The sequence below is a fragment of the Lepidochelys olivacea genome, assembly GCF_965140295.1.
Source record: "Lepidochelys olivacea isolate rLepOli2 genome assembly, chromosome: 1".
Lineage (NCBI taxonomy): Eukaryota > Metazoa > Chordata > Testudines > Cheloniidae > Lepidochelys > Lepidochelys olivacea.
In genome coordinates this window covers 53,367,529-53,511,707 of record NC_140411.1, presented here as the reverse complement: position 1 = coordinate 53,511,707, position 144,179 = coordinate 53,367,529, and the positions used below count along the sequence as shown (strand labels likewise).

Genomic DNA, 144,179 nt, shown 5'->3' with positions numbered 1-144,179 from the left:
TTGGTCAATGTCAGAAGCATCTACGCTATAGCGTGACAACTGGAGCACAGTACCTACGCCGCTGTAGAACAGCCATATCCTGAGTTGCAATGCCTTTGGGATGGTGCAGTTTACACACCACTTCCTGTATAGGGCTGTGCCTAAATACGCAACCTGAGCAAAGGTTTGGAGATTGCATTTTCACTCACTTTTCTATGAGGCTTTAACCTCCTGATTCTCTGTCATAATCCTGCTCAGTCCTTGTAACACAAATATGTTCCATAAAAAATGGCTATGGGTCAGCCTTTGTGTGTGTCTCAGGCAGGGCTGGCGCTACAGTTTTTGCCACCCCAAGCAGTGAAAAAAACTGCCTCCACGGAAGGCAAAACGGAGAAGCTGCTGCCGATTTGCCACCGTGGCCGGCGGGACAGAGGGGCTGCCGCCGAATTGCCGGCACTATGGAAACTCTGCCGCCCATTTCTAACTACTGCTTGGAACGCTGGTGCCTGGAGCTGGCCCTGGTCCTAGGAGCACCCCCAATTATGACCCTGGGATTTAACACCTTTAAAGTAATGAAACTGAAAGGATATTAGAAATCCAGTTTACCTGTCTCTATTTGTGTTGTTTGTTTGTTCTACTTGCATTTCTCTCAGCTTGGACAATGAAACCTGAGGAAGTCAGTTTCACTCTCAGGCTTTTGGTGCTATTAGCAGTGGTTGACTGGCAAAAGCTGCACAGGGAAAACCAACTTTTCATTGACATTCCAAACACCAGCGTGGGACAATTTCTTCTGGTCTGAGGTTTTGTAAAATCTTGGTTTTACACAATCTACATTTGGGGTCAAATCTAAGTTGCGGGTGTCCTTCAATGTCGCCTGCTGCTTTGCCTCTGCCATGAACCACACTGGGAGCCAAAGCCTGCTGCTGGACTCGAGTAGGCACAGAGTGCGATCTGCACAGATCCAGTAGTAGGATCTGGCCCCTAAATTATAGGGGCGGCTAGTGCAAACACCAGAATGATTTCTAGTAGGTACTAGTGATTTGGGACCTAACAGAACTCCTGCTGCACAGTGATTAGAGGCATAACCATGTAGATGGATTTCATAAGAAAATGGAAAACATTTGAAAAAAGATTTAAAAAGAGAATGATGTTTTCAGAAAGCACAATACTCCAGTACAATATCAATATTGTTCGAAGGAAAACAATCCTCTCTGAGGTTATCTACACACATAAAGCCTGGCCTTCAGGAATTCATTTAAATCATAAAGTGTATTCATGTTTGTTCAGAAGCATTTGGCAATTATATACACTAAAATGATTTCATTTCAGAAAAGGAAAACCACACTGGGAAACAAAATCCTACCTACTGTATACTTATAGCCTATTAAAATTCATGGACATTAGTCTGTAATAAAGGAAATTGCTTAAGCAATTCTTTTACCAGTTTTAGCCCAGAGATACAAATTATGCAGAATTTCACAATCAGATTGAGTGCAGATGTTTTATAGAAATCACTGACACATTTCCTTAGCACTTCCATTATAGCTCTGGACATTTAAAAAAAGAAAGGGGTGTAGAAAAATTCCATAGCCTCAAGGCACTGGAACTATTGCTTTCTCGAGTGTTAATTGAGTATAGTGCATATTATAACATTTTAACTATTTGTTTAACACATTTGTGACCGGGGTCCCAGTAGGGGCCAGCTGTGGTCACTCATTTAGGGTGAACTGCAAAGAATGGGGCAGACAAACCCCCCAAAGCTGGTGGATAGTCCAATTCTTAGATTTACCAAGCCAGCATAAAACAGCTTCTTTATTACCTTACTGGTTACTCAGAAGTTCAAACAACACAGTTCCCTTAAAGTGATCCAGCCTCAGGCCTCCACCCAGGTACCTAAGTCAATATGATGATTTCTGAAGATCTAATATCATATACAAGAAAAGGTTCTACCAATCCCAAAGGATCAGACACGTTACCTCCCGGGTTAATGAATATCCCAGATCTTACCCAAATATATGCTACAGGCAATTCTTATTAACTAAACTAAACTTTATTAAAAAACAGAAGAGAGAGGGAGAGTATGGTTAAAAGATCAATATACATACAGACATAAGAACTAGGGGTCACTCAGTAAAATTAATAGACAGCAGGTTTAAAACAAACAAAAGGAAGTGCTTCTTCACACAACGCACAGTCAGCCTGTGGGACTTTTTGCCAGGGGAGGTTGTGAAGGCCAAAACTCTAACAGGGTTCAAAAAAGAACTAGATAAGTTCATGGAGGCTATTAGCCATATTAGGGCAGGGATGCAACACCACACTCTGAGTGTCCCTAGCCTATGTTTGCTAGAAGCCGAGAGTGGATGACAGGGGATGGGTCACTTGATGATTGCTGTTCTGTTCATTCCCTCTGAAGCAGCTGGCACTGGCCACTGTCAGAAGAGAGGATACTGGGCTTGATGGGCCATTGTTATGACCCAGTGTGGCCATTCTTATGTTCTAAGGTTGCAAACTCAAGCACCTGAAATTAGAAAATGTCAGAATTAAGGCTACCCCTGCAAACTTATTGAGCTCCCCCCTTGTGCCTATGAATTATGATTTGATCTTTAATTATATGATCACATATTACTCCTACAGGACCCAGGTCTCATTCACTTCACTGGATGTACTGTGCTCTGGGAATGAATCAGGGTTATGTATGAAAGAGACTCTTGTCTGTAGGGCCCCTGCCATATTTGTTGCATAGGGTGTGTAGTGAATGAGGCAGGGTATTGCAGGAAGAGAAAGGATGGTCTCATGGTTCAGGCAGTTGAATTGGATTCTATCCCTGCCTCTGTCACAGAGTTCCTGTATGATGCTGGGCAAATCACTCAAACCAAAATTTTCATAGGTGACCACATTGTGTGTTCCTCATATTCTGGCTACTCAACTTGAGATCCCTGGGGTCTGATGTGCAGAAATGCTGAATGCTCAGAGCTGCAAGTGAGGTCAGTGGGAACTCTGCTCTGAACATACGAAGTGCTATAAAATGTTAAACACTGTGGGGGTGGGGGAGGAAGGGGGAAGCTCTGGGTGTGTCACACTGAGCACCCAAAATTAGTTGACACTTTAGACAACTTTGGCTTTAATCTCTGGGCCCTAGTTCCCCAGATATAAAATGAATTTATCTCCACAACACCTTACAAGGATAAATTCATTAATCTTTGGAAAGCACAAAGATACTAAGATGAAAGGACTATAGGAAAGTCCATGAAGAAATTAATAATTCTGTACTCCCTGCAGAGCGTGGATGGTGTGCAGTAACGAAAGCCTGGGGCCACACACTGCAGGACGAGGATAAAAATAAATATTGAATACCTGCTCGTACAGGGAACATCATCCATCCTGTGCACTGAATGAGTTAGGGGCCTGTGGAAAAAAACAGTATGTGATCTTGAGGATGTAATTAAAGACTGTATCACAATGTACATGCCTAAGGGGGCATTTCCTAATTTTCGAGTGCTTGAGCTTGCAATCTCACCATTCTTTAACATAGTTATTTTGGATTACAATAGCAGCCAGAAGACCCAACTGAGACTAGAGATCCATTGTGCTAGACACTGGAGAAACACATATGGAGCCCTGCACCCATGAGTTAATCATCTAAATAGACAAGACCGACAAAGGCTGGGAGGGAACACAGTGGTGAAGTGGCTTGTCTACAGTAGGACACTGGAAGAGCTGAGACTACAACCCCGGTGTTGTGATTCCCAGTCTAAGGCCCTCTAGGGCTTCACTTTTTACTAATAGTACTGGTCAGGGGTGCTGGAACAATGTGTATAGTGGGGGTGCTGAGAGCCATTGAACCAAACTGTAAACCCTGTATGTGATGGAAACCACTTCAAGCCAGGGGGTGCTGCAGCACCTCCATAGTGCTGGAACTAAGGATGCTGGTACCTGTGAGATTCTCAGCAGCTCACTCAATATATAGAAAGAGGAAAGCTGAATTAAAAGAACAGGTTTTTACCTTTGTATCCCTGGCAGGAGCAAATCAAATGTCATAAGAGTTCATTACCTGGAAATTGTTTACATAAACCTGCATTTAAGCTTCATTTTACTTTAAATTTTTTACTACTTTCTTTTGTGCTATGTTAACAGTATTGGTCATTCAGGTTTGTGCTTTAAACTAAGTAACAAAGGTCGAATTGCTATAACAAATTCACTCTAAAAAGCATGGAGGAAAAATTCTGTTGCTGACTCTTGCTAAAACAGAGTGCTGTTGGGGGTGGGAAGCAATAAATCTTCTCCTAGAAGAGAGTGAGCACCTGTTTCAGCAGTCAAGCGCTCTATTTATTATGGAAAATCAGTAATGCACATGCGAAAGAAGCAAAAATGGATGTCTTTATGCAAAAACTCAAAAATAATCTAAAACGTGTCCATTCATATGTGGCTAAAGGATTGAGAACATCAGGCCAAAAGGCAAAAATGTATTTTAACAAAAGAATAAAAGAAAAATAATTAAAGAGCAGAAAATCAGGTCATGCATTTGTCATATGCTGTACCAAAGCATAACTTGTGTCATGTGACTTGGTCCCTATAATATTGTAAATCAACTAAGTTCATTTATGTATAATTTGGGTTATTAAAAACAAGAGAAATGTGGAGAATTTTATCATGTTAACCAACTTATGCTGTTTAAGGGTATATCCCAAAGAATGGAGACACCTGAATATATTAATACCCAGCGAAGAAACCCTTGGGTGTTGGAAGAAGAAAAGATAAACTTATAGATGATAAACTGGTCAATTACATTTCAACCTATTGTGTATGCCTAAATTTGGCCTCCAGGACCTCTCTCCTCCTTTCCCTACTTCACTGATACCTACATTTACCATGACCACTGGCTCCTCCTCAGCACTGCACATCAGCCTGTCCAGATGCCTCAAGAGATCCGCAACCTTCGCCCCCAGCAGGCATTTCACTATGTAGTTCTCCCAGTCATCACAAACTCAACTCTATATTTCTAATGATCGAATCCCCCATTACTATTACTGTCCAGGAGAGGTATCCTCAGTTCAAGAGGATACCATGACATCATCTGGAAGGATGGTTCCAATTATGGTTTGATTTAGTTGGGGATTGGTCCTGCTTTGAGCAGGGGGTTGGACTAGATGACCTCCTGAGGTCCCTTCCAACCCTGATATTCCATGATTCTATGGTATTGTTTCCCTCTGCTCCAGTTTGATGTTCTCCTTCCCTAAGAGTTTCATCCGCCTCAACTGCACAGAGGCTGTCAGACTGGGCGTGGGACTGCTCAGCTGTGTCCTGGAAAGTTTCTTCTGTGTACCTCTCTGTCTCCCTTAACTCCTGCAGTTCAGCCACTCTGGTCTCAAAAGCCTGTACTTGGTCTCTGAGGCCCAGGAGCTCTTTGCAACAAAGGCACACATATGGCACCTGCAGGTAATCATACACGCTGCATTCAGTGCAATAAATTGGAGAGCTGCCATTCTGGTGCTGAACTTCTGCCTGCATTCTTTTTACTTCTGCAGCTTTTTTTTTTTTTTTTTTTTTTTGGGGTGGTGGTGGTGGTGGAAGGGTTTATTGCCCAAGTGTAGAGCATGTTAATCAGGTATATCTAGCTCTCACATTCACTCTCTCAGTTCTCTCACAAAACTCAGTCTGTTAGCTGCTCCTGTTCACTGGCTCCTCTGGTTGCTTAGGAGCTGGCTTTTTAAACCTCTGTTCTCCCTGAGTAGCCTTGCCCCCTGGTTAAGGTACATGACTAGCCACTGGTTAATCGACATACCTGTTGTTCAAAACAATCATACTCAGTGTTGGGTTCCATATATATTTATTTTACAGTATCTTTGCTGATATTTAATCCTGGCACTGCAATATTTGATAAGTTGGCTGTTGTTCATTTAGTAGGTTAGCTGGAAGACAGCATGTACAAGGAACATCTCTATCTACTTCTGCTACTGGATTTTTCCCTCAGCAATGCAAACCTGCATGGCACCATGCACAGCCTGTTGTTTTGTTAAGGGATATCAATATGTTTGTAGGTGTGATGTTTTTGACATTGCAACTCCAATAGGAGGCCATGCCAATCTGGACCAGACAGAAAAGTTAGCCTCTCCTGCCCTGTGAAGCTTACCAAGTGGCAAGAACCAGCATTAAAGGTAGCCTATAATATGGACTGTGTCATAACTAATTATAAGAAATTTGTGTATTGAAACCTCATTTGTAATGTTAGTCCTCCAAATTTCTGTTTTACTCCTCACGTACATAACATTAAGGGTTATACTCTAATGTCTCTGGGAAGAAGGATAAAGGAGTTTGAGGCGCAAGTGGTCATAGAATCATAGAATATCAGGGTTGGAAGGGACCCCAGAAGGTCATCTAGTCCAACCCCCTGCTCGAAGCAGGACCAATTCCCAGTTAAATCATCCCAGCCAGGGCTTTGTCAAGCCTGACCTTAAAAACCTCTAAGGAAGGAGATTCTACCACCTCCCTAGGTAACGCATTCCAGTGTTTCACCACCCTCTTAGTGAAAAAGTTTTTCCTAATATCCAATCTAAACCTCCCCCACTGCAACTTGAGACCATTACTCCTCGTTCTGTCATCTGCTACCATTGAGAACAGTCTAGAGCCATCCTCTTTGGAACCCCCTTTCAGGTAGTTGAAAGCAGCTATCAAATCCCCCCTCATTCTTCTCTTCTGCAGACTAAACAATCCCAGTTCCCTCAGCCTCTCCTCATAACTCATGTGTTCCAGCCCCCTAATCATTTTTGTTGCCCTTCGCTGGACTCTCTCCAATTTATCCACATCCTTCTTGAAGTGTGGGGCCCAAAACTGGACACAGCACTCCAGATGAGGCCTCACCAATTTGTCCTCAAGGAATCAAGGAATCAATTCTGAAGCACTTAGAGGAGAGGAAAGTGATTAGGAACAGTCAGCATGGATTCACCAACGGCAAGTCATGTCTGACTAATGTAATAGCCTTCTATGACAAGATAACTAAATCTGTGGATGAGGGCAAAGCGGTGGACGTGTTGTTCCTTGACTTTCGCAAAGCTTTTGACATGGTCTCCCACAGTATTCTTGCCAGCAAGTTAAAGAAGTATGGGCTGGATGAATGGAATATAAGGTGGATAGATTGTTGGGCTCAATGGGTAGTGATCAATGGCTCCATGTCTAGTTGGCAGCTGGTATCGAGTGGAGTGCCCTAAGGGTCGGTCCTGGGGCCGGTTTTATTCAATATCTTCATAAATGATCTGGAGGATGGTGTGGATTGCACTCTCAGAAAATTTGCGGATGATACTAAACTGGGAGGAGTGGTAGATACGCTGGAGGGCAGGGATAGGATACAGAAGGACCTAGACCAATTGGAAGATTGGGCCAAAAGGAATCTGATGAGGTTCAATAAGGATAAGTGCAGGGTCCTGCACTTAGGACGGAAGAACCCAATGCACAGCTACAGACTAGGGACCGAATGGCTAGGCAGCAGTTCTGCGGAAAAGGACCTAGGGGTGACAGTGGATGAGAAGCTAGATATGAGTCAACAGTGTGCCCTTGTTGCCAAGAAGGCCAATGGCATTTTGGGATGTATATGTAGGGGCATTGCCAGCAGATAGAGGGACGTGATCGTTCCCCTCTATTCGACGTTGGTGAGGCCTCATCTGGAGTGCTGTGTCCAGTTTTGGGCCCCACACTACAAGAAGGAGGTGGAAAAATTGGAAAACGTCCAGCGGAGGGCAACAAAAATGATTAGGGGGCTGGAACACATGACTCATGAGGAGAGGCTGAGGGAACTGGGATTGTTTAGTCTATGGAAGAGAAGAATGAGGGGGGATCTGATAGCTGCTTTCAACTACCTGAAAGGGGGTTCCAAAGAGGATGGATCTAGACTGTTCTCAGTGGTAGCTGATGACAGAAAAAGGAGTAATGGTCTCAAGTTGCAGTGGGGGAGGTTTAGGTTGGATATTAGGAAAAACTTTTTCACCAGGAGGGTGGTGAAACACTGGAATGCGTTACCTAGGGAGGTGGTGGAATCTCCTTCCTTAGATATATTTAAGGTCAGGCTTGACAAAGCCCTGGCTGGGATGATTTAGTTGGGGATTGGCCCTGCTTTGAGCAGGGGGTTGGACTAGATGACCTCCTTACGTCCCTTCCAACCCTGATATTCTATGATTCTAATGCCTATTCCACTTTTTAAAAATGAATCCACTATTCAAAGTGAGCCCCAGCATCAGGATAAAGTTGAAAAATACATATTGGGTTTTAACATACATATTGAGCCATTAACCTTAACTTTAAAAACATGCCTTGATCAAAAAGACACTCATATTTTTATGTTAAAAAGAGTAATAGTTTTAATTGTGTTAATTATGTATAGCTGCTTATGCAGTTTGCTAAAGCAGTACAAGTCTCACATGAATGCTCTTACATCTACTTCATATATCAATTTGACAAAGGTGCCTGATATTATAATAATCCAGGTACCAAGCGGGGGACTGTTATCCAATACATATATGTTAGCCATAGAGCATGATAGTAATATTGTATTATATTCAAAATGTGGGCTGTTAACATTTTTGCTCACTTACGTAAAGAGATATATATCCCACAAGCTGAATGTAGCTTTTGGTATTAGCAAATATAAAACCTGTCAAAAGCAAGATACATAAATGCTTTGCCCTGGTACAAGCTTAAGAGGTGCCTTTATGCCTATTAGTATCTGGAATATGATAAGGAAAGGTACAGAACAAGAAGTTGAGAACTAGCATGAACTGGTGGGTTGGATCTTAGGCGATCTATAAAGTGCTTTAGCTTTTAAACAACCCTACTATAAATAGGGGTAATTTTGAGGGTGTATCTTTGAAGTGAACATGCTACAAGATTGGAATGCTTCCTGAAAGGAGGGGTATGTATGTCTCCTTGTCATATTGTTCCATTTTGTCTTTAGGCAATAAAATGGCTAATTGGTCTTGAACTTTTTAAATATCAAGCCACAAGGGTAACAATCAATCAGCTATACACTTTTAGCAATAGTCTATATAATTTGGCATAGCATTCATTGACTTCAATGAAACTATGCTAAGTTGCACTAACTGAGGATCTGTCTCCATATTTTTTTATAGTTAGTTTGCATATGGAGATTGATGTGTAGACACTGATAAAACTACAGTGATCCTATTTTTACTTATGGGCTTAAGTAAGAGTTAATCACCTAATATGACAGGTTTCAGAGTAACAGCTGTGTTAGTCTGTATTAGTCTGTGTTAGTCTCTAAGGTGCCACAAGTACTCCTTTTCTTTTCACCTAATATGCAATCTTACTCTCATTCTCCTTTTATCTATTCTTCTTCGAATATTTCCTGTAGCAGTTGGACATGCTGGCATTATAGAGGTCAAACTCTTTAAGTACAAACAGTCTTTTTCCAAATTATTTTTCTAGTTCCATGTTTAAAAAGGCACCATAACCAGTTCTTTACAGATAACGGATTGGGCCAGATACTAAGATATTTTAGGGCCAGCACAAAGCTATCCTAAGCCCTGGTCTACACTAGGAGTTGAGGTCAAATTTAGCAGCATTAAATCGATTTAACCTTGCACTCATCCACACGATGAAGCCCTTTTTTTCGACTTAACGGGCTCTTAAAATTGATTTCCTTACTCCACCCCTGACAAGGGGATTAGCACTGAAATCGGCCTTGCCGGGTCGAATTTGGGGTACTGTGGATGCAATTAGATGGTATTGGCCTCCGGGAGCTATCCCAGAGTGCTCTATTGTGACCGCTCTGGACAGCACTCTCAACTCAGATGCACTGGCCAGGTAGACAGGAAAAGGCCCACAAACTTTTGAATTTCAATTTCCTGTTTGGCCAGCGTGGCAAGCTGCAGGTGACCATGCCGAGCTCATCAGGAGAGGTGATCATGATGGAGTCCCAGAATCGCAAAAGAGCTCCAGCATGGACCGAACGGGAGGTACGGGATCTGATCGCTGTATGGGGAGAGGAATCCGTGCTATTAGAACTATGTTCCAGTTTTCGAAATGCCAAAACATTTGTCAATATCTCCCAGGGCATGAAAGACAGAGGCCATAACAGGGACCCAAAGAAGTGTCGCGTGAAACTTAATGAGCTGAGGCAAGCCTTTGAGAAAACCAGACAGGCCAACGGCCGCTCTGGGTCAGAGCCCAAAACATGCCGCTTCTGTGATGAGCTGCATGCTATTTTAGGGGGTTCAGCCACCACTACCCCAGCCGTGTTGTTTGACTCCTTCAATGGAGATGGAGGCAACACGGAAGCAGGTTTTGGGGACGAGGAAGATGATGATGATGGTGATTGATGATGAGGTTGTAGATAGCTCACAGCAAGCAAGCAGAGAAACCAGTTTTCCCGAGAGCCAGGAACTGTTTCTGACCCTGGACCTGGAGCCAGTGCCCCCCGAACCCACCCAAGGCTGCCTCCCAGACCTGCCAGGTGGAGAAGGGACCTCTGGTGAGTGTACCTTCTAAAATACTATACGTGGTTTAAAAGCAAGCATGTTTAATGATTAATTTGCCCTGGCATTCGCGGCTCTCCTGGATGTACTCCCAAAGCCTTTGCAAAAGGTTTCTGGGGAGGGCAGCCTTATTCCATCCACCATGGTAGGACACTTTACCACTCCAGGCCAGTAGCATGCACTCGGGAATCATTGTAGAACAAAGCATTGCAGTGTATGTTTGCTGGCGTTCAAACAACATCCATTCTTTATCTCTCTGTGTTATTGTCAAGGTTCCTCCCCCACTCTGAACTCTAGGGTACAGATGTGGGGACCTGCATGAAAACCCTCCTAAGCTTATCTTTACCAGCTTAGGTCAAAACTTCCCCAAGGTACAAAATATTTCACCCGTTATCCTTGGACTGGCCGCTACCACCACCAAACTAATACTGGTTACTGGGGAAGAGCTGTTTGGACGCGTCCTTCCCCCCCAAAAATACTTCCCAAAACCTTGCACCCCACTTCCTGGACAAGGTTTGGTAAAAAGCCTCACCAATTTGCCTAGGTGACTGCAGACTCAAACCCTTGGATCTTAAGAACAATGAACAATCCTCCCAACACTTGCACCCCCCCCTTTCCTGGGAAATGTTGGATAAAAAGCCTCACCAATTTGCATAGGTGACCACAGACCCAAACCCTTGGATCTGAGAACAATGAAAAAGCATTCAGTGTTTTACAAGAAGACTTTTAATAAAAAATAGAAGTAAATAGAAATAAAGAAATCCCCCCTGTAAAATCAGGATGGTAGATATCTTACAGGGTAATTAGATTCAAAAACATAGAGAACCCCTCTAGGCAAAACCTGAAGTTACAAAAAAGATACACAGACAGAAATAGTTATTCTATTCAGCACAATTCTTTTCTCAGCCATTTAAAGAAATCATAATCTAACACATACCTAGCTAGATTACTTACTAAAAGTTCTAAGGCTCTATTCCTGGTCTATCCCTGGCAGAAACCAGCATACAGACAGACACAGACCCCTTTGTTTCTCTCCCTCCTCCCAGCTTTTGAAAGTATCTTGTCTCCTCATTGGTCATTTTGGTCAGGTGCCAGCGAGGTTACCTTTAGCTTCTTAACCCTTTACAGGTGAGAGGAGCTTTCCCCTGGCCAGGAGGGATTTCAAAGGGGTTTACCCTTCCCTTTATATTTATGACAGTTATCCTCAGGAGAGTGATATCATTCATGGTCACCTGGTTGAAATAGGGTGCTTTTCTTAAGGGGACATGCAGAGGTGCCCATTCCTGCTGGGCTGTTTGCCTGTGGCTGAACAGAAATGTTTCCTGCTGCTAGCCATGGAGAAGGGTGAGGGGCTAGCCACGTGGTGGCGGAGGCAAAATGTGACTTTGGAACGAAAGCACATGTGCTATGTATGTAATGTTAACAGCAAGGTTTACGGTGAAAGAGTGTACCCATTGTTCTATAAAATGTGCCTTTTTAAATACCACTGTCCTTTTTTTTTTTTCTCCACCAGCTGCATGTGTTTCAAGGATCACAGGAGCTTCTCCTTCCCAGAGGCTAGCGAAGATTAGAAGGCGAAAAAAAAGCACTCGCTATGAAATGTTCTCTGAGCTCATGCTGTCCTCCCACACTGACAGAGCACAGATGAATGCATGGAGGCAGACAATGTCAGAGTGCAGGAAAGCACAAAATGACCGGGAGGAGAGGTGGCGGGCTGAAGAGAGTAAGTGGCGGGCTGAAGAGAGGGCTGAAGCTGAAAGGTGGCAGCAGTGTGATGAGAGGAGGCAGGATTCAATGCTGAGGCTGCTGGAGGATCAAACTAATATGCTCCAGCGTATGGTTGAGCTACAGGAAAGGCAGCAGGAGCACAGACCACCGCTACAGCCCCTGTGTAACCAATCGCCCTTCTCCTCGAGTTCCATAGCCTCCTCACCCAGATGCCCAAGAACGCGGTGGGAGGGCCTCCGGCCACCCAGCCACTCCACCCCAGAGGATTGCCCAAGCAACAGGAGGCTGGCATTCAATAAGTTTTAAACATTTAAAGTGTTGTGTGGCCTTGTCCTTCCCTCCTCCACCACCCCTCCTGGTGCTTCTCTCCTCCACCACCCCTTCTGGGCTACTTTGGTAGTTATCCCCCTATTTGTGTGATGAATTAATAAAGAATGTATGAATGTGAAGCAACAATGACTTTATTGCCTCTGCAAGCGGTGATTGAAGGGAGGAAGGAAGGGTGGTTAGCTTACAGGGAAGTAGAGTGAACCAAGGGGCGGGGGTTTTCATCAAGAAGAAACAAACAGAACTTTCACACCGTAGCCTGGCCAGTCATGAAACTGGTTTTCAAAGCTACTCTGATGCGTACCGCGCCCTCCTGTGCTCTTCTAACCGCCCTGGTGTCTGGCTGTGCGTAACCAGCAGCCAGGCAATTTGCCTCAACCTCCCACTCCACCATAAACGTCTCCCCCTTACTCTTACAGATATTGTGGAGCGCACAGCAAGCAGTAATAACAATGGGAATATTGGTTTTGCTGGCGTCTGAGCGAGTCAGTAAACTGCACCAGCGCGCCTTTAAACGTCCAAATGCACATTCTACCACCATTCTGCACTTGCTCAGCCTGTAGTTGAACAGCTCCTAACTACTGTCCAGGCTGCCTGTGTACGGCTTCATGAGCCATGGCATTGAGGGGTAGGCTGGGTCCCCAAGGATAACTATAGGCATTTCAACATCCCCAACGGTTATTTTCTGGTCTGGGAATAAAGTCCCTTCCTGCAGCTTTTGAAACAGACCAGAATTCCTGAAGATGCGAGCATCATGTACCTTTTCTGGCCATCCCACGTTGATGTTGGTGAAACGTCCCTTGTGATCCACCAGTGCTTGCAGCACTATCGAAAAGTACCCCTTGCGGTTTATGTACTCGCTGGCTTGGTTCTTCGGTGCCAAGATAGGGATATGGGTTCTGTCTATGGCCCCACCACAGTTAGGGAATCCCATTGCAGCAAAGCTATTCACTATGACCTGCACATTTCCCAGGGTCACTACCCTTGATATCAGCAGATCTTTGATTGCGTTGGCTACTTGCATCACAGAAGCCCCCACAGTAGATTTGCCCACTCCAAATTGATTCCTGACTGACCGGTAGCTGTCTGGCATTGCAAGCTTCCACAGGGCTATTGCCACTCGCTTCTCAACTGTGAGGGCTGCTCTCATCTTGGTATTCTTGGGCCTCAGGGCAGGGGAAAGCAAGTCACAAAGTTCCATGAAAGTGCCCTTATGCATGCGAAAGTTTCGCAGCCACTGGGAATCATCCCAGACCTGCAACACTATGCGGCCCCACCAGTCTGTGCTTGTTTCCTGAGCCCAGAATCGGCATTTCACCGCATGAACCTGCCCCATTAGCACCATGATGCCCACATTGCCAGGGCCCCTGCTTTGAGAGAAGTCTGTGTCCATGTCCTCATCACTCTCATCACCGCGCTGATGTCGCCTACTCACCCAGTATCGCTTTGCCAGGTTCTGGTGCTGCATATACTGATGGATAATGCGTGTGGTGTTTAATATGCTCCTAATTGCCAAAGTGATCTGAGCGGGCTCCATGCTTGCCGTGGTATGGCGTCTGCACAGAAAAAAGGGGCGGAACGATTGTCTGCCGTTGCCCTGACGGAGGGAGGGGCGACTGACAACATGGCTTACAGGGAATTAAAATCAACAAAGTGGGAGGCTTTGTGAGAAACAGAATTGCCCCCTCACAGATAAAACTCAAAACCTCAAGGATAGAATTCAAAACTGGGTTTAGCAAGCTGTTGATTTCACGGATGGAGGGAGAAGAAAATGAATACAAAACAAATCCGGTCTATTTCTTGTTTTGAGCCACCTCATCTATCTTTATACATCTTGCTGGCAGTAGACTGTGCAGTACGACCACTAGTCATCATCAACACCTGGGTGCTCAGCAGAAGACGGTGCAGTATGACTGCTGGCCATCATCTTCTGCTGGCTGCAGATTAAAAGACAGCGCACTGCCGATAGGACTGAATCGCCATAAGACGAAACTTAAAAGGGAAATGACCTGGCTGAGTCACTCCCATGTTTGCCCAGGCACCCCGACCTCATCGAGGTCGGTTAAAAGAGCACCCAGGACTACGTCAACGATGGCTACCAGTCATACTGCACTGTCTGCTGCCAAAAGGCAATAAACTGCTGTTGTGTAGCAATGCAGTACCGCGTCTGCCAGCACCCAGGAGACATACGGTGACGGTTAGCTGAGCGGGCTCCATGCTTGCCATGGTATGGCGTCTGCACAGGTAACTCAAGAAAAAAGGCGCAAAACGATTGTCTGCCCTTGTTTTCATGGAAGGAGGGAGGGAAGGGGGGTCTGACGATATGTACCCAGAACCACCCGTGACAATGTTTTAGCCCCATCAGGCATGGGGATTTCTACCCAGAATTCAAATGGGCGGTGGAGACCGTGGGAACTGTGGGATAGCTACCCACAGTGCAATGCTCCAGAAGTCGACGATTGCCTCGGTACTGTGGACACACTCTGCTGACTACATGCACTTAGAGCATTTGTGTGGGGACACACACAATTGACTGTATAAAAACACTTTCTACAAAACTGACTTCTATAAATGCGACCTAATTTCGTAGTGTAGACATACCCTAAGGCAACTGTAGCTGACACCATAGCAGCTCCAAAACCACCCCCACTCCTGCATGCTAGTGCAGGAGATGGAGCCAAGAACTGGAACCAAGAATCAAGGGTCATCACGAGGGCTCCCATGTGCCCTGGGAATGACTGGCTGCCAAAATGGCCCCTGAGAGCCATTGGCAACAAGAGTAGGTCAGAGCAGCTGATTAACCCAGCTCCAGAGACCGTACTGGCACTTTTGCAAACTGCACCTGATGATTGTGGGACCCTAGAATTATTTAAAGTGAAGTCGACCTGTCAGTCCTCTTTCATTCAGACAGGTCTCTTCTTCTTCATTCTGTTTGGGAAACTTCCTGAACCAATTGACCACACTGGCATAAGAGAGGTCATACTCTAAGTACTTAAAAGTCAAATATGTTTCTGAATTACCTTCCTATTTTATTGCTGAACAAGTTTGGAAAAAACAAAGCTTTTTAGACAATAGATCGTCATGTAATAAATATAAAATATTGGTCTAGTATAGGCGGGAAACTATAAAGGGTCCACCCAATTTAGGCTTAATCAATTTTTGCCTTTATAAATTTTCAGACAGAATCATTGTCCCATAGTTTCTGATCAGATGTTTCTGACAGAAAATAATAAACAGAGAAAAAGGACAGGTAGGGACCCAAGTTACTGATTTCTGGGTTACTGGGAAGCTCTTCTCCACTTCATGATGGTCTAATATTTTCCAGCTAGGGCTCTTGTTCACTTGGGATTTATACCTTTCCACATTACACATTCATTAGCTTTCTTCCAGTCAACATGGTTTCACATTACACATACTCAATTGTACATTTACCCAAACTTTCATAATTTGTTTGTCATTTTCCATTCTATTATGTTGTAAATCATTCACATTACATCAACACAACTCCACATTAAACTAACAAAACATAATATTATTTTCTACCATTCAGCAACTATCTTCATATTTTAATATTATGATTCAGTATATGCGGATCATCTAAGTTATTCATTAACATAACCTTGATTTTTTATTTGAGTAGGAAAGTTCTGGGGAACAACATGACCTTAAATGTCAGCATATTCTTAGTTGTTCCAGAATGGGTTTTCAGGGGACTTTTTTGCTCAAAGTTCAGCACCACACTTGTGAATCCTTAAAAAATGTGTCAGTAATGTTGGCTGTTGCATTTTGAGGTGCTTTATTCAGTTTAGGTCCCAAGTATTTAATTGTTCCCCAACACCTACTATATGTGATTGTCTCCCTCGAGTGCCTTGATCCCAGCAACTACACTGCTGACTACTGTGTTAAAACAAAAGGCATTTTCCTTCAACTTAAGTGGCAGAGAACCCTGGGTTTGGTTCTGCAGCTCTGGAGTTTGAATCCCGCCAGTGGCCAGGGGTCTGTGAGTGCATGTGACCATGGTTCACTACAAAAGCAATGATTTTTTTTCTGCAGAGAATAAGTGGGTTAGGTTTGCTGCTACATTCAAAAAAAGGAGGGTAGGGTGTTTTTTTTAGCACAGAGGGGTATTAACTGCTATTATTTGTATTATGGTAATACCTAGAGGACCCAGGCAAGATCAGAGCCCCTTATGTTTGGCACTGTACTGATGCATAGTAAGAAAGAGTCCCTGCCTTGAAGAGCTTGCAATCCAAGTAGACAAAAGAGATATAGAGTGGGAGGGGAAACAGAGGCGGAGAAAGGCGAAGTGACTTGCCTAAGTCACAAGGAAGCCAGTGATAGTCAGTGATGGGACCCAGGTCTTCTGAGTCCCAGTCTAGTGCCCCACCCACTGGACCACACACAGGCTAGAGATGGTCTGGATTCCCATTTCAGCATGTCTATCTATGACAGGGAGGGAAATTTCCCATGTTCCATAGAATGCAAAGAAATAAAGGTTTTCTTTATTTTCCTTTATTCTCTCATTTTCTTTTTCTTTTTTTTTTTAATTTCAGAGAGGGCAACCTGGATGGAGAGTGAACCCACATTTTGCACCTCTTTTCCTGCTCCATATCTATTCTTTCATTCCATATTCTCTTTTTCTCTCTTCTTACTTGTTTCTTGCTGCAGCCCTGCACAAAGAGCTGTGTTTGGTTTAGGAAAACAATCCAAAATGGAAGACAGTCCATTTATAAATGAGTTGCTCCCTTAGGAAGGGTTATGCTAATTAGGGGGATGTCTAGGGCCTGATAGCTAGCTAGAAAGACTAGTAAAGCAAGCAAATTCTGTCCTTGTTGACAGTTATTCAGGGTATTTCTGGACAACATAGGAGCTGGAGAGACCTAGGATGAGCAAAGCCATTTATCAGTGCATACTTACAGTCTGTCTTACTGTCCCAGTTGCTATTTTTACTCACTCTTCCTTTCTCTCTGTAAACACCTTCAGTATTACAAAATAACACAAGTGCTGCGTGTAACACTCAGAATCTGCTGGGCAGGGCTGCTGGTTACCATCTTCCACTCCACATCGAACAAAGCAATGTCATTCTAGTATGTAGATAATTGCTTTTGATGATGCCACAGTTCAAGTTACTGTGTCTGATTTTCTTCTTTGTTGCAGCAGCCTAAATCTCTACTTAATGAATACTGATGAGTTAGTCACTGGAAAGCACCTTTGGTCAAAAAGCTTGCATTAGTCTGAATTCACAGTATGTCTAGACATAATGAATCTGCCAGTCTTTAGCTTGAAGATGGAAGATTGAGTGTTCTAATGTAATGTTGACTTTGTTCAGATGGGTGCAGGGGGAGGGGTAACATTATTATACAGAGGTGTCTAGTTTCTTCTCAGTATACATATATAACTTCTGTTAGTGAGAACAAAATTTCCAGGCATGCATCAGTAGATCCAATTAACAGTGTTTTATACATCTGGAACATTCCTCCTTCATTTTTATGGTAATCAGAATAAAACTCTCCCTTCCAGAAGAAAAATCAGAAGGTCATATAAAAATGACAGTTTTCTTTATCAAGTTACCTGTTGTATTGCATTTCAGCTGTCCCTAATAGCAGTTTAAACACAATTAATTTTAGGAAAATGATTCTGTTTATGCAGCTTATTAAGACAAACAGGATTAAATGTTGCTATCATTTACAATGATGTATATCCAGAATACTTTGCTGGTCACACACCAGTATAAATGAAAACAGATGTTTAAAATTCTTACCAAAAGTCCATTTTATTGCCTCAGTTCTGCCCTTCTGAAGCACCTCAAATCTGCAGATCTCTGTACACACTCAGGGTAGAAGAACATCTAAAGTGAATAATTTGTGTCTAGCCAACTATGGAAAGGGTCATCAGAGCCACAAACCTCTCAAACATACTCAGTGTTTAACACAGATTTAGGCCCATACACTGATCTTTAATTTCTTATTTTCTCTTGCAGTGCACCTTGTTTTGTGCCCAGGCAATTAGCTGTATCCCTAGTCATTTCTTCAACAAGACAACTAGGCATAATTGGGAATGGTACCATCTGAAATTTACCTGGTGTCTGTTCTGAGACTTGTTAACTGGGGAGGATCATCTCTACAGAGATTTGCTGGAGATGTAGGGAGGGAAGCATTTTCTTGTTCCATATTCTTAAATGCAACATCATCCTGCAGTTCATAAAAGCTGAATGTGTACCAAAAAATGGAGGACAAAATGAGTTTTTAACACCCAGTGTCTTCTGTGGAATCTTATCAAAGAAACTGGGCATGAGCCAATGGGTTTCCAACAATGTCAAGGAAAACCCTGTACGTGAGACTGAGGATCATTATTTCTCTTGGACAAGTAAAGAGCCACTTTCCAAAACCTGTAGTTAGGCAGCCTCCGTATTGGTTACACATCTACAGAAGCTCACACGCACGTTGCACTGTATGCAAGGGGTGTGCACATATGGCTGTAAAGTACATTCTGTTTTAGCACCCCTATTCTTCTTTGTATCCAAATAGCAATAGACAGATTTATACATTTTGGTTAAATCTCCCAAGTTGAGTCAAATGGTTTATTTTTGGAGGTGTGCTGCTGGAGTTTACTTATGCTCCCTTGACACTTTTGTTACTTTTCTCTGAGCTCTCTCCAGTTTGTCTATATCTTTCTGGGAATGTGGTGCCCCAAACTGAATACATTAGTACAGGGGTGTTTGTATCAGGACAGTAGAAAGAGGGCCCATTAGCTCCAGGCTCCATGACTTTTCATAGATTCATATATTCTAGGGCAAGAAGAGATGACTGTGATCAGGGCCGGCCTTAGGGAAAATGGCACCCTGGGCAAACTTTTATTTTGGAGACCCCCATCGCCCCTAGCCCCCACGGGCTCCCCCCTACCCCATAACCTCTGGGTCCCACTGCCTCCCCCAGTGTTTAATTTGTATTGAAAGAGATGCCAGAGCTCAGCCCTGGCACAAATTAAGCACTCTCAGGGTGGCCTGATGCTGGTGGGTGCTGTCCGGGAGCCCAGCTCTGAAGGCAACACCACCGCCAGCAGCGGTGCAGAAGGAAGGGTGTCATGGTTGATGGTGTACTGCCACTCTTACTTCTACACGTCTGCTGTGGCTGGTGGTGCCTAGTGCTCGGCATGTGGCTCAAGGCGGCCTTCGCACTGTCACACAGGGGCTGCATCTTGCCAGAACCCACGGCCTTCCAGCAGCCCTCTGGCTACTCCTGGCTCGCCAGGGGTGCCATTTCAGAGTTTGGTGGGGAGAGGGGAAGGCAACTTTAGACATGATTACAGCGGTTACTTAGGCACCTGAAAACTGAAATATCTTGACATGTGATATTGTGTCTTAGTGGTTTTTGCAGTATTGTTGTAGTCATGTTGGTACCAGGATATCAAAGCCACAAGGTGGGTGAGATAATATCTTCAATTGGACCAACTTTGGTTGGTGAAAGAGACAAGCTTTTGAACCCCCCAGAGCTCTTCTCCAGATCTGAGGAGCTCAAAAACTTGTCTCTTTCACCAACCAAAGTTGGCCCAAACAAAGATATTACCTCACCCACCTTGTCTCTCTGTGTTTTAACAGCTTTAAAGCTTGAACTCTTTGAATCTCAACTTCTACTGTCATTAAAAAATTGTCTGGGCAGGGGGCAGAGCCTATCCCCACTAGAGTTATGTCCCAGTTTAAGGGCCTGAAACTGTAAGTCACAATCACACATTGTCCTTACACTAACAGTAGGAACCCCATCGACTTCCTGAGGATGAACGCGGTTTGCAGGATATGGGATTAGTCAGAGATGGAAGGAAAGAAAGGAGTTTATTTATTTATTTATTCTTCATGCATAAGGCCATACCAAATTCACGGTCCATTTTGATCAATTTCACGGTCATAGGATTTAAAAATAGTAAATTTCATGATTTCAGCTATTTAAATCTGAAATTTCATGGTGTCGTAATTGTAGGGGTCCTGACCCAAAAAGGAGTTGTTGTGTGTGTGTGGGGGGGGGGTCACACAGTTATTGTAGGAAGGGTTGCGGTACTGCTCCCCTTACTTCTGCGCTGCTTCTGGCGGTGGTGCTGCCTTCAGAGCTGGGCAGCTGGAGAGCGGTGGCTGCTGGCCAGGATTCCAGCTCTGAAGGCAGAGCTGCCGCCAACAGCAGTGCAGAAATAAAGGTGGCATGGAATGGTATCGCCACCCTTACTTCTGTGCTGCTGCCTGCAGAGCTGGGCCCTCAGTCAGCAGCTGCCACTCTCTGGCCACCTAGGTCTGAAGGTAGCAGTGCGGCAGTAAGGGTGGCAAAACCGTGACCCCCCTTAAAATAACCTTGCGACCCCCCCCTGCAACTCCCTCTTGGATCAGGACTCCCAATTTGAGAAACACTGGTCTCCCCCAGTGTACTTCCCCAGCCTCCCCTTGCCCCAGGGAATTTCAGTATACTGCTAAGTACAACTAGTGGACTGGAAACAAAACAGTTACAAGCAGAAAGCCTGAGAGTGGGGATAGGCAATCAGGAATTGAAAGAAAACGGAGATGGGTTTCAAGGAGGTCACAGCAAGCAGGCAGGCACCACCCACGTAATAGTTAATCTGCCATTAGAACTATAGAACCACTGTGTTGGGACCATCCCTGTGACAGGGCAGAGCGCAGTAAGTCTGGGTGCTACTCCCCATGGGTGGTGGGTATGATAGGCCAGGGAAGGCTGCCACGTCCACTGGACCCCCGGTTGTAGGGTTTGGCCAGTGAAGTTTTTGCTTTATTATGCCCCATGCAGGCTCTGGGGTGGCTGAGGAAGTGGTATGTGCTATTCAGCTTCCTGGGTTCATCAGTAATCTCCCTGGACTCCAGAGAGATTACTGAGGAACCCAGGAAGCTGAGTAGCAAATACCGCCTCCTCAGCTGCCCCGGAACCTTCATGGGGCATAGCAAAAGCATCTTTGGGCAGAGACGCTTTTCCCTGGAGTGGCTTGGGGTCTGGGGAGGAGAAGTGTGGCTGTGGCTGGCTCAGGGCACCTCCAGGCAGGTGTGTGTGTGTGGGGGGGGGGGCGGGAGAGGCTCAGGGCTTTGGCCAGCCCGGGGCTCCTCTGACCGAGGGGTGGGGTCGCTTGGGGCTTATCTGGGCACAGTGGGGAGGCTTGTGGCTCTGGCTGTGGAGGGAGGGGACAGGATGTCTCAGGGCTATGGCCGCGAGGGGCGTGGGCAGAAGGGGTGGAGCCAGGGGCTAGCATCCCCGAAGGGGTACTCCACCTGCCGCCCAGGCTACTCCGCTACCCACTGTGGCCCTCACTCCCACTCCTGTTCGGATGCGGGGGAGACACGTGGGGGGAGCTGATCTCACACCCATTTATCTCCTGTGCACCCAACTGCCTGACTGGGGGAGGCAGCCCATGGGACCAAGTGAGTGAAGCTCTGAGCCAGGGAGCAGGGAGGACCCTTACCAGCTGATGGGGGGAGGGGCAAAATTTAAGGGTTCCCCCCAATGCCCACCCTCATCAAGAAGCCTCCCCCTTACTCTCAGTTCCCCTGTGGGAAAGCAGCTGTTCCTCCACTACCCCTCCTTGCGGAGCTGAAGCAGCAGCCCTTCCCTACTGCACCCAGCTATTTGGTGCAGGTGCTGTTTGTTTGCCTCTGTGCAGGGGAGGGGGAGAGTGCTCAGCAGGCAAACCCTTGCAGAAAACTGAGGGGGGGGGTTAGTTAACCTGCATGCCCTGCCATGTGTCACCTCTCTGCAGGGAAGGGATGGGATGGGAGCAAGCTGCAGCACCCCTGGTTAGCGCGGTGCTCACCTGTGCGGAGCTAAGTGTGTGCTCCTGTCAGCGGTGCTGGGGGAAAGAGCGAGCCCTTTCCTGGACAAGTGGGGTAGACTCTTGGGGGACGTTAGTGCAGCAGGCCCATCCCCACCACAACCGAGACAGCAGGGAGGCTTGCCCTGGTCAAAGGCCAGCCCTGACTGTCCAGTGATTCTCAACCCACGGCCCAGTCAGCACACAGCTGCAACCCAAGTAGATGTACAGATAGGATATCTATTGTGTGGATGCAGCCCACATAACACCTAGAGAGCTGCTTATGTGGCCCACAGTGGTAAATAGGTTGAGAACCACTGACCTACTCTGAACACAGGCTTTAGAACTTCACCAAAATAATTCCTAAAGCATATCTTTCAGACAATCATCCAAGCTTGATTTAAATATGTGTTAATGATGGGGACTCCACCATGACCCTTGGTAAATTGTTCCAATGTTCCATGGCCCACAATAGCCTTTCCCTTCTTTGCTGCAACATTACAGTCTCATGTCTAATTTGCTGCCTACACTCACCACTAGTTCCTCTCGATCTCACTATTTCCCAGTTTTCCCCCTCCCATTGAGCATCTCTTTTTCACATTATTTTTCCCTCAGATGTATTAACCTGCATTTTTCCAGGCTGAATCTCATTTTATTTCCTTCCACGTTTCTGTTCTCACTAGGTCCCTTTGTGTTATTCCTTTGCCCTGGTGGGTATTTGCAACTTGTCCCAATATAATAACATCTGTGAGGTTCATTAACATGCTGCTTACTTCCTCTTCCAGATCATAATCAAGATGTTAAAGAAGACTGGACCAATCCCTACACTATCTCGCTGGACATCTGCCTGGTACACTCTTCCAAACGTTAGAAAAACATGTTGTAGCTCTAAGGGCAGAATTCATCACCCAGCAGTTAAGTTCAAAGTGGGACTGGCACATAAATAGTAGCTATGTTGCTCTGACAGAGTCCTCTAGCGTAACAAATATTCATTCATTCTAAAGCCATTAAATACATGGAAGTTGCCAAAGATGATATACACACTTTTTCCTTTAGTTCATCATAATCAAAAACTCCAGGGAGTTTGCTCACCTTGTGAGGCCTGAATAAAGATTTAATCCATTTCACCCTAAGCGTGGCACAAAAAGGACATTTCTGAACATAATGTTGCAGCCCTGAAGACTGCAAAAATACTTTTTTGATAGGCACTTATTCTGCACCCTTCAGCAATTATTGAGGCTAGACTCAAACCTAAGCCTAGCAAATCCTGTGCTCACGACCTTTACTGATTTCAGTGGAAGTTTGGAGTCTGAATACCTTTGAGGCTCTGACCTAAGGGTATAGTTACGCAGCTCAAGGCAGTGAGCCTCCCAGCCCAGATCGACAGACTCAGACTTGTGGGGCTCACACTACCATGCTAAAAAATGTCTGTATGGACATTGAGGGTTGGGCTGGAGCTTGTACTCTGAGGCCTACGGCGGGTGCGTGGGCTTCAGAGCCCAAGCACAACTTAAAAGTGCTGTCTACACAGTTATTTTTAGCTTGTTAGCGTGAGACCCATGAACCTGAATCTGTCGACTTGGGCACGGAGGCTTGCGGCCATGAGGTGCCACTGGCTTTGCAGATGTACCCTCAGTGACTTGTGCAAAGTCACACAGGACACTTGTGACAGAGCAGGAAACCAATGCCTAGGCAAGGGCCCTAATCACTGGACCAGCCTTCCTCTTTTCTTAGTGTCTATATGTAATTATGAATTGTAGCCCCCGATAAGACATAATGCTGCAACTGACTTCAGGCCTGTAAGATATTTAGCTTCGCCAAACAAGGCTTCAGGCTGAGGAATAGGTTGTTCACTAGTTGACCAATGAATAACCTTGTAAAAGATGTGTCAATTGCTAATGTTTCAGAAAATCAGTGTAATCAGTGTATCAGTTAACACCGCAAAATGGCTGTAGTAACATCTTGGGGAATCCTAAATTAACCACGAGTTGCTATGGTAACTATCCAACATAAACGTTTGTCAGTAAAAAAATGAACTAGTGAAGTAGCCTATGGAAAATGGGGTATCTCTAAATTACTGGGGTGTGGAAGAACAGATAAGGAAAAAGGGGTTGGAACCCTTACGCATATGGATGAGCCTGAGGGGGTTTAAGTGTAATCAGGGTCAAAGGTGTTGCCCAGCCTGCGTGTGGAGGGAAACACATGCGGAGATGCTAGGATGACAACCACTGGTGGTGATGACAATGAAGATGCTGATGAGGAAGAGAATGACTAACACTCCAGGGTTTCCCAGCAGGTGATCTGAGTGATGCCAGTCATAGGGCTAAACACTTTGCACTCCCTATCTACTGTTGTATTTCATTGCTTGTGAAATTGTTTATCTGCTTAGTGGATTTGTTAATAAAGGGACGTGTAATAAATTGCAATTGTTTCTCATGTGCTCCTTGGGTCTCTCATTCTAATGCTATTGGTAACAATATTCCTGATGCTGTTGCCCGCTGGAGACAGAACCCTTATTGACCATTGCCATCTAAGATTAATCAATCCATCAATAAGGCTACCGAGTGAAAACTTGTGCACACAATATTGAAGGTTGAGACCTTTTTTAAGTGCCTGAATAAGACCCAAGGTTGGGATGGGAGTATTTTAGTCATTGTGTCCTGATGGCATTTCTTAGCATGTTCCATTTGAAGAATCTCCACCCAAAATGTAGGTTTCTGTATTCTAGCAGCCTTTTCAGTCTTTATTGTTCAGTTCTGGGCCTGGTTGTCCACAAACGTTCTCTTTGACCTATGAATAAAGAGAAAAAAACCATGGATGCAAGAAAACCGATTGGTCCTTTAAGAGCTCTATGTGGTTCAAAAGTTTGTCTCTCTCACCAACAGAAGTTGGTCAATAAAAGATATTACCCCACCCCTGTTGTCTCTCTAAATATTCTAGGATCGATAGAGCTACAATACTGCCTATTGGCCCTTTGGGTATCAGCATTAATCACGATCAGTAAAAATATATAGCAGTGAAAATGCTTTCTCTTTTGTAAAGGCATTGCATCGCTGTACAGGGCAACTGACTCCTTAAAACTGTGTTACTTCTCTTTCTTGTCTGAAATCATGATCATTGATGCTGATGCTGTGGAGCATGTTCAGTACTGAATGTGCTTGCCTAACCTTGAAAATGTACAGTAGCTTAATGCTACATCAGCATTAAAAGAACTGCCTATAGCAGGATGTCTTCTTTCTGCAACCGTGACAAAATCCACAGTGTCAGCTCTGACCCTTAGCTACATTTTGGCCATTTTGCACTGCTCCATTAGCGCAAAGAGACCTTAAAAGCTGACATACCTGGCTACAGAAGGAACACCGCATGTAGAGTGATCCTAGAGCAAGAGTAATTGCTCCCATGCTCCCCCTCTCCGTTGCTGGTGTAGGGTGTATGATCCATAGGTCTGCACTCCCACACGCCCCAGCTGCAATAATGGCTTGCTGGGGCCACTGGTGGCTGATGCAAGTTAGAGCAGCTGGAAGGTGACTCTCTTTGGTGTGTAGGGCAAGTTACAGCAGCTTGGGGGTGGCTCTAATTTACAAAGAAGACGTTGGCCCAATTTACAGACAGCCCAGGATTGTGGGAGAACCAAAATAGCATTGAAGTCCCCTTTACACCCCCAAGTTGTGTCATGCAGTCCTCAGTCATAGTCAAGGATTGGGGCCATTGTCTCTGGGAGCATGAACAGCACCATAAACTAGAAAAGACCATTCAGTTTAGAAAACAGTTGAGGTACTCTTATACAGAGATGCCTTTCCTGCTAATCTTGCTGAAGAAAAAAAATCTGAAAGAAAACGCTTAGACCAAAGTATGAAATTCTACAGGGAACTCAGCTTCACCATGAGTAGAGAGGATAGGCAGCCTATGAGGCAAAAGAAGAGACCAGGGTTATCGCTTCACTGCCACTGAGTGCAAGGTAAGGGGATGAGAATAATGCCAGAATTTAGGAATGTTTGTTATGAGAAGAGTATAAGAGTTCAAGGTCATGGAGATACAGAGCATTTCAGGTGAGCCAAAAGCAATATATGATTTTAGAAAGGGGGAAATTGATAAGGTGCGATAAACTACACAGGTAGAGGATTTAAAAATCAGAAGACAATGCATTGTTTTAAAAAGAAGGCAGGGAGAACTGCAGGGTTGGAATAAATTGCAACTGCAAGGCCACTGCAGCCAGCAGTCTAAAATACCTAGTTATTCTTTGGAGATAAAGTGTATTGCAAGCTTCAGCAGGAACTTGGGGCTCAGATACACTTAAATGGGGAGTGTTTGCTGAACAACAAAAAGTGTCTTTTTCTGCTCCAGCAAATCCTCATGTTCTTTCCCTCACTGGTGCTTTATTGGTGTCTTGCTAAACTTTTCTGAGAATAGCTTACGTTTATAGGGTGCCTTTTGGTCTGAAGGTTCCCAGAACACTTCATATAATTCTGTAGTTACATATAGCACTGCTGAAATATAGCTAGAAAGGCAGCCACCAGGCAGACAACCAATACACAGTACCACCAGTGGAGAGAGATGCACCAAGGCAAAACCTTCCCGCAAAGTAGGAACATTGTGTCTGTATGTATTGAAAACAGCCGTGTTAGTCTGTATCGCAAAAAGAAAAGGAGTACTTGTGGCACCTTAAAGACTAACCAATTTATTTGAGCATAAGCTTTCATGAGCTACAGCTCACTTCATCGGATGCATACTGTGGAAAATACAGAAGATGTTTTTATACACACAAACCATGAAAAAATGGGTGTTTATCACTACAAAAGGTTTTCTCTCCCTCCACCCCACTCTCCTGATGGTAATAGTTTATCTAAAGTGATCACTCTCCTTATAATGTATATGATAATCAAGGTGGGCCATTTCCAGCACAAATCCAGGTTTTCTCCTTTTGTGCTTTTTTCTTAGTGAAAACACTAACCCAGAGGCTGAAGTGTGTATGCAGGGGGAGGAATATACTGTGAACTATCCTGGCACCTCTTAAATAATTAGTGAGCTAAGTTACCAACCAGTAATGTGTAGTTTTGCAGTACCAGCTAGTTGGTCAGCTCTGGAGACATATTTTTACAGATTATTTCAAAGACACTGAGCTCAAGACTAAGTTTCTGTATTGGGTTCAGTTAAGATGATCAAAATGGTCTTTTCTGGGCTTATCATCTATATTTGAATATGGGATTGTGCAACACAGTCAGCTGAAACTTCAGGCATGACAAACATAGAGAAATTTGGAGAGGGTCCAAAAAATTTTCCTCTCAGAAATTTTTGAATTTTCACCCAAAATTCAAAAACTGAAAGATTTTGGCAAAATATTTTTGGTATTAGCTGAAATCTTTTTACCAAAAAAACCCAACCCTACATGGAAAGCAGTTACTTTTTGCAAAACAACTATGTTTATTTGAAAAAACAGTCTCAGTAGAAAATTTTCAACTGGCCCTAGTCTGAACCTTTACTTAAACACAGAGTTAAATTCAATAGGAAATTCACCTGGGTAAAGATTCAAGTCCTGATCCTGCAAACCCTTACTCATACAAGTAGTCTCACACACCTCACATGCTGTTCCATTCCATCTCCCTCTTCCTCATCTGTTTGTTATGGCCATTTAGGATTAGATTCTGCAATGAAGCCAGGCCAAACACCTCCCAAGTTCCACCTCACGAGGTGGCTCTGCAGAAGGCCTGCCTCAGTTTCTCCTCTTCAAGGGGCTTCTTAAACTCCACACCTGCTTTCATGAGTCCAATGACATCAGCCCTCCTTAGAGTCTGGTTTATTAACTTCAAGTTCAAAAATCAACCCAAAAGACTTCCCCCAGCCCTACACTGAGCACAGCCCCAAACTCCCCTAGTGTCCCAGGATCCTTCTTGTTTTAGTAGGTTAATCCTAGCCCTTCCCTGCAAGAGCCTGTCTTTCTCTCTACAGCTTCCTAAGCATTCCCCAACCCTGCAGCCTCCTGTTGCTCTTTGTAGGAAAATCAGCTCCTCCATGCCCAAGAGGTTCTACTAATTAACCCCAGGCATCAACCCAGGTGTGGGGGAGGCTAATTGGATGGGGCTAGGCAGCTCCAGGCCTCCAGCTCTTAAAGGGGAAGGCCACCCCATCACAAAGCCGCACAGGTAGACCCCTGAGTTCGCATACAGCCCCATGTAAGTCAATAAGAGGGCGCAGGGGTCCATAGTCACCAATCCATTTAAGAATCTTGCTCTTAGATTGTAAACTCTTTGGGGCATATCAAGTTTGCTTAGGGCACCATATAACTAATGAGTAAAAAATAAGTCAAACTCGAAAGACCTTAGGCCAATGGGAGTTTTGCTCGAGTAAGATCTTCATCTTGATCCATTAATGATAACCAGCAATTATTTGTTCCTTGATCTCATGACTTTATTTTGGTGGTCCTTTGGGGGTACTGGGAACTATTTTTATAACAGTGTAGCTGTGGGATTTCATTGTTTTTCAGAATTTCTCATGAGTCGCCTGGAGTTCCTTCACAGACAGATTTAGGGAGCATGCTGGTCTCTAGGACATGCTGGTCACATGCAAAACCAGATGTTGCTCTGAGCTCCTCCATCACTTGTATTTCTGTAAGGTTTTATAACCAGTGTAACTTTATATGCATTCTGGGGCTGCACCGATAATAATTAACAGCTCCCAGGAGCTCTTGGACCGTGAATGGCCCTTCCCACGATGCTTCCATTTTATGGGCCAGGAGCGCCTTTAAGACCATGACCTGGTCCCCTACTTTGAAGGAATGCTCTCTGGCATGTTTATCATACCAGGCTTTTTGCTCTTTTTGAGCATCTTTCAGGTTTTCTTTAGCAAGGGCTAAAGAGGTTTGGAGGGTATTTTGTAGGTTGGTTACAAAGTCCAGAATGTTAGGTCCTGGAGAAGGTATAAACCCCTCCCATTGCTGCTTCACCAACTGTAATGGTCCCTTAACCTCACGGCCATATACAAGTTCAAATGGGGACAACCCTAAACTGGGATGGGGTACAGCTCTGTAGACAAAGAGCAACTGCTGCAACACTAGGTCCCAATCATTGGTGTGCTTATTTATGAATTTATGTATCATGGCCCCCAAAGTTACATTAAACTTCTCCACCAACCTATTTGTTTGATGATGGTAAGGGGTGGCAACCAAGTGGTTTACCCCATGAGCTTCCCAAAGCCTTTCCATAGTTCCTGCCAGGAAATTAGTTCCTGCATCTGTAAGGATGTTGGAGGGCCAACCTACCCTGGCAAAAATGTCCATTAGTGCCTGACACACACTTTTTTAGCCCTAGTGTTGCTTAGAGCTACTGCTTCTGGCCATCGGGTGGCAAAATCCATGAAAGTCAGTGTGTACTGCTTTCCTCTGGGTGTCTTTTTCGGAAAAGGACCCAGAATATCCACAGCTACTTGCTGAAATGAACCTTCTGGCCATCGGGTGGCAAAATCCATGAAAGTCAGTGTGTACTGCTTTCCTCTGGGTGTCTTTTTCGGAAAAGGACCCAGAATATCCACAGCTACTTGCTGAAATGAACCTCAATGATGGGAAGTGGCTGAAGAGGGGCTTTGAGTGTCCTGGATTAAGTTTAGAAGTGTGTGCAACAAGAGTGATGTAGTCGTGGGAGTCTGCTATAGACCACCGGACCAGGGGGATGAGGTAGATGAGGCTTTCTTCCGGCAGCTCACGGAAGCTACTAGATCGCATGCCCTGATTCTCATGGGTGACTTTAATTTTCCTGATATCTGCTGGGAGAGCAATACAGCAGTGCATAGACAATCCAGGAAGGTTTTGGAAAGCGTAGGGGACAATTTCCTGGCGCAAGTGCTAGAGGAGCCAACTAGGGGGGGCGCTTTTCTTGACCTGCTGCTCACAAACCGGGTAGAATTAGTGGGGGAAGCAAAAGTGGATGGGAATCTGGGAGGCAGTGACCATGAGTTGGTTGAGTTCAGGATCCTGACGCAGGGAAGAAAGGTAAGCAGCAGGATACGGACCCTGGACTTCAGGAAAGCAGACTTCGACTCCCTCAGGGAACGGATGGCCAGGATCCCCTGGGGGACTAACTTGAAGGGGAAAGGAGTCCAGGAGAGCTGGCTGTATTTCAAGGAATCCCTGTTGAGGTTACAGGGACAAACCATCCCAATGAGTCGAAAGAATAGTAAATATGGCAGGCGACTAGCTTGGCTTAATGGTGAAATCCTAGCGGATCTTAAACATAAAAAAGAAGCTTACAAGAAGTGGAAGGTTGGACATATGACCAGGGAAGAGTATAAAAATATTGCTCGGGCATGTAGGAATGATATCAGGAGGGCCAAATCGCACCTGGAGCTGCAGCTAGCCAGAGATGTCAAGAGTAACAAGAAGGGTTTCTTCAGGTATGTTGGCAACAAGAAGAAAGCCAAGGAATGTGTGGGCCCCTTACTGAATGAGGGAGGCAACCTAGTGACAGAGGATGTGGAAAAAGCTAATGTACTCAATGCTTTTTTTGCCTCTGTTTTCACTAACAAGGTCAGCTCCCAGACTGCTGCGCTGGGCATCACAAAATGGGGAAGAGATGGCCAGCCCTCTGTGGAGATAGAGGTGGTTAGGGACTATTTAGAAAAGCTGGACGTGCACAAGTCCATGGGGCCGGACGAGTTGCATCCGAGAGTGCTGAAGGAATTGGCGGCTGTGATTGCAGAGCCATTGGCCATTATCTTTGAAAACTCGTGGCGAACCGGGGAAGTCCCGGATGACTGGAAAAAGGCTAATGTAGTGCCAATCTTTAAAAAAGGGAAGAAGGAGGATCCTGGGAACTACAGGCCAGTCAGCCTCACCTCAGTCCCTGGAAAAATCATGGAGCAGGTCCTCAAAGAATCAATCCTGAAGCACTTGCATGAGAGGAAAGTGATCAGGAACAGCCAGCATGGATTCACCAAGGGAAGGTCATGCCTGACTAATCTAATCACCTTTTATGATGAGATTACTGGTTCTGTGGATGAAGGGAAAGCGGTGGATGTATTGTTTCTTGACTTTAGCAAAGCTTTTGACACGGTCTCCCACAGTATTCTTGTCAGCAAGTTAAGGAAGTATGGGCTGGATGAATGCACTATAAGGTGGGTAGAAAGCTGGCTAGATTGTCGGGCTCAACGGGTAGTGATCAATGGCTCCATGTCTAGTTGGCAGCCAGTATCAAGTGGAGTGCCCCAAGGGTCGGTCCTGGGGCTGGTTTTGTTCAATATCTTCATAAATGATCTGGAGGATGGTGTGGATTGCACTCTCAGCAAATTTGCGGATGATACTAAACTGGGAGGAGTGGTAGATACGCTGGAGGGGAGGGATAGGATACAGAAGGACCTAGACAAATTGGAGGTTTGGGCCAAAAGAAATCTGATGAGGTTCAATAAGGATAAGTGCAGGGTCCTGCCCTTAGGACGGAAGAACCCAATGCACAGCTACAGACTAGGGACCGAATGGCTAGGCAGCAGTTCTGCGGAAAAGGACCTAGGGGTGACAGTGGACGAGAAGCTGGATATGAGTCAGCAGTGTGCCCTTGTTGCCAAGAAGGCCAATGGCATTTTGGGATGTATAAGTAGGGGCATAGCGAGCAGATCGAGGGACGTGATCGTTCCCCTCTATTCGACATTGGTGAGGCCTCATCTGGAGTACTGTGTCCAGTTTTGGGCCCCACACTTCAAGAAGGATGTGGATAAATTGGAGAGAGTCCAGCGAAGGGCAACAAAAATGATTAGGGGACTGGAACACATGAGTTATGAGGAGAGGCTGAGGGAGCTGGGATTGTTTAGCCTGCAGAAGAGAAGAATGAGGGGGGATTTGATAGCTGCTTTCAACTACCTGAAAGGGGGTTCCAAAGAGGATGGCTCTAGACTGTTCTCAATGGTAGCAGATGACAGAACGAGGAGTAATGGTCTCAAGTTGCAGTGGGGGAGGTTTAGATTGGATATTAGGAAAAACTTTTTCACTAAGAGGGTGGTGAAACACTGGAATGCGTTACCTAGGGAGGTGGTGGAATCTCCTTCCTTAGAGGTTTTTAAGGTCAGGCTTGACAAAGCCTGGCTGGGATGATTTAACTGGGAATTGGTCCTGCTTCGAGCAGGGGTTTGGACTAGATGACCTTCTGGGGTCCCTTCCAACCCTGATATTCTATGATTCGATGATTCTATGATTTGACCTGGTCTTGGGGTTTTCCCACTCTTTGGCATACCTCCCAAGACTGGACATAGGTAGAAACATCCTTGCCCATTCCCTCCCAGTGGAATGACTTTCCCAAATGGTCTTTGGTTCTGTTCACCCCAGCATGGCCAATGGGATGATCGTGGGCTAAGCTTAAGAGCTTTATCCGGTACTTAGTTGGAACTACCAACTGTCTCTGAGGATGCCAGTCTTCCTGGTGTGCACCAGAAAGAGTTTCCTTGTATAAAAGTCCTCTTTCTACAGCAAACCTGGATCGATTAGAAGAGCTGAGAGGCGGTGGGTTGCTCCATGCCACCGTCCAAGCTATTTGGAGGCTTTCATCTGCTTCCTGTTCAGTCTGGAACTGTTCCCTTGATGCTGGAGACATCAGTTCCTCATTGGATTGTGGACCTGGGCTTGGTCCCTCTGGAAGTGATGCAGGTGATGGGGCTGTTTCCGTTGACTGTGACCCGCTCTCCGCTGGTGCACTATGTTGGGGTTCAGGCTCTGGCTGAGCCTCTTGTGTAGGGTTATCTACTGCTGCTGGTGCAGGTTTGGTGGGGCCCTCTGGTGTTGGGGTTGCAAGTACTGGATTCAGTGCTGGCAATGGTTCTGGTACTGGTTGTTCCCTCGGTTCTGATTCTGAGACTCCTTTTCTTTTTGTGAATACAGACTAACACGGCTGCTACTCTGAAACTACTGCTGTTGCAGATGTTGGCATAGGGTCCGGTTCCATCACCTCTGCTGAGCCTTTGCCTTCTCCTTCTCCAGTGCATGCTTCCTCTCTTTTTCCTTCTCCTCCTTTTCTTTTTCTTTTGCTTCCATTTCTCTCCTATGGGCAGCCTCCCTTTCTTTTTCTTTGGCTGCTTGTGCATCCATCTCCATCTGTCTGAGTTCTACCCGTCTTTCATGTTCCTTTTGTTTTTCCTCAGCCTCAGATCTGGCTAATTCCAGCTTCTGTTGAACAGTGCAGTCTGTCATCCTAACCACTCTGTTTTTAACCAACTTTATACCCGAGAGTTAGAAAGAAAACAAACAAACAAAAAACCTGGCTTGTAAAATTTTGCTGTGCTGTAACCTGATACCTTTTTCTCTGATAGCTAAAGAAAAATCCTTTTGTTATGCCTGCTGCTTTGTCCCCCAGGCAGAGAGACAGAATCTACAGCTGCAATCACCTTTTACAAAACCCTTTAAAATCTTGCTGTGCTTCTGGTTCAAAATGATCTCTGGTTCAAAATGATCCCACCACTCTGCCACCATGTCAAGGTTCCTTCCCCACTCTGAACTCTAGGGTACAGATGTGGGGACCTGCATGAAAGACCCCCTAAGCTTATTCTTAGCTTAGATTAAAAACTTCCCCAAAGTACAAACCTTGCCTTGTCCTTGAACCGTATGCTGCCACCACCAAACGTTTTAAACAAAGAACAGGGAAAGAGGCCACTTGGAGATGTCTTCCCCCAAAATATCCCCCCAAGCCCTACACCCCCTTTCCTGGGGAAGGCTTGATAAGAATCCTCACCAACTGGTACAGGTGAACACAGACCCAAACTCTTGGATCTTAAGAACAATGAAAAATCAATCAGTTTCTTAAAAGAAGAATTTTAATTAAAGAAAAGGTAAAAAAATCACCTCTGTAAAATCAGGATGGTAAATACCTTACAGGGTAATCAGATTTAAAACTTAGAGAATTCCTCTAGGCAAAACCTTAAGTTACAAAAAGACACAGCTTATTTTACCAGCCATTAAACAAAAGAAAATCTAACGCATGTTCTAGCTAGATTATTTACTAACTTTACAGGAGTTGTAAGGCTGCATTCCTGATCTGTTCCCCCCCCACCCCCCCAGATTTGAAAGTATCTTTTCCCCTCATTGGTCATTTTGGTCAGGTGCCAGCGAGGTTATCTTAGCTTCTTAACCCTTTACAGGTGAAAGGGTTTTGCCTCTGGCCAGGAGGGATTTTATAGCACTGTATACAGAAAGGTGGTTACCCTTCCTTTTATATTTATGACACTTGTTATGAGCCAGATTCAGCCTGGGAAAAAAGACTGGGGGAAAAGTCTGTGGAAAAAGGCTCTCAGGAGCCCTGGGCAACCTTGGGTAACAACAAGGAGGACTTTGTTGATGAGGAAGAGGAAGAGGAGAATGAGAAGCAGGCAAGCAGAGGATCCATTCTCCCTGACAGCCAAGAACTTTTTTTAACTCTGGAGCCCATCCCCTCACAGGACCAATTGTCGGCAGAGTATGATGCCAGGGAAGGCACCTCTGGTAAATGCACATTTTCAGTCAGACCATAGGGGTTACATGCTATTATTTTTAATGTTGAATCTGCATTTAAGAATTGGGATAGAAGTTATTGGTGGCCACTCCAGCTACGCAGAGGGTGCTCTCCGAAAAGGACTGCTTATGTGCCCAAGGATGGCCTGGGAATCCTCCATGGAGGTACTCTGCAATCCTGTGCAGAAGATTTCTGGGAAGGGCTGCCTTATTTCGTCCACCATGGTAGACACTTTCTCGCACCACTCCAGTATTAACTCTTCTGGCATCATTGCGGCACACAGTACTGCAGCATAAGGACCAGGTCTGTACCCAGACATTTGCAGCATCTGCTCCTTTTCCACCTCTGTTACCGTCAGGAGTGTGATATTGCATATAGTCACCTAGGGGAAACGGGGGAAGTTTTAAATGCTAGCCCTTAAACCGCAAGCAATTCGATAAATAATCCGTCCCCTATCTGGTGAATTCTGGTCACACAATGACACTTTCCCAAGCATGCCCTAGTTGTCATTGGAAGAGATCACCGTGTATTTCAGCCAGCATTTAAACGGGGGGGGGGGGGTGATGCTTCCTGTTTGTCTCCCTTCCACCGCAGCCCAGTGCTGCTTTTGTAACAATCAAACTATTTGTGGGGATTTATGCTTGTGCCTGTCATCAAGCACTATCCAGGTTGCTACAAGAAAGGGGGTTGTGCTGAGGTTGCAACCATTGATCCCAAGGATGTCTTAACAAAAGCTGCAGCACTAGACCTCTCACCCATGCCTTGTGGCCTTACTCACCATGGGCGTAGCAGCAAACCAACTCTTGCAGTAGCCTGTGGTTGTGATTACATTGTGGCTTGCAGGGAAGTGAACTGAGGGGTGTTTCTTTTATAAAAAGATTTAACCTTGCACCATAAATAATGTATGCACTGTCAATGCTACCCTTGTGCTTTGTATTCTTTGCAGCTGAAACCTTGTCCGTAGGCGCATCCTCCACACCAGGACAGAGACTTTCCCAGATTCAAAGGCAGAAAAAGAAGACTTGGGAGGACATATTCAATGAGTTAATGTGCATCTTCAAGAGTGACAAGATGGAGCTCAGCCCATGGAGGATTGCACTGTCGGAGAGCCTGCACAATGACCGTGAGGACAGGAAAGCATGCAGGGAACACAAGCGTGACACACAGGACAAGATAGTGTGGATTATGAAGGGGCAATCAGACATGTTGAGGCATCTGGTTGAGGTTCAAGAAAGGCAGCTGGATGCTGGAGTCCTGCTGCAGCCTATGCTTAACCTGCTGCTATCGTTGCCAAGTTCCACATCCTTCTCCTGCAGACGTCCTATGAGGTGTGTGTGTGTGTGAGTTCGGTATCCCTTGCACTCAACACCAGGGTTGGGTACAAGGACCAGAAGGTGCCCATTCCCTCACCTTTGATTGTTGTTGCATTGTAATTGTAAGCAAGCTGTCCTTGTTTCCCCTGCCCCCTCAGTGTTATCTTACTTTTGTCCCAGGTTATCTTACTTTTCTTTGCTGCCTCTCAGTGTTTGGGAGCATAATAAAAATTAATGGATTGAGAGAAAAGGCTCTTTATCCATTCAGCACACTGTGGTTAGTGGGGGTGTAGTTTACAAGGGAGTACATGCAATGAAGGGGACAGCTAGGTAAGGAACAACACACATAAGTGTCACAATACTGTCAGTCATTGATGAAACTAGTTTTCAAAGCCTCACAGAGATGCAGTGCGCCTTGATGTGCTCTTCTTACTGCCCTGGTGTCTGGCTGCTCAAAATTGGCTGCCGGGCGATCTGCCTCCGTCCCCCACCCTGCCAGAAACTTTTCTCCCTTTGTTTCACAGATATTATGGAGCACACAGCAGGCAGGAACGACAATGGGAATATTGCTTTCACTGTGGTCTAATCTAGTAACCAAACTACACTAGTGGGCTTTTAAATGCCCAAAGGCACATTCCACCACCATTCTGCACTTGCTCAGCCTGTGGTTGAACTGCTCCTGCCAAGGCTGCCTGTGTATGGCTTCATGAGCCATGGGAGCAAAGGGTAGGCTGGGTCTCCCAGGATCACAACTGGCATTTCAACATCACCAATGGTTATTTTGCAGTCTGGAAAGAAAGTTCCTGCTTGCAGCTTTCTGAACAGACTGGAGTTCATAAAGATGTGCGCGTCATGCACCTTTCCCGACCATACCACACTGATGATGGAACAGCCCCTTTGATCCACCGGCACTTGCAACATCATTTCAGTTTATGTACTCTTTGGCAAGGTGGTCGGGTGCCAAGATAGGGATATGCATTCCATCTATTGCCCCACCACAGTTAGGGAACCCCATAGCAGCAAAACCATCCACTATGTCCTGCACATTGCCCAGAGTCACTACCCTTCTTAGCGGAAGTCTGTGGATTGCCCTGGCAACTTGGATCACAACAGATCCCACAATAGATTTACCCACTCCAAATTGATACCCCACTGACCAGTAGCAGTCTGGCGTTGCAAGCTTCCACAGAGCTATCACCACTCACTTCTCAACTGTCAGAGCAGCTCTCATTTTAGTATTGCTGTGCTTCAGGACTGGGGAATACTTTTTGCACAGTTCCATGAAAGTGGCCTTGTGCATTCAAAATTTCTGCAGCCACTGCTCATCATCCCACAGCTGCATAACTATGCGGTCCCACCAGTCAGTGCTTGTTTCCCAGGCCCAGAAGCAGTGCTCCACCATGTAAAGATCATGCACAACTGTCGCCAGAATCTGCAAATTGCTCCACTCCATTGCTTCTAGCAGGGCTGCTTGCATGGCATCACATTGTTCTGTGCAGCGGCTCCTGCTTCAGCTGAGCAAATACGGCAGGATAAGGCGTGAGGTGTTTGTAATGCTCACAACAACAGTGTACAGCTGAGTGGGGTCCATGCTTGCTGTGCTATGGCATCTGCGCAGGTAACCCAGGGTTAGGAAAAAAGGCACAAAAAGGCTGGTTTGTTTGCTGTTGATTTCAAGGATGGAGGTAGGGAGGGAGGTAAGTGCATCATGGGAGGCTAATGCCACGTTCCCATAACCACCCACGCAAATGTTTTGATCCCATGAGGCATTGCAAGCCCAACCCAACATTCCACTCGGTTCCATGGACTGTGGGATAGCTACCCACAGTGCAGTGCTCCATGAGTCGTTGTAAGCCCTGCTAGTGAGGATGCGCTCCACCGACACAATGTGCATAGTGGGGACATGCAGAATCGACTGTCTTAAATCGGAGGCTCAATGTCGACTTAAATAAAATCAACCTAATTTTGTAGCGTAGAGATAATATTACCCATTTTCATGCTGCGGCTCCTACCTCCTTTTTTTATATGAGTATTAACCTCATTTTCTGCAAAGGAGACACAGGTGACTGAATTCAGGCCTTGGCAGGTAAATGAAGATTGAGCTGGTTTTTAGCTATCTTGTTTTAAAGTTAATTTATTTGTATTTATAAGTCTACACACAAACACATTGGGTTACAGATTTTGGGATCTTAAACAGCTTTTATAAAGGAAATGTTACTTCTTGTTCAACTTTAAATAAATAACTTAGTATTTCCCCATGTCCTTTCACCGGTTTCTAGTGAAAATTGAGTGAAGCTGTTTCAGGAAAACTCTGTCTGTATGAATAGAGTAATTGAGAGACTAAATATCTTTATAAAAACAGGGTGGATCAGCAATCCCAGTGACTTAAGTTCTTTATTTTGCAACAAAATGCTTTGGCTCTTATAAGAATCTAATCAACACCAAAACTTATTGTATAATACGTTAATTTTTAAAAGTTGAAAACACCATCTCCAATTTAATCTGCCTTTGTCTGGCACTGAATAATGATATTTCTAATTACTACATTTACATTTGATGGTAAAAAACCTGCATTTTCATAGAGCATACAATTAATGTTGGATGTTGGGATATGTGTCCTGCCAGTAGCAAACTGATAACCTGGAGGATAAAAATGTTTTAAAATGTGTAAAAAAAGTTTGTGGAGTGTTCCATGTACAGCTGCGGCCTCACAGGCTGTAATATACCAACAACTTCTTAACTTTAACATGCTGGCCAAATAATACATGACTTGCTACTCCAAAGAGCCAGTTATCTCTAGAGAGATGCTGGGTGACGGGTGTGAAGGGTGCTGGTGCAGGAGGCACACAGACCTCTGCAGGATCAGGCACACCATTTGTAAGGGGATCGGTAACACCAGTCAGTTACAGCTACTGGTGCAGCTCTTCTAGTTAAGACCAGCGATGACACATCTCTCTTCTTCTCATGGTCCTTTAACTGAGTTGGATCTTGCTCAAGGGCAAAGCCTCCATTCACAGTAGGTGGAATGATTTTCACGATTGAGCCCAATGAACTATTCCCCTTGGAGCACGTTCTGTAATGATGCTATAATGTAATAACTGGAACAATTTGGAGTAATTTGAAGGCTGCAATAACAAACCAATCTTTGCATTCCATATTGTATCACTGTCAATTTAATGGGACTAAACCCACGTCAGGTTTGCTGGAGACCTCACAGAATTGTGCTTTGCAATAATAATAATTGCTTTATGACAGTAACTGAATACAGGACTCTGTTTTAATCAAGGGAGCTACTGTATTACATTTGGACACAATAGACAGTTACTCAGAGTATATCATACCAATTATGTAAGTGTGTATGGGTCTGTTCTCTATGCTGGGATCAATCCTGAAAACCCTTATTCCCCTGGGGCTAAGTTATGCCATTTCAGCAAGGCCCAAACTATGGGGTGTGTGGAGCACTGGGAGGCATCCAGGCTTACCATATGTGACCCTGAACTCCCTAGAGCAGGGAGAAGGCATGCCCATTACTACACCTCTTAATGGGGTGCAGCTTATTCTCCCACCATGCATACTGGGTCCATTATGTAGTGTGGAGGATGGGCTGGGCCATGGCCTCACCTCTCCGCAGCTCTTCTTATCCTCACTGGGGCACTGTGCATCCCTGGTGGAGTAAGGAGAGAGCAGGCTCTGTGAAGGGACTACGACGTTGCCTGGCCCTTACACAGGCCACTGCCAAGAAGGATTTGCCTTGCTCCTCCACCCCACTGTGCATCCATGTAAGGAGAAGGCAGAATCTGGCCCTTCACAAGAAGCCTGGGAAACAAGCAGGGAGAACTGGAAGTCCTGGCACAGTCAAGGAATTATGATGTGATTGGAATAACAGAGACCTGCTGGGATAACTCACATGACTGGAGTACTGTCATGGATGGATATAAACTGTTCAGGAAGAACAGGCAGGGCAGAAAAGGTGGGGGAGTTGCACTGTATGTAAGGGAGCAGTATGACTGCTCAGAGCTCAAGTATGAAACTGCAGAAAAACCTGAGTGTCTCTGGATTAAGTTTAGAAGTGCGAGCAACAAGGGTGATGTCGTGGTGGGAGTCTGCTATAGACCACCAGACTAGGGGGATGAGGTGGACGAGGCTTTCTTCCGGCAACTCACGGAAGTTACTAGATCGCAGGCCCTGGTTCTCATGGGAGACTTCAATCACCCTGATATCTGCTGGGAGAGCACTACAGCGGTGCACAGACAATCCAGGAAGTTTTTGGAAAGGGTAGAGGACAATTTCCTGGTGCAAGTGCTGGAGGAACCAACTCGGGGCAGAGCTCTTCTTGACCTGCTGCTCACAAACCGGGAAGAATTAGTAGGGGAAGCTAAAGTGGATGGGAATCTGGGAGGCAGTGACCATGAGATGGTCGAGTTCAGGATCCTGACACAGGGAAGAAAGGAGAGCAGCAGAATACAGACCCTGGACTTCAGAAAAGCAGACTTTCACTCCCTCAGGGAACTGATGGACAGGATCCCCTGGGAGAATAACATGAGGGGGAAAGGAGTCCAGGAGAGCTGGCTGTATTTTAAAGAATCTTTATCGAGGTTACAGGGACAAACCATCCCGATGTGTAGAAAGAATAGTAAATATGGCAGGTGACAAGCTTGGCTTAACAGTGAAATCCTTGCTGATCTTGAACACAAAAAAGACGCTTACAAGAAGTGGAAGATTGGACAAATGACCAGGGAAGAGTATAAAATATTGCTCGGGGATGCAGGAGTGAAATCAGGAAGGCCAAATCACACCTGGAGTTGCAGCTAGCAAGAGATGTTAAGAGTAACAAGAAGGGTTTCTTCAGGGATGTTAGCAACAAGAAGAAAGTCAAGGAACGTGTGGGCCCCTTGCTGAATGAGGGAGGCAACCTAGTGACAGAGGATGTGGAAAAAGCTAATGTACTTAATGCTTTTTTTGCCTCTGTCTTCACGAACAAGGTCAGCTCCCAGACTGCTGCACTGGGCAGCACAGCATGGGGAGGAGGTGACCAGCCCTCTGTGGAGAAAGAAGTGGTTGGGGACTATTTAGAAAAGCTGGACGAGCACAAGTCCATGGTGCTGGATGCGCTGCATCCGAGAGTGCTAAAGGAGTTGGTGGATGTGATTGCAGAGCCATTGGCCATTATCTTTGAAAACTCATGGTGATCCGGGGAAGTCCCAGAAGACTGGAAAAAGGCTAACGTAGTGCCCATCTTTAAAAAAGGGAAGAAGGAGGATCCGGGGAACTACAGGCCATTCAGCCTCACCTCAGTCCCTGGAAAAATCATGGAGCAGGTCCTCAAGGAATCAATTCTGAAGCACTTACATGAGAGGAAAGTGATCAGGAACAGTCAGCATGGATTCACCAAGGGCAAGTCATGTCTGACTAATCTAATTGCCTTCTATGACGAGATAACTGGCTCTGTGGATGAGGGGAAAGCGGTGGACGTGTTGTTCCTTGACTTTAGCAAAGCTTTTGACATGGTCTCCCACAGTATTCTTGACAGCAAGTTAAAGAAATATGGGCTGGATGAATGGACTATAAGGTGGATAGAAAGTTGGCTAGATTGTTGGGCTCAATGGGTAGTGATCAATGGCTCCATGTCTAGTTGGCAGCCGGTATCAAGTGGAGTGCCCCAAGGGTTGGTCCTTGGGCCGGTTTTGTTCAATATCTTCATAAATGATCTGGAGGATGGTGTGGATTGCACCCTCAGCAAGTTTGCAGATGACACTAAACTGGGAGGAGAGGTAGATACGCTGGAGGATAGGGATAGGATACAGAGGGCCCTAGACAAATTAGAGGATTGGGTCAAAAGAAATCTGATGAGGTTCAACAAGGACAAGTGCAGAGTCCTGCACTTAGGACGGAAGAATTCCATGCACCGCTACAGACTAGGGACCGAATGGCTAGGCAGCAGTTCTGCAGAAAAGGACCTAGGGGTTACAGTGGACGAGAAGCTGGATATGAGTCAACAGTGTGCCCTTGTTGCCAAGAAGGCCAATGGCATTTTGGGATGTATAGGTAGGGGCATTGCCTGCAGATTGAGGGACGTGATCGTTCCCCTCTATTCGACGTTGGTGAGGCCTCATCTGGAGTACTGTGTCCAGTTTTGGGCTCCACACTACAAGAAGGATGTGGAAAAATTGGAAAGAGTCCAGCAGAGGGCAACAAAAATGATTAGGGGACTGGAACACATGAGTTATGAGGAGAGGCTGAGGGAACTGGGATTGTTTAGTCTGCGGAAGAGAAGAATGAGGGGGGATTTGATTGCTGCTTTCAACTACCTGAAAGGGGGTTCCAAAGAGGATGGATCTAGACTGTTCTCAGTGGTAGCTGTTGACAAAACAAGGAGTAATGGTCTCAAGTTGCAGTGGGGAGGTTTAGGTTGGATATTAGGAAAAACTTTTTCACTAGGAGGGTGGTGAAACACTGAAATGCGTTACCTAGGGAGGTGGTGGAATCTCCTTCCTTAGATATATTTAAGGTCAGGCTTGACAAAGCCCTGGCTGGGATGATTTAGTTGGGGATTGGTCCTGCTTTGAGCAGGTGGTTGGACTAGATGACCTCCTGATGTCCCTTCCAACTCTGATATTCTATGATTCTGACTGATGTAAGTAGCTCCACTGAAGTAAGAACTCCTCATGCCTATAAGGGCTCTTAATAAAGGCAATCAGCTGCCAGCAACAGTAATGGGAGTTATGTGTCTCTCAAGGAGAGCAGAGGCTGCTCAGATTGTGTTTGGCTTCATTAACAATAAGCTAGAATAGCACGGACGTATGGAAAGGAGGTGTGTAGAGGCAGAAACCCATTCCCCCTAAGAAGCAGGTAGCTCTGTCAACTGCATGCAAGTAAGTCCTAAAAATATCTTTACAACATACAGTACAGCTTGAGTTTACAACTGTGCATATTTATTCTAGTTGCTTTTGCTAAATAAAATTAAGCAAATATGTTAAAGTGTATGTGAAAATTGACTTCTAGAGGCTTTATACAGAAAGATTCAATGGATTGATATACATAGACAAAATTAATGTTTGTTAACAAAAGAATTATTTTAGTTTTGTTTTAATAACATAATTGAAATACTGAAACGACATCACAATTAAAAACAAAACAAACAAAAAACCCCACCCAATAACTTTAAAATTGGCCAAGGTGCCAATTTGTCTATCAAATTAGTGTGGTGGCATTTTTGTGAAAGTGATCTTGTCCAGAAGGCCCTATCCAGTGAAAAGTCAATGACACACTAACAAAGGGAAATCCAGGTAAGAGGGATACAACTGCAAAGAATTAGAACATCCACCTAGAACCATATTCAAATTTGGCAGGAAGACTGTGTGTATGCATGGATGTGTATACGTATGTCAGAAAGGCAGCATTAATATTACATACATGAAGCTACGACCAGATGCCATTTTCCATGCTCCAAGATGAAAAGCATCATTAATAAAAGGGGAAATGGAAACTAAAAAGAGAAAGAAAACTCAAAGAGAAGTCTAAAAGTCACCTCTTTCATGATTAATAGTCCTCAATGGCAAATGTTACATGCACTATTTCCCTCAAAAGCTAGACAAAGTTGTTCCATTTTCCAATGTATTTCCTTCATTTCTTTTCATGAAGAAAGGTTTGAGAAAGCAGATCGCTGGGAAGAAATACTACAAACTTCTAAATTAGTGAAAGAACTTCCAGCATCACTAGTGTATTCTGGGTACGAGGCACTGGAAGAGATGATGTTTTTCAGCCTCTGAAGTGCAATGATTAATAACAAAAGAAGAAATGCTAAGAGGCTGAGAAATATAGAAACATAGACATAGACATTTGATAAGCGTCCAGCTGAGGAATCCACTGAAGTTGACAGGGATGTGGGATATAGCTCCAGAAAAGTCCCATTTTCCATGTTTCCTACTAATCCAGATGAAGGGTCAAGTTCTGACATTTTGTGTGTGTTTTTAAGGGAATAGATGTTGTAGTCAAAGGCAGTTTTAGAAGTATAAAAAATGCTGTATTCTAGATGCTTTCATTTTTCCATCAAAACATAGGCAAATTGAGTCACCCTGTGATCAGAGTTATTCTTCACTTCTCAAATCCACAGGTAATATAAGATGCTGTATCCTTCAGTCCTGAAAGAAAAGAAAAATAGAATTAATTTACCACTAGACCAGTGCTTTAATTATTCACCCGAGAGAATATAACTTTAAAAACAGTAAATTATTTCCCCATAAAGTTGACCTCAAGGACTTAAAAAATAAAAGAAAAAAAGAAATCAGTATCTGTTGCTTTATGGGCTGATTTCCCCCAAAAGCAGGGATAGAAGGAAAATTCTGCACATACATTTCCCACAGCTTTTACTACCAATTAGCCAGATCCAAAACTTCTGATCCAAACAGCTCTGAACTTGGTGTGGGAGGAAGTCTTGGACTGCAAACCCAGATCCAGATCCAAATTTATCGCTATGTCGACATGGAGCCAAATGAACCCCAGAATCCAAGCACCTTTGACTTTTGTAGAGGAAGGAGATGTTTCATAATGAAGATCCAGATCTGAATTGAGTGCCTCAGGCCCTTTCTATTGATGTCATCTACAGTCATGTTTGCCAGTTCATGCGCCATGTGATGCCTCAACATGAACTAAACTGGTGATATCCCAGCTACTCCCAAACCCTGTTGGAGCATAGTGCTGGCCAAATAAATGCTCTTTCATAATCTATGGTGAAGGTTTGTGCTACAGTATGAATTCCTTGCTACGGGGAATCTTTACAAAATGCAGGATTTCAGGACTTGGCCATCAACTTTCTGTTTCCACACCAAACAAAATAAAAAAATCCTTGTAAAGAGTTAAGCTTGTAATCCTAGAGCCAAGTTTTTAAGCAAGGTGACAGATGGTAAATCCACTACCACTATTAAACCTATGTTGCTGTGCTGTCTTGTCTGAGGTAACCAGAACCAGGGAATTTGCTATGGCTTATTTATTTTACATTTATAAAATGTGCGGATCTAATTTCACAAAGTGCATATACAAAGATTAAAATGCAAGAATCAAGTCATTACCAGGCTGATCTGCTATTGAGAAGGTGGCTTCAATAAAATACACTTCTCAGCCACTGCACCTTTTCCTTCTGACACCCGAGCTCAGCTCGGCCTCGGTATAAGGGCTCATCTAGACTAACACTTAGTTCACTGCACTCTGGGGTGCAAATCTACCCTGCACTAACGTGCCATGCAATGCCACGCAGTAAGGTGTCTGTGTGAACCCTGCTGCTGCACACTACAAGCTCCCTAGTGTGCTTTAACTTACTCCTGTTTCAAAGCGTGGTCAATCAAAGCACACCACAAAACTTTCTGTGGGTGGCAGGCTGGCAGAAGGGTCCGCATGGACACTTACTGTGGGGCAGACTAGTGCAGGGTAGATTTATACCCCAGCCTGCCATGAACTAATGTTTGTATAGACAAGACCTAGGAGAGTGGATTCCATAGCTGAGGAGGGCCCTTCCACTGAAAATACCTTGCCTCCAGAACCCTCATGTTTAAATCTGGAGGCTCAGGTGCCTCAGATGATCCCAACAGTCAGGGTACAACTGAGGCAAGAAGTGGTCTCTATACTAGTGGCTTTTGCACCCAGTGTAGCTAAGCCCCAGTGTAGATATGCTGCACCAGAGTTAGAATGGGCTTAGTGAGTGGAAAATGGGTGTAAAATGCTAATATTCTGTTTCGGTAGGTCTGTACGCCACTGTCCATAAACTTTGTACTCATGTCAATAGCTACTCAAGCTATAAGGCATTGGAGAATCACACCAACTACCTACCTATCTACAATCACATCCATCCTTTGAATGCACCTGTTGAATCCTCTTATATTGTTGGGGAAAGGTAGTGATCTTTTCTTCTCCTACAAGAAGAGAACATCTGCAGAGAATCCAAGGCCTCAGCATAAAGCTGAAGGAAGACAGGGGTCCCACCTGTGATGAGCCTGCTTTGGACCTTAAACTTTAGTTTCAACTCAGTTTAAGTATTTTTAACCTTCATTCCCAGGCTTTGAGGAACATTTTTATCTACTCTTTTTAATGCTTTGGAGAGAAGAGAAGGATTTTCCCTTGTCAAGATTTTGCTTCTAAACCTACTTTTATTAGGTTTGTATCTGCACCTTTCTACTATATCGGTGAGCATTCTATACTCTCCAGCTGGGGAAAGTAAGCAAAGCTGATTTTATAGGTGCCTTAAGGCTCTGATGTATCAATCCTGCACAGGTGCAAAAGAGAGGAGGAAGAACACAAGTGGCCCTTTCATTGTTGTGTCCCTGAGAAAGGGAAGACAAATTTGTAGTCTCTGTGCTCCAGGGATGGAAAAGACTGTGAAAGATTAGTGTCATTAACAGCTCTAGACTACCCAGAGGGACCAGGGAGGAGCCTGGGCCAAGGAGCCCAGGTTGCATGCTGTCCAAAAGTAACACAACAGTCATTTTCCCCTGACCTCCTGGGGGCGCTGTACCCTATTTAACCCTAAGTCTCTTTGCACGGGTCCAGTTCAGAATCATGAGTTCATGAGTGAAACAGGAAGTTAAACTTTTGATGCAAGGAACTCTTCAGCCTTCATCTGACATCATCTTAAAGGGCAAAGGGATTGCCCAATAGTAAAACAGAACAAAACAAAACCACACAAATAAAACAAAACTTCTTATTCCCCTTAAATAAACAGAACTACCTATTCCTATAATAAGTGGTTTTTCTGGCCGTCTTGAGAGGCCTCGCATTTTCAGATGCAACCAGTTTTAACTAAACATTGATATCGTTATTAAGACCCAGTTCTGCCATTTTTATTCCCATTGAGTAGCATTTTACTTCACAGATAATCCCTTGTGACTTCACTAAAGCTTCCTGCAGCATAAGTTCTATGCCATGTAAATAGCGGTGGCAGAATCAGGCCCTTAAAATAATAATGTTATCACTTTGTGGGTTTTTTTTTGGATGTCACACTAAAGCTAAAGTACCTTGGTATGTTTCCATGAAAGTGTTCCAACACTCTTGCCCATAATGCTCTACCTTATAACTGTAACCCCTTGGGGTTTAGAGAGCATGGTCCCTTTAAATCTTTTCCTAAGGGGGGAGGGGAAGCAGTGAGAGAAAGGAGGGAAACTCCAGGTGGGGCTCTGGAGACAGAGAGAGAGAGGGAGAAGGGTGGCGGGGTTCCCAGAAGAGATGGAACCAAATAAAATTGAGGAGAGCCTGGATGCAGCTGAAATACTGGGGAGAGTGAAGGTCCACACTCGTATTTACAACCGCAAAGTGAAGGGCATGGTAGCACTATGTACTCACTCCAAGGAAGCAGATCTTGATAAAGTGCCCAAAGAGGTGCAAGTGGGAGGTATCCCCTGGACAATTTGGGGGCAGAGCAGTCCCCTACTAGTGTGCCTATGTCACTTGAGGTGGATTCTTTAGCGCAGAAATTGCAAGCTCTGATGGTGGATGAGGAAGCGGACAAGAGAGGAATTAATTTTGGCATTAGGAGGGGCTCCAACACGCGCAGCACCCAGCCTGGTGGGATGGGCCAAAGAGCTGGGAAACACTCTCAAAGATGCATTGAAGCTGGCCTATGAAAGTGCTCCATACAAGCGGTTACGTTCTTTCTCGGAGGTGTCACCTGTACCCTCAGGGGAGGATGATTACAAGACCTGGAGGGATTTTATGGTGCCACTTGTCCAAGAGTGGGAATGCTCTGATGCTGAGAAGCGGAAACATGTGCTTGAGAGTCTGAGGGGACCTGCCATGCAAATTGTCCGAGCCCTGAAAGACTCACAACCAGCTAACACAGTGCAAGACTATTTAGAAGCTCTTGAGAGTGTCTACGGTGCTACTGATCGCAGTGAAGACCTGTATTATTGTTACCGCCATACCTATCAGGAGCCCCATGAACGATTGTTGGATTTCATCAGGAGACTAGAGCATTTGCTACAGCAGGTAGTGCGGAAGGAGGGCATCCCCATCAAGCACATTGATTCCGCTAGGTTGGACCAGATCCTTCAGGGCACCTGACAAGATGGATTGATGCTGTGGCGACTGCAGCTGAGGGAGTGGGCCCCAAACCCACCCCCGTTCCACAAGCTCATTCGAGAGATACGTGAAGAGGAGGAGCGATTGTTGCAAGTGGACGCAGTGGTGCAGCCGAAGAAGACAGGCAGTCACACCATGACCGTGCTTGGAGAGATGGAAGAGGCCCCGTCAGTGGCAGCAGCACTGAGAGATTTGACCCGAGAAGTGGCCATGATGAAGGCTCAGGGACATACTGTGCCATCCTCAAGTGGGGAGAGTAGCAGGAGGGGTGATAGCCAGCAAGAAGGTTTCTGTTACAACTGTGGGAGAGATGGGTCACTATGCCTTGGACTGCCAAAACAAGACGGATCATGCAAGGGTATCTCAGAGATTGCAGCAAACCATTAGGGAGCTTCAGGGAAACACCAATGGGGCTTGGGGAAGGAGCAACCCAAGACCCTGAAATCCCAAGGCTTCCCAGAGAAAAACACAAACAGGGGTCACCCAGATTGGCTGGTAGACCCTCAGGCTATAGTACCTGTTCGTATAGAAGGATGATTGTATGAGGCATTGCTGGACAGCAGATCGCCATACTTTATGAATCTTACTACCAAGAATACGTACAGCATTTACCCTTGCGTCCCCTGTCTAGCCTGACAGTATGGGGAATTGGCTGTGACTCCTGCTCCTATCGGGGATATATTCTGTTGAATGTCCGGTTTCCAAAGAACGTTGCAGGAGTAAACCAGGAAATAGAAACATTGGCACTGGTCTGCCCAGATCCAAAGGGAAGAGAGTATGCACCTTTAAATCTAGGGACAAATGCAAACCTGTTCCAGAGATTGGCGTGGAAATGCCGTGAGATGGCAGGGAACAAATATCTGCGGGAGCTGCCAATGCACGCTTTATGTAAAGCCGCATACCAGCGAGCGAGGGGCCCCCAATCCCAAGAGGAGACCAAGGCTAGACCTTTTGGGAGGAACAGATTCCAGTCTGGGGTTTCCCCCATTCCTGCTGAGTGGAAGGACCGCCTGTGTGAAAAGTTAGTCAAGAGGAAAGCTGTTTTCTCTATGCGCAAGTGGGATGTTGGGTGTGCACATGATGTGGAACACCATATCCAAATGCAGGATGGTCGGCCTTTTCGAGAGAGGTCAAGATGATTAGTCCCCACTGATACTGAAGATGTGAGGCAGCAGCTACAGGAACTGGCTCAAACAGGTATCACTGAGGAATCCAGGAGCCCCTACACATTGCCGATCATAGTAGTACGAAAGAAAAGTGGAATGGTGTGCATGTGTGTCGACTATCACACTCTGAACCGGCGGACGATCCCTGACCAATACACAATGCCCCAGGTGGATGATGCCTTGGATAGCCTGAATGGTAGCTGCTGGTTCTCTGTCCTTGACCTCTGCAGTGGATACTATCAAGTGCCCACGGCCCCAGAGGACCGGGAGAAGACAGCATTCATCTGCCCCTTACGGTTTTACCAATTTAATTGCATGCCCCAGGGAGTATCTCAAGTTCCAGTCATGTTTCAGTGACGCATGTTGCTGGTGGTAGCGGACATGCACCTTTTGGAGTGTCTGGAGTACTTGGATGACATTGTAGTGTTCGGGTGCACTTTAGAAGAACATGAGACTCGGCTGTGTAAAGTCCTGGATCGTTTGGAACACGCAGGCCTCAAGTTATCCTTAGACAAGTGCATCTTCTGCCCAACATCCGTGCGGTATGTGGGACACATAGTGTCTGCAGATGGTATAATTACAGACCCAGAGAAGGTGAAGGTGGTAATTCCTTGGCCGAGGCCCACGACTCTCAAGAAATTATAGTCGTTTCCAGGATTCTGTGGCTATTACCGCAGGTTCATCAAGAATTTTTTGCACATCGTACATGCACTCACAGAGCTCACCAAGGGATACCCCCCACAAATAAGAAGAAGGGGAACGCACCTCGGCATCAGTACTGTAATGTGGGTGCACCTTTTGGAAAGCAGCGGACTGCTGAGTGTGAAGAAGCTTTCCGTAAAATCATTCAACAGCTCACTCAAGCACCTGTTTTGGTGTACGCTGATCCCACTCAGCCATATGAACTTCATGTTGATGCAAGGTACACAGGTTTAGGCGCTGTCCTTTCTCAAGAGCATGAGGGCAAACTCCAACCGGTAGCGTTTGCAAGTCGAGATCTCACACCGCCTGAGAGAAACTACCCTGCTCATCAAGTGGAGTTCCTGCCATTGAAATGGTCCATCACCGAGAGGTTTCATGACTACCTCTATGGGGCCAAGTTCACTGTAAAAACCGATAATAACCCTTTGACATACATCAAAACAACAGCAAAATTATCCATAGCAGGGCACCGGTGGTTAGCGGCACTCTCTGCCTATGATTTCACTCTGCAGTATCTACCTGGGTGAACAAACATGGATGCAGATGTCTTGTCTCGGCGGCCTCATTCTAAAGATTTATAACCCAATGATCAGATGAATGTGGAGACCCCTGAATTGAGAGCTTTATGCCAATGGGTATCCATTGTGGAGGAAAAAGCCACAGCTAATGGAGAATGAGCAATTGACTGTCTGGGTGCACCACAAGAAGCCATATCCATAGTCTACTCAAGTTTTACTAGAGTACAGGACCCTCAGCTACCCAGACTAAAGGATCGAGAGGTGGAGCATGCCCAGTGAGCTGATCCACGGATGAAGGACATCCTTTATGCATTGGAAAGGGGAAAGGATCCCAAGGCTATTCGACTGAGTCTCCCAGAGGAGGCCCTTTTGCTGAAAGAATGGGACCACCTATTGGTTCGGGATGGATGACTTTATCGAGGGCAGAAGCATGCCCAGAGGCCTCACCCAAAGCAATTGTTGCTACCGCAGAAGTACTGGTGAGGCGTGTTAGAGGCCTGCCATAATTGAATGGGGCATCTGGGAGTCAAGCGATTGGAGACAAGAGTTAAGGGAAGATTCTATTGGCCCCAAATGGGGTATGGCATTGCCTACCATCTTCGCACCTGCACCAGATGTATCCAACGAAAGACTCTGCCTACGCAGGTGGCTCCTCTTGTCAGCATCACAAGTTCTGCACCCATGGAGCTTGTCTTTATGTACTTTCTAGCATTAGAGCCTAACCATCGGGGTACTGCAAATATTTTGGTGGTCACTGACCATTTTACTCATTATGCCCAGGCTTATGCCACCAAAGATCAAAAAGCTTCCACAGTTGCCAAGATCCTGTGGGAAAAGTTCTTCATTCACTATGGGTTGCACGCCAGACCACACTCAGATCAGGGACAGGATTTTGAAAGTCGGTTAATAAAAGAACTTTGTAAGTTCATGGGGATCAAGAAATCACGCACCACCCCTTATCATCCACAAGGGGATCCACTATCAGAATGATTCAACCGCACACTGCTGAACATGCTGGGAACTCTGGAGCCTCAGCAGAAAAAATACTGGAGCCAGCACATGAAGCATCTGACACATGCGTATAACTGCTCTCGACATAATGCAACTGGGTTCACACCATATATGCTAATGTTCGGTCAAGAAGCCTGGTTGCCGGTTGATCTCTGTTTTGGAGTGTCTTCAGGTGGGGCACTCCCAGAAACATACTTGGGGTATGTGACTCGCTGAAGAAATCAACCGAAGGAGGCATATCGGATAGCGACGTAAGCAGCTGGTCACCAGAATCAAAAGAATAAAACCCGATATGATCAGCAAGTGAGGCAACAGGAGATTCAGGTTGGTGACTGAGTTTTGGCCCAAAATCTCGGCCTACAGGGAAAACACAAAATTGCAGATCATTGGGAGTCACACTCATACATTGTAGAGAAGGAACTTGGGGATCTACCAGTATATCACATACATCCTGAGGGCAGTCATGGCCCCACCAAAACTCTCCACCAGAATCATTTGTTACCTGTAGGACAAGTATTGTTTCACCATAAGGATGTTTCCACAGATTTTGAGCCTCCTGGCCCCATGAGTCAGACACAGTCCCAACAATGGAAATATACCTGTCCGCTGCAAACGCCCAGCTCCTCGGAGAGTAAGGATGAAATGAGGTTTGGCAATCATCCAGTTTGGAATGCCCCGACCCTAATGGACCCTCTTGTTGCACAAAGAGATGGTGAAGGGGAAGAACCCATATTGAGCACTTCCGATGCCCCACTGTCCAAAGCTGTGGAGACCCCCCCCCCAAGAACATGATGAGGAAGATTCAGTGCAGGCAGAGAACCCTGTACTGCAAACAGCCACTTTAAACCCAGATGCCCTCGAATTCATGTCTCAAGGATCCATCATCTTGCCTCCATGTTCAGTGTGTCACCTCAGCCAATACCTGACAGCCAGCCTAGATGTTCCTCCAGGGAAGGGAAGCCCAGGTGTGTGCTGACATAGGATCATTTAGGGGAACCCAGTGACCTACAGATCTCTGGGGGTGCCATGGGGGATGAGTTGCCTCATGGGAAACCTGTTCCACCCCTCGGGGTCCTGTGGGATGGATGACGGGAATGCTCCTGACGAATGGGGGCCCTGGGTCTCCTGCTGGGGATCCATGGTGTAGTTGCCCACTTTGATGGGGATATAAAGGATTATTTCTTTTGGGTGGGGGAGAGTGTAACTCCTTGGGGTTTAGAGAGCATGGCCCCTTTAAATCTTTTCCTAAGGGGAGAGGAGGAGCAGTGAGAGAAAGGAGGGAAACTCCAGGTGGGGCTCTGAAGCCAGAGAGAGAAGGAGAAGAGTGGCAGCCCGCAGGCCCTCACAAAGTGAAGCAGCAGAGAACCTGCCTGAAGCCTGGGAAGGACATGGCAGCCAAGCGGGGACACCCCAGGACAGGAGCCAAGAGGAGCACTGTGCCAGGGAGGAATTGCCTGAGAAGGACAGGCCGGAGCTAGACCCAGTATCACTGCTGCCCAGAGCTGCATGGGGCTGTGAGTACTGGGGCTTGTGACTCTGCACTGGGAAGAAGGAGGGAGGCTGCTAGTTAGTTAAGTGGGGAGGTGGTCTCTCTGTGTGGCTTTGCAGAAAGCAGCACAAGAGGCCACCAGAGGGGTTTGTTGGGGAAAGTTCACTGCCGCCAAAGACGATCAGGAGCACCCAAGACTCAGCACTGAACTGGAACTTTGCTCAGGATTCCTGAACTCTGTGTGCAGACACATTGCTCGGTGTCTGCCCTTTCCAACTGTGCTACCACTGGGCCTGTGGGGCTTTGGTTTGGATGCAACCCTGTACTACTGCTCCCCCTACATTTCCCCTTGTTGTTTTTCTCCTCTCATTCCTCTGTAAATACATTTTTCCCTTTGTTATATCCATTGTACTTTTCCTGTGGGTGTGTGTGTTCACTCTGGGGGGTTTAGAACAGGTGCCTCTGGGGTGGAAGAGATTTTTCCTGCTGCATTGCTGCACGTGCCATCTCTTGGCCAGAGCTGCCTGCAGAGCAGACTCCATCTTGGCCACGAGGGCGCTAAAGTTACATAATTTTACCTTTAACATTTATATTTCCTGTCAATTCTCCTAACTTAATTATCTGTTTCTTCATGAGGCTGACACTTTCACTGCCTGTGAGAAAAGCAAGAAATTGTACTAATGATCCTCAAGAAGGATGAGATAAGTTTCTGCTGATGCTGTTTCTTCTCTGGCAGACTAATAAAATCCTAAGGAGATACTTATTGAGAGTGCTAAAAATCTGACTTGCAGTCTCTACAATAATTAGCATAAAGTTACCCATCATGCTTTGCACTGTAAATTACATTTAGAGACAATACTATACGCCATAAATAGCCCTATGTATCCAAGTAATAATGACTAAACTAAGCAGTAGATAGTCTTTTAGTAATACAATTCTTTTTTTGTAAACCTTAATTTGTTTTCCATACCTAGACTCCAGTGTAAGTGAATGCATTCTAAGTGTTCACATAGATAAATAAATAATTACACTATGGTATGAAATCTGCCTTGGTTTTATTGCACACACTTTTGCCATTCTTAATCAGGCCTTCAAATGGCCTAAAATGTGTCCACAAAATAATTAGAGGTGCAAAATTGCACCTGTAAATTTCAGACACAAAAAAGAAGGGCAGGTTTTGAAAATCTGACCCTTTTGGTATATATCTTTATATTGATTCATAAAATATGTTGAAACAAACAATTGTTTTAACCCCAGTATTATTTATTCCAAGGAATAATATTTAAAGTACACTGAAATCAGTTATATTAGACTCAACAGGGAGAGATTCTCCTTTACTCACGAAAGCTTATGCTCAAATAAATTTGTTAGTCTCTAAGGTGCCACAAGTACTCCTTTTCCTTTCCTTTAGTGGCACAAAGTGAAGTAATGGGATAAAATGTAATGATTTATTAGTTTGCAATTACTTAAATGTCTTATGGCTAGATTTTGTTTAAAAAGATACGCTTTGATATAAAAGATTTTGTCCTTGATTAATCATCACAGTGAACAGCAGATCAATTGTTAATTACATTTCTCTATAACAATCTAAGAAAGTAATTCATGCTTGTTTTAATTTGTTAAAACATGGGACATTTATTCAAAATTCTTTATAAAACTTTAAATCTGGTATGTCTTACTTTTGCAGTTAAGAATTATGGACCGATTCAACAAAGCATTTTAGGCCCATGCTTAGCTTTAAGCACACAAGTTGTTTCAGTTACTTCAAGGAAATTAATCATAGGCTTAAAGTTAAGCATGCACATATATACACACACACACGGATGACTTGCTGTATTGGGGGCCTTTATGCTCAATGTAGATCATTACAATATCAATTAGATTGTTGTTTTTTAAAAAACTGAATACTGTGAATCAATATCATAGACAGTATAAAATGTTATATTCCAATGGGCTAGACTCCAGTTTCCTTACTCACACAGTTTCCTCACTCACCTGAGTATCTGACCCAATGTAAGCATGAAGTGATGTGAATATGCCTACCACAAGATGAGAGGAACTCTTTGGAAACATTTTGGGGCAACCCAGAAAAAAAGGTGTTTTTTTAAAATACATATTTAAAAGGAAGGAACTTCACATAGAAATGTTAGATTCAAATGTATCTCAGGTGCCTTTTACAAATTTTCATTATCCCGTTGACATTAATGGCAAAGACCTGTTGACTTCAGTTGTCACAGGATTGGCCCTGCAGCTCTGATGTTATTCATAGAATGGTACAAAACCTGTTAGGAGAAAAGAAAATGAAATAGACAGGTAGGCCCTGTTTCTGCATCATTAGGAAGCTGGAAAGCAGCCAGATCTCCCCATCTAGGGTTCCCTCTTCTAGTATAGGTGACTAGCATTGATGGAAGGGCTGTGTGATGGGTGTATCAGGCCCTTTGAGGCCCCCTGCTGGAAGCCTCATGGTCCTACCACACCCCGCTCCAGAAAACAGCAGTAGTGGTGGGACCTCCAAGCGGCATAAGGAGGCTGAGAGGAAGTAGCCAATCAGAGCCCAGCAGGCTCATATAAAAGGAGCTGCTGACAGAGCAGATCAGTTGCTGGCTGAAGTTAGGGGGGCAAGAAACGTGCTCCTGGCTAGATGAAGGAGTTGTAATACCTGGACAGAGCAGTTCCTGGCTGGAGTCAGAAAAGCAAGGAAGGTGCTTCTGCTGATGACTCGGACTCATGCAAGATTTCAGCCCTGAAGTAAGGGTGAAGCTGAAAGTGCTGGGGCTAGTGGGAAAGAAAGAAGGGAAGTGGCTCAGGGAAAGGCAGCAGCAAGTAGTTAAAGAGAAGCAGCTGGTGGCTGCTACTTATAGGGCCCCTGTGTTGGGACCCGGAGTAGTGGGTGGGGCAGGTCCCCTCCCCCACAAGCAGAGTGGCCTGAGCCCAGAGAAGGGAGCTTAACGAAGCCCAGAGAAGAAGAGAGAAGACCCTAAAGAAGGTCAGCATTTAATTGAACCATGTTAACCCAAAAGGGGATCAAACTGAACTAGTAACTCAGCTGGAGAGGTGGGGTCTGGAAGGCTTGCTACAGAGCAAAGAGTCACCAGGGAAGGACGCAGGGGCACTGCTCCATAACAGAGCAGGTACCATGGGAAGCTAGCTCAGGAGGAGCCAAGGCTAATCAGGGTACTGTGGCCCTGTTAGACTGACTGAGAACTGAGCCTGGAGACAGGGCTACAGACTGCAATGTTACAGAGGACACTGTGAGAGCCCCTATTGGATTTGTAGCCCAGAAAGGGACTGTTTTGTTTGTATACCTACAAATGGTGTGTGACTCAGCCAGAGAGCCAAGTCACTGAAAACCTGCTCGAGAAGTTTAACTATCAACAGGGGCTACCACAAGCAGAGCAAAGCTGAGAGAGTGCAGGTGCAGACGCACCTCGCCAGCAGGGGCACTCATTCGAGAGAGTGAGTGGTCTCATCACAGGCTGCGCTTGAGATGTTATGAAGGAGTGTGGCTAAATGGTCGTGGACTGCTTTAAACTCTGCTTGGTCAAACTGGCTCCCCTACCAGCCTCAAGTTTGGAGAGCCACAAACAGAACCTCCAGGCCCAGTGAACAATTAGCACAGTATAGGATTGAAAACTTGCTCTTTTTGGTACAAGTGTGCAAATAATTGAAGGAAACAATCTTGCCTAAACATCGTGGGACAAATTCCTTCCTGAAATCATAGAAATCATAGCTATGTGGGACTGGCAGGAACCTCAGTAGGTCATCTAGTTTGGTCCCCTGCACTGAGGCAGGACTAAGTACTATCTAGACCATCCCTTTTGGTTTTTCTCTAATAGGTTCTTAGTAACCTCCAATGATGGAGATTCCACAACCTCCATAGGTAATTTATTCCAGTGCTTAACCACCCTGACAGGAAGTTTTTCCTAATGTTCAACCTAAATCTCCCTTGCTGCAATTTAAGCCCATTACTTCTTGTCTTCTCAGTGGCTGAAGAGTACAATTTATCACTCTTCCCTTTATAACAACCTTTTACGTACTTGAAGACTGTTATCATGTCCCCCCCTCAGTCTTCTCTGCTACAGAATACACCAACCCATTTTTTAAAATCTTCCCTCATAGGTTATGTTTTCAAGATGTTTAATCATTTTTGTTGCTCTCCTCTGGACTTTCTCCAGTTTGTCCACATCTGAGTGTCCTGAGTGTCTCTGGATTAAGTTTAGAAGCGTGTGCAACAAGAGTGATGTAGTGGTGGGAGTCTGCTAAAGACCACCGGACAAGGGGGATGAGGTAGATGAGGCTTTCTTCGGGCAACTCACGGAAGCTACTAGATCACATGCCCTGATTCTCATGGGCGACTTTAATCACCCTGATATCTGCTGGGAGAGCAATACAGCGGTGCATAGACAATCCAGGAAGTTTTTGGAAAGCGTAGGGGACAATTTCCTGGCGCAAGTGCTAGAGGAGCCAACTAGGGGGGGCGCTTTTCTTGACCTGCTGCTCACAAACCGGGTAGAATTAGTGGGGGAAGCAAAAATGGATGGGAATCTGGGAGGCAGTGACCATGAGTTGGTTGAGTTCAGGATCCTGACGCAGGGAAGAAAGGTAAGCAGCAGAATACGGACCCTGGACTTCAGGAAAGCAGACTTCGACTCCCTCAGGGAACGGATGGCCAGGATCCTCTGGGGGACTAACTTGAAGGGGAAAGGAGTCCAGGAGAGCTGGCTGTATTTCAAGGAATCCCTGTTGAGGTTACAGGGACAAACCATCCCGATGAGTCGAAAGAATAGTAAATATGGCAGGCGACCAGCTTGGCTTAATAGTGAAATCCTAGCAGATCTTAAATATAAAAAAGAAGCTTACAAGAAGTGTAAGGTTGGACATATGACCAGAGAAGAGTATAAAAATATTGCTCGGGCATGTAGGAATGAAATCAGGAGGGCCAAATCTCATCTGGAGCTGCAGCTAGCGAGAGATGTCAAGAGTAACAAGAAGAGTTTCTTCAGGTATGTTGGCAACAAGAAGAAAGCCAAGGAAAGTGTGGGCCCCTTACTGAATAAGGGAGGCAACCTAGTGACAGAGGATGTGGAAAAAGCTAATGTACTCAATGCTTTTTTTGCCTCTGTCTTCACTAACAAGGTCAGCTCCCAGACTGCTGCGCTGGGCATCACAAAATGGGGAAGAGATGGCCAGCCCTCTGTGGAGATAGAGGTGGTTAGGGACTATTTAGAAAAGCTGGATGTGCACAAGTCCATGGGACTGGACGAGTTGCATCCGAGAGTGCTGAAGGAATTGGCGGCTGTGATTGCAGAGCCATTGGCCATTATCTTTGAAAACTCGTGGCGAACCGGGGAAGTCCCGGATGACTGGAAAAAGGCTAATGTAGTGCCAATCTTTAAAAAAGGGAAGAAGGAGGATCCTGGGAACTACAGGCCAGTCAGCCTCACCTCAGTCCCTGGAAAAATCATGGAGCAGGTCCTCAAAGAATAAATCCTGAAGCACTTGCATGAGAGGAAGGTGATCAGGAACAGCCAGCATGGATTCACCAAGGGAAGGTCATGCCTGACTAATCTAATTGCCTTTTATGATGAGATTACTGGTTCTGTGGATGAAGGGAAAGCAGTGGATGTATTGTTTCTTGACTTTAGCAAAGCTTTTGACACGGTCTCCCACAGTATTCTTGTCAGCAAGTTAAGGAAGTATGGGCTGGATGAATGCACTATAAGGTGGGTAGAAAGCTGGCTAGATTGTCGGGCTCAACGGGTAGTGATCAATGGTTCCATGTCTAGTTGGCAGCCGGTATCAAGTGGAGTGCCCCAAGGGTCGGTCCTGGGGCCGGTTTCGTTCAATATCTTCATAAATGATCTGGAGGATGGTGTGGATTGCACTCTCAGCAAATTTGCGGATGATACTAAACTGGGAGGAGTGGTAGATACGCTGGGAGGGGAGGGATAGGATACAGAAGGACCTAGACAAATTGGAGGATTGGGCCAAAAGAAATCTGATGAGGTTCAATAAGGATAAGTGCAGGGTCCTGCACTTAGGATGGAAGAATCCAATGCACCGCTACAGACTAGGGACCGAATGGCTAGGCAGCAGTTCTGCGGAAAAGGACCTAGGGGTGACAGTGGACGAGAAGCTGGATATGAGTCAGCAGTGTGCCCTTGTTGCCATGAAGGCCAATGGCATTTTGGGATGTATAAGTAGGGGCATAGCGAGCAGATCGAGGGACGTGATCGTTCCCCTCTATTCGACATTGGTGAGGCCTCATCTGGAGTACAGTGTCCAGTTTTGGGCCCCACACTACAAGAAGGATGTGGATAAATTGGAGAGAGTCCAGCAAAGGGCAACAAAAATGATTAGGGGTCTAGAACACATGACTTATGAGGAGAGGTTGAGGGAGCTGGGATTGTTTAGCCTGCAGAAGAGAAGAATGAGGGGGGATTTGATAGCTGCTTTCAACTACCTGAAAGGGGGTTCCAAAGAGGATGGCTCTAGACTGTTCTCAATGGTAGCAGATGACAGAATGAGGAGTAATGGTCTCAAGTTGCAGTGGGGGAGGTTTAGATTGGATATTAGGAAAAACTTTTTCACTAAGAGGGTGGTGAAGCACTGGAATGCGTTACCTAGGGAGGTGGTAGAATCTCCTTCCTTAGAGGTTTTTAAGGTCAGGCTTGACAAAGCCCTGGCTGGGATGATTTAACTGGGAATTGGTCCTGCTTCGAGCAGGGGGTTGGACTAGATGACCTTCAGGGGTCCCTTCCAACCCTGATATTCTATGATTCTATGATTCTTCTGAAATGTGGCACCCAAAATTAGACAGAATACTCCAGTTGAGGCCTAATCAGCGCAGAGTACAGCGGATGAATTACTTCTCGTGTCTTGCTTACAACACTCCTGCTGCTACATCCCAGAAGATGGTTGGGGTGGTTTTTTTGGTTTTTTTGCAACGGTGTTAAACTGTTGACTCATATTTAGTTTAGGATCCAGTACAGCCCCCAGATCCTTTTCTGTAGTACTCCTCCTAGGCAGTCCTCTTCCATTTTGTATTTGTGCAATTGATTATTCCTTCCTAATTGTAGTACTTTGCATTTGTCCTTACTGAATTTCATTCTGTTTAATTCAGACCATTTCTCCAATTTGTCAAGATTATTGTGAATTCTAATCCTGTCCTCCAACATGCTTGCAATCTCTCCCGGTTTGGTATCATCTGCAAACTTTATGTGTATTTTCTGTGCCATTATCCAAATTATTCATTAAGATATTGAATAGAACTGAACCCAGGACTGATCTCTGGGGGACCCCACAATATGCCCTTCCAGATCGATTTTTGAACCATTGAAAACTACTCTGAGTATCTTTCCAGCCAGTTATGCACCCACCTTATAGTAGGTTCATCTAGGTTAGCGTTTCCCAAACTTGGGATGCCGCTTGTTCAGGGAAAGCCCCTGGCGGGCCCAGCCAGTTTGTTTACCTGCCGTGTCCACAGGTTTGGCCGATCGCAGCTCCCACTGGCTGCTGTATGCTGTCCCTCAGCCCGCACCACTTCCCGCAGCCCCCATTGGCCAGGCACAGTGAACCGCGGCCAGTGGGAGCTGCAATCGGCCTAACCTGCGGACATGGCAGGTAAACAAACCGGCTGGGCCCGCCAGGGGCTTTCCCTGAACAAGCGGTGTCCCAAGTTTGGGAAACACTGGTCTAGGCTATATTTCTCTTATTTATTTATGAGAAGGTCATGTGAGACAGTATCAAAAGCTTTACAAAAGTAGAGATATGACATCTACTGCTTCCCTCCTATCACAGGGCTTGTTACCCTGTCAAAGAAGGATATTAGGTTGATTTGACATAATGTTAGCCTACCCCATTTACACTGATGTTCAGTATGTTAGTCGTCCAATGACTGCCAACTTTTTTGGTGAAAACTGAAAAAAAATACATTCTTTTGTCTACACTTGAAAGTTATTTTTGATTAAGGTGGGGTGAATTTAAAGTTCAGCAGCTAAAATAGAAAAATTTAAAGTGGAATAACTCCATGGGTGGATGCTTATTCCAGAATAAGAGTGTTCACATGTGGAGTTATTCCTGAATAGTTTATTCCTGCATAACTCCATCCCACATCAGTCCCAATAGTAAAGACTCTGCAAGCCAAATTGAGCTCTCATTTACATTTGTGTAACCTTCTTGCCTTCAGATTAGGCCTTCACTATGCAATCCCATGACCTTTCAATATGTTGGCATAGCTTGAACTGATTGGAGCTTAGTAAATAAATCTGTTGATGATGCTAAAAAGGAAAAGAATCTAGCTCCACTCTTTGTTTTAGCTCTTCAGCCCTAACAGGCGTAAAAAGTAATAAATGATTATTTATTCGTCCGGATAAGTCATCCGTCACTTAAGACACCAGATATGACTGACTACTGTGACAGGGTCGGGCCAGATGGCTATAGGAGAGTAATTTTTTTTTTTTGAAGCAAAAGAGGTATTTTTTTTATTTGCATAACACACTTACAAAACAAAACAACAGCATATGCAATGTGTAACACAGCAACCAATCACAATTGTTTTCTCATTAGCTTCAGGGGAGGGAAGTGTTCAAGCTTGCCTGGGCCCAGAGCTGGGGGCTTCCTCAACTCTCGTGGTCTTCCACCCTAACGAGTTACCTGGTGGTCCAGAGCGAGGGGGCTTCATCGACTCTCAAGGTCTGCCACCCCCTCGAGTTACCTGGCGCCACGCCCGAGTGTCACCACCAATTCCCTCCTCTGAAAGCACCCAACAAAAGGGGCAGGTTGTGGGATGGACAACCCGGGGGGGGGAGGGCCACGTGCACCCACATGTGAAAGGACCCCTCTAAGGTGGTGGTGTCCGCAGCAGCAATGGCTGGGGCTGGGGTCCTTTACTCTCTCCCCCAATCAAAGGGTCAAAACAAAGGGAGCCGGATGGGGACACCAAGCAGAGAGCCTCAGACAGCGCCCACCACTCCTCAAAAGCATCAAGGGAGTCGGAGGACGCCGCCCAGAGGAACTCCGCCCGGATACATGAACGGACCGAGGATTGGAAAATGGCCCCACAGTCACAGGAAACTCCATCGGTCAACCTCCTCTCTCTGGTTTTATAGATGGCCGTTTTAGCCAGGGCCAGGAAGAGGTTAACTAGGAGATCCCGCGACTTTGTGAGGCCACAGATGGGGAGTGCATAAATAAAAAGGTGAGGGGAAAAATGCAACCAAAAACATAATAAAAGATTTGTGAGGAGCCGGAATAGGGGCTACAGTCTGGCGCACTCCAAATATACGTGCGCCAGGGTTCCCCTCACACCGCAAAAGGGACAAGTATCTGGGATGAGGTTGAACCACGCCAAGTACGTGCCCGGGCTCATAGCTCTGTGAAGGAGCCGCCAACTGAGGTGCCCGACGGGCCTCGGAACCAAGGTGGAATATAGGCTAGCTCACCAGGGCTGCTCACCCTCCAAAGGTGGCAGAAGGTCTCGCCACTTTGTGTCAGGGCGGGACACTAGGGTGAGGGCGTGAAGGGTGTGGAGCACGAGCGTGTATAGATGTTTCCTTGGTGTGGTTTGGAAGCATACTGGCTGCAGTTCATGCAGCCGGCTCGCCATAAAAGGGTGAGGGGGTTGATTGGGTCTACGGGGCAGGGGTCTAATTAAAAGGTCCGGCGGGCCTGGGGTAGAGGGTGGGTGGGGCATGCCCTCGAGCAGGACCCGATCGAGGTAAGCTCTAGCAGCGGGCGGCAAAGCGGCCTTCACCTCCTGAAGTACGTGCTGGGGGGTATGAGGTCTGGAGAGCCCCATGCGCCGAGCGAGAGTCAGGGAATCCAGCCAGTCTCCCCGGTCATAGTCCAGGAGGTCTCCGACTCTCGTGACTTCTGCCAGGATCAAGCTCTGGTGCATCAAGCGGGACTCCGCCACCTGCACACGGAGTTGGGGGTTGTGTAGCAGGGGCTCCACGAGGAGATCTGCCCCCTCGGTGGCCGTCATGGACCTGGTCATTAAAAACAGTTTCCAAGTCCGAAGGAGGTCCTGGTAGAAGACCAGCAGCCCGGAGAGGTCTCGCGGAAGACGTCCCGGACAGAGGTAAAAGAGCTACCGGTCATATCGGAGCCCTCAGATGCAGTGCAGGATGGCGCGCGCCAGTATGCTCCACGCCGAACTGCCTGCACCATAAAGGAGCCTCTGTAGGGCCTGGAGGTGGAAGATGCAGACCTGAGTGTGCAGACACTTCAGGCCCTGTCCTCCTTCCTTCAGGGGTAGATGAAGGACCCCTACAGGGGCCCAGTGCTTTCCTGACCAAAAGAACCCCAAAATCGATGTCCGGAGGTTGGTCAGGAAACCCGGGCCTGGGACCAGGGTGTTGAGCCGGTACCAGACATTGGACAGGACTAGTTGATTAAGCACCAGCGCTCTCCCTCGGAGGGAGAGACATCAGAGCAGTCCTGTCCATTTCCGGAGCCGCTCAATCACCCCGCCCTCTAAGTTTTCCCAGTTCTCTGGCGGAGAGGGATGTGTGGCAGAAAGGTAAAAGCCGAGGTAGAGCAGCGGACCCGCGCTCCACCAGACGGTCTGAAGCGTGGGTGGGAGGGAGCGTGCCTGCCGCCAGTCTCCCACTGCTAAGCCAGAGCTCTTGACCCAGTTGACCCGGGCAGAGGAGGCTGCCGAATAGATGGCCTGGCAAGCCTCCACCCGCGCCAAGTCGCCCGGGTCCTGGACCACGAGGAGCACGTCATCAGCGTATGCTGACAGGACCAGCCACGGCTCCGGCTCCCGCAGCACCAACCCTGTCAACCTCCTGCGGAGGAGACAGAGGAAGGGCTCGATCGCCAGAGTTTACAGCTGTCCCGAGAAGGGGCACCCCGCCGTACTCCTCGCCCGAAGTTGACCGGTTCGGTCAGAGTCCAGTTGAGCTTAACCAGACACTCTGTGGAAGCATACAGCACCCGGAGAAAACCCACAAACTGGGGTCCAAAGCCAAACGCCCGCAGAGTGCTCAGGAGGTACCCGTGGTCCACCCTAACGAAAGCCTTCTCCTGATCTAGGGACAGGAGGGCGAACGACAGACCGTTTCTACGCCCGAGTACCAAAAGGTCCTGAACCAGAAATAGGTTATCAAAGATACTGCAGTCTGGGATGGTGTAGGTCTGGTCTGGGTGGATCACGTCCACCAGCACAGACCCTAGCCGCAGCAAGATTGCTTTTGCTACGATTTTGTAGTCCGTGCTGAGGAGCAAGACGGGACGCCAATTTCGTAAATCGCGGAGGTTCCCCTTCTTCGGCAGTAAGGCGAGCACAGCTCGCCTGCACAAAAGAGGGAGAACCCCGTTCTGCAGAGACTCGGTCCAGACGGTGAGTAGGTCTGAGCCGAGGATGTCCCAAAACACGCAGTAGAACTCCACGGTCAGCCCGTCCATGCCTGGAGACTTATTAGTGGGCATATGACGGAGAACTTCTGAGAACTCGGCCAGAGTGAGAGGCAACTCTAGCCGGTTTCGGTTGCTCGTGCTGACCGTAGGGAGCTCCTCCCAGAGCACTCTGTAAGCGCCAGGATCGGTTGGATCCAGGGAGAAAAGACTTGTGTAGAAGGCTCGGGCCCTCCCGCACATCTCCACCAGTTCTGTGAGGGGGGTGCCATCTTCTGCCAGAAGGCAGGTGACGTGTTTCTTGGCCCCCCTCGTTTTCTCCAGGGCATAGAAGAAGCGGGAGCCGCGATCCATCTCCCGAAGGAGGTGGATGCGGGACCGAACAAAGGCGCTCCGGGCCCGATGGTCCTCGAGGGCCCGGAGCTCCTCCCACTTCTCCCGGCATGCTCCGCAGAGGAGCGGGTCCTCAGGGCTGGCGGCCAGACGCCTCTCCAGCTCTAAGACCTCCCGTTCCAACTGCTCTATCGCCGCATTTCTCCGTCGGCTGGTGCCCCGGGTGTAGTCGTGGCAGAAAAGCCTGGTGCGCACCTTCCCCAGGTCCCACCATCGCCGCGCCGAGGGAAAGGCATGCCGCTGCCCTCGTTAGGCCAGCCAGAATTTCCCGGAAGGACATCACGAAGCCCTCATCCTCCAACAGGCTGTTGTTAAAATGCCAGTAGGCCGGCCCCGGCCTCTCCGCACAGAGGGAGGCTGTCACGGTGGCTAGATGATGGTCAGAAAATGGGGCCAGCCGAATGCTGGAGGAGTGGGTTCATGAGAGATGGAAGCGTGATAAATAAATGCGGTTGAACCGGGAGTGGCTCAACCGATGGGCTACCACCCGGACAAAGGTGAACGTGGAAGTGTCATTCGGGTGGTGGTCGCGCCAGATGTCCACTAGGGAGTGATGTTCGACTATCTCCCGGAGGGTGTCCGCGGCGGCCGGACTCTGCTCGGTCCCCGAGTGGTCCTGTTCCTCAAGGGTGGTATTAAAGTCCCCTCCTAGGACCAGGCACTCGTGAGAATCTAAGCTGCCGACGAAGGCGGATGCCCGCTGGTAGAATTGCAGCCGCTCCGGGCCCAATGTCGGGGCATAGAAGTTAACGAGGTTAACCACGAGCCCCTCCATACGGACCCGGAGATGCAGCAGGCGACCTGGCATGGCCTTGGCGACCCCTAGCACCTCGGGCCATAGGTCGGGGCAGAACAGGGTCACCACTCCAACCTGTCAAACCATGGCATGGCTAAAGTAGACCCTGTCCCCCGACTCCAGCGGTCAACTGTCTTCGGTGGTTGGGTCAGTCTGGGTCTCTTGCAGGAAAACCACAGAGTTCCCTCCCTCCCGAAGGGAGGAGAGCACCTGGGACCTGCGGAGAGCCATCCTACAACCCCGGGTGTTCAACATTGCGATGGTGAGAGGTGTCATGGGGAGGGTCGTGGGGGTCCTCTCTGGCAGGGACACTCGCATCTCCCAGCGGGCCATGCAGCAGTCCATGACCCATCCCGTAGGTGAGTAATTGTTCACAGAAGACGTGGACCCACCAGTAGGCCGCGGCATCCTGCTTCCCCATCCCTTTACCTTCCCCTGTGAGGGCCCTTGTGGCCTGGAGGATTTGAGAAAAGTCCCCCCATCGCTGGAGAGTAAGTTGTACCTTGTTGCGGGAGCCACGGACATCCTCTAAAAACCTCCACAGCTCTCCTCACAGCTCATGGGGGGGGTGGGGTTACAGTTTCCCAGTTGTTCCCCAACGGGGCCCTTGGTGCAGCCCTGTGGTCCACTAAAACGGACAAGCAGGGTGCGGACCCCAGACGGGGTGCCTTATGGGCTGGAGCTTCTAGGCCCGCCTCAAGCTCTGGGGCGATAGGCGGTGGTGGAGGGAAAATAGCAGCTCCCAATGGGTCGGGGCAGGAGAACACAAAGGCTGCTCCCTGGGGGTCATCAGTTGGAAAAGGGAAGGAGAAAGCCCCGGGCAGCAATGACATTGCGGGAGGTAAATTGGATAGGGATAGGGGCAGGGGCAGGGGCAGGAGCAGAGGCGAGGTTTTGGGTTTCAGGAGGCAAGCAGCTGGATGGTGGCACCTCCCGATCAGGCTCAAGGGTTAAGGGGGTGGGAAGGGAGCTCTCAGTGACACTGGGCACGCACTCTGTGGTGGATTTAGCAGCCACAGCATCAGAAGGTGGATTATCTTCTGTAGGGCCCCTGCCCGGGAAGGAAGTCGATTGCTCCGCATCAACGGGGGGTACCCCTGGCGATTCGTGTCCCGGCCGCGTGGCGCTGGCTGTCACCTGAGGAGGCTCGGTGGTCATCAGTGGGGTGACATCAGTGGCTGGGTCGGTGGAGGAGTCCAGGGGCTCCTCGGAGGTGGGAGCGAAAGCAGCAGTTAAGGGGAGGGAGCATAGGGAAAAGAGGGGTGGAGTGAGGTCGCCCAGATCGAAATTTGCTGGCAAAAGGTCGTCCTCCCCCTGGGCGACTGGGGTCAGATCTAAGGCCTTGATCTCCTCAAACATGGAGGAGAGGACACTTTCGCCACCCCGGGGTTCTCCTCGCCAGCACCCGCCACGACCGTTGCCTCGGGGTTCACGGGGGCTTCGGGTAGCGTCAGGACAGAAGGGGCTTCCTCAAGGGTCTCGGAGGGGAGGGTCTCCCGTGGAGGGGAGACACTACCCTCTGGTGCTGCCACGTCTTTCCCGGCTGACACCGGTGGATGGGACGCACTCATGGGCAAAGCGGAAGGTTCAGCATCGGTGCCCCCCTTCCTGGTCTTCTGGGGGGCCTCCGCCTCTGGTAGATGAGGCGGAGCTCGAGCCTTTTGCTTGCCTCACTTCCCCTGGACTAGGGCCCAGCCCTTCATGGCATCATCTGGGGGCTGGTTAGCAACGGTCATGTCAGGGGGTAAAGGCGATGGCTCAGGGACTTGGGGGGGAACGGTGGGGCAGCATAAGGGAGGGAGGATTCTCCCTGGGGCAGGCTCTCTCCCATGCCTGGTGGTACCTCTGCCACACCCTCCTCCATAGGCCCCACTAGATTGTCAGCAGCGAGGGCGGGGCTCTCCCGCTCATCTGGGCATTGTAGGGGAGGTGCCCCATGGGCCTAAGCAGGAGTAGCGGTGGTCCAAAGAGGAGAGGGGCGGGTTTGGATACCGGGCAGCCAGGGGCGTCAGCAATGATGAGGCTGATGTCCTGCAGGGTCTCGGGGATCCCAGGTGCCCCTCCTTGTGGGGCTAAGGGGCAGTCCCTCCGGACATGCCCCAACGCCCGGCAGAGGTAGCACCGGGCTTCCCCCATGGAAAAGTACACCCGGTAACGGGCCCCCTGATGGGGGACTAAGAAGGACCCTTCGAGCGCCACTCCGTCACGCGCTGCCGATGGCAGTAAAAGTTGCACTTGCCGGCGGAAGGAAAAAATGTGACAGAGGGTGGGGTCCTTGCAGCCCAACGGGAGAGGGCTGATAACAGAAACAGGTTTCCCCAGGGTGGAAAGGGTGGGTAGCAGGGCAGCATTGGGCAGAAAAGGAGGGACAGAGGTCAGGACCAGGCGGACACCCAGGTCCTCTAGCGGCTCTAGGGGGACAAACACCGCCCCCCCACCGCCAGGCCCCTCTCCACCGCTTCCTGGGTAGCAGCCTCCGATGCTAAGAAGAAAATGACCTTCCCATACATTTTGGAGGCGGCCACAATGGCCAAAGGGCCCCACCACCCTCACCAACGCCCGCACGTAGGTCTCCACGTAGGGCGAGGCGGGCACCAAGAGGCATCGAACACCGTGCTTCCTTGTCATGGTGAGAAAGGGGCCCCGGCCGCTACTGATGGTGGCGGAGGCGGTGGGCGGGAGAAATGACGAGGCAGCAGGCGGGGCCACTGCTCTCGCCAGGCCAGCCAAAACTCCCGAAAGGACGTCACGAAGCTCTCGTCCTCCAACAGGCTGTTGTTAAAGTGCCAATAGGCTGGCCCCGGTCTCTCTGCATGGTGGGAGACTGTTATGGTGACTAAATGATGGTCGGAGAATGGGGCCGGCCGAATGGCGGAGGAGTGGGCCTGTGAAAAATGGAAACGGGATAAGTAAATACGGTCTAACCGAGAGTGGTGTGACCGATGGGCCTCCACCCGGACAAAAGTGAACGTGGAAGTGTCATCTGGGTGATGGTCATGCCAGACGTCCACTAGGGAGTGATGTTCAACTATCCCTCGAAGAATATTCGCGGCGACCGGGCCAGGCTCGGCTCGGCCCCTGAACGGTCCCGTTCCTCGAGGGTGGTGTTAAAGTCCCCTCCCAGGACTAGGCACTCGTGTGAATCTAGGGTGCCGAGAAAGTCGGACACCCGCTGATAGAATTGTGGCCGGTTTGAGCTCATTTGCGGGGCATAGATGTTAACAAGATTGACCACGAGCCCCTCCATACGGACTCGAAGGTGCAGCAGGTGGCCCGGCCCGGCCTCAGTGACCCCTAGCACCTCGGGCTGTAGGTTGGGGGAGAACAGGGTTGCCACTCCAGCTTGCCAAGTCGCGAAGTGGCTAAAGTATACCCCGTCCCCCCACTCCAGCCGCCACCTGTCCTCGGCAGTCGGGTCCATATGGGTCTCCTGCAGGAAAACTACAGAGTACCCCCCTTCCCGAAGGTAAGAGAGCACCTGGGACCTGCGGAGAGCCATCCTACAGCCCCTGGTATTCAGGGTTGCAATAATAAGAGGCATCATGCGGAGGGCTGGGGGGTGGGGGTTTCTTGTTGGTGGGGGTGTTCATGGCCCCCGGCCGGTTTGCGCAGCAACCCGTGACCCATCCCGTGGATGAGTAGATCGTTTCGGAAGCCGCAGGCTCACTCGTAGGCCGCAGCACCGCGCTTTCCTTGCCCCCTGCCCTCCTGTATAAGGGCCCTTGTGGCCTGGAGGATTTGGTCAAAGTCCCCCCATAGCTGAAGAGCCAGCTGTACCCTATTGCGGGCGCCACGGGTGTGTTCTAGGAACTTCCGTAGTGCATGCCGCAGCTCATGGGGGGTGGGGTTACAATTTCCGGGGTATTCCCTGGTGGGGCTCTTAATACAGCCTCGTGGTCCGCTAAGGCAGGTAGACAGGGTGCGGACCACCATTGGGGCATCTGACAGGCTGGGGTTATTAAATTCATTTCATGCCTTGGGGGGGAGGGGATGGCAGGGAAAAAATTGCAACTCCTAATGGGTCGCGACTAGAAAGTGCAAAGACTGCTCCCTGGGGGGAATCTGCGAAAGGCGGGAAGGAAATAACCCCAGGGGCGGCATTAGCATTGCAGGAGGAGGGGAATTGGGCAGGGACAGGGATGGGGGCAGGGGCAGGGATAAGGCTCTGGGGTTCAGGAGGCAAGCAGCTAAAGGAAAGTGCCTCCTGAGCAGAGTCCAGTGTTAAGGGGTAAGGGAGGGGGCTCCCAATAATGCTAGGCGCTGGCTCCGTGGTGGACCACGTTCTGCAGGGTACTCGCCCGGGAAGGCAATTAGGGGGAGGGAGCATGGGGAAAGATTGCCCAGCTCGAGGCCAGCTGGCAGTAGACCATCCTCTCCCTGGGTGACCGGGGTCAAATTTAGGGCCTCAATCTCCGCATACACGGAGGAGAGGCCAGCTCCTGCTACCCCGGGGGCCTCTCCTCTAGGGCCCGCCTCAACGGTTGCCTCGGGGTCTGTGGGGGGTTCGGGTGGTATCCGGGCAGAAGGGGCGTCCTCAGGAGTCTCGGAGGGGAGGGTCTCCCATGGAGGGGGGATTCTGCCCTCCAATGCCAGTCTGTCTTCCCCTCCCAACACCAGCGGATGGATCTCACTCGTGGCCATAGCGGGAGGATCAATATCAGCGCCTCCTTTCCTGGTCTTCTGGGGGGCTTCCGCGTCGGATGGATGCAGCAGAGCTCGAGCCTTCCGCTTGCCTCGCTTCCCCTGGACTAGGGTCCAGCCCTCCATAGCGTCGTCTGGGGGTTGGTTAGCAGGGGTCGTGTCGGGGGGCGGAGGCGATGGTTCAGGGGTTCGGGGAGGTAGCGGTGAGGCAGCATGAGGGGCAGGGGGTTCTCCTTGGGGCGGGCCCTCTACTGTATCCGGTAATATCCTTGCCACACCCTCCTCCATAGGCGCTACCGGATTGGTAATAGCAAGGGTGGAGCTCCCTTGCTCGCCCGGGCGTTGTAGGGAAGGTATCTCTTGGGCCCAGACGGGAGCAGCGATGGGTCGAGTAGGAGGAGGGTTGGTTTCAGGTGCCGGGCAGCCAGGGGTGTCGGCAACGACAGGGCCGATGTCCTGCCGGGTCTCGGGGGTCTCGGGTGCCCCTCTCCCCCCGGGCCAAAGGGCAGTCTCTGCGGACATTCCCTGCTGAGCGGCAGAGGTAGCACCGGGCCTCTCCGGTGGAGTAAAAGACCCGATAGCAGGCTCCCTGGTAGGGGACTAGGCAAGACCCCTCGAGCACCTCTCCCTCACGCGCCCCCACCGGCGGTAGAAGCTGCACTTGCCGGCGGAACGAAAGGACGTGACGGAGGGTGGGGTCCTTGCAGCCCAATGGAAGAGGGCTGATGACAGCGTCAAGTTTCCCCAGGGTGGAGAGAGCGGGTAACAAGGCAACATTGGGTAAAAAGGGAGGAACGGAGGTGAGGACGAGGCGAACGCCCAGGTCTTCTAGCGGCTATAGGGGGACAAATACCCCCCCCCCACCGCCAGGCCCCTCTCCACCACCTCCTGGGCGGCAGCCTCCGAAGCTAAGAAAAAAACGACCTTCCCATACATCTTGGAGGCCGCCACAATAGCCGTGGGTCCTACCACCTTCCCCAACGCCTGCACGTATGTCTCCACGTGGGGCGAGGCGGGTACCAGGAGGCAACGGACACCATGCCTCCTGGTCAAGGTGGGGAAAGGGCCCCGGCCTCTGGTGAGGGTAGCGGAGGCAGGGGGTGGGTGAGATGACGAGGCGGCAGGCAGGGGGGAGCCCGTCACCGCCCGGGCATACGTCCTGGGGCCCGGGGGAGGGACAATCGCAGAGCTGGTGGAAGGAAACGCAGGGAGGGGCGCCACGGTCGATGACGAGGCCACAGCTGTGGGGGCAGCCCCTGCCATGAAGGGCCTAGTGGTTTTAGCGGGGCCCTTTCCTTTCTTCCCGCCCTGGCCTTTCCGGCCAACTGGGGAGGGGGGGTTCCTGGAATCTGGGGGGGTGGTGGGCACAGCAGCGGCAGTAATCACCCCAGTGCCTCCTGCTGCCGGTGCCCCAGCGGGGGGGTGGCGGCAAGTATTTTAACAATAGTGGGGGGGGCGACCTTGGGGGTCGGGCGGGGGGGTGGGGGAGGGACAGCTGATATTGTTAGAGGGGCCTCACTCCTCTCATTCCCCGCCATTGTGAGCAGGGAGAGACGGGGAGACACCGGAAGGAGGAGGAGGGAGGGGGAAGCAGATTAACCGCTCCTCCCTGCTGGGCTGCAGGCGGGGGGGGGGAAACAAAATCGGGGTCCAGTAATAGGGGCAAGCTGTGGGATAAGCAATCCGGGGGGGGGTGGTGCAGATCCATGCACATTTGTCCAAAGAGTCTCGGTTGGTCGGCTGTTATGTCTGGTCCAAAAGGCAAAGTTCAAAGCGAACAACTGGATCCGAAGGTAGATGGCAGGTTGCCAGCAGGGACGGACGGCGTGGGGGCCGTGACAGTTGTAGTAATGGTGGGGGGGGGGTGGGCACCGATGGATTGGGGGAGGGCTCCGTGCCACACCCCCTGTGCCGCCACAAACGCAATTAAGCCACAGTCAAACTACCCCTCACGAGAGTATAATTCAGAAAATCACTCAGTCTTACGGCCCCCTTCACGATGATTTGTAGCTTCCCTGGGTTATTTCTCCTGTCTTCTGAAATCTTCTTCTCCTGCTGCGTTGGCTGTGTTCCAAGGCTTCCGGCAGGCCGAGAAAAATTACAAAAATAAGCTGACAGCAAAACGGCTGGGTCTGGGGGCTTCCACTCCCCTCTCCGGATAGCAGGTCGGCAATCTTCCCCCCCTCCTCCGGGGATTTCAGCTGAGGCAAATAGCTGCGCCCGGGAACAGGCGTTGGGGGGGGGGGTGCTGGCGGCAATTTGGCAGCTGACCAGCACTCAGCAGCAGCAGAGAAATGGCAGAAAGACGAAACGAAACAAAAAAGCATCTGGCCCAGTCGGGGGGGGGGGGGGGGGAACTAAGGCAGGGTTCAAAAGTAAGAAAAATCCAGGCCAGGGGGCTTCAGGAAAGAATAGAAAGCAGATAGCTGAGGAGCAAGCAAAGGACATCCTGCTTCCCAACAGGGAAGGTTCCAGAACAATCATGAACCTTCTGGAGACAATTAAGACAGGCTGATTAGAACACCTGCAGCTAATCAAAAAGCTGCTAGAATCAATTAAGGCAGGCTAATCAGGGCACCTGAGTTTTAAAAAGGAGCTCATTTCAGTTTGTAGTTTGTATGTGAGGAGCTAGGAGTGAGAACGTGGCCTGTTGGAGGACTGAGGTGTACAAGCATTATCAGACACCAGGAGCAAGGTCCTATGGTGAGGATAAAGAAGGTGTTGGGAGGAGGCCATGGGGAAGTAGCCCAGGGAGTTGTAGCTGTCACACAGCTGTTCCAGGAGGCACTCTAGACAGCTACATTCCACAGGGCCCTGGGCTGGAACCCGGAGTAGAGGGCGGGCCCGGGTTCCCCCCAAATCCTCCCAACTCCTGGTCAGACACAGGAGTTGTTGACCTGGACTGTGAATTCAGAAAAATGGCCAAGCTGAGGGCTGCCATGAAGCTCCAAGGCGAGCAAATCTGCCAAATAAGCACAAGACCCACCAAGGTAGAGCAGGAACTTTGTCATGCTACATACCAGGAGAAGGTCTGTGGAATATGATTGTGCCATTCTTATATGGTCACTTTTCAGAATAGAATTCCTCTTTAAATATTACTTTCCTGTCAGCTATTCTTCCATTCATCTCTAGTGTAATTCACTGACTGATCTTATTCTAATTTATTGCCTGTTTACATCTTTCCCTGAATGGCACCCCTCTGAAAGGCTATTTCTTGAGGAAAATTACTGTGAGCTGTTTTCAACAGTGCAGACAACATCAATTAATACAATATCCTGACACCCAAATATGTTTGTTGTTTTCATTAAATGTTGAGCAGTATGTGAGTCAGTAGTGGTCCCCGACTGCAGACTAAACTGGGTTACAAATGATTGCTGTAATCTCAACATGACACACAGTAAGTAGGGTACTTTTTCAGATAACCTTGGTTACACAGTGTTATAAATCTGTTACAATGCAGTTGCGTCTCTCTCCATATTTTGATTCAACCACTTTCTTTCATCGCCTGGCCTCAGCAAAAATGCAATTTAATGGATCTTCTTCACAGTTGCTGGGGCTCTACAAATAGTTGGGAAGAAGGCTGAGGAGTGGGGAACCAAGATAAGCCTGGGATATTCATTTTCTTCTGAGTGTATCGGTCACAGACCTTACAAGTTTTTTCAGGGATGGCACCTTGATTTCTTTATTTCTTTCTGACCTCTTGGGACTATGAGTTGAGAGATATTTTAGCTATCATAGAGGTTTGTAAGTGCTCATGAAGAGTGCCAGTTTGACATCGCTGAAAACTGAAATGTTTTAGACCTTGCTACACTAGTATTTTTGTTAGACTCTCCCACCATCTCTCCCCTTTTTTCTGGTATTTATATGACCCCCTCATCACCATCCTAAATGAGCACCTCACAACCATATTTTTTAAAATGTATTTATTTTCACAACAACCCCATAAGGCAGGGAAGTGCAATCATCACCCATTTTACAGAAGGTGGACTTAGGTACACAAAGAGCAAATGTCTTATCCAAGGTCACAGGAAGGCTGTGGTGGAACAGGGAATTGAACCTGACTCCTCAAGTTCTAGTTTAGAATACTAACCACTGAGTGCCCATCCACTCTGCTCTACCGTCAGTGCAGCTTCACTCATTGGAGCACTAATCTAGACCAGCCTGTAGCATTTTAACCACCATGTCACTGGGTGACGAGTGGTTAAAATGGCAGCAGTTGGTCTGCTTTAGTGATCTCACTCTTCATAGAATCGTAGGACTGGAAGGGACCTGGAGAGGTCATCTAGTCCAGTCCTCTGCACTTATAGCAGCGCTAAGTATTATCTATTGCCAGTACTAGCTGGAGAATGTAACGCAGATGCTAGTGGAGACCAGGTTTTATTTAACCATAGAATAGATACAGCAGAGGCAGAAGTATTCCCCCCACACCTTGCTAATGGGCCTCAGCTCTGTTCTGGAAGGTAGTTCAGAATCCATTCAATTTCAGTCTCTCACCTGAAACAGAAATTAGTGCTAATTGTGATGGGCTTTTTGTAGTGGACACCTGCCCAGTAGAAACTGAACTTGGAACAACTCAGCCCATGGGCCACCCATCAGACAGTGACAGCTTTCAGTAACTACTGATTTGAACTAGATTTTAACTGGTGACTTGAAGGTGAAAAACTTCATATCTTATTACCATTTCACTGAATTTGCCAATCACATCCTAGTACTGGATTTACTTTTTCTATAAAAGTTAATGTACAAATAACCATCATATGATTGATATTTAGCAGCATGTTGAAATTCATTCAGATATCCAGGTATATCAGGTAATAAACAGAAGGCTTCTGTCTCAGCCTTCATAGGGCTACTATCTTGGATTTATGTCAGGATAGTGATCCTTTGAATAAAGGTAATTTTCTCCTGTTTAAAGGAGTTTGTTTTGCTATAGTCATTTAATAATGAAGCCTTTACATTGAATCTATATGCTGAGCACAAGTAAGCTCAAATAGTTATATAATGGCCATCCAAGCACAGATATGGAATGGTTTTTTTTAAAAGGTCTTTCCTAATGATCCTTCCCTGATCTTAAAAGTCCCTACAACTGAGAGTTCCATCTGCGTTAACAATAGTTTTGAATTCAGTGAGGCCAATGGTTATTCTTCATTCTCTCATGAGTGAGCTCCATAGACTAGGTCCAGCTCCTGGGCAAGTTCTGGCTCCTGCACTCACAAGTCTCCTCCTATTGGTCAACAATTTAAACGTTCCAGCAGAACGTAGCTGTTGTGGGAGGTCATCACGACACCCATGATCATACGGGGAGTGGTGATCTGGTAAGCCAATCTCATGGAGGGCTTTGACTATCAGGACAGAGACCTTGAACAGGACTCTGTGCTCAAAGGGGAGTCAGTGCAGAGAGCAGGGTTATGTACACAGAGACCTGTGCTACTAACCAAGTGTGCTGCAGTGTTTTGTACCAGTTGGAGCTTTCCCATTCTAAGATACAATGAGTTAAAAATAATTAAGGCTGGAGATCATGATTTCTTGGATCACCAAGGTAAAAGATGTGTTTGATAGGATGAGGTGAAATTTTATGGTTATTTGCAGATAGTAGTGACCATATTTTGAGGCACGGCTATTTAGCCATCTAGTAGCACTGAGGAGTTTGAAAGGACAAACTTAATCTTAGGGCAGATCTCCACAGTAGTGGGGGATGTTATAGAGGCAGCAAGTATTTCAAAGTGCTTCCTTCATCCTCCCAGGATCATCTCTGTCTTGCCTGGGTTTGGCTTTAGCCAGCTGCTCTCTTTATCCAGGTGCTGATTTCAGCCAGGCATGGAGACAGTGCTGTTTAAGTTTGATGGACGAGAGATGTCATCTGGCATTATATCTATGTAATACTGGTACTTCAGCCTACGTTGCCTAAGCAGCTCTCCTACTAGCGTCAAAAGGATGCTGAATAAGACAGAGAGGATTGAGCCCCGTGGGCCTCCACAGGTGAGGGCTTTGGAGATTGAGGAACAGTTGCCCATAACGACCATCGGTGTTTGGTTTGAGAGGAAGAACCCGAGACATTCCAGGGCATTTCCATTCCTCTCTGCAGCCACACAGAGACTGAACAACAGTATTTAGTGACCCACAAAGAGATCCAACAGGATGTGTGCAGATGCATTTCCCTTGTCTATGGAAGAACATAATGACAAGTACCGGTTCTGTACCTTGCCCTGGTGAAGCCTGACAGAGGGATCCAGTATCCTGGCACTTGGCAGATAGCACTGGAGCCTGTCGTTTGCTAGGTACTCTATTAACTTGCTAGGAAAGGGACGTGATCGGTGATCACAGTTTGAAGATGTGTAGCAAGAAGGAATGGCTTGTTTAGCTCTGGTGAGACGACTGTATGTTTTAGGGTGAGGGGCAGATTTCCCTTGTTAAAGAAGATGTTGATGATCTCTATTACTATTAGGAGCCCTAGGTGTTCTCTGCTCTCTTTTACTATCCTGGAGATGGTAGATTGGTACGGCATGATTTCCCTTTACAAAAAAAACATGTTGACTCTTCCCCAACAAATCATGTTCATCTATGCGTCTTGCAATTTTGTTCTTGTTTTTGACTTCTTGTTCAGTCAGTCAGAAATAAGGATGGCATGGTGTATCATCACCCTTACTTCTGCACTGCTGCTGTGGCTTGTGGTGCCAAGCACCTGGCCTGCAGCTCAAGGCGGGCTCCATGCTTTCACACGGGGGCTGCATCTTGCCAGAGCCAATGGCCCTCCTGCAGCCCTCTGGCCACTCCTGGCTCACCAGGGGTGCCATTTCAGATTTTGGTTTGGTGTGAGAGATTGCGTGTGTGTTTGAGGGCAGGAGAAAGAGTGTTGGCGGGGGAAAGTGTGTGTATGTGCGCGGGGGAAGCGCTGTCTTTTTAAGCAGGGCACTCAGGAGCCCGAACACTTTTTTTCAGCGAGCAGTAGCTGCTGAGGGCAACACTCACTCCTGAGCCAGCAGCAGCCGCAGACAAGCTCTCCCTGTTCCCCGACCACAGCTCAGTGGTGACTGAGTACCTGGGCAGAGGAGGGGGACACCCTGACATCAGCCCCTTTTCCCCTGCTCTGCACAGCAGACAGAAGGCAGACTCCCAGTCCACAGCAGCTTGGTCAGTGGAGGCTCCATGGGGTCAGGGGGCAGAGGCGGGAGCTGCAATTGAGCAGGGCGGTGGGAGGAGGAGGGGCACCCCTGGCCCAAGGCACACAGCAGCACCCCCCCTGAGCACAGTGCCCTGGGTGGTGGCCCACCTTTAAGGCCAGCCCTGTCCAGAAGGGAGGGGACGGTGCAGGCAGAGGGGGCTGGGCTCCTCTCTTCCCCCTGAAAGGTGTTTAACTGGCTGCCCCAAATCACCCACAGACCACAGGGCAGGGTCACGATTGTTTTGTGCAGCGGGGGTGGGTGGGCTGCTGCTGGGGTCACCCAGGGGGTGAGGTCCTGTGGCAGTGGCTCCAAAGCTCCCTGTCCCTGCTTTGTGTCCTTGTGGCTGCTGGCGATTGCTCTTACCCCTCTCCTCATGTAAAAGAAATCAATAGATTTTCGTGGAGGGTAGGAGGTGCAAGGTATTTCAGTAATCTGCACATCTGGACTGGATATTATGGAGTCTCTTGTCCCTGGCCACCTCCTCCTCACTACCACAGCTGGTGCCTGCCTCCCTCCCCACCTGGCTGCTGCCAAGTCCCGTCTCCAGAGGTGTACAATTAACATTTGTTAAAAAAGAAATAACGTATTAGTTTATTTTGAGTTAATTGCATGCATTAACTGTCATTAACTGACAGCCCTAATAATTCTACATTTGTAAATTGCACTTTCATGATAAAGAGATTACACTACAGTACTTGTATGAGGTGAACTGAAAAATACTATTTTATTTATCTTTTACAATGCAAATATTTGTAATAAAGAATAATACAAAGTGAGCACTGTGCACTTTGTATTCTGTGTATATATGAAAATGTAGAAAAATGCAAAAATATTTATAACAAATGTAAATCGGTATTCTATCGTTTAACAGTGTGATTAAAACTGATTAATCACAATTATTTTTAATCTAGTTAATTTGTCTTGCATTAATTGCTTGTGTCAACCAGGGCCGGCTCTAGGCACCAGCTAAGCAAGCTGGTTCCTGGGGCAGCGCTGCTGAAGGGGCGGCATTCCGGCAGCAGCCCCGGCGGCAGGCCCCTCCGACTCCTCTGACTCGGGTGGGTCTCGCCATTGGCAGCAATTCGGCAGCAACTCCCTCCCTCCTGGGGGTGGATTCGGCAGGTGTTTTTTGTTTGGTTGGTTTTTTTGCTGCTTGGGGTGGCAAAAAACGTAGAGCTGGCCCTGGTGTCAACTGTGATTAATTGACAGCCCTATAAAAAAAATCCTTTTTAGTCTGTTTTACCACCATGTCATCCTACTACTACCCTTCTCCTCAGCCCTCCTAAGGGAGTGAATGAGGAGCCTTGACAGCTTGCTTTCCTGTGGCACTGCTTTAGCTTTGGAGTCATAAAGCCAGATTCTAATCTCAGGTGGGCTTGCATTGGCTCAGATCTTAATAAAATAAATACTACTACAAATAATTCATAGGTATTATTTATATTGTGGTAGCGGCTACAGGCTCCTCTGCTACACTAAGCACTGTACAAACACATAACAAAAAGACAGACCCTGTCCCTGTCCCATTTTGTTTTCTTACCTTGAGAGATCCATCAGTAAGCACAAGGTCTGCACAAGGGCAGCAACAGATTTTGTTTAGCACTACATATCACACATCTAAGATTAGAATCTGGCCCATGTGCTGTCTTCAGCAATGCAGATTAAATTGACTGTACATGAGGAAACAGTCCCAGACCACACAGATTGAAACAAATAGTGCCACTTTCAAAAAGATCCTCCCTGAAAGGAAAAAGAGACCCACATAGTCTTTATATTTCAAATCTCTACCCTTTCAGCACATTTGGTGTGAACTACTCTTGAGAAATAGTTCTCTAGAGATAATGTTAACGCATTGGTATGTTGCTTTTATCTCTTCTATCACTGTATTACTTATGGCTTAAGCCTGTCCAAATTCAATAAAGAAAATTACCTAGTGCTACCAAGACTGCTAAGTACACTGTTGAAATCCAAATGTTTTGATTACATTTATTACACCGTTCCACCCAAAAGCATCATGACACTATCCTGGAAACCTCTCCCCATTCTGGACTAAGTGTTGGTGCCCCTTAAGGAAACGGGTCATCACATAATAACCCTACTAAGCAGACAGCTCAAAAAACTAAATTCTGAAAGGTGCTGAGCACCCTCAATATCCAGCACCTCCCAGAACAGAACCTCTGTCTACTCCTCATTTCTTTCAGAAAGACTCTCCGGAGGGAAGCAGCATAAGTCTCTTCAAAATGCACATTGTCCTCAAACAAGAAAAATACAAGTGATTGCACTTGTGTTCCATGTCTCTTTTGTCTACAGAGGACTTTCATGAATAAATTCCTTTCACACTGAACACTGCAGTTGCTGATTTATTCTACTGTTACATACCGTGCAGTGGCTCCCATACATAGCAAAGAAAACAGCCGAAAATGATTACACTTGCTGGAGCTGCAATGCAAAAACTAATTCATCCTCAAGATTGGAATGTGTTCATTCATATTCAAATGGCAGCTGTACCCATTGAGATGGACAGGGCTGAGTTTTGAATTATATGAGAAGTACTATTTGAGAAGGACTAGTTAGTTCAGAAGATCAGGAAGCGCATCTACATAAGGTCCTTTGGATAAGCGGTTGTATCCCACACTTTTTATTCCTTCTAATATCTGTTAAATGCCTTTAAAAGCTATTCCCAAAGGCTCAGTTGTGCCATTTATGCAGAGCCTATTATTAAGGGGGAGTCCATCATGGTACTGCCCCAATTATAACTCAGAGAGGAATTCTGCCTTGATGAGCACATATCCACACTTGCTCTACGGGCCAGTTAGTTTGGGGGAGGAGGATGGGGCCAAGATCCTGCCTCCTCTCTGCACCTCTGTGGGAGTAAATAGGGAGCGATCTCTGAACTCCTCAGCAAGGACTGCAATTGTGCCTGACCACACAAGGAGGGAAAGCCTGGTGCCCTCCCAAGTAAGGAGGAGGCTGAATCTGACTCAAAGGAATTATTGTATGCAGTGTTGCTGAAACTACATTGGTCCTAGGATATTATCTTTTATTGGACCAACTTCTGCTGGTGAGAGAGACAAACTTTCAAACTTACACAGTGCTCTTCTTTCCCAGACCTGAAGAGCTCTGTGTAAGTGTAACCCACACACCTTTGGGGTGTGGTGTTCTGTCCCATCTAGTGGCACCAAGATGACCTAGAGAGAGAGAAACAGAGCTACAGCCATAGCTACCAGACACATGCCTTTTAGCTTATGCATTTTGCTCCAAAACGCTCAAGTTCGATCCCGCGCACCAATGACCGGGGTCTGTCGGTGTTACAAGTGGGGGCTCATCTGGGATTTCAACTGGGAAGTCTCTGAAGCTCGGGATGCACTTCCTCAGCTAGGGGAAGTATGTAACCCACACACCTCCTGCGTGTGGTGTTCTGTCCCATCTAGTGGCTCCGAGACCACTTAGAGAGAGAGAGAAATTAATGACAGGTTTCAGAGTAGCAGCCATATTAGTCTGTGTTCGCAAAAAGAAAAGGAGTACTTGTGGCACCTTAGAGACTAACACATTTATTTGAGCATAAGCTTTTGTGAGCTACAGCTCACTTCATCGGATGCATCAAATAAATTTGTTAGTCTCTAAGGTGCCACAAGTACTCCTTTTCTTTTAGAGAAATTAATGAGTCTGCTGTACTGCCTTAGCTACCAGCCATATGGCTTTTGGCTCATGCATTTAGCTCCAGAGGTCCCAGGTTTGATTCTGCTCGCCGATGACCGGGGTCTGTCGGTGTTACATAAGCTCAAAAGCTTGTCTCTCTCACCAAAAGAAGTTGGTCCCATAAAAAGATATTACCTCCCCCACATTGACTCCCCAAAGGAAGGGGTCTTGTAATAGATCTGCTGGGGAAATAATTTTTTCTCCCCTGCAAAAAAGTCAATGATTTTTTTTCATTCTTTGTTTCAGATTGCCAGGTATTCAGATATGATTTGGTTTTGTTACTGCTAAACACACACACACACCCCCTATCAACCTACCAAAATCCCCACAAACCCTGAAAAATCTGAATTTTCTGTTTGTCTGTTGGCAACCCAAACTGAGAAGTTTTCTGTTAAAACTGCAAATTCTGTGGTGGGGACGGTTGTTTTTTTAATGAAAACCAGCAAGATTTCATTCAAACCCCACTTTTTCATGAAACATTTCATTCTCAATTAAGTTTGAATGAAAACTAGTTGTTGAAAAAAATTCAACTAGCTCTGTCGGATGGCCCCCCTTTGTCATTCAGGCTGGGTCAGGTTCTGCCAGCCTCATGCACAGAGAGTAGGACCTTAGGCTGTGAAAAATCCAATGAAAACCAGCAGGGTTTGTGGACTAAGGTTCTGGTCAATGTGAGTAATGGTGGCACCATCTGTGCCCAAACAAATGGCAGCTGAATTCTGTTAGCGTGTGATTTGCTGTTAGCACGCGTTCATGCCCATTTCCTCAAATAGCGACATGCCTTTCTGTTCCTATCTAAGTGTCTTCTGGTTGGTGAGGAGCTCTCTTTGGAACAAATCCTGCCTGGCCCTTAGCAGGAAAGCAGTAGAGGAGTGGGGAGTGTGTGTCCCCATGTAAGGATCAGAGAGAATTCCAGTGCCTGCACGGCAGGGAGCAAAGGGGGCTACTCCATCCTCAATCCCCCGGGAATGCACTGTGCCATGTTCCACTCCCTCCCCCTGCAACAATACACTGGCTCACAAAGCTGGCTGGCTACACAAGGGGAATTAAGCTGCACCTCTTCAAGGGGTTTGGTAGCAGGCATACAGTCTCTGCCCAGCTAGGAGCTCTGGCAGGTATTCTGTGTCCCTGAGGTAGAACGGCTTCCTGGTATTCGGGGTAGTGCAGCTCTGCAGCATCATTTACTATAGGCAAAAAGAAAAGGAGTACTTGTGGCACCTTAGAGACTAACCAATTTATTTGAGCATAAGTTTTGTGAGCTACAGCTCACTTCATCAGATGCATCCGATGAAGTGAGCTGTAGCTCACGAAAGCTTATGCTCAAATAAATTGGTTAGTCTCTAAAGTGCCACAAGTACTCCTTTTCTTTTTGCGAATACAGACTAACAGGGCTGTTACTCTGAAACCTGTCATTTACTATAGGCTACACCTATAAGACACAATTAACCCTATGCATGTTGTCCTTATTAGCACCCCACATTCACATTACACAAGTAACACAATCTTTAGTCACACATTCACTCGTGAGACTAAGGGTTTGCAGGATTGGGCCCCTATGGTTTGATACCGCTCAAAATAACGTTGATCAGAAAATTCCACATGGGATCCCACTATCCTTGTTTCCAAAGAATACAGTCTTAGGGCTGTCATGTTGTCAGGTTCCCCATTAACTAATGAGGAGCATTGTGGTAACTGAGCCTAGGTATTTACCCTAATTGTGAACTCAACTGTAAAAAGTGAGTGCAAGTTCATCAAATGTCACAATAACCAATAACAATAAATGTTGATGAGAAAAGATGCAAAAGGGAGACGAAAAGATTAGCCTAAACAAAAAGGCCTACTGATATAATTTAAGGGCTGCGTTAAGATCATGCCTGAAAACAAGAAACACATGGGACTGAAAAATCAATGGACCAAAATTGGAGTGTCATAAATTTGGCGTAATTGGTGGCCAAAATAATGAGGGGATGGGCTATTCCACTCATCACTCCCTTTTGGGGTCTTCAAAAAGAGACTTTGGGGTGAAAATTAGCAGAGTGGAAATGAACGCTACAATTGTTAGCTGAAAAAAGAGAAAGGGCTGAATGTCAGCATCATGGCTGTCACTCCCACTGGTTCCTGGGACCCTAGACTTCCTTCATCCTAATCCTGCGAAACGTCTTGACCAGAGAAGAACAGAGGGACGGACTCAGATGACATCATCACCTCCATTGGCTCCAGGTGAATATCAAACATCACCTGGGATGTGAGACTTCCGTCTCTCTCCCTTCCTCCTCCCCCCACATGTCCTTTTCCTTCCCCCTCCCTGAATTATTCTCTTTCTTATTGGACAGTCACAGAGGGGAAAAGGAGAGGAATAAGAGAATGGCTTAGCCAGCCAGGACTGCTTATTTTGCAACACTGCAGTAAGCCTGTGAGCAGAATGGTAGTCAATGCAACGCTTTAGCAAGCCTGATGCTGGTACAAGTTTGCCAGGTGTCGGAGTGGCTGATGAGACTCTGTGCTGTACCTGTGTTCTTCCAGCAGTGAGGTTTCAAGTGAGAGTCCACACCAGAGACAGAGAGCTGCATTTTATATCTTTGCTGTTCTCTCCTCTCCTCTCTTGTGTGCGTTTGTCTTGTTTTGTCTTCTAGGAAACAAGAACTGACTTTATCAACAACAGCTGCTCCAGTCTATGTCAATTAACTTCCTCTCTTCTCCCCAAAGAGGACAGTTATTACCACCTTTAAAGACATCTTTTAATACCATCTAAAAGGCTGTGAGAGGATGGAGGGATATGCTTGTTTCTTGACCCTTCAGATCACATGATGTGACCCTGCCCAAGGGAAGTTATGGGTTAGCAAGGCAGGCAATAGGCTGTGACACCTGTGCAAAAATCCCTCATGTGGACAAGCCCTTAGAGTAAAAATATCAAAAAGGAGGAAGTATGGGTGGTTCCAAGCCATGATTCATTTCAGTCCATTCCAGCCTGGAGATCTAAGACCATGGCCAATTTGAATTTAAAAAGCAAAGTCATAAGGGATTAGTATGGAGCAGCTCCAGTCCTGCATCGATCCATGACTCCATAATCCTTGGTTCTTGAGTCTCTGAACTGGGAAGATTACCCCCATACATCCCTACATTTCAGTCATATCCTTTTTCACAATAAAATGCCCACTACTATGTACAGTATGCTAGAACTCTGTAGTCGTCAAAATGTGGCTCTGCTATTAGTACATTCTACCATGTTACTATGATTTCCTCTGAAATACGTTTAATCTGATTTATTATGCAGGATATCTTTTATATGCTTTTACAACGGTTACATTCTCTGGCAAATGTTTAGCTTTTTAACCATCTCCTCACGTCTCTCTCTCTCTCCTGCCTGTTTTGCAATGCAAGGACAGTGAGAATTCCCTTTCGCTGCTTTCTGTCCCAAGCTTCATCACCTCACATTAAACATGCTATACTGATGATATTGCAACACCTCCTGGCTTTTATTTGGGAAGAAACTGATTTGGGAGCATGTATTTTCTGCAGATGCATCAACTTATATTTTTTCTGTATTGTACTGTCTAAGCCTGATCCTGCTGTAAACTCAATGGGAATTTTGCCACGCATTTTCAATGGAAACAACTCCTGTCATAGCCACACAAAAACAATGTGGGATGTAATGCCAGTGGCAACCCAAACTATGTCCAGAGCTCCAGAATATGTAGTACAGTAACAAATCAAGCTCTGCACTATAGAACTTTCATTTGGCAGGATAGTTAAAGAATAGAAACCAACATGTGCCTATTTTGACTCTGCATCCTTTCCATTCTGAAAAGAGCCAATTCATGGACACAGTCCATCACCTGGGCTCATTGAAAGAGTTTGTCCCTGTGCCAGAAGACAAAACAATTTCTCTGAAATGAAAAAAGTACTTTTTGATTTTTAAGGACTTGAATGGGTCAAGAAAAGGCCAATAAGGACAAAAATAGTACCCTACTCCATCACCTCATGTTTGAAAACAATAAAGCCACAAAGGAAAACAGACAAAACAATCCACAAATTAGATGTCATTGATTACTACCCTCTCTTTTATGGCACAGAAAAGACAAAATATCCAGTATTCTCTTTCTAACTACAATAACTAAGTAACTCATCCTGATGCAGAGGGGACAGAAGGGGATTTCCTATAATTGTCAGGCTTTCAAATCCTGTTTTGAAAGCTCTGTTAACATTACTAATATGTTGTTCAACATTGATCTCACCTGTCAATATCAGGTGCTCGGAATATCAGGTGCAATATATAGTGACGGGAGGCCTGAGACATGGATACATTCTGAGATAAACAGTACATATCTATCTGTATCTTTGACTGGGTGTGATATGTTAACCAAGGACTGAAATCAGACAACTCAGACCATGAAGAAAGCACACCACACTGGCTCAGTAGAGTGCAGAAAAATACCCCAACTCCTGTGCAGCAAGCTAGAACTCCAATCAACTGCAAAGATTTTCCCCCTTCTTAATTAAAGACCAGATCCTGATCTCAGCGGAGTCAAAGGCAAAGTTCCTATTGACTTCGGGGGAGCAGATTCCAGCTCTGCAACTGTTTTCTTCTCTTGCTGAAAAAGCATGAATCATTTTCATTTAGTGACTTTTAGGCAGCGCTTTGGGTATCACATTGCATTAAAAGCCTAAACAGTGAAATTGTACAGCAAACTACTTAAGAAAAACTATAATCTGAAACAGCAAAAAGTATGTTAATTCCCCACCCACCCATCCACCAACACAGACAACTATCAGTTTCAGCAGGGTACTGCGAGAAAACTAATGATGCATAACTCAGTAATGAAAAAGTGAGAAGGATCGCTTCAGAAATTACACGGCATTGTCATTAGCCAGATCCACACTACTTGCTTTCACATCTTACTATTCTTATCGGGGAAGAACTGAGAATAATAATAAGACTGCAGACATTCAGAAACGGATCCTTTTAGTTCCCTGTCCACTATACACCACGCTCCAGAGGTAAGCTGCATGCACACTTAACGGGGTCATAATTGTCATAGGCGCGCCTGGAATCGATCCACACTAAACCCAATTTTTATGCAACCAATTTTTTTTCAGGAGGTGCAAAGAAAGTTGTGCAGCAAACAAATCCCACCACGGAAAGGGACGGACTCCCAGCCCTTCTCCCCGACCCCTCAACGTAGCATCATCCCCACACCCAGCGCTGTAAACATCTGAACCTAAGGGTATCACTCTTCTTTTGCAACTGACCGATCCTTGCCCCGCCGAGCAGGGTGAATGGACCAAGCTGCCTCTCTGGGAAGTGACCATGGTGGGAGGGGAAGTCAGGCAATAAACCAAAGCAGATTCTCCCCTGTCCCTTTGGGAAGTGAGCGGTTCAGCTGCGGAACAGCCTAAGAGGCTGGTGGGTTCTGCCCAGCTGGCGAATCTCTCCACCACACTGGGCGGAAAACGCCTCCTCGCCCCATGCCCCGAGCAGAGCCAGCCCGCGGCCGTGCGGCTCAGGCAGGCGCCTGGGGTGATGTTTCCGGAGGCTGGTATCCTTTGAACAAACGAGGTTTTCAGTGGGACGAGGGAGGGGCGGGGGGCTCCATGCCTCCCTGACATTGCACAGAGCAAACTCCCTCTTCATCGGAAGAGAGAGCCTGCCTGGAAACCGACCCCCCGTGCCCGCTCCTCCCTCTCCCCAGCGCTCACCACCTGGAGGCGATTCCGCAGCTCTTGATTATCCGGCTCTACAGTCCCGCGAATTGGCTCCTCCGCTTGAGGCCGGGACTGAGATGAGGCACGGGCAGCCCTGGGAGACCGCAACCATCGCCGCGCCGCGCCGCTCAGCTCCCGCTGCCCAGCCGCGCCAGAGGGGTCACGCCAGAGGGCCCCCACGTCTCCCCATGCAACCCCCGTTATTCCTACGGCTCGCCTGCGGGGAGAGCCCCAGCCTGCGGGCAGCTCACTGACCTGCCCTGGGAAATGGCCCGAGGTCCCCCAGTCTGGCTGCAACGAGTGGGACCGGAGCGAGCGGGGCGGCTGCCCCTGGCCGTCCTACTCCTCAGAGCCCCGCGCCAGCCGGAGAGAGCGCGGCTCCCCTGCCCTGGGCGGGGCCGGGCGGCAGGCGGCCAATCAGCGCGCCCGTCACCACCCTGTTGCAGCTGTAATGACAGCGGCTCTCCACAGCCCGGCTGCTGCACTCTGCCTCGGGACTGGGTGTGTGTGAGCCCCGCACCCTCCACCCCGGCACCCCACCGCCCCCACTTCTGTGTGAGTCCCTCACCCTCCACCGCCTCTGTTCCGTGTGTGAGTCCCTCACCCTCCACCGCCTCTCTTCCATGTGTAACCCTTCTGCCCGTCAGAGTTGGCAGCAACAAGGGCCGGGTTCAATATCTAGGGGATCCATTCCAATAACACAATACAAACCGGCTGGAGCCCCCACCCAGTGACCTGGGACAAATATATACCACCCCCGCTGGGCACCTCCAAGAGGCAATACTTCCCCTCTCGCAAGCACATAGTCTGAGTGTAGCAAAAAGCCTTTTAATAACAGAGAGAAACAATGTGGCATTATGTTGGGGAAACACCACCAACAGGATTCATAACACAACCCATGAGCAAAAAAAACCCACCCCAAGCAAATTGGGGCATGCCCCTTTCCCTTTGGTTCTTGAGTCCAGCAACCCCAAATCACCCAAAGTCCCAAAAGTCCAATGCCCCAAAAGTCTCTGTCCCTGGTCAGGGCAGCCCCAGAGTTCGAAAGTTTATCTGCAGAGCTTTACCTCCCAACCTGGGTGGAGATGGGACGGGGATAAGAGGCACCTTACATGATCTGAAGCTGACCGCCCCACAGCTCCATAGGCCTTCGCTCTGCTCCGCCAGGCGCCCCACGAACTCCTTCGCTCAGCTCCGCGGCCCACAAGCAGCTCCCGCCATCCTACGAACTGCTCCACCAGCCTGTCCACAAGGCACTCCAGCCATCCCGCAAACTGCTCCACAATATATCTTCAGGCTCCCCCACTACTTAACACAACACTCAGTGATTTCAGCTCTTAGTCAGTTCAGCTCTTTGGTGAATTCAGCTTGTAGTAGGGGAGCCTCAGTGCTGGTGTACCATTAGCCCAAAGTGAGCTCAGCAGCCTGTAACTAGATTTCTAATGGAATCAAAACTAGCTCTGATATTCCACAGTGGAGAGAGGAGGAGGTGCAATTAGCATGCAAGACCCTCACCAAGGGACCCATACCACCAAGAATTAACACTTGTCCCCAACCCCTCTCAATTCACAGAGTTTTAAAACCCATGACCCTTGCCTAGCGAGTGCTACTTAGTTGATGGTGAGTCCCTCCATCATAACAAAAGGCCAAGTACAGTTCCAAGCACAGTTCCCATAATCAGGGTAATAACAATTTATTCTTCCTGCCCCAATAACAGAGACACTGGGGATCCCACAGCAGCCAAAGTGACCATTTGGGCTGCTATGGCCTCATTCTAGGCGGGGTGGGTGTGCCTATGCAAATGAGATTGGCCCCAGAAGTTCTTTTCCACAACTGGCCACACCTCACCACCAGATGTCAGGGTGGAGTTCATCCTGACACTGCTTACACGTGTGAACCCCTCACCCCTCCACCACCTCTGTTCCGTGTGTGAACCCCTCACCCTCCACCGCCTCTGTTCCATGTGAATCCCTCACCCTCCACACCTCCAGCTCACCGCCCCTGTTCCCTGTTAATCCTTCCACCCACCCCTCCACCCCACCACCCCTGTTCCATGTTCCACCCACCCTCCACAGTACCCCATCGCCCCTGTTCTGTGTGTGAATCCTTCCCCCCGCCCCTCCACCCCACCACTCCTGTTCTGTGTGAATCCCTCACCCTCCAACCCCACCGCTACCCCCTGTTCCGTGTGAATCCCTCACCCTCCACCCCCACCACCCCGTTCTGTGTGAATCCCGCACCCTCTACTCCACCATCCCTCTTCTGTGTGAATCCCTCACTCTCCAACCCCACAGCTACCCCACCTGTTCCATGTGAATCCCTCACCGTCCACTACACCACCTTGTTCTGAGTGAATCCCTCACCCTAGTCCCCCACTGCCCCTGTTCTGTGTGAATCACTCATGCCCTACCCCACCACCTCTGTTCTGTATGTGAGTCCTTCCACCCACACCTCCTCCCCCACCTCCCTGTTCCGTGTGAATCCCTCACCCTCCACGCCCACCACCCCGTTCTGTGTGAATCCCGCACCCTTCACCCCCACCACCCCTGTTCTGTGTGAATCCCTCACCCTCCACCTGAACACCTTTGTTCCATGTGAATCCTTCCACCCACCCGTCCCTCTTTCCCCAGCCTCCTCTCTCCTTCAGTGTGTGTTGCTCTGTGTGTATATGACTCTATCTCTCTTCCAATGCTCACTCTTTCTTCCCCTTTGCCAGCCCAGAGTGACTGAGCTCAAATTCCATTCCCACCCTCCCTCCTTCTCCACAGGTCCTAGTCCATGGAGGTTGAACTGCTGGTCATGAGAAGCTTAGCTCTTCATAGTGATGGCTAGTAGGAGGGAGGAAGGAATTCCCTCCTTCAGAAAACAGGTATCCTTTTTAAGCCTTCCTCATACCCTTGTTTGATAAGTGTACACCTCCTACGACCTGCTTTCTATCTGCACTCCCCATTGCTACTGCTCCATGTTTGAAGGTGGGAATACAGTTTAATTCTTGCAACAATGGACTAAAGTCAGAATTCTAGTTCTAGTCCCGCTGCCACCACTCATTCACTTTGACATTGGGTGAGTCACTTGCTCACTTAAGCTGTTTAGTGCCTCATTTTCTCCACCTGTAAAACAAAGATAATGATAATGACCTAGTATGTCTTTCAGTGGCATTGTAAAGATCAATTGATTAATGTGTTTAATGGAATTTTTGGTCCTCAAATGGAAGGTTCTATAAATGTTATTATCTCCAGTTTGGGGAGGAGGTTCTTGTGTCCCCTGGTCTGTTCCTGTCCTTAGAGTAGTCCTTAAATACTCTGTCTTCCCTGAATGCAAGCCCAGGAATTAGAGCTCTCCCTTTTGTCTCATCACTGATGGACTCTAGCTCACTTTTTGGATGAGCAGTTTGATGAACGGTTGGCACAGAACCCTTGCAGACACAATTAGATCTCTTGCTAGACAGGGAAGTCCTAGTTCTTACCCCCTATCTTCTGCCACAGACTTTGCAGGTTCACTGATCACACAATGTGCTAGGTGGGGTTGTGAGAGCAGCAGCCACTCGATACATCATCTCAGTATGTCTGTTAGGCTCTTGTGAATTTCAGGCAGCTCTCTATTGATCAGCAGAGTTTCTGGACCATTTGAAGGTCATTTGGGAGCTACACATTCTGGCCACAGTTCAGTAAAGCACTTAAGCACGTGACTACTCCCACTGAAATCAATGAAAAGACCCATGGAATTAGGCTGACTGGCATCCAAGACAGGATGTGTGGAAGGAAGAATAGTAAATCCAAGCTCCCTTTTCCTTGTTTCTGGCCAACCCGTGTTTGGTGCAGGAGCCAAGGCAGAGGGCAAAGGTGGCACCAGTACTACTGAGAGCAACCTTTAAGTTCCAATAGCTTGTAAAGGCCCAAAGGGAACATAAGAATGGCCATACTGAGTCAGACCAAAGGTCCATCTAGCCCAGTATCCTGCCTTCCGACAGTGGCCAATGCCAAGTGCCCCAGAGGGAATGAACAGAACAGGTAATCATCAGGTGATCCATTCCCTGTCGCTCATTCCCAGCTTCTGGCAAACAGAACCTAGGGACACCAAAGGGGTTGGAAGATGCTCTGAAATGAGAGTCAGGAAACTCGTATACAATTCCTGGCTCAGACGCAGACTTCCTGTGCAACCTTGGGCAAGTCACTTAATCTACCCTGTCACCCAGTTCTTCATCGTAAAATGGAGCTAATTGTTCCCTCCTCACTGGGGGGGGGGCAAGTTGTGGGATAAAAGACATTAGTGATTTTGATGCACTCAGATGCAACTGTGATGAGGGCCATATAAATTCTCAGATGCGTAGATTAAACTAGCCAGGGATCACTGAAGAAAGCATGGTGTGGTCATTGTCTCCACCATCCCCAGGCTTCCCCCTACCCTAGGAGTCTGGAAGAGGTGATGTAGAGTTAACTATGCTGGCTGTACATCAAAATGGGAGTTGTGGCATGCTGGGAAATCCTTGGCTGCCAGTTTAGGGTAGCTTTATAGTCCTATTGCACCAGTGGGGCCAGGATGTGGCTCACTGAAGGGAAGAGTTAAAAATAAATCAGTCCCAGTAGCAAGTGAAAGGTGGAAGTGTCCTTGGGAAACCCATGAGATACCTCCTCTGCGTCTTCTGGAGGACTGCTGAGCCTTTTGAGGATACCGTAGGTCACATTTTGATCTCAGTTACACTGGAGTAAATCAAGAGCAATTCCACTAAAGGCAACTGAATTATCGTATTTCCAGGAGTATAACTGAGACCTACACAAGGTCCTGTAAGTCCACACAGACAAGGACATGTGCATGAAGCCTGCAAATAGCATATATGCTGGGTCCAAATCCTGGGAAAACACTAGCTGGATGGGACACATTTCTTTCTCTGGATTCTATAGGTGAAAAGCTGTAGTTGGTCTCTGGATAACTCATCTCATCGGCTCTGTTTTTGTTGGCCAAATGGGTTATAAATCAGTGATGAACAGTGTGAAAAGCAGATGGGTCGTTTAATGCATTCGCTGCAGCTAAGTCTTGTGACTGGCTGACACCCATGTGCAGCTTTGTGGAGAATGTTGGAAAAGATTGTTCATCATTTTTAATTGCTCTGTGGGAGCTGTGCAGTTCATAATGTGCCACTTAGGTACTTCTTCAACACATCGCTTTTCATGATGCCATTTACACAATTTCATGATATCCCAAGCTGCCCCTTAGCTGTTATGATATAAAGCCAGCTTTGGAGGAATGAGCAGCAGAAATAAATACAATATAAATCCTAGAGGTAAAATTATTCCCAAAGAATGGACCAAATCCATCCCTCGTATAGCCCCACTGACATCAGTGGAGGTCATGATGAATGAATCAAGAGGGATGAATCTGGTCCCAAATTGGCAAAATCTCCTTCCATGTTTCACCCTGGGAAAAGCAATTTCTTCTTTTTTATATTTAGATGTTTGGACATCACCGCGGTGGGCATGGTATAAGACCAGGGTAGACTATTTGTTTCATACTATCAAATCCCAAAAGTGGAATTGCTTAACACTGGCTCAGCTTAACTTGCAAACACTGCTGAAAGGGTCATATGTGGCTAAGGAGTTATTATGGCAAATTTTCTGTGGCAAATAAAACACAAATCAAGTTGAAAATATACTGTTAGCGATGATCAGTTCCCAGTGGAGGCAAGGAACCCTGCTGAAGCCATTTAAACCCAAATACAGAGAATTTGCTATATTCTTTCTTTTTTGGATACTGTGCCCAGAGCAATCCTCATGGCAAGCTCTGTATTTGCCACTGGATACAAACATAGATAAATGATGACTTCACAGGCTCCAAAACTAGTTCTATTCTGCTAGTACGGATGGTGGCACTGAACAGCAAGGGACTGGAGAAATCTGCCTGGTGAACAAATGTCCTTTAAAGTATAAAAACAACAAGGAGTCCGGTGGCACCTTAAAGACTAACAGAATTATTTGGGCATAAGTTTTCATGGGTAAAAAACCCATTTCTTCAGATGCACAGAGTGAAAATTACAGATGCAGGCATTATTATACTGACACATGAAGGGAAGGGAGTTACCTCACAAGCGGAGAACCAGTGTTGACAGGGCCAATTTGATCAGGGTGGATGTGGCCCACTCCCAATAATTGATAAGGAGATGTCAATTCCAGGAGAGGCAAAGCTGCTTTGTAGTGAGCCAGCCACTCCCAGTCTCTATTCAAGCCCAAATTAATGGTGTTAAATTTGCAAATGAACTTTAGTTCTGCAGTTTCTCTTTGAAGTCTGTTTCTGAAGTTTTTTTTTTCAAGTATGGCTACTTTAAAATCTGTTATCGAATGTCCAGGAAGACTGAAGTGTTCTCCTACTGGCTTTTGTATGTTACCATTCCTGATGTCCGATTTGTGTCCATTTATTCTTTTACGTAGAGACTGTCTGGTTTGGCCAATGTACATGGCAGAGGGGCATTGCTGGCACACGATGGCATATATAACATTAGTAGTTGTGCAGGTGAATGAGTCCCTGATGGTGTGGCTGATGTGGTTGGGTCCTCTGATGGTGTCGCTAGAGTAGATATGGGAACAGAGTAGGCAACGAGGTTTGTTACAGGGATTGGTTCCTGGGTTAGTGTTTCTGTGGTGTATAGTTGCTGGTGAATATTTGCTTCAGGTTGGGGGGCTGTCTGTAAGCGAGGACTGGCCAAGGTCTGTGAGAGTTTTCCACGATAGGTTGTAGATCATTGATGATGTGCTAGAGAGGTTTTAGCTGGGGGCTGATGGTGTTCTGTTATTTTCTTTGTTGGGCCTGTCCTGTAGTAGGTGACTTCTGGGTACCCATCTCGCTCTGTCAGTCTGTTTCCTCACTACCCCAGGTAGGTATTATAGTTTTAAGAATGCTTGATAAAGATCTTGTAGGTGTTTTTCTCTGTCTGAGGGATTGGAGCAAATTCGGTTGAATTTTAGGGTTTGGCTGTAGACAATGGATCGTGTGATGTGTCCTGGAAGGAAGCTGGAGGCATGTAGATAAGTATAGCGGTCAGTAGGTTTCCGGTGTAGGGTGGTGTTTATGTGACCATCACTTATTTGCACTGTAGTGTGCAGGAAGTGGCTCTCTTGTGTGGACTGGTCCAGGCTGAGGTTGATGGTGGAGTGGAAATTGTTGAAATCATGGTGAAATTATTCAAGGGCGTCCTTCCCGTGGGCTCATATGATGAAGATGTCATCAATGTAGCGCAAGTAGAGGAGGGGCGTTGGGGGATGAGAGCTGAGGAAGCATTGTTCTAAGTCAGCCATAAAAAAGGTTGGCATACTGTGGGGCTTTGCGGGTACCCATAGCAGTGCCACCGGACTCCTTGTTGTTTTTGTGGATACAGACTAACATGGCTACCCCCGATACTTTAAAATATAGTATATTTTTTAAAAAAAAAGAAGAAGAAGAAGAAGAATTCCCCAGACTTACAGGTGAATTATTCTGATAGACTAATTAAAAGTGTGGAAATCAGGATAGAAAGAATTTCCCTCTGAAGAGGAAGAGGAGAAAAAGCAAGTGCAACAGGAATTTGCCAGATTGGAACAATGGCCCTTCTAGGTGGCATCTGTGTCTAGCAGGTCCCAAAATCCAATGCTTCCAAAGGAAGTTAACCCCCTCTCTCCTGGCCATAATGAAGTCTTCCCAACTTCAATGAGCTTTATTTACCTCAAGACCTGAGGGAATTGAACAATGTGGGAATTCTTTCCTGCCCTCTGACAAGTGATCAGTTTGCTCCTGAAAAATGAGGGAGACCTGGTTTACTAATAACTCTTGATTGTGGAAAAGAGTCAGAAGCCAAACCTGGATTCTGATTCCAATTTGGCAGCCAGTCCCTACCTCTATAATAAACCAGAGTAAAAGCCCATATTTAAAGATCCCTGAAATGTGGTGTGGTTCAAAGTCTAGAGCCAAATATTGCAGCTCAGGCCAAGCTCTATTATCTTAGCTTGCACAGCTATAAATGTTTATTAGTGTTCATGAAATTAATGAGAATTGAGATCATGCTTCTTAGCCAGAGGTGGGCAAACTATGGCCCGCGGGCCACATCCAGCCCACAGGACAGTCCTGCCCAGCCCTTGAGCTCCCGGCTGGGGAGGCTAGTCCTTGGCTCCTCGCCTGCTGTCCCCCCTCCTCCGCAGCCTCACCTCGCTGCGCTGCCAGTGCTCTGGCCCGCCATTCCTGCCGGGCAGTGCGGTAGCATGGCTGGCTCCTGCCGGGTGGCGGGGTTGCGAACTCTTGCTGCCCTGAGTGGCATGGTAAGGGGGCGGAGAGTGGCGGAGTGGTTGGATAAGGTGCAGGGGTCCCGGGGGGCAGTCAGGGGACAGGGAGCAGGGGGCGGTTGGATGGGGCGGAGGTTCTGGGTGATGGTGGTCAGGGGACGGGGAACGGGTGTGTGTGTGGATAGGTGTGGGAGTCCCGGGGGGGCCTGTCAGGGGGCAGGGGTGTGGATAGGGGTTGGGGCAGTCAGGAAACAGGGAGTGGGGGGGTTGGATAGGGGGTGGGATCCCGGGAGGGGGCAGTCAGGGGATAAGGAGCAGGGTGGGTTGGATGGGTCAGGGGTTCTGAGGGTGGCAGTCAGGGACAGGAAGTGGGAGGGGGCGGGGTCCAGGCTGTTTGGGGAGACACAGCCTTCCCTACCTGACCCTCCATACAGTTTTGAAACACTGATGTGGCCGCTGGGCCAAAAAGTTTGCTCACCCCTGTTCTTAGCTCTGTTTCAGAGTAGCAGCCGTGTTAGTCTGTATTCACAAAAAGAAAAGGAGTACTTGTGGCACCTTAGAGACTAACAAATTTATTTGAGCATAAGCTTTCGTGAGCTACAGCTCACTTCATTGGATGCATTCAGTGGAAAATACAGTGGGAAGATTTATATACATAGAAAACATGAAACAATGGGTGTTACCATACACACTGTAATGAGAGTGATCACTTAAGGTGAGCTATTACTAGCAGGAGAGTGGGGGAGGAAAAAAACCTTTTGTAGTGATAATCAAGGTGAGCCATTTCCAGTAGTTGACAAGAACGTCTGAGGAACAGTGGGGGGTGGGGAGGGGGGGAATACACAAGGGGAAATAGTTTTACTTTGTGTAATGACCCATCCACTCCCAGTCTCTATTCAAGCCTAAGTTAATTGTATCCAGTTTGCAAATTAATTCCAATTCAGCAGTCTCTTGTTGGAGTCTGTTTCTGAAGTATTTTTGTTGAAGAATTACAACTTTTAAGTCTGTAATAGAGTGACTAAAGAGATTGAAGTGTTCTGCGACTGGTTTTTGAATGTTATAATTCTTGACGTCTGATTTGTGTCCATTTATTCTTTTATGTAGAGACTGTCCAGTTTGACCAATGTACATGGCAGAGGGCCATTGCTGGCACATGATGGCATATATCACATTAGTAGATGTGCAGGTGAACGAGCCTCTGATAGTGTGGCTGATGTGATTAGGCCCTATGATGGTGTCCCCTGAAGAGATATGTGGACACAGTTGGCAACGGACTTTGTTGCAAGGATAGATTCTTGTGTTAGTGGTTCTGTTGTGTGGTGTGTGGTTGCTGGTGAGTATTTGCTTCAGGCTGGGGGGCTGTCTGTAAGCAAGGACTGGCCTGTCTCCCAAGATCTGTGAGAGTGATGGGTTGTCCTTCAGGATAGGTTGTAGATCCTTGATGATGCGTTGGAGAAGTTTTAGTTGGGGGCTGAAGGTGATGGCTAGTGGCGTTCTGTTATTTTCTTTGTTGGGCCTGTCCTGTAGTAGGTGACTTCTGGGTACTCTTCTGGCTCTGTCAATCTGTTTCTTCCCTTCAGCAGGTGGGTATTGTAGTTGTAAGAATGCTTGATAGGGGTCTTGTAGGTGTTTGTCTCTGTCTGAGGGGTTGGAGCAAATGCGGTTGTGTCATAGAGCTTGGCTGTAGACAATTTATTGTGTGGTGTGGTCTGGATGAAAGCTGGAGGCATGTAGGTAGGAACAGCGGTCAGTAGGTTTCCGGTATAGGGTGGTGTTTATGTGACCATCGCTCATTAGCACTATAGTGTCCAGGAAGTGGATCTCTTGCGTGGACTGGTCCAGGGTGAGGTTGGTGGTGGGATGGAAATTGTTGAAATCATGGTGGAATTCCTCAAGGGCTTCTTTTCCATGGGTCCAGATGATGAAGATGTCATCAATGTAGCACAAGTAGAGTAGGGGCATTAGGAGACAAGAGCTGAGGAAGCATTATTCTAAGTCAGCCAAAAAATGCCAAGCAACGAGGAGGGTAGGTGATGCATACAGAGAGAGATGCAGTGGGGTGCATATTTGAAATTCAGGTGTGTTTGTTCAACAGAGAAGGAAGAAGCAGTGGGCTTTTGTTCCTCAGGAGTCATGGATATTCATTGATTTTTTTCAGGTTGTGTTACATCACTGATACCATGCTGTTATTCATGAGGTGCTCATTTGCTGTGGGTTCCTCTGGATATAACAGCAGGAGAGGAGTTATCAGCCAGACCACCACTCTCAGAGTCGACTTTAGCTGATACGTCAGAACCCCACGCAGAGGCTGTGGTCATATGACGCACCGGAGTTCTACAGCAGTTAACTCTTTTATCGCTTTTCCTCCTTTTCATTTTTCTGTGAGTACAACACAGTGTGATCCAACCTTACTCTGGTCAGACGCTTTCATACAAACTCAGACTGCTTTGCAGTGTTAAATAATACAATTACAGCATTCAATAGTGGAAGAGGCAGAGAGAGAGATGCAAAGAAGTACCAGAAAGTCAGAAAATCCATGGTTGCAGAATACAGAAACGTGAAAAATTGCAATAATAGTTGTTTATATTAATGGATTATGATATCCAAAGGGTGTGTTTGAGGGGGAGGGGGCGCAGGTGTATATATTAGGCAGGCAACTTTGTTGAATCAACAAAGAGACTCAGCCAGAAAGTCTGTCAGCAACAAGGACACATCCACTTTCACTGCATGCCTAGGGTGTTTTTATTTTCTTATTTGACAGTGCTGGCAAGATATTTCCCTTGTCTCCTTCATGAGTCCTCAATATAAAAAATTAAACATGCCTCGTAAGTGTCTTAACACTGTCTCCTTTTTCTCTGTGAGGGCCAGGAAGCCCAACTTTGTATGAGCTTCTGTAGTGTGGAAGGCTGAAATACTTTTTATTAGGGAATCAAACTATTAACCAAGAAAATATTTAAAAGTGCACTTTGAATATCTAGTCCAAGTTCTTAATTTTCCTTTGTTGATCTCTCTAGGCCAGATTTTTGGTAAAAAATCACCCTCTCATTTTGCACTCACCAATGCTACATCATTAATATACCCAAGTCCATGGTTTCCCCACAGATCAGATAGCTGTACATCTGAGTGAGATCTGTGCTTGCAAACAATTGTGGGTAAAAAAAAGCAGGTCCACCAACGGCCAGGTTAAAAAAGTAGCCATTGGTTTCTTTGATATTTTGTTCTTTGCTCACACACCTCAGCCTTCTCCTTTCTTTCCCCATTAAACCTCACAGAATAAGATTATAAGGTAGTGATTAGAGCTGGGCACAATTTTTCAGCTGAATAGTTTCTTCACTGAAAAATGTTGTTTGGAGGTAACCAAAATTATTTGTGAATTTCGGTTGAATTTGGAGAATAATTTCATCCAAATAAAAATTATTTTTAAATGTCTCAATGGTTCATTTCAACATTTTCAAAATAAAATGTTTCAACTTTTTGTTTTGGAACTACAGTTCATTTTGAACTTTAGGTAGATTTGTTTTTTAAAAAATTAAAGGGTAAAAACACCCAAAAGATAATGAAATAAAATAAACAGAAAATCTCAAAAATTCATTTTGGGTTGAAGAAAATTTTTCACGGGACCAGAATTTTTTTTCAGATTGTTTAGTTTGGTGACTGTACCAAAAAAGATCAATTATTCACTCAGCTTTAGTAGTAATCTCATTCTGAACTTGACCATATAGTTTTAGCCACTGTGTTTAGTCTGTTCTTGCAGTACTGTAAATTGTATAGCAACAGAGTAGATGTTCAGCATATTTTTAGGCTTTCTCTGCTTGCAATGGACAAAACCAAATGTGCTTGCAAGGTAAAGCTTTCAAATATCGAAAGAGCTTCCCCACTAGCATCTACTTACATATTACTGTTTTAAAATTAATGGTAAATGATGCAAGTAGAAAAAGTCCTTAAAGATGTATTGAGATGATGTTTAAATTTTGATTCCTCGGTCATGTTAAAGCTACTCTCTAAACTAGATCTGTATAATCTCTTAAATGATTTAGAGCTCTATTTATTCCATAATTTTGTGTCTTTAATCTATTGTAAGACCTAGAATATTCCTGGTGCGATATCTTTAACCCCTTTAATTATCTATAGTTCAGCTACAGTCATAATTAAAAGTAGTAACTACAGAGTTCATTCAGTCAATCCATGCTTCCTATTCATTCATTTAAGAATGGTGTCAGCCGAGTAACCTCATGAGATGCAACATCTTTAATGAGAGCCCTATGGAATAGCAGGTAATTCATTTTCCTAAATGTCATCTGTATTATATTAACAAATTCCCATGCTAATAAAAAGGACAAGCCCCCTCACACACTTTTTATATATTATATAAAATATTAAAATGCATCATATCAATCTGTTATTATTTAACATATATCTGGCCTTGTTGTACCTGAAAGGTTGCTTGTGGGTGTTTTCAACCTCGCAACATGTTTCAGTAACACATACATAGCCAAACTTCATAGCTTCACATACAATGGTAGCACATACAAGCCAACAAGATATTAATGTCTAGCAGATCAAGACTTTTAGAATGATACCTCACAAGGCATATTTTGTACAGAACATATCCTAATTACATGACATTGGTGAATATTGGGGTCCCAGGGTATCACAAATATAATCAAAGTATTTTTTTAAAAAAAAATTATTCATGCAAATCTTGATGGCAGGAGAGGGAAATTTTAGGTGGTGGAGGAGTGGGGGAAATAAGGTGAAAGGAATTTGGGACTGCATCAATGGAAGGGAGGATTATGGGAATGGGGACAAATGGGGATAGGTGGTAGAGGAAGTTGGAGGGGTTACGGGGCTCAGGTGAGGGAAAGGGGTAGGAAAACTGGCGAGGGGGTGAATGGCAGGAGTACTGGGGAAGAATAGGGGATCTGTCAGACCCACATTGTGCTGTTGTGTGTGTGTACCAGGATTGGGGGTCCCCCGCATAGGTGTAGTTTGACTTCTGTATTTGGGGGTGCAAGGGGCTTAATAGTATTAATAATAAATATAAGTATAACTTCTGGATTTACTAATTGTTAGTAGTACTTAAATTACGTGGTACTTAAAATTACATATACAGTTTACATTCATTATTTAATCACCCTTATTTTTTATTTTAACTTATTTGCCATGTTTACCAACTACCACTGAAAAATCAACATTAGCATAAAACTTTAAATTCTTGAATAAACAGAACTGAGCACTGTCATGTAACTATGAATCATGTCTCCCTGGTTTTCCAGATATATAAACATTGTCTTAATATAAAAATACTGTATTTATCTTAATGTAGAAGCAATTGTCTTTCCCTTTGGTTAGCGTAAACGTCCACAATGTTCTCTGGAATCAGCTTTGCAGTTAAATCAGCTTCTATGTGAAGAAGAGCCAGTGAAGAAAATCTTTCTTCTCCTATAGTTGAATGCAACCAGTTTCTAATCCATCTCATTGCAGAAAAGCTTTGCTCTGTTGTGGCCATCCCGACTGGCAATGTGAGAGCTAACTGAATGATTTTGGAATAGTTTGGGTACATAATCTGAGACATTTCTTCTTGAAGTCTTGGAAAGGTAAAAGGAGATTCTGTACTGGTAAAAATGTCTAGTTCTCCAGCTGTAAGCTGAGGTCTTATGTAAGGTGAGGGGGTCTGCATATTTTTGCAAAAGTGGATGAATGCCATTTTTGTCACTCCTTAACACTGAGTCACACGCTTCAGCAATCTCCATTGATTCTTTTGAGAATTGTCTCCGCAACTCTGCAATTATTATCCAGAATAGGAAGGTACAGCTGCTGATACCACCTGTTTTTTTTCAGGTGCTGTTACAGTCTCAGGCATTTCACAAACATTTGTTGCCTCTTCTACATGCTCTCTTTGACCCAAAGTTATTGGGACAATTATGTCCATAAGAGCTGCTGAGGCTTTTACTACTCTTCTTTCTTTTTGATGAGTGAAGTGTGTCATCTGGCCCTGCAATGTTATGGTTTTGGCAGAATTCTATAATTTCTTTCCACGTTTCATTCCAGCCTTCTTCACTTCTTCATTTCTCAAAATGCACTTTCACTTTCTTTATGATAGAGGAAGCTTTTGCAAGTGTGGCATCGATGCCTCATAGTCCTTTGTGAGGAACATGAACAACTTGCATAATATGTTGAAAGATAATCAAGCATTCAATGAATGGAACTCCAGTCGTGATGATAAAGGCTGTTTGCTTCCACCGACCACTTTTCACCTTGTTCACTCAGATCTTTGAGAGACAGCACGATGGCAATGTATTGCATATTTACTGCAAACACACTTCTCCACTTACATGCCCAACGTGTATCACTTGCCTGCACGATCTCTTGATGCATAAGACTCAAAGCTGTCTGCATATCGAGAAACACCTGATAATTGGTTGGCTCTGCAAAGACTGAATACAATTTCTCAAGTACATTTAGAAAGTCCACAGCACTACAATTTACTTTACAGGACTCCAAGAGGATGAGGTTGAGTTTGTGTGCCATGCAATGTACACACAGTGCAAATGGATGGTCTTTTTTCATTCATTGGTGAGCCCCAGCTACACGTCCTGACATCAGAGAAGCATGATCATAAGACTGAGCAACTATCGGCACATTCTGCAATCCACTCTTCTCCAAAGCTGTCGTTATGGCAGTATAAATGCCATTTGCATTTTGGGAAGATAAGCAATTGATGAAGCACCGGAACCTTTCTGTAATCTCTAGGATTACTGCATATCTGATACACCTGAAAGCTGCTTTATCTTAAATGACCTGGCCTCATCTGCAATTACATAAAAAAAAACAGTCTAAGTCCTGGTCTACACTATGGGTTAGGTTGAACTTAGCCGTGTTAGGTCAATTTTAAAATGAATGCGTCTACACAACCAACCCCGTTCTGTCGACCTAAAGGGCTCTTTAAATCGACGTCTGTACTCCTCCCCGGCGAGGGGAGTAGTGCTAAAATCGACCTTGCTGGGTTGAATTTGGGGTAGTGCAGATACAATTCAACAGTATTGGCCTCCAGGAGCTATCCCAGAATGCTCCAATGTGACTGCTCTGGACAGCACTTTGAACTCCAATGCAATAGCCAGGTACACAGGAAAAGCCCCGGGAAATGCTGAATTTCATTTCCTGTTTGGTCAGTATGGCGAGCTCAGCAGCACAGGTGACCAAGCAGTCGCCCCAGTATTGCAAATGAGCTCCAGCATGGACCAAAAGGGAGACACTGGATCTGATTGCTGTATGGGGAGAAGTATCTGTGCAGGCTGAACTCCGATCAAAAAGAAGGAATGCTAATATATATGCCAAAATTGCAAAGGGCATGGTGGAGAGAGGCTACAACAGGGACACACAGCAGTGCTGCATGAAAGTTAAGGAGCTCAGGCAAGCCTACCAAAAGACAAAGGAGGCAAACGGTCACTCTAAGTCAGAGCCCCATACATGCCGCTTCTATGATCAGCTGCATGGCATTCTGGGGGGGGGGGGCGACCCTACCACTACCCCACCACTGTCCGTGGACACCTGCAAGGGGGGAGTCTCAGACAACAGGGAGGAGGATTTTGTGGATGAGGAAGAGGAGGAGGAGGAGGAGGAGAATGCGCAGCAGGCAAGTGGTGAATCCATTCTCCCCAGCAGCCAGGACCTTTTCATCACCCTGGAGCCAATACCCTCCCAAGGCGGGATCCCCGACCCTGAAGCCAGAGAAGGCATCTCTGGTGAGTGCACATTTGTAACTACAGTACAGGGTTTAAAAGAAATAGTGTTTAAGGTTTGATTTGCCCTGAAGAATTGGGATGCATTTGCGGCCAGTACAGCTACTGGAAAAGTCTGTTAACGTGTCTGGGGATGGAGCGGGAATCCTCCAGGGACATCTCCATGAAGCTCTCCTGGAGGTACTCTGAAAGCCTGTGCAGAAGGTTTCTAGGGAGGGCTGCCTTATTTTGTCCTCCATGGTAGGACACTTTACCACGCCAAGCCAGTAGCAAGTAGTCTGGAATCATTGCAGCACAAAAAAGCATGGCAGCGAATGGTCCTGGGTTTTGGTCGCATTCAAGCAATGTTCGGTCTTTATCTTTCTGTGTTAGCCTCTGTTAGGATATAGATATTCAGACCTGTCTGTAAAGGCCTATACTCTAAGAATTTAGGTGTATTCTTAGAACTTGGCTAGTTAGAGGTATAAAAGAAAGAATCAAAATCACCATCTGCCAGTGTAAGAGCCTTCTCTTACTGAGACAGTCTGAGGCCCTGTTCTTAGGCTAAGGCCTTTGGCTAAGCAACAGAGGCAGCCATAAGCTGGGAAGCGACCAGTCACATCCTCACATTCCAATCTAGTCACATTGAAATAAGGTGCTATTGGGCTGTTAGGAATACAATCCTGTCCTGATAGTGCCTATCGCCTCCAGAGAAAGGGAAGTGCCTAGAAAATGTAAAAGGAAACTTAGTTTGATAGCATCCTGTCTGACAAGAACTCACTTATCAACAGCTGGGATGTGAAATCCTCACTTCTGCATTGTTTTGTCATTATAGTTCCCACTTTGCTATTGTTTGTCTGTATAACCTCTGTCTGCTTCTGTGATTGTTCCTGTCTGCTGTATAATTAATTTTGCAAAAGCTATTTGTAACTTTTCACTCACTTCTTTAAATCACTTACTCCTACATTTAGTTCTTTAAAGTAGTGCAATTTGTCTGTAACAACTTAGCCACCAAGTACAATTATTGCCACACAGCTGCCTTAACCTGTGCTGTCTTTACCTTGAGACTGTTCAAAGAGGCAGTAAAACATTTGTCTCCATGGATGCCCATGGATCTTTTACTCCAAAAATTCCAGTGGAATACAGCAGACCTTCGTCATACTTTGTCCAAAATAACCAAAAACATTTCACATAAGTATCCAAAGTACCCTCCATTAAAACTTCAGAAAAACAAAAGTGTGGAAAGGCAGGGGGAGAGGTGGAAAGAAACCAATTAAGTCTGTCAGGTCAGTTTAAAGTATAGGCTACCAGCAGCAAATTAAGTAAATCGAGAAAAAGAAGAACGAAAAGAAGAAAAGGATATAGTTAGCTCTGAGCCAAGAGTAGGCTTCCTGGGTTGAAACAGTTGGGAACCCTTATCCCCAAGTTCTCATTCTGGCTCTGGGAGAAGAGTGGGGGTTGTTACCTGCTCCTGCAAACCCTGCCATTTTGCACTTTGAAACTTTTTTTTCTTCTGGGAACTATAATGACAAAACAATACAGAAGTGAGGATTTCACATCCCAGCTACTGATAAGTGAGTTCTTGCCAGACAGGATGCTATCAAACTAAGTTTCCTTTTACATTTTCTAGGCACTTCCCTTTCTCTGGAGGCAATAGGCACTATCAGGACAGGATTGTATTCCTAACAGCCCAATAGCACCTTATTTCAATGTGACTAGTTTGGAATGTGAGGATATGACTGGTCGCTTTCCAGCTTATGGCTGCCTCTGTTGCTTAGCCAAAGGCCTTAGCCTAAGAACAGGGCCTCAGACTGTCACAGTAAGAGAAGGCTCTTATACCGGCAGACAGTGATTTTGATTCTTTCTTTTATACCTCTCACTAGCCAAGTGCTAAGAATACACCTAAATTCTTAGAGTATAGGCCTTTACAGACAGGCCTGAATATCTATATCCTAACAGCCGCAGGAGCATGATATCATTCATGGTCACCTGGTTGAAATAGGGGAATTTTTGTAAGGGAACAGTAAAAGAACCCCATTCATGCTGGGTTGTTTGCGTTTGGCTAAAAGGGATCATCCCAGAGAATAGCCACGCGGTGGCAGAAGGGGTGAAGGGATCATCACAGAGAATAGCCATGGGGTGGGGTGGGGGGAGGTGTGTGCTGCACAGCCACCTGAAAACTGCAGCACGTCCTTTTAAATGTAAAACCCAACCGGCATTGCTTGCTATGGGAAAGGATGGCTCTGTAGTTTGAAACCATTCCCACAAGTTATGAAGGCAGAAGAAGCCAACCCCGTGTACCAAAAGGCTTACCATAGCTGCCTGGAAACCGAATTCTGTTGCCCAGTTGTGATGTGTCACCATACCGGCAGGCGCTCACTATAAAAGGCAAAATGTGACCTTGTACCTAAAGCACATGTACGGTCTTCTGTGAATTGCTTGATTCACTGTGAAAGAGTCTCCCTTTTGTTCTCAGAAATGTATCATCTTAAATTTTACTCTCCCTTTTTATCTCCCTCCATGTGCAAATGTTTCCATGCTCCCCCTATCATATCCGTCCCTGAGGTTATTGCAGATTAGAAGGCGAAAAAAACGCACTTGCAATGACATGTTTTCTGAGCTCATGCAGTCCTCCCGCACTGATAGGGCACAGCTTAATGCATGGAGGCATTCAGTGGCAGAGGCCAGGAAAGCATTAAGTGAGTTTGAAGAGCAGAGGCAGGAGGTGATGCTGAGGCTAATGGGGGAGCAAACGGACATGATGAAGTGTCTGTTGGAGCCGCAGAAAAGCCAACAAGAGCACAGACCCCCGCTGCATCCGTTGTATAACTGCCTGCCCTCCTCCCCAAGTTCCATGTCCTCCTCACCAAGATGCCCAAGAATGCGGGGGTGGGGGGCGGGAAGGAGGCTCTGGGCACCCAGCCACTCCACTCCCAAGGATGGCCCGAGCAACAGAAGACTGTCATTAAAACAGTTTTGATTTGTAATGTGGCTACAATAAGCAATGTGGCCTTGTCCTTCCCTCCTCCTGCACCCCACCCCACTCGGGCTACCTTGTCAGTTATCTCCCCTTTTTTTAAAATTAATAAAGAAAGAATGCATGGTTTCAAAACAATAGTTACTTTATTTCGAAGGGGGGAGGGTGGTTGGCTTACAGTGAATTAAAATCAACAAAGGGGGTGGGTTTGCAGCACGGAGAAACACACACAGCTGTCACACCGTAGCCTGGCCAGTCATGAAACTGGTTTTCAAAGCCTCTCTGATGCGCAGCACGCCTTGCTGTGCTCTTCTAATTGCCCTGGTGTCTGGCTGCTCAAAATCAGCCACCAAGCAATTTGCCTCAACCTCCCACCCGGCCATAAACGTCTCCCCCTTACTCTCACAGATATTATGGAGCATGCAGGAAGCAGCAATAACAATGGTAATGTTGGTTGTGCTGAGGTCTAACCTAGTCAGCAAACAGCGCCCGCGAGCTTTTAAATGTCCAAAGGCACATTCTACCACCATTCTGCACTTGCTCAGCCTATAGTTGAACTGCTCCTTACTACTGTCCAGGCTGCCTGTGTACGGCTTCATGAGCCATGGGAGCAAGGGGTAGGCTGGGTCCCCAAGGATAACTATTGGCATTTCAACATCCCCAATGGTAATTTTCTGGTCTGGGAAGTAAGTCCCTTCTTGCAACTGCTTGAACAGCCCTGAGTTCCTAAAGATGCGAGCATCATGAACCTTTCCTGGCCATCCCACGTTGATGTCTGTGAAACGTCCCTTGTGATCCACCTGTGCTTGCAGCACCATTGAGAAGTACCCCTTGCGGTTTATATACTGGTTGGCAAGGTGGTCCGATGCCAAGATAGGGATATGAGTTCCATCTGTCGCCCCACCACAGTTAGGGAACCCCATTGCGGCAAAGCCATCCAGTATGACCTGCACATTTCCCAGAGTCACTACCCTTGATAGCACAAAGTCAGTGATTGCATTGCTACTTGGATCACAGCAGTCCCCACAGTAGACTTGCCCACTCCAAATTGATTCCTGACTGACTGGTAGCAGTCAGGAGTTGCAAGCTTCCACAGAGCTATCGCCACTCACTTCTCAGTTGTCAGGGCAGCTCTCATCTTGGTATTCCTGTACTTCAGGGCAGGGGAAAGCAACTCACAAAGTTCAAGGAAAGTGGCCTTACGCATACAAAAGTTTAGCAGCCACTGTGAATCATCCCATACCTGCAACACTATGTGATCCCACCAGTCTGTGCTGGTTTGCTGGCCCCAGAATCTGCTTTCCACTGTGTCAACCAGCCCCACTGCCGCCATGATGTCCCAATTGCCACAGCCCGTGCTTTCAGGAATGTCTGTGTCCATGTCCTCATCATAATTGTCCTCGTGCTGGCGTCTCTTAGCCCGGTTCAGCACATATGCCAGGATAATGCGCGAGGTGTTTACAATGCTCACAACAGCAGTGGTGAGCTGAGTGGGCTCCATGTTTGCTGTTGTATGGCATCTGGATGGGTAACCCAGGAAAAAAGGTGCAAAACGATTGTCTGCCATTGCTTTCACGGAGGGACGGAGGGAGGGGCAACTGATGACGTACCCAAAACCACCCTCGACATTGGTTTTGCCCCATCAGGCATTGGGAGCTTAACCCAGAATTCCAATGGGCAGCGGAGACTGTGGGAACTGTGGGATAGCTACCCACATTGCACCACTCCATAAGTCGATGCTAGCCAAGGTATTGAGGACACACTTCGCCAACTTAAATGTGCTTAGTGGGGACATACACAATCTACTGTATAAAATTAATTTCTAAAAATCGACTTCTATAAAATTGACCTAATTTCATAGTGTAGACATACCCTTATTCACTGCCTGTACAATTTCTTTGTAAACCAAATCTGCACAAATCTGCAGCACTTTGTTTTGAAATGCAGGGCTTGTGTAATTAAAATAACTTGCCAGCATTTTCTTGAAAGTTTCATTATACTTTGAAAAGAAATCACAACATTCATGGAAATTCCCATTCCAATTAGATTCCTTTCCCTCATCATGCCTCGAAATGGTAAACCAATTTTTGAAAGTAATTTCACAATATCACCAACCTTACTAAGGTAAGTTTCTCTCAACGATACTTTTATGACTTGCCAAAACCTTCACTGCTACTGATCCATTTTCTTCGGTATGTTGGAAGCATTGCCACTTTTCCATACATTTCATGTGCACCTGTCGAACAGCATATTTAGACAATTTTTCAGAGATTTTCTTCCAATTCGGCACACCTTTTTTTGATAAATGAATCATCCACATAGCCTGTTTCAGAGTGGAAGTGATGGTAGGGAAAGAAGAATACAAGCATCTTGTTGAACAAAATATTCAACCCAAGGAATTTTGTTGTAATGGAAAACTGAAAAAAAATGGTTGTGTGTCCTAAACATTCTCCTTGGAAAATCAGACAGATGTAGTTGATTAGGCCTATTGCTTTTTTCTCTGAGATCTGTAGGAACAGTTACACTTCTCACACCATCTTCAGTCATACCTGTACTGAGAGAACCTGTACTTGTTGTATCCAAAGATTTAAGATCCTCTTGCTGTGATAAGGTGTATGGTGGCAGGGCCTGGCCTGGAGGTGTTGTAAAATCATGCAGTGAATCAGTCGCCAACAGTTCAACAGTCACTTTCACAAAAAACTTCTGAAAGTCCATTTGAGCTTTTCTCAGTTTTAGATAGAGTAAAATAATTTGGTTTCAGCCTGTTTTAATCTCCAGTGAGTATTTCCTTTCATCTGAGAATATTTCACTGAGATGAATGGGTCACCTCACACCTCTCTGAGCCTGCTGTGCTGCTGATGGACCTGTAGAGCCCTCACCTCCATCCTCCCTCTAGTTTCACACAATATTCTAGTGGCATGCCAGCTCTGCTTTAGCTAAGGTCAGGCAGCTCTTCCTATTAAAAGGACCACTCTTCCTTGTGCTCTAAAATCTACCTGATTACACAGATTGTCTTGAAATTTGCTATGCCTCTCGGGAATGTAGGGTATGGCTACTGATCTAAATGTGGGATCACTGATGTAAGGGGCTCCTGAGAGACAGCCCCCAGGAAAAACAAAACAAAACATTTCATTAAGTTCACAGATGCCAAGAACTTTGAAGTTTGAAATCTACCCTGGGCAGAAATCTGAGAATGAACTGCGAGCACTTTGGGAAAAACTGCCTCTCTCAAGGTTGTGGGGGTTTTGTGTTGTCTTGTGTTTTGAGAAATGTAATCTGAGTACAGCGGATAACTAAGAAGGTTCTCAAGCTATTTTTGAAAAAAAAATAAATTGCACAAGTGAGTACTCATTGGGGGAGGGGTGATTGGGGTGAAAGAATAGGTGGGAATACAGGGAGAGGGTTTGGGTCTGTAGTGGGGGATAGGAGTATTATGAGGAAGGGGATAAATGGAAATGGGTGGTAGCAGAGGGAAGAGGGATTGGGGGCTTTGGTAAAGGCTAGGGATTGGGGTAAATGAGGGGGAGAAGATGGGAGGGATTGGAGAATGTGAGGAGTAGCAGAGGAAGTTGGGGATTATTTTGGAGGGGGGCTGTCAGCCCTGAATTCTCCCCTTCCATGTTTGTGCTGGGATCTGAGGGAGCCCGCCCCTGCTGGAGTCATCTGAACCCCTCTCCCTGCCCACTGTGTGTTCTGGGATCTGGAGGACCCTCTTTCTGTTGGGGTTTCAGATCCCCTTTCCCTGCCCCTCCATGTGAGTTTGGATCTGGGGAGTCCTGTCCCTCCATGGGTATCTAAGCCCCTCTCTTTGCCCACCAGGTGAGTTGGGATGGGGAGCAGGGAGTTGAAGGTAGGGTTACCATATTTCAGTTTCCCGAAAAGAGGACTCTACCAAGGGAGAGTTGAAGGGGGGTACAGTTGGGCCTACTGGAGGGGGTACCTGCAGTGAGGGTACTCACTGGAGGCTAGGATTGCCACCAGGTTTTACCTGGACAGTCCAGTTTTTGGTTTCTGTGTCCAGGTGCCATTTAGGCTTTCCAGGTGCCTGGTTTTTGCCCGGGAAGTCTGTTTGAAAAGGGGACCTGGCAGCATCCGGTCAGATGTACTGACCAGACACCAAAAGTACGGTTACCGTGGCGTGGGGAGAGGTGTTGGGTCATTAAGCCACTGCAGCCCCTGCTCAACCAGAACTGCCTCCTACCTGCAGGCAGGCTCCTTGTCAGGCTGCAGCAGCTCCCATCCCAGCCCTGGAGCAGAGGGAGCCAGCTGAGGAGGGGAGGAAGGTGGAGATGATCCAATAAGTGATGGGGAGATGGGAGAAAAGGAGTGACGGGGCAGGGCCTTGGGGTAAGAGGAGGAGCAGGGGCAGGGACTTGTGGGGGGGCGGGGAAGAGGTGGAGAAGGGGACAGGGCCTTGTGGAGGAAGAACGAGGGCAGGTGGTAGGGCCTCAGGGGTCCAGTTACCAGCAATTAGAAAGGTGGCAACCCTACTGGAGGTGGGGGGAAGTGTCACTCCCTGTCATGGTGACAGGGTGGTTGGTGGAAACCCAGGATGCAGCAACAGCTATAAGTCAGCACCTCCTTGTGGGATCCCCTCCCCAGGACTGAGAACTGGGGCCTGGATGGGTAGGATTCAGTAGCTGTGGCTGCAGGGGAAATGGATCAATCAGCTGAAGATGCAGGGGAGAAACCAATGAGGAAGTGGACCACATGGGGCTCTTTCTGAGCTGCAATGTCTGCTCCACAAAAATCCCAGATATTTCCTGTTATTTGAAAAATCCACCCAGACAGAGGACGGAGCCTCAAAAAAGAGGCTATGTCTGGGAAAACCTGGAGATGTGGTAACCCTTGCTGAAGGTAACACAAAGTTAACAACTCAAATCCATAAAATGGATAGTTAAGATCATATTATCCTAGAGTGGGATGGGAGAAATGGCCAGAGTGTGTGGGGGAGAGGCCCAGTTTGGAGGAAGGCAGATTGGGTGGGCCTGGGGCATGGCTGGGGAAGCCTGACTTAAGCAAGGGCAGGAGTACCAGCTGCACGTATATAGTGGAAGTGAGGGGCCTTGTTCAGCATGCAGCCCAGGCTACATCATCTAGGAAATATCCACCCCTTCAGTAAGCTGCTGCCTGTGATATGTGTACACAGCAGCATAGAGCAGGAGACAGCAAGGAGCAACTTCTGACATGTTAATGGCTTCTACAGTGCCAACTAATGGCTTAATAGAACAGGGAGGGGAGAAGGGATCTGGAAATGTTGTGGGGGGCTACATATTGCAGAGTAGGGTGGGCATGGGATTGAGAAGGAGAGAGATACACATCAGTACATCTTCTCTCACATGCTTGAAGAAGTTACTGTAACCACCATTCAATAAAACTGTCAAGGTTTTGAGGCATAAACCATGGATGAGATTTCTCTCACTGGCCCTGTTAGCAGATACACACTGCAAACATTTCAAAGCATGACCATTATCACTACTCCACTATAATTAAATGTAGAGGGGGTGGGGCGAGAGGAGCACTAAGGAAGTACAAAGCAACTGTGTGGCCTACTGGAAAGTCCACTTGACTGGCACTGTTCCTAGCTCTGCCACTGGCCTGCTGCGTAACTGTGGGCAAGTCACTTCCCCTCTCTGTGCCTCAGTTTTCCATCTGTAAAACAGAGATAATGAGGTAAAGTTCTTTGAGATCTACTGATGAAAAGTACTGTTTAAAACTAGTTCTTTTTATTATTACCTAGCCACAGTAGCATATCAGCTGCAAACCTGGGTGAGAACTACAACTGCCTAAATGGCAACTAACTGCTACCAACAGACATCTCGCTTTCTCTTTAAAAAATTAGGAAATTTAAATGGCAAAAAACTACATTAATGCAGAGTTAAGATTGCTGGCAATAGCTCGAGCCTTTCCAGAACACTATGCTCAGCAAAACTCAAACTTGTGAAAACCAGGAGATACAGAGTTATGATAAATGCCCACCTAACCTTAACTTTGCCCACTTTGAATAATGCCCCAAAACACACATACTTGCACTCTGCCTTTCAACTTTTACACTTGTAAAATTTAACAACCGAATCAAACCCCTTTACAATACAAAATTGCTTAGGTTGTGTCAGTTGCAGGGCAATGGGGTCTTTTTGCCCTGGGTATTGTCAGTAGTGAGGTGGGATCTAAGAGCAGTCTGTGGATTTAATTATAGGTAAAGGAAAATGTAGGTTTAGGTGGTATCCTCTGTGCAAGTGTGACAGGGTTGTAAAAGGGTATGAAGTGGTTGTTAAATTTTACAAGTGTAGTATCCAGTCAGGGAAGTAAGCTCAGTGTTTGAGCATAGGGCAGAATGTGAGTGAATGTGTTTCGGGTGTTTGGGGGCATCACTCAGAGAGGCAGAGTTAAGGGTATGTGGGCATTCATCTTAACTCTGTAGTTCCTGGTTTTCATAAGTTTGAGTTTTGCTGAATGCAATGTTCTGGAAGGGTGCAAGCTATCACCCGGCTATGTCAATTGTGTGTTAACAAAAGTTTTGGCTGTTTAATTTATACCAAGGGTATTTTACACTTTTCTGGCAGTATAAAGTGGCTTTAAAGTGAGCATAAATGTAATTCAAACCCACTCTAAGGCCCATTCCACTGCTAGAGCAGTGTGCAATGGCCTTTGTGTAAATGAGAATCAGGACCTCCATTACAAAGATAAATGAGCCAGAAAAAGGATCAATCTCTCCTTCACAAAAAATAGATTTGACATAAGTATATGTGATTCTCATTGGCAGCCCTCTGTCTAAGTCCTGTAAAAAGGTATGGGAAGGAGATGGTAGAAAGGGAAAACAAAAACAAAACATTGAAGTCCTGTCTCACATAGCAATCTGCTGTCCCTTGTGCCTGAAGCTGAATCGCTATCACCCCATCTATATTTCTATGTCAAAAGTAACATTTCCAAGGGGAGCCTCCATCTCTCTAAAAGGCATTAAAAAGCATTACAAACAATAGATTCTGAACTGAGGGAATCTCAAAACCAGTCTAAAGAAAGAAGGGGGGGAAACAACCTTCATTAGAATTTAAGGACATGAGAGGTTTTGACAATTTTATCATCTGAAAGGTCAATGGTTGCTTCTTCCCTCAGTTCCTGAGAGGCATTTTCTTATCCAAAAACCTCCTGGCCTCATCAGAATAAAAGAAAATTTACCTACTACATTATCACCATAGAGAGTTATTCAGAGAATTACCATTAAGGTGCCTGGGGACCCTAGTCATGGACCAGGGGCATACAATTATATAAAAGTATAGTAGCATAAAATTCTGTGACATTAGCTGTGGTGCTAAAAGAATTCTGCTAACATATCAAACTTATGCCTTCGGAGAGTGCATTGGCTCAAGTCCAGCCAAGGAACATCTGAGTATGGTTTTCCTATGAGACTAATTTTTCTTCTCAACCCCTTAAAATAATGCAGTTTCTGTCACCAGGCAAGAGTGGAGAAATAATAACTGTTAGCATCCCCCCTTGTGGTTTATTCTCATTCATAGCTCTGAGGAAATTGTGAATTCCCATTCAGACTTGGAGGTTGATAATGCTTGGAATAAATAATAATGGATAGATTTTAGACATTAGCTGGCATGTTGTCTCTGACCTGTGATACAAAATCCTATGAAAGAGGAACAAATACTGTCTCTCTGGATCTCCAGCTAACTCAACAGTGCTAATTGGGCTGATCACTTTTACAGAGTTTTGATTAAGACAGTCTTTAAACCTTATGGGTCTGATCCTGTGAGGCACTGAATAAGCATCTCCTGCCATGTGCTGCAGGTCCTCGTCTCCTAGCTCTACATTGCTGCTCATTTACTACAGCAAAAGATGTCCTAGAATTAACAGGTTCACAGGACATGCCCAGCACACTCCAGGATGTGGATCTTTGCATCAACATACGTTGTTCTTCCCCTAAAGCAAGTGCAGGATGTAAGCTGTATTATGTAACCATGCTTGATCGTTGTTATAAATCTCACGTAACTCTTATTTCTGCCTCTTTTGGTTCTTTCTGATAATGCCCTCTCAATACTTAAATTCTGCATGATACCAAATAGGGGGCTTCATCCAGAGGTTCATTGTATTAACTTTTGCCCTTCTATTTTATGTGTCTTTGTCCAAAGGTTCCTATTACCGTTTCAGATTTGGCTGTTTCCCAGGCCAGAAGTAAAGTCGGTGCCTGACACAATGAGGCCCCCAGCTTGATGGGGGTTTTAAGGCACTACTGGAGAACAATAAGAAGAGTATTGAGAGGACGAGGTGCCATTTCCACAAAGAGCTGCTGCAGCCCTATTGACATCCAGGAGGACAGGAGACATGTAAGTCACAGTCTTGCATATAACAGAGTTCCAAGTTGGGTTCCCTGTGTTTTGAGCCTGCAGTCTGCCTACTTTTAATCTTGGATATATTTTCTCCCCATTTTTAAATTATAATTTCCATTAATTTGCAAAACCTTGGTGTTTTTTTAAATAAGGCACATATTAAATAAACAGTTTAACAGAGGGACTACAACCATTCTAAGAATATGAGTCCCTTCACATGATGAGAAGAGGCATGTGCTTCAATTCACACACACATAAAAAATCAGGGATTTACTTATAGGATGAATATTATTTTTATAGAGACATTGTCAATTTAAAAATCATAGGCCAGATCCTCAGCTGATATGAGGCAGCACAGCTCCATTGAAGTTACAGAAATGTGGATGCTATTAAAACACATTCACATCCTTCCCTTCACTGAAGAGTTCAAGAGGATCCAGCATGACCGAAAATATGAACAGTGCTTGATACGAAGAGGCTAGGGCATCTGCATGTGGGGATAATTCAGCTCATCCCATTGACAGTCTCATTTAGAGGTACTTCTGCAAAGGCAGTGATTAAACTAAATCTGTCTTCCCTCCCTTTGGGGGAACTGCCCCAGGTGTGTTAAGGGGTGGGATGGTTCAGAGAGATGCAACTTGTACTTTCCTGTGCCTAGAAGGAATGATTTGTCTCAACATCTCTAATGAGAGCTCTCTCCAGAATTCCACAGTGTCATCTGTAATGCATTAGAGCATCTGAAATCCCTTCCAATAAAAAATGCTATAAAATATATTATTCTCATAAAAGTCACGTTTAAATAATAATATAGTGAGAAATCAAACATATCAGCAGTGCAGTGAGGACAACTGGGCTCAAGCAGTGACAGAAAATTGGTTGAGCAATTTCAGGGTATTGTGGACCATGGCTGGATCCTGGTCCCACCTGAGTTAATGGCAAAGCCAATGGGACCTGGACTGATTTTCTTCTCATACCAGTTTTACACCTTTGTAACTTCATTGGCATCAGTGATTCATGCCAGTACAAGCTGGACCATTGAAACTAATTAAAATACCCTGCTGATTATCCACAAATTGACAGATTAATTTCTACTGTATACTCTGGAATGCAGTCGACTTGCACCCCCTTTTCAATATTTAAATCTGTGAAATGATTACTATTTGGAAGCTATTTGCTAATGCTGCCAACAAAGCTACTGAAAACAAGACTATAATTTGGTTTATAATAGCTTTTTGTCCATTTCAAGTTATCCTTTGTAATTGATTAAGGGAGCTCAACTGGTGCAGATTTTTTAGTATCTGTAATTAAAACACCACCACCACTGCTTAGGATCTGGATTTGTGTAGTTCTACATTCCACTGATTTCAACTCATGCAACTCTGTCTATGTGCCTGTCATATTTGTAAGATGCCAACCAGCTTGGTTTCTAATCCTAGTAGTATGCAGCACAACACAGAAGATACGAGGGACAAATTCTGTCTCTGGTTACAAACCCATTAAGCTAGATTCATTAATACATTTTGGGCTGCTTTGGTGATGCAAAGAATCGGGAATACGGAAGTTGCATGGGTGTAACTGAGGGGAGGATTTGGCCCAGTAATTTGTAATTGTTAAGATGAGGTAACTGCTATTTAATACCATAATTCTGTTACCACTGAAAATAGTTTATTGTTATACATCAGCACTGAATTCCCAATAAAGCAATTGAATATATAATTATGAGGTCTTACAGTAATTAGAAAGAATTTGGGATTCTCAGTACTTACAAGATAGGTACTGGGGTAAAGTGTCCTTAGCCCCAAGGTCAGTGGTTCATATCCAGTCCAGGTCAGCAGTAGCCAAAGGTTGCAGAGTTACCACTTCATAATAATTTTATGGTTCATGTGAAATGAGATTGTCTCAATATGTTAGCCATGCTTAGTAAACAGATTAATGTAGTACTGTCCATCTCAAAGACTCTCAAATCACTTTACAGATATAACAACATTATATACAAACAATGTATATAATGTACCTTGTATAGTACCTTCATTTGATTTAGGAATAACCCAAGGGACATGAGAACACTAGAATCTTATTGGCCTTTCTGATACGCCTCACACAATCCCACAGCAAGGTTTATCAAAATTCAGTCATCAATTAAATCGAAGCAAAGCCATTAAACATTTTCCAAAAATAAGCCCTTATCAGACTATCATTGCTGTTAATGGTCATGCAGTCCAGGATATGATGGTTCCCAGCTTCCAATTAATCAGAGCTAGCAGTGCAATTAATTGATATCAAATGAAGTTATCAAGAACATTTTTTAATTTTCACTGATGTACCGATGCTGCTTTCACAGGGCCTGTTTCTCCTCTCACTTGCTCTGGTGTAAATCACAAGTAACAGTTCTGCAGTCAATAGAGCTACACTGGCCTACAACAGGGATAGGTGAGAGAGGAACCAGGGCCAGAAAGTACAACAGAGCTACACATTATCACAAAAAATTCAAACTAATTTCAAACATTGCCTTAGGATAAATAGTCCTTACACGCCTTATTTACTGTGGATGCTAAATGACTTTCAGTTAAGAGCTTTTAGTTTATGACCAATCTCAGCTTCATAAAAATGATATGAGGACTACTGCCATCAAAAACCCAGCCCTTCATATATTTGGGCACATTAACTTAGCAAAAATGCTCATGTTTAAGGAGGAAACCATCCCCTTTTTTCATTATTATTCTCAGGGAGGCACATGTTTGCCTGATGCTCAGCCCCGGTGAGATTTGGTTCCCTGACCATCTCTACTTTGCCTCTTGAATAAACATATGGTGTACTAGAGATTGTTGAATTGTTCACTGCGACTAAGTTATCTGATAAATGTATATCCCTTATTTCAGTTCCTGTATTGTCCATGAACCAAGCTTGATTTCTGCAGCCATATTTGTTAGTTATACACCAAATAGTCAGGATGAACAATTTTCATCTAATTGTCTTTCACAAACTGTTTGCATATTTGCTGTGCACTGTTGATTATTTGTTAGGTGTGATTGGGCACATGGTATTGTTTGTGTTCTATGATTTGATGAGATAATCATGAATAATAAATAACAAATTACAGCTTGGCAAAATATTTGACCACATTTTTGGGGGGATGCAAAAGATGCAAATTTGGGTTGACCAAAACATTTAATAAATTTGTGTACATTTCACTGAATTGTTGGTCAAAATGTTTTAAAAATGTCTTGTTTTGACATTTTCTAATGAAATATTTCCATTTTTTTATTCAAAAGATTTTTTCATTTAATTTAAAATAAAAATTAAAGAATGCTTAAAATTGACAAAACATTTAATGTGACCTGAAATGAAATTTTTTTCTTTTCAATTTGCTGAACATTTTGGGTTTGGATTAACCCAGAACTCCCCCCCACCCCAGACCTGTCAGCCAAAAAATCCATTATTCACCCAGCTGCATAACCAATACTTTGGTTTGTGTCTGAGGTAACCCTCACTTGCATGAACAGCCATTCCGAAAGCATACACGTGTACAAAAAACCTGGTTGAATGAATGCGCACAAGTAGCAACAAGGTGAAGTAAACAGCTGCTGTGAATTTGAATGAACATGCAGAAACCCTGATTCTGCAGTACTCAACAAGTCCTGCATTATGCAGAATTATCTAGGCCCAGCCCTTGGATCCATTTCTCCCTGGCTGTGTTCTCCTGTGTCTTTAAGATCATGCAGAAAGATTTACTTACAATCATACTTCACTGTCAGAGTCCCAAAGACCCTCTGACGTCTCTTACCCAACACCTCCATGTATGGCTGGCACTTCTAAGATAGCCAGCTGGCTTCTTCTTGGCTGTCTGGTTGACACTTCTTGGCTAGGTGGATTGACTGGCTGTGGACGACAATCTGTCTCTCTGGATTGGCAGTGGGCAGTCAAACTTCCTGACAGACTCTCTGCCTTGTGCTACTGACAGGTTTCAGAGTAGCAGCCATGTTAGTCTGTATCCTCAAAAAGAACAAGAGTATTTGTGGCACCTTAGAGACTAACAAATTTATTTGAGCATAAGCTTTCATGGGCTAAAACCGATGAAACAGGTTTTAGCCCACGAAAGCTTATGCTCAAATAAATTTGTTAGTCTCTAAGGTGCCACAAGTACTCCTCTTCTTTTTGTGCTACTGAGATGATGAATGGGATTTCTCCCTCCTCTGTGCTGTCTATGGATCGTTGACAGGATTGTCTCTCTCTCTGTCTCTGTGCAGATTTGGGCTATGTCAGGCTTTATCTCACCTCGATTGTCTGTGGGGTCGGCTAGCAGATGGATAAGCTTCATCTTCATTAAAGGAGTAGCATTTCTAGCCATCTGCAGTCTGGCCACCTCACTCCCCATCTTGGTAGCACTGCTTTAGGCTGGCTATGATCCATCTATCTCCTTTTTTCCCCCCATGACTTGGGTCACTGCAAACTTTGGCCTCTGTGTTTCCTGGCTGTGACAAACTGCCAAATACTTTAATTTTTAAAGAACTTTTAAACACAGCTCATGCTCTAGCCTCCTGCTGCTCAGCCTGATGAATGTGCTTCTGTACTGCCATGCCTGTGGCTTTAATTATTTCCCCCTCAAATTTGTGCCAACCTGGCTCAAGCTTCCTAAGGTGGAAAAGCGACTGTAAGAGGCCCAGACTCGGATCTCAGTTACTTCCAGGTAATTGTGTAAGGTAACTAGCTTCAGTGGAGTTAATTCAGGATTTACTTTAGTGGAAATGAGATAATAATTTGGCCCATTTCATCCAGCTGTTGAGGAAAGAAGTTTCTCATATCCAGCTCTTCCGATATTTGTACCAATCTCCTCACCTTTCCCCTCTGGATTTTTGTTAAAGAACATGTTTTGAGAAATGAGTACCCTTTCCTCTCTTAGGGTTCAACCCCACAGGAGTATGGATGGCTACGTGGGTAAGGCATTAAACTGTCACTTAGAAGAACTGGGTTCAGTCTCCTGCCACAGATTTCCCCTGTGATGTTGGGAAATGGGCAAGTCATTTAATCTCTTTGTGCCTCAATTCCCAATCTGTAAAATGGGAGCAATAAGCATTCCTTTCTCCGCCAAGTCTAGCTAGACTGTAAGCTCTTCAGGGCAACACCAGTTTCTTGTTGTGTGTTTGTACAGCACCCAGCACAATAGGGCCCTGAACTTGGATGGGGCCTCTAGGCACCAGTGTAATATTGTTGCCCCTTTTTTGACCTGAGCAGCTAGTCAAAGTTCAGGACCCTGGGGAATGCTTCAGTTAGGACAAAAAACTGGTGCTTGTGAGGCATTTCTGTCAGGCATCGCAGGTCTCAAAGCCAGGCCCATGGGTTTGCCAAGCAGAGAACCTTACCTTCTATGTCACTGTACTACCAGGTCAGATGAGGGAACTGTGTCTAATAACCCATCACCAGAGGCTGCACATGCTGACTCAGCATGGTCAGGTGATTAGCAGCAGACTGCTGATTGGACACCACCAAGTATAAAGCTTCCTGTTCTTGTCCTACCCCTTTTCTGAGGAACTAGTTGCTAGGTCTGTTGTTGCCTAGACCCCTGAGATCAAGTCGTTGCCTCCTCACCGGGCTCCTACTTCTTGATCCTTCCCCCTGCTACCTTGCCTTGTTTCTTGTTCCTGTTACCATGCTTCATCCCTGCTCCTGCTTCCACACCCAGACCCTGCTGCTGACTCCATCTTTGACCCTTGGTGTGACTTCTGACTCTGGCTTAATCCTGGGTGTGGTTTCTGACTTTGGCTTGGACCCTTGGCGTGATTTCCAACTCTGACTTTGGCTGGATGTTTGGTGTGGCTTCTGATCATGACCCTAACTCAACTACAAGCTCTAACCATTAAGTCAGACCACCCTGCGATGGGCCCTTACCATTTCCTTCCAAACTTGTTTATTTACTAAGAATGTTACAAAGTCCTGCTTCTCCAAACTCAGGAAGCAAGAACAAAAATAATAGTTTCTTAGCTTATAACCCCAAGCCTCTTTAGCCAACACCAGACCCAAAAGCTCTCTCTCAAGCTTTTTCCAGGGTCACACTGTGCTCACTGGCTGGTGCTCGGCTTTTGTGGTTTTTTGCTGCTGCCTCTCTTTCTGTTCTTGTGAATTCTTGGTTTCCATGTGTTTGCCCTTCCTTCATACGCACACCTCCACAAACTCACTCCTGGATGGATTCACAAATTCCTGTGTGGGTTTGTCTGGGGTGGAGGGCTCCTGATTATCCTGACAGTTTTGTTAATTGAAGGTTGCATTCACATCCAGTCTCAAAGAGGTTTGTGATGAAAGCAGTCACCAGTACCCATCAGGGAATTGGTCCTGCTTCGAACTGGGAATTGGTCCTGCTTCGAGCAGGGGGTTGGACTAGATGACCTTCTGGGGTCCCTTCCAACCCTGATATTCTATGATTCTATGATTCTATGATCAGCATAACAATACTAAAAATAATGTGGATGAAGATTATGAGAGAGTAGCCCTGGGCCTTTAGTAGGACTACTGATATTGAGGCAATGGAATTCAAAATAAGACTGTGTATTAAGTGATTTTAGTCTAGGTGTATTGATCTTAAAAGGACGACAAAATCAGCAAGCTCTGAAGAGGCTGATATATCTCAGGAGCTGTGTGCATGTGTGTTCTCTTTCCGCACCATCCTCAATGGCAGCCATTTGAAAAATCAGCTTTTATGACCAGTTACCATGGTGAGGTAGATGAAATACTGCAGTATTTCTCTCTCCTTAGAATAGGTAAGGTCTACCATATGTCAGATCCTACTGTGATGATACTGGTGATAAATATTGATTTTTTTTAATGGTGACCATTATGTTGTTGTTAGTACAGTATTTATATTGCAGTTACACCGAAAGGCCTCAATCAAGTTGGAGCCCCACTGTGTTAGGAGCTATGCAAAAGTGAAGGACAGCGTATATGTTGCCTCTTCCTCTAGCTGAGCTGTGCTATATTTTTAAAAGGGCTCCGTCCCTTGTTTAATCTTGTTCTGGGAGACATTGAAAATGTTTATAAGAGGAAACCTAATTTTATTAGCATTTATGGGGGGAAAAAGCACAGCATGAATATCTGTAGGATAATTAAATAAGCAGAAGAGACTCACAGGAGGAAAACACATTGTCCTGATGTTTTCTTAACAGATACAATACTATCCACCATGAGAGCTTAATAAACTCCTGATTGAGGTAGTTTGAAACGCAGCTATAATCTCACTGATCCAAGGTTTATGCATGGGGGAATAGACAGGCAATTTATTACTGTGGCAGTTTAAGTGGGACAAGGAGGATAGGGCTATTTCTGAAATGAAATGAGCTACCAGAGCTATATATGGCCCTTTTTATTAATCAGATTGCTGCAGAGTAATATAGAACATTTTCCCTCACTGAGGTGATGCTTTTTTCCTCTTAACTAGAAAGTTATTTGAAACCAATGGCTATCGAGTCACTTTCATGTCAAGACGCTAATGAGCATGAGGCTGATTTATCTGATTTTGCATGTAACCGAAATAACTGAATTTGCTGTGTTATTGCTCAAGTGAGCAATTTTATTAATCTGCTGGATTTAGGAAAAGACCCAGGAACCTTAACTGAGATTTATAAAGTTTACAAAGAAATTTTCATTTAAATTTTTGTAGACTTATTGGTTGGTTTTATGCAATAGGATTTCATCTGGACCTTGTGATTTAGAGAAAATAGGGAAATTCTGATCTCACTCAGTAAAAATGGTATAAATCCAGAGTAACTGAGTTGAAATCAATTGTTACTCTGGATTTACATAGGCGTAGTGGAGATCAAAATCTGGGCCAATAAACTTTAAGGAATAAAAATAAAGAATCACTCTACTGGATATTCAGGGCTCTTTTCAATTGCCTTAATATCATCAACAAAATAAATGCATGTGCAAATAAATACATGCATTATACACAAGTAGGCAATATTGGAGGTAGAGTGTCGTGTGGTTACAGCATAAGACTTGGAGTTGGGAGACCTGGCTTCTAGTTTTAACTCTGCAACTGACTCATGTGATCTTAGGTAAGTCATTTAGTCACTAAGGCCCAGATGCTCAAAGGTATTTTAGGCACCTAATTCCAATTGAAATTAATGGGCGTTAGCTTCAAACTGCCTTTAAGAGTCTGGGCTCAACCCTGTACAGTGTTCAGTGCCCACAACTCCTACTGAATACAAAAATTTGTTACTTAGCTTATGAGACAGAGAACAATTAATAACTATTGAAACCACAGCTGGACAACTTGTATTAAAGTTTTGCCATATAGCAATCTATGCTTTGACAAAGACTGATAAAGTTGCTAAGTAAAAACTGGGAATCATCATGAGCAACTCCCCTTGCATGGGGAGGAGTGGAGTGTGGTTTATCACAGTAAAAATATAACATTTATTGTTACTGATATGTCCATGGAAAATGTTATAATCCTGCTAGGTTGCATGGGGTTAAAAGAGATAGTCCTGGCCTTTAGGTGTTACTACAATATAAATAATAATGTGTCTCACTAATGATGCCCTACAGTAGGCACAAGTGGACATACGATATAAGAAAGTAAAACTGAAGCTATAGTGGCTCAGGCTTCTCACTGATATTTTGAAGCTGTTTGTAACTGCTGTGATATAGAACCTGATCCTAAGATAGAATGAGTGAGGCTTTCTTGAGAGCAAGGAAGCTGATGATTAAATTACCAGTCATATTACTGGCATTGCACTTAGCTATGTATTTACAAGAAGTTGAAAGGATAAATTCCCAGCCATTCAAAAAGAATCAAAGGAAGGAGGCTTGATTTCTTTTGAATGGATGGCATTATGTATTTAAATGAAAACAGTTGATTTTCAAAGAGGAAAATGTGGACATTCTGAACTTTTGGAAACCATGTGTTGGAAATATTATTGCTTTCTTTTTTGTTTCATATTTTTGTTGAAAATATTATTAAGACAGTCACCATATTTTACAATGGGAATGCAGTAATTAATTATGTACCAGTATCATGTGTTTAATCTCTTAACCTATGCAGTCTAATTAGCATTAATACATTCTTGGAGTCATTTGTGGCTTGTGTTTTGCATATGTGCATACTGAAAAATATCACTCTACCTATCACCTGTTTTCCCTCATCATACCCCTCACTATAGTACCTGAACCACCTAATAGAGCCAGAAGCGGGAGATTGGGTTAGAAGCTGGTGGTCCAAAAGAATAAGGAGAGGGTGCTCTACAAGCTTTCTATGTCAGGAAAAGTGAAAGGACATAAAGAGTGTTGGCCTAAGGACCAGGGGATGCAGTCTATATATTTATGCACATGCCCTGTCTGCCCAGCAATAGTGCCTATGCACAGTCATCCCACACAGATTATTTCTACCTGTAGTAGAAACAGATTAAGTGAAGAAGTTTAGTATGAGGTTGGTTTTAGCCATAGCTTGCTCAGAGCACATAGCAGCAGCAAAGGGTAAGTAAGCTAAGATATTCTTCATTTTATTCCTGTCTTGTTTGCAATGTCTGAAAATAAGTGTATTGTGCATATGTTACAGAAAGGTTGGCATATGTCTTGCAATTCATATCATGTCCTTTTATGCTGGAGAAGTCAAAGGATGAATCAATTTATGTAATATTTGTACAGTTCTTTGAAAATGTAACATGCAGTACAAGTGCTAAAGATTGTTATCATTCAGTATCTTTACTAGATGCAGATGTAAAGCACTGGTTAGCAATATCCTGAGAGACTGTGAGAAAGTATTAGTCTGATGGAAATGAATGAATAATAAAGGTCATTTTGGAAACTTCAGCTTTCCACAGGGGTGCTGGAACCATTTTTATAGCAGGGGTGCTGAGAGCCATTGAACCAAACTGCAAACCCTGGATATGATGGAAATCCAGCCAGGGGGTGCTGCAGCACCCCTAGTTCCAGCACCTATGGCTTCCCCTGCTTATTTTTAATTATATATGAATTATATAGCATTATAGATGTGCATGCATCTTTGCAAAAGTGGGTAAGGATGGAGTCTCTGCCCCAAAAGAGTTTGCAGTATAAATTAAACAACCCCACCAGAAGGAGATGACAATGTAGGGAAAGGTTGAGGTGCGAGAACAAACGTGAAGACAATACAATGTTTGGTCACTTGAAGAATAATGCATGTGGCCTACTTTATACTTATCTTTGTGGTTTTCCCCCCCATTACCTTATTCCCATTTTCAGAGCTAATATACACACTAGCATTAACAAAGGGCCACATCAAAGACATGGAGGGTCCTTTCTGTGAATGGAGATTCAGGCATCAGCCTACACAGTTGCACTTTCCTTGCTGCTCTGGACCTCACAAAAATCCTTATGTGGGGTTGGGGATCCACACATGAGGAGAGGACAGGCTAGGAGTGAGACTGGACTGCATGTCCATTTTCTTCTCCCCACCAAGACCGCAGGTAATCTGTAGGAAAGTTAGGAATCTGTGGAACCCCCAGATCTTCTCCACAGTTGTCCACCAATAATGCAACCTCCACTTCAGGAAGCCTGGAAAACTCAGTCTGGGAATTTTCATCCTCCTGCCATTTAGGTTTAGGCAGCATTTTGGCTGACTTAGAGCTAGGAGCCACCAACTCATTTGTGCTGGAAATGGCCCAACTTGATGATCACTTTAGATAAGCTATGACCAGCAGGACAGTGGGGTGGGAGGAGGTATTGTTTCATGATCTCTGTGTGTATATAATGTCTGCTGCAGTTTCCACGGTATGCATCCGATGAAGTGAGCTGTAGCTCACGAAAGCTCATGGTCAAATAAATTGGTTAGTCTCTAAGGTGCCACAAGTACTCCTTTTCTTTTTACTCTAGAAGTTGCTCTGTGAGCAATCATTTGTTCCACATCTTGCATAGCAGTTGTATTATTGCTATTGCAAGCTTCAGAGTGCTGCGCTCCAGCACAGGAATACAGCGGGTGGGAATTCTCTTTGCAGGTCTGACTACTGCCAGCTCTGACACCTGAAGCTTTTGACAAGCTCACTCATGATGAGCTGCCTGTCACCATTCTGTGACTTTGTGCTTCCTGAAAGAGTATCCTGCCTTAGAGGACAATGGCAGTGCACACAGATAATGAATTCCCAGAATCACAGCCGGAATTTACAGGTCTTGGGACAAGATGTAGAAGTAGGGCCCCATTAGATCTGAAAGGTGCCTAGGAGACAGTAGAAATTGGAGTTATCTTAAAGTGAAAAGGCAATGCTGACATGTAAATGTGTTCAGATCTTAACAGAAGCACTCACACTGTAAGTGCAAAAAGGGAATTTACTGAAAAGTTGATCAGTGGTTTAGTATGAGTGGAAATGTAGAAAAAGGGTCAGGTAAGGGTTTCAGGAGGAACCTAGCTCAGTGTGCCTCTAAGGGACTTGGGAGCGCAAGCTGCGTTCAGATGGACAGCTTTCAGACTCTAGAGCCTCTCTGTGTACACTGGCTACTCACCACGGATAATACAGATCTCTTCCCTATAATGCTGCCTGCCTGCAGCAGCACTTACTGCTAATGACACATGCTGGCAGCGATTTGTGTGCAAGAGTCTCAACGTAACAAGTAGCTGTCACAGAAGGTGCCACTATTCTACTTCTGAAACCCTGACAAACCTGACTAGGGTTGCAGGGGAGAAAAAGCCCACGCTTAGCACTGCTTCTACCTGGCTCACTGATATATTTCTGGTCTATTATGTTTCCCCTGAGTATGTGCTCTATGTATACTCACTCACCCTGAGGCCTTTTTCAGGAGGATTCTTTTCTAGTTTTCCACCTCCCACTATCTCAGTTGCAGATTATTTTTCTTCAGATATATTATATTGTGTTTTCCAAGCATTATCTACAGTTTTCATTAAGATGCTGTTTACTCTCTTTTTTTCCACATCGTTAACCGATATATTAAATAAGAACAGACCTACCACAGATCACTTGCGGTGTTTTATTAGGAATCTCTGCAACAAAGGTGACATACGAACTGATGGTAAGAATTTTATTTCCTAACTCTAGTCACTTCATATGGGTCAGGTTTGCAAAAAGTTAATATCCTATCAGATGAGGGTCATTAACCACTAGGTTCAATGTCAGTGTTGCATCTTACTACCCCGCAGCCAGAAAAATCAAAAGCAAATAATACAACCAAAAACACAGTCACCACAAACAAATATAGCCATGTAGTAAAACATACAAATAGAGATGTCCAAGGTGGAAGTGGATGACCTGAAGCCCTGCCTGAGAAGTTAAAGGGATATCTCTTAACAGCTTAATATCTTTTTTTATACGATCTCTCTTAATAGCTACTATCTCTGAATTTCAATGACTTTTGGATCACATGGCTGCTTCTCATTCTGAAAATCACAGAGCCTTCTAGAGTGGAACTTCCCATGCGAATGAAGTTACTCATCTGTTTGTTTGCAAGATCGAGCTTGCTATTTTATTTAATCTGCAAAATTTGCTTTCTTGAAATATAGTAACCTTGTATTGCTTCAGATATTAACTCATTATTTACTATAATGAACTGAAGTGTAGAAGAAAAGATTACAAAACACAACAGCCCCTATACCACGCTACTTTATATATATAAAAAGAACAGAACCACCACTTCCATTCCTGGTGCCCTTAACTAGTCCTTACCTACATGGGTAGTTCCATCAAGCCAATGGGACTTCTCATGAACAAGGACAGTCTGAATGAGTAAGGGCTGGTAGTGTTGAGCATTTGTATTTTAAATTCAAATTCATAAAAGATATATACTCTCCCTTTCCTTTATTAAGTGGATTTATTCGAGACGCAACAAATTAAACTATGTCATACAGATCCCAGTCTTGCAACCCTTACATATATGAGCAATCCTTACTTGTGAGACTTCCCATTGTTGTAAATGGGAGGAAGGGTTGCATGATCAGCCTGTATTTTGTCTATTAGATGCTCTTATACAGGCATTTTAGCCCTTCAGAATAGCTGTCTTTTATCACTGGAAAATTCACATCTTTCCAGCTTCTCAAAAATCAATCCCTCTGCACACAAAAAAGCAATGGAAATTCATTCTTAGAAGTATTTTGTTGTACCCTGAAGTGTTGAAAAAAAATCGTGCAACAGGAATAATAGCAGCAGGGATGGCTATTTAAATTTCCCAAATGCTATTTATAATAACACCACCTCTGTCCAGAATGTTTCCAGTTTTGGACATGATGAAATTATGGAGCTGGTTCTGCATTTTATGTTCAAGAAAAAGAAAACAGATTTCTTCTGCATTTGACCTCAGGTGGCTACTTAAACCTATATCAAATTGGTGCAAAATATAGTTAACTATTAAATGGGTTTGTGATGTTCTGTACCTCGTGGGAACATCCTACTCCCCTATGTTCATCCTTATAATATGATTGTGTGGTATCTAATGCAAAGTTTGTCATGTCGGGTGTTAGGGGGCTTATTCCTTCACCCACTTACTTCCCTGGTCTTTCTCGCATGAACAGAGAGCAACAATACCCAAAGTCCAAAGGTGCAAACAATTCAATGTTTATTGGGGTGAACTTCCAGCAGGCATGATTCCAGTTTCCTTCCTTAGTGTCCCCCTTCCCAGCTCTGACACCACAGAGCCTTAGACCTGTGTCCCTGCTCCCATTCCTGCCCTTAGCCAAACATGATTCCGATTTCCCCACCCCCATTCCCTGTTCCCCTTTCCCCCTTTAGCAATACGATTCGAATTTCCCCCACCCATCCCCCCACACACTTCCTGATTGACTGCAGACTATATAGTAAAACTTGAGTTCTGCTTAGCTATACCTTAACCAATCATTTTAATGAAATTTAACTAACCAATCCTAACATATTGTAGCATGATTATATCCCACCACCTTAATTAGTTTACACCCAGCAAAATTAATTATACAGCAGACAGGAACAATCACAGAACCAGACAAAGACTATACAGACAAACAATGGGGAAATAGAGACTACAGTGATAGAACAAACTCAGAAATGAGGATTTCACATCCCAGCTATTGATAAGTGAGTTCTTGCCGGGCAGGATGCTATCAAACTAAGTTTCCTTTTACATTTTCTAGGCACTTCCCTTTCTCTGGAGGTGATAAGCACTATCAGAACAGGATTGTATTCCTAAGAGCCCAATAGCACCTTATTTCAATGTGACTAGTTTGGAATGTGAGGATGTGACCAGTCCCTTCCCAGCTTATGGCTGCCTCTGCTGCTTAGCCAAAGATCTTAGCCTAAGCACAGGGCCTCAGACTGTCATAGTGAGAGAAGGCCCTTACACCGGCAGACAGTGATTTTGATTCTTTCTTTTATACCTCTAAAACTAGCTAAGTGATAAGAATACACCTAAATTCTTAGAGTATAGGCCTTTACAGACAGGCCTGAATATCTATATCCTAACATCTGGTGTCTTCAGAAGGCTCATGATGTACTGAGCATTGTTGTTATGGTAATGTTATAGTAATCATTGTTATAGTAATGTTGTGTCTGGGGCCAGAGATATTGGCTAGTGTCATTCGGTTGCACGATCCAAGGAGCAGCTTTCATGCCAGAGACTGTGTGTAATTTAACTAGCGTAACTGAGATCAACTTACAACATTAGTGTAGGCAAGGCCTCAGATCACAATGGGTGAAATTTACACATATGCAGAGGCTCATGCACCACTGAAGTCAGATTAAGTAGGACATAGGTTTGTGCTGCCTCTCTGCACTGAGGTGAATTTCACCCAATATGCATTTTTAGAACTGAATTGTTGGATGCATATTTCCCATCTCCAGTCAAAACCCCTTTTAAGGGTTTCATTTAGTTTTGTACCCACTTTGTTTGCTACTCCTGTAATTTGGTATTGGTGCAATCCTGGGACATAAGGACTAAATGTATAAGAAAACAATATCACTGTTTGCTTCACATCACTCTTATATCACGTACTGAATCAGAGATGAGATATTAGAAAAACAAACAAAAATAGACTGGAAAAAGTACTGGAAAACATGGACAACAACCCAAATTAGTTTTTCTACATGGCTACACAGTGCACAGATCAGAATGTGCTTTCCTCAGTTTTGCTGTTCAGCATAGGACTACAGAGAGTATACAGTGATTACCAGTAAAATCTTTACATTTTCCTTTGTAAATATATAATGTTACTGTCATGTTCCTGTCCCAGACATGGACTGGCTACAGAGCTTGCTTATATACCCCAGATGCGTTCATCGTAAGATCCATTAGTTCTCTGCCAGGTATGGCTGAGATTTGTTTAAAACAGTTATTTTACACACAGTGCCACCTTGTAGCTGAACAGTTTAGCATTCCATTACATCTCCCTTTTTAAGTTCTACATTCCTACCTTTTACATATTTACACGACACTGTCTTTGAAGTTCTGTATGTATCAGTCTGTTAAGTATCTCTGAATTGTACGGGTTTTCTAATTACATGACTTGAACACAACAACTTTGTCATCTGACTGTCCATTAGTTGCAATGACTGTCTGGAGTCAGTTTGGAATCCTTGAGTTGTCATCTTCTTGTTCTGCAACTACCATCTGTAGAGTTTGCCATGTTGATTTTTTTTTCTGTCAGTCTCAGTCACATATGATATGGGCACTGAATTATTTTTCTTCACAACAGCTGGAGTTGTCCATCTTTTTTCTCCATCTAATTTGACATGAACAGTCACCAGGTTTTAGATCTGGCAGTTCTCTAAGTGCTGTGGCAAAATGAACTATAAACAGTGATATCACTGGTTTCAGAGTAACAGCCGTGTTAGTCTGTATTCGCAAAAAGAAAAGGAGTACTTGTGGCACCTTAGAGACTAACCAATTTATTAGAGCATAAGCTTTCGTGAGCTACAGCTCACTTCATCAGATGCATATCGTGGAAACTGCAGCAGACTTTATATATACACAGAGAATACATATTCTCTGTGTATATATAAAGTCTGCTGCAGTTTCCACGATATGCATCTGATGAAGTGAGCTGTAGCTCACGAAAGCTTATGCTCTAATAAATTGGTTAGTCTCTAAGGTGCCACAAGTACTCCTTTTCTTTTAGTGATATCACTGTCTCAATTTCTCTTTAAATTATATAGCAAATCACCTGCAAATGGTGGAAGATAAGCAATTGCTTTATGTTAATCCATGTAGCTAATTACTGGTGATGCTTAGAAGGTTACTTCAAAAGCCTATTGTTCACCCAAGGACTGGTTCTGTCAAGAGGCTGCAAAAATCTCTATAAAAACTCTTGGGACCTGATCCTTTCATCTCAGACCTGCATAAGCGTCGTCCGGGAGAAGTTTGAGTCATAAGACAGATCTCTAGTCCCATCTGTCCCACCCTGATATTTAACATTTGGATATTTGACTATAACCTGATGAACTGATTCTGAAAAGGATTCTTTGCAATTCTAAATCATTATCTCTACTATGAAACTGACCTAAGGACTCTATTCGTGTTTGTATGTATAATGATCTTTTAACTAATACTCTCTCTCTCTCTTACTCTTTTAAAATAAATTTTAGTTTAGTTTATAAGAATTGGCTGTAAGCATGTATTTGAGTAAGATCTGAGGTATTCATTAACTTGGTGGGTAATGTGTCCAATCCTTTGGGACTGGTAGAACTTTTTATATGATGAACAAGATTTTCAATAATATTCATCATATTTGACTCAGCTGTCTCGGAGGAAGCCTAAGGCTGGGTTGCTTTAAAAGAACTGTGTTTTGGCTTCTGCGTAACCAATAAGGTATTGTAGAAGCTGATCTGTTGTTAGCTTGGTAGATCTAAGTATTAGAATAACCACCAGCTTTGGGGATTGTCTGCCCCATTCGTTGTATCGTGCCCTAATTGAGTAACCTCAGCATGCCTTCCCCCCCACCCCCAGGACCCCGGTCACAATGGCCATCTTTTGTAAAAATGTTCATAAACTCTTTTAGCCTTTTGAATCAGATTCGGATATGCTCTTCATGTCTGGCCACCCTGGAGATAGATTCTTTTCCAAATTTGGAATAGTAGTTCTGAGCTGTCATCCCATCAGCAGTTGTGCTGACTATCCAGTGGCTGCTACTGGTGTTTGATCTGTAACTCAAAAGAGCAAGGAATGGATCTTCCTGCTGCAGATTTTTCTTGGCTGTCTGTACAGTTCTCTCAGCCTCTCCATTCACTTGTGGATAATGTGGGCTGCTAGTAATATGATCAATGTCATATTTCATACAGAATGACTTAAATTCCCCTGCAGTGTATTGTGGTTCATTGTCCATCACTAATTGTTCTGGAATACCGAAGTGAGCATACATACCCTTCAATTTCTCAATAACACTAGGACATGTTATGTCTTTCAAGTACATTATTTCTATTTACCTGGAAAAACAGTCCACTATGACCAGGTAATGATGTCCTCTGAATTCATATAAATCTGCAGCTAGTCTCTTCCGAGGTCTCTCTGGTAAGGTGTTTGTGCATTGTATGGTTCAGCATTGTGTCTTAAGTTGATTTGTACTGGATCTCCTTTCAAAAGTCCAATATAATCAAATCCTCCATTGAGTTCTTCTACTTTTCTCATTAGACCCATCATGGCTGCCAAACTGCAACTGAGAAGGTTGTTGGTCTTTGATCACATGCTCTCTGAATGCAAAGCTTTTATCTTTGTAAGTTCTTTCCGTGGTGATCCGGCCCATGCAGTTCAGAATACGTCCAGCGCTAGTCAGAGCTGTGTCAGGTGACTTTAGCTCTGGAAGGAGCTGAAGGTGATTGTACGTCCCTTACAATGAGATAACTGTGACATCAGCTCCTGAGTCAATTTTAAAGTCAATAATCTTGCCATGAATATTAAATTTCACTCTCCAGGCAGGCTGCATGTCCTCACAAGAGATAGATCCCAGTAACAATGGCTCTTGATTGTCTGTATTCTGAGTCAACTTCCTGACTGCTTTGGTGTTGCACAAAACTGCAAAATGTTCATATTTCATGCATTTATTACACTGTGTGCCTTTGCCTGGAAATGCATCACCTCTTGGGATATGACTTTTTCCGTATCTTGTGCATGTAGTCTGGAGTTGTCTCTCCTTGCCTCAGGGGCTTTATGATAGTGACTTTTACCACTCAAGTGTCTGTTTATAGTTCTAAGCTAGTTTCAGATTTTTCAAGTTGCTCCTGCCTTTTGTGCTGTTGTTTGATTAATTCTGACTGAATTGCTATCTGTGTAGCTGTAGCTAGGGTTAAATATCTCTTCAATTGTAGCTCCAGTGAAAGGTTTTTATCTGTTAACCTAATAACCAGCTTGTGTCTCATATTTTCATGTTTGCATTCCCAAAATCAGTTTTCAGCCAATGTATGCAGCACTCTTATAAAACATTCAACATTTTCCCCTAGTTCTTGAATTCTCTGGTGACAACTTGGTCTTTCATAAACCAGATTTCTCTGAGGTATAATGTATGCATCAAACATAACTAGAACTCTTTCATCATCATCGTTGTGACTGTCCTTAGTAAAATCAAAGGACTTGTTCTGCTTGCTTACCCATAGCATAAATTAAAGAAGATACCTGAACATCATCAGTTTCTTTGTGGAGTTTGTTTGTATTTTGAAATCTTGCAAAATATTACTTCCAGTCTGTCCACTGTAAAGGTCTGTCACAGCTGAAGTTCTCTGGGGGCACTGAAGAGTGGCATGTTGATGAGATCCTGCAACCTTTGCTGGTTTGTTCCTCCTGCCTGCAACCTTTGTTGCTGTTTTCTTTCTGTTTCTGTTATTAGTTTACTCCTGACATCATTTCATGTTCCTGTACCAGACATGGAGTGGCTATAGAGCTTGCTTATACTCACCAGTTGTATTTATAAGATCCTTTAATATACTGCCAGGTATGGCTGAGATTCATTTAAATAAGGTATTTTACAACAGTACCACCTAGTGGCTGAACAGTATAATACAGTTTAGCATTCCATTACAGTTACCACCATATTTGTGGTAGTCCCTATATTAAGTACTATATTGATGTTAAATTAATTACATGCAAAGGAAAATTGTAATGTATCTTGTAGTACATGAAATGTACTACAAAATATAAATGTTATGCAGTACAAGCTGCTAAGTGGTTGCTTAACTGATTGCGAGACCTAAACATAACTTAAACCCCTCCATTGACCTGGTAAAGAGAATAAGAAAGGAAACTAATGCTTACAATTCTTATAATTATTAATAATAAAAATCACATGTTAATATGTATTTCATGGTCACTATTACCTTTGACAGGTTTCAGAGTAACAGCTGTGTTAGTCTGTATTCGCAAAAAGAAAAGGAGTACTTGTGGCACCTTAGAGACTAACCAATTTATTTGAGCATGAGCTTTCGTGAAAGCTCATGCTCAAATAAATTGGTTAGTCTCTAAGGTGCCACAAGTACTCCTTTTCTTTTTACTATTACCTTTGTTATAATTCTATCTTTGCAAGTAACTATCTCAGGATGATACTTAGCACATGAAATACCACCAACGTTTTATATACTTTTTGTCACAAACAATCTGGAACAATTGCAAAGCAGGAAAAGGCCCTAAATGTGTGCGATTAATATATATTGCTATGAATTTATAACTGGGCACAAAGATGTGCTAGCATGTATCCGATCACATGACCAGGACCACAAGCTCAGTTCAACTCTCTGCAAAACTCCTGTTTGATCAAATCTTAATGTTCCAAACTAGCAATGTGATGAGTGCCCTTAGCTTCCCATTGACAGTCACTTGCAGGCAGTACTCAGCTCCTGGCAGGATAAGGCTCTCAGAATGAGTCTTTTTAATTGTTGGGACAGGAAGCTAATATATGAGAAATTTCAGTGGTGGGAGGGAGTAATCCTGTACTGGTTTGCAGGGAATTGACTAAATAGAACTGATAAGTCTTGTTTATCACTGATCTCTAGGATCCTCTAGAAAACATTTGATCAATTATAAGAACTTTAGGAAAAACTTGTTTTCAGAAGCTGAGCAGAAATGCCCTCTATGCACTCTTTAAATTCTGTATACGTGAGAGGAGGACAGGTCGCTAACATGCAGCAGCTATAATAATTGCACCCTTCTCACAGTCTAATCCTATGCTCAGCAGAGCCTTCTTAAAAAGATTCAGCCAACTGAAATGAATCTGTGTCTAGCCACCACAATTGACAGTGCAACTTCTTACCCCAAGCCAGGAATGAGCTCATGATGAGAGAGACAGAAAACAAAGCAGTCGAAAGAAAAAAAAATGTCAGAGACAGAGAGAGCTGGAGAGGAGGAGAGAGACCAGTACTCAGTTAGTGTTATTCAAATCTTGTTTTACCTGTTTCAACTCTTCTTCCTGTCTTCAAAGTCCACTCCACAATGAAAAGAAATAGAACCCTACATATTTTCTGCGTGTTAACTGTAGTTAGAAAACACCGCTAACCGTGATTATACCCTGGTATATTATAACCGTGATTATACCCTGGAGTGGCTGTCCCTACTACTATCAATAAGTAGAGATTTGCTTTAGGTTGAGGTGTAGCTCCCTGTGTTTCTGGAGCTGAAAAACCAAGGTCCAAGATGCGGATCTGCATATGTAATTTATTCTGATTTTGTGTCTGTACCCCCAAAGAACATCCTCTGTGCAGGGCTGGCTCTACAGGTTTTGCCACCCCAAGCAGTGAAAAAAAACTGCCACTGCCGTGGACGGCAAAAGGGAGAAGCTGCCGCTGATTTGCCGCCGTGGCCGGCGGGACAGAGGGGCCACCGCCGAATTGCCGTCGCCGCCATCGCGGCGAAAACTCTGCCGCCCCTTTCTAAACTGCCGTCCCAAGCATCTGCTTGGAACGCTGGTGCCTGGAGCCGGCCCTGCCTCTGTGGCAAATTGGCATCTGGAAGACGACCCAAAGGACACCCAAAATTGCGTTTCAAGGATGAGTGCAAGCGAGACCTCAAAGAAATGGACATGGATGTGGACAGATGGGAAGATCCCACTCAGGACACAGCCTTTGGAAACAAAGGTCTCCGGGGTTACGAGAGGAAGCCGTCCAGCTTAGCAGAGGAGAAAAAAGCTTGCAGAAGGCAGAGACCAAAGGGTCAAAACATCACCTTTAAATGTGACAGATGCGGTAGAGATTGTCTCTCCTAGTGGGTCTCTCCAGCCACATTCCTGGCTGCCATAAAACCCACTCAGTACATTCTTTACCTCTCAGGGGTGCATACCCATGGTCTCTTGAGACTGAAGGATGCCTACTACTGTGTCTGTACAGTCGATAGCACATGGATGTGTTACACGAGGGCCTCATCTAATGGGAATGTTTAAAGGAACAATGCAAACTGAGGGATGGCATTGATCAGAGAGCCCAAGATAGCTCACTCTTGCATATAACCCTCTGCAAATCGCAGGTTTCAGAAAGGGGTGAAACCCCCATCTTAGCTTTAAACAGTGACTAATAATGACCTTCATTCCCAAGCAGGAGAGCCCGAGGATATGTCATTCGAACACAAGCTATTCACTTAGGGCTAGTCTAGACTAGAAATGCTACAGCCATGGGCAGCAGGTATCGAAGGCACGGGAAGGCTAAGCCTACCCACACTGCCTGCATGGCCCCGCCTGGCCCATCCATTTTTCACCCCAGTGGACCCTGCCCCCTTCCCCTCCTCTTCCCCCTGAGTCCCACCCCCAGCCAGGAGCCTGGCTGTGGAGTCAGCCTGGGCAGCTGTGGGGAGCTGTAGCAGACCCTTCACCTGCCCGGGATGCGGGGGCTGAGAAAAGCCCCCAGCCTGTGTCTCTGCTCCCTGGCCACCCAGGGCAGGAAGAGGATCCGTGACTCTACGCCGGCTCCCCATAGCTGCCTGCGCGGCTCTCCGCAACCCAGCTCCGGCCAGGGGGGTGCCTCGGTAAAAGCCAGGCTGGCAGATGTGAGGAGCCTCAGAGTCGTGGACCCTCCACCTGCCCTGAGTTAGCACAAAATGATGGTACACCAGTCAGTTCCTAATCTATCATTAACAGAATCTGATACAGCCCTTTGTAGATTCCAGTAGGTATAGGTTTTCTTCACATCATTTTTTAAAAAATCAGGCCATTAGGGACTAGATTTATCCCACTGAAGTCAGTCGTCTTGCACTGAGAATGAAGGTGGCCCTAGATTTACCTTTCACATTTTCAGGTTAGATGATTTTATAGGGCACACAAAAGTAAAAATAGCCTTCCTATATTTCTGGTTGGCAAGCAGGACAGTAGACTGGTCATGAGTAATTTTCTGCATGGTATGTTTATTGGAGGGCAAACTGTCCAAGGGTGAGTCATTGATCAACATTGAGTGTACTAGAGGGAATTCACTGGGAGCCAAACTTTAAATATAACCATATCCTACTAAAAGGGATTAAGCTAATTTGTAATGTACTGGAAGAAAATAGCTTTAGCAGATTTAGTTCCTGACCTTGAACTCCTTACTCAGATAAAGTTCCCATTGACTTCAGTGGGGTTATAAGAGCTTAGCATTTCTAAGCATTTGGGACTTGATCCAAAGCCTACTGAAATCAGTGGAAAGACTTGCTCTGATTTCAGTGGGTTGTGGATCAGACCTTTGGCTCTTAGTGGGTGCCGTGGTTTCTTAACAGTTATCTGAAATGGAGAAGGCAGCTACATGCTTTCTCCTGCAGAAAACAATGTGCCATAATCAAAACCTCATCAAATGGGTTCGGAGTTCAGCTAGCATTCCTTGGCATCATAACATGAAGAAAGAAAACAGTAAGAGCTTTTGAACTCCAAAGCCATGATAGAGACTATCAAATTTACATTTTCCATTGCATTTCTAGATTCCACATATGTATGAAATAATCATTCACTCACGCATGAGGTTAAAGAAAAGAAATACTCTGTATAATGGTGGACCAATCCCTGCTGTCTCTATTGTTATAAAGGATACATGGGAGAATCATAGAATCATAGAATATCAGGGTTGGAAGGGACCCCTGAAGGTCATCTAGTCCAACCCCCTGCTCAAAGCAGGACCAATTCCCAGTTAAATCATCCCAGCCAGGGCTTTGTCAAGCCTGACCTTAAAAACCTCTAAGGAAGGAGATTCTACCACCTCCCTAGGTAACGCATTCCAGTGTTTCACCACCCTCTTAGTGAAAAAGTTTTTCCTAATATCCAACCTAAACCTTCCCCACTGCAACTTGAGACCATTACTCCTCGTTCTGTCATCTGCTACCATTGAGAACAGTCTAGAGCCATCCTCTTTGGAACCCCCTTTCAGGTAGTTGAAAGCAGCTATCAAATCCCCCCTCATTCTTCTCTTCTGCAGGCTAAACAATCCCAGCTCCCTCAGCCTCTCCTCATAACTCAAGTGTTCCAGTCCCCTAATCATTTTTGTTGCCCTTCGCTGGACTCTCTCCAGTTTATCCACATCCTTCATGAAGTGTGGGGCCCAAAACTGGACACAGTACTCCAGATGAGGCCTCACCAATGTCGAATAGAGGGGAACGATCACGTCCCTCGATCTGCTCGCTATGCCCCTACTTATACATCCCAAAATGCCATTGGCCTTCTTGGCAACAAGGGCACACTGCTGACTCATATCCAGCTTCTCGTCCACTGTCACCCCTAAGTCCTTTTCCGCAGAACTGCTGCCTAGCCATTCGGTCCCTAGTCTGTAGCTGTGCATTGGGTTCTTCCGTCCTAAGTGCAGGACCCTGCACTTATCCTTATTGAACCTCATCAGATTTCTTCTGGCCCAATCCTCCAATTTGTCTAGGTCCCTCTGTATCCTATCCCTCCCCTCCAGCGTATCTACCACTCCTCCCAGTTTAGTATCATCCGCAAATTTGCTGAGAGTGCAATCCACACCATCCTCCAGATCATTTATGAAGATATTGAACAAAACCGGCCCCAGGACCGACCCTTGGGGTACTCCACTTGATACCGGCTGCCAACTAGATATGGAGCCATTGATCACTACCCGTTGAGCCCGACAATCTAGCCAGCTTTCTACCCACCTTGTAGTGCATTCATCCAGCCCATACTTCCTTAACTTGCTGACAAGAATACTGTGGGAGACCGTGTCAAAAGCTTAGCTCTGGGAATTCTCTGCATAATTAGGTCATCCCATAGCTAGTAAACACTGAAAAATTTAATTTCCTTCAACTTTAAATCCCCACATCTATCTGTAAGTCCTTCCATTTTCAAAGACAATATAAGATCTCAGATGCATGTTGTGGTGGGGGCCACCCACCTCTCGTGAGCACCTCCTTTTGATCGGGTGTGAACCTGCCCTCACTCTCTGCTCCCGGTGCCCCCGTTGGCTAATAACCTTGCCAGGTGGGTCTTCAGGGGCCCAACCTCCGGCCAAGTCACACAGTCACTATGCACAAACAAACCCCTTCCAGGCTAAGTGGCTCAACAGGACCTGCCCCTGTGCCCTTGTTAAAGTCTTTAGTTCTGTCTCTGGGCTCAGTCCTCAGCCCCTTCTGGGTTGGCTTTAAGACTGTGCCTGCCCTGGTATAGAGCAGTGCCCCCAGGGTTCCTATTGCTCCAGCTCTCCAACCAGGTCACTTCAAGTTCAGTCCCCTTCTGGGGAGGTAACAAAATTCAACAAATGGTTGGTCCTATGCAGGATCTTCAGACCCATCCTGGAGCCCTTTAAATTCCATCTCTCTATTTGGGCTTCTAAACAAAATGTCCCCCTTTCTTGGGGCTTTGGCCACTTCACCAGTAGGCCCACCCACTACTCTGGGTCCCAACCCAAGGACCCTACAGATAGCAGCCACATGCTTCTTCTTTTAATCGTGTCTGCTGCTGTTCCCTGGGACACTTCCCACGTAGCCCCTTCCGCTTCACCCTTACCTCAGAGCTGAAGTTCTCAGCTCCCCTCCTGCCTCATGGAATGCAAATGCCACCAGAACCTATCTTCTGGTTCTCACTTGAGCTACAGCAAGGAGCACCTACCATACTCCTCTGGTCCCAGCCAGGAACGGACCTGCTCAGGCCATGCAGCTCCTTTTATCTGAGCCTGCTGGGCTCTGATTAGCTGCTTCCCTGAAGCCTTTCAAGGCAGGCCTGGAGGACCCACCTTCACTGCTCCTTTTCTGGGGCAGGGAGTGGTAGGACTGGGAGGCCTCCAACAGGGGGTGTTAATGGGCCTGGTACACTCTGTCATACATGTATATTTCTTGTGACTGAAAAGATCCATGTAAACACCACCAAGGAGTTATTCCTGCACAATTAAACACAAGGGATTCAGTCCTGCAGTGAAATTGATTGGACTTTAGCTCTTTTGATTTTGGGGATAATATTGGATTTGACTTTAGGTTACCATTGGCTATAAAATATCTGTACAGTTCTCTTGCTAGGAATGGGTATAATGTATGAATATTTTTATTTTAATAAAGCAGTTCTTCAACAGGATGTTATGTGAGCATATGACAGGGGACTTTGTGCTATGGAACAGGTTACATCAATGCACTCAAAAGCAATGTAGATATTTGCTAAGAAATTGGGAGAACCCAAAGTTGCTGGCATTTACTAATTGCCAACAAATGAATATTGATTAGGATTATGTATATGCTTCTTCCAGTAGAAAAAGAACAATCGTACACTTTCAGTCTAAGTGACTGATTTCAGATTAAGAGAAACAGCAAAGCAAAAGAGAACAATCGTTGAGCCTCTGTGACATTGTCTCAGGGTGTGTAACACCCTGTTACCCCTCTGCCTTGGCAAAAGAGGGATTTGTTGGTACTATACGGTCTGGGAGCTCCCTGCCACCCCAGTCTATTAGCTAGCCAAACCAACTCCATAGGACTCTGCTAGTCCTAACTTTGCCTTGCAGGTTAACCCTTGGTGTACTTCAGTTCTTGAACCCTCCAGAAGCATCTCCCCTGCAGCATCCAGCCTCTATCACTGGATGCCCTCAGAAATACCAAGTCCACTGCCTCCAAAGAGACAGAATACACGCTAGTCTCTTGGCTCAGCTGAGGATGCCTTCCTCACTTCAATATAACAGGACTGAGATGAATTTATAATAAAACAAAAATAAGTTTATTAACAAAGAACAGAGCTTCAAGTGATATTAAGCAAAAATAATAGAGACAAATAGTCATGAATCAACCAAACACATAACATGATTCTACGTGACTAAAACTTGCCACAAACTACATAACAGGCTACAATTTTTGACTAGCGAAGTGTCATACCTAAAGCAATCTTTCAGCATCACCTACCCATATGGTAGGGGATCCACTGTTCAAAGATACAAAAAGTGATGGCCTTTTTTCCTCCTAAGTGATGGATAACCAAGGGATCCTCTGCCCCTCTTGTAGCCCAGGAAAACTCCGCAATATATTGTTTTGAAGTGTATCCCCAGGTAAAATTCTTCTCCCCTGTTGTCTGTGCTCCAGTGAGATGACACCATGCTTTCTCTCTTTTTCCTGATAACTTGCTCCTCTGTTGACTTGAAATGTAAATGAAACAGTCGTGTTGGTTTCACAATATTTGATTCACAACATATTCCTAGGCAGACAGGTGAATCAACATTCCTTTGTCTGGCAAAAGTTTGTTTCTCAACCTGCTTGATTACAGGGTTTTAAACATATTTTTAATGTACACATACAACTTTTAAATTAACACCTGTACATGCATCCTGCAATACCTATGACATAACTGTTCATTTGATATCTTACATGACATTCTTTATAGATAAATACCATGACAGCAATGTGTTGGGTGTAGTGAGTTTGTCAGACTTGATAAGAGTTGCTGTTACATGGCGGTAAACATTGTGCAAGTGGGCTTTCACGGGCTTTTAAAGTTATAGTCTCCATGAGGGAGTACCATATATGTGACTCATTGTGCGACTACAGCCATTTTGAACTGAAACGGCTCTCAAAAATGGAGGCTGTTGGCCCCAACATGGTTCAAGCCTTAGAATTTTAAAGGTACAGTACACAGAAAAACTCATAGTAGTGGCATAGCTACATACAGTACGTGTATAGTAACAGAACTCCTTTTTTTAAATTGATCTTTGTGATATATACTGATAGCTATCATTTTGCCATGTCACGTAGACAGCTAGACAGCCAAAAAACAGCAGTCAGCCAGCAATGGGCAAACTGACAGTCTTTCTGAGACAGCTAAATTAGCACAGCTTAAAAAATTGCAATGCTTTCTCAGAGAGCTCATGTCTTTCCCACATCTGCCAAAGTACAAACCAAGGTCACTGAAGAACCCTAAACATTCAAGTATCTGGATTGCTAGTAGAAATGAATAGGGATGAAACCAATATGGGTTTTATATAAATTACCCTAAAAAGCTATAGAATTTAGCACAGAATCATGTGAAAACCTACATATTCTGTCTGTAGTTTCACAGAAGGGGTTATTAACTATTTATGTGGTGGTAGCACATAGAGGCTATCCTTAGGACTGGACCTCACTGTGCTAGGCACTATATAAATTTAATTATTTGGGATGGTTAAATAAACCTATAGAAAGTTTATCATTTTCTATTAATTTTATAGGACTTTTGCTATGTCAATTTATCTTAAATGTACTTTGTCTCTATTTGGCAGAAGGTGGCTAAAAACATAATAAATCTGAACAATTTACTACTCAAATTGATCATTTTGGGATATTCTTCATTTAACAATCCTGCTTCCGCTGGGTTTGATAAAACCAGGATAGGGAGCCTGTTGTGTAAAGAAAGTCCTGACTCTTCAAGGGGTTCAGAATAAACGTACGAGAATGTAAATAAAAACCTGAGGCCCAGATCCTCAAAGGAATGTAGGGGTCTAACTCCCATTGATTTAAATGGAAGTGAAGTGCCTAAATGCCTCTGAAGATCTGGGCTTGAATTACTACAATTCATCTAATAAAATATTTGAAAATATACTAGCTTATGCTTGTCTGTTTGTTTGTTGTTTTAAATGTGCTCATAGGCCAATCAAGTCCTCTAGAATTACTCAGATAATCAGTTCTATTTCCCAAGGTTCAGGAAATGCACTTCTTAAGGGATAGCACCAGTTGCCCAAAGTAATGTGAGAAAAATCTAGGAAACATTACAAAGCTTTTCTTTTCTTTTTATATTGGGATTTCAGATTTGAAGATGGGGGAGAGGGTGTGTGTGTGCATGCATTGTTTGGTTCCAGGGTTATTTGAAGATGCAGTTTTTGCATGATTCTGCATTGGAACAGAGATTTATGCTGCTTTTATATTATTCAGGAGTCTACGGCTTAATTTATTAGGGAGGTGCAAAAAGCACTGAGGCTTAAACATAAAAGCAAAACAAAATAAGGAGAATAAAAAAGAATGATATGAACTGAGGAAGCAGAGACCAAATGTAGAGATAGCATGTGATATAAAACAGACACATGCAAACTGAAAAACAGCAGTTCAATTTTTAAAATAACACTTTAATGAAATATCCATCTGGTGTTTAGTGTCTGTTTTGTATTTAGTTTAGTTTATCCTGATTTTAGTGAACTGTATACCTCAGGTTGCATGGAAAGCTCACCACAACATTGGGCTGAAACTATCCCTGGTAGATCTTCACTGAAGTCAATAGAGTTAGAGGAACAGATTTGGCCCACTGGGTTGGATTCTTGGACCCCTTTCTGTCCTTTGCACTAGCCAGTTCTGTGCTATCCGCTTTTGGCCCCCAGCACACTGAGTGTGCTGGGGCATGCTGGGTATGTGGTTGGAGTGGACAAAATAGCTCCTAGGGGACATTTCCAGCTGGCACAAGTTAGAGCAACTGAGAGGCTGCTCTAATTTGCACCAAAGGTTGAACCAGCCCCTGACTGCCCCCAAGATCTAAGGAGGTTTGGAGAAATGTCAGAAAGCCTCCTCTGGTATACTGAGCAGAAGGCAGGAGCAGCCTAAGATCTAGGACAAGATTTTCAAGTGATTAGTGATTTTGAGTGCCTAACCTGGTACACCTGAAAGGGGGATAGATTTTCAGAATTTGGGTGCTCGACACTTTCTAAAAATGAGGCGCTTTAAGATATCTCAAGTTGGATGCCCAAAATTCACTAGTCACCTGTGAAAATCATGGCCCTAGTCTCAAGGCTGTCCTTAGGATTTTGGGGCTCTACACAGTATTATTAAACTGGTGCCCCTATGCCCGACTTGTTCTTAGCAATAGAAACATAAGCTTACAGTATTGGAAAACTTGCCACATGCACTTTATTAAAACCAGTTTAAACAAATTAAGCACATAATAATGCTGATGGACTATGTTGTCTCCCCCTGCCCCACACTGCTGACATACACCGAGCTTCGTACGGAGTGGACGCTGCAGCAGCCGAGGCTCTCAGCCCATATGGGGAGGGACGAGGCAGCAAAGGACACTGAGTCGTCCTGCTGGTGCGGGGGAAATGGGGCAGGAGGAACTGGGTCTCCAGTTGCTCCGTGGGGCCCGGGCCGAAGGGGCTTACCTGGAACAAGGAGCACCCACTGGCTGGGGTATCCATACACTGGATGCCGGTGCCGACTCCTGCCCAGTATGGTCCAGGAACCCCATGCTCCCCGACCTCTGCATTCGAATAATGACGGGGCTATGATAGCATGTGCAGCATCCACCCACCAGCGCTGACCCAGGCCTGGCAGGGGTCTGAGAGTGCCAGGAGGAGGCAGGGGCCGTGTCATGGGGGAGGCCAGCTGTCGGTGGCCTGGCAATCAGACACTTCTGGGCCTGCCGCCGAGCTTCCCCCCCCCACCCCCCTGGCACCACCAAGTGGTAGAAGCCTCTGGGGGAAGGAGGTGGGGCTGGAGCAGAGCTGCAGAGGCTGAGAGCTCCTCTCCGCCCCCGTCACTGGCAGGAGTTCTCAGCTGGCGGCTGGCTGGCCAAGAGGAGCAAGTGGGCAGGGGGTGAGGGGGAGAAGGCAGCCCTGGGCCTGCTGGCTGAGAGCAGCCTGTGGGAGGGGCTGGGACAGAAAGGAACCAGCGCTGAGACCGCTTGGCTGTGGCATGCATGGAGCATCAGGCCAGGCACCTGCCCCGGCCGCTCACCCCAAAAAGGCCGTCCCGGGTCCTGGTGGTGCCCCAAATTTTATGGTGCCTGTTAGGGGGCTTATTCCTTCACCCACTTACTTCCCTGGTCCTTCTCGCATGAACAGAGAGCAACAATACCTGAAGTCCAAAGGTGCAAACAATTTGATGTTTAT

At 45.7% G+C, this 144,179-nt stretch overlaps 1 protein-coding gene across 3 annotated transcripts; it reads right to left on the bottom strand.

The window, feature by feature from the left end:
* Positions 1 to 43,104: 43,104 nt before the first annotated feature.
* Positions 43,105 to 87,164, bottom strand: SERTM1 (serine rich and transmembrane domain containing 1). Of its 3 annotated transcripts, none has more exons than XM_084616953.1 (2): positions 86,769 to 87,164; positions 43,105 to 44,216 (listed from the first exon to the last, which is right to left on the bottom strand). In XM_084616953.1, the coding sequence occupies exon 2, from the start codon at positions 44,030 to 44,032 to the stop codon at positions 43,709 to 43,711; it is 324 nt and encodes a 107-aa protein (XP_084473079.1). In that variant the 5' UTR covers positions 44,033 to 44,216; positions 86,769 to 87,164; the 3' UTR covers positions 43,105 to 43,708. The 3 variants fall into 3 exon arrangements, with proteins under 3 accessions (XP_084473079.1, XP_084473080.1, XP_084473081.1); XM_084616954.1 differs by having other exon boundaries at positions 86,772 to 87,164; XM_084616955.1 differs by having other exon boundaries at positions 87,030 to 87,164.
* Positions 87,165 to 144,179: the final 57,015 nt, after the last annotated feature.

Coding starts and splice junctions, on each gene's coding strand:
- SERTM1 (XM_084616953.1), bottom strand. CDS start 44,032: ATGTCAGAACTTGACCCTTCATCTGGATTAGTAGGAAACATGGAAAAT.